Source organism: Talpa occidentalis, unplaced genomic scaffold, assembly GCF_014898055.3.
Source record: "Talpa occidentalis isolate TD23 unplaced genomic scaffold, MPIMG_talOcc4v2.1 talOcc4.13, whole genome shotgun sequence".
Lineage (NCBI taxonomy): Eukaryota > Metazoa > Chordata > Mammalia > Eulipotyphla > Talpidae > Talpa > Talpa occidentalis.
The window spans coordinates 58,862,404-58,993,074 of record NW_023601322.1 but is presented as its reverse complement, the minus strand read 5'-3'; the positions used below and the strand labels follow the sequence as shown (position 1 = coordinate 58,993,074).

The 130,671-nt window shown below is 45.7% G+C and overlaps 4 protein-coding genes across 9 annotated transcripts in view; 2 read left to right on the top strand and 2 right to left on the bottom strand.

Annotated features, from left to right (window-relative positions):
* Positions 1-12,699, top strand: part of SLC26A2 (solute carrier family 26 member 2) — a 20,620-nt gene extending 7,921 nt beyond the window's left edge. The window contains exons 2-4 of one of the 2 annotated variants that reach the window (XM_037508961.2): positions 2,375-2,535; positions 4,256-4,985; positions 6,342-12,699. In XM_037508961.2, the coding sequence (XP_037364858.1) occupies positions 4,281-4,985; positions 6,342-7,862 (2,226 nt within the window). In that variant the 5' untranslated portion in view covers positions 2,375-2,535; positions 4,256-4,280 and the 3' untranslated portion in view covers positions 7,863-12,699. The remainder of the gene's footprint in view (positions 1-2,374; positions 2,536-4,255; positions 4,986-6,341) is intronic. The other variant, XM_037508960.2, reaches the window with a different exon arrangement.
* A 6,364-nt stretch (positions 12,700-19,063) lies between these two features.
* Positions 19,064-24,490, bottom strand: TIGD6 (tigger transposable element derived 6). 2 transcript variants are annotated; one of them, XM_037508959.1, is made up of 2 exons: positions 24,382-24,490; positions 19,064-20,772 (listed from the first exon to the last, which is right to left on the bottom strand). In XM_037508959.1, the coding sequence occupies exon 2, from the start codon at positions 20,687-20,689 to the stop codon at positions 19,118-19,120; it is 1,572 nt and encodes a 523-aa protein (XP_037364856.1). In that variant the 5' UTR covers positions 20,690-20,772; positions 24,382-24,490; the 3' UTR covers positions 19,064-19,117. The 2 variants fall into 2 exon arrangements, with proteins under 2 accessions (XP_037364856.1, XP_037364855.1); XM_037508958.2 differs by lacking the exon at positions 24,382-24,490 and adding an exon at positions 21,145-24,373.
* Positions 24,491-24,723: 233 nt separating this feature from the next.
* HMGXB3 (HMG-box containing 3) lies at positions 24,724-74,044 on the top strand. Of its 4 annotated transcripts, none has more exons than XM_037508954.2 (20): positions 24,724-25,141; positions 27,565-27,706; positions 29,059-29,233; positions 32,617-33,114; positions 34,268-34,366; positions 40,080-40,211; positions 44,036-44,460; positions 46,221-46,393; positions 46,821-46,918; positions 53,618-53,716; positions 55,447-55,596; positions 58,785-59,086; positions 59,590-59,717; positions 63,395-63,526; positions 64,404-64,588; positions 67,986-68,205; positions 69,473-69,606; positions 70,351-70,467; positions 71,693-71,902; positions 72,666-74,044. In XM_037508954.2, exons 2-20 carry the CDS (start codon positions 27,567-27,569, stop codon positions 73,128-73,130), a joined length of 3,882 nt encoding a protein of 1,293 aa, XP_037364851.1. In that variant the 5' UTR covers positions 24,724-25,141; positions 27,565-27,566; the 3' UTR covers positions 73,131-74,044. The 4 variants fall into 4 exon arrangements, with proteins under 4 accessions (XP_037364851.1, XP_037364852.1, XP_037364850.1 ...); XM_037508955.2 differs by lacking the exon at positions 24,724-25,141 and having other exon boundaries at positions 25,321-27,706; positions 44,036-44,182; positions 44,279-44,460; XM_037508953.2 differs by lacking the exon at positions 24,724-25,141 and having other exon boundaries at positions 25,321-27,706; positions 55,447-55,590.
* On the bottom strand, positions 73,940-102,909 carry CSF1R (colony stimulating factor 1 receptor). The gene is made up of 21 exons (XM_037508956.2): positions 102,687-102,909; positions 97,833-98,090; positions 97,191-97,475; positions 95,376-95,512; positions 94,596-94,755; positions 90,927-91,113; positions 88,930-89,045; positions 88,668-88,788; positions 88,394-88,581; positions 86,879-86,994; positions 81,580-81,706; positions 81,339-81,443; positions 80,766-80,876; positions 79,972-80,134; positions 77,826-77,917; positions 77,631-77,728; positions 76,661-76,783; positions 76,474-76,585; positions 75,996-76,095; positions 75,075-75,183; positions 73,940-74,983 (listed from the first exon to the last, which is right to left on the bottom strand). Exons 1-21 carry the CDS (start codon positions 102,733-102,735, stop codon positions 74,849-74,851), a joined length of 2,892 nt encoding a protein of 963 aa, XP_037364853.1. The 5' UTR covers positions 102,736-102,909; the 3' UTR covers positions 73,940-74,848.
* Between the last annotated feature and the right edge of the window lie 27,762 nt (positions 102,910-130,671).

Below are 130,671 nucleotides of genomic sequence, written 5' to 3'. Positions count from 1 at the left end.
AACCCTAAAGTCTAGGTTGTATTACCTTGGCTTAGTCACAAGTGAAAAAAATCACTAAATTGGGCAAGTCCTTTCTTTTTATTATGTTTACATTTACCTATTATGTATATTCATCTATATATTTTAAAGTACATTTCTTTTTTTTTTTTTTAAAGATTTATTTATGCATACAAGAACTGGGGTACAGGCCAGAGATGTGGGGCAGGGGTGAGAGGATTCACCAGAGACAGTGAGGAACAGAATAGGAAGATCGACTGAAACACACTGCTGAGGGGAGCAGCAGGAGAGTCAGGAGAGGTCTGCTGCACCATGTGGGTAACTCCCTGCCTGGGGTTTGAACCCATGCTGCAGAGGCTGTGGACAGCTTCACAGGCTGCGTCTTAACCCTCTGCGCCACCAGGGAGGCCCTAAAGTACATTTCTTAAAGACAGAATTTTGTCTTTTTGTTTTTAATCTAATCAGACAGTTTAGACCATTCATGTTTAACATGATTATGTATTTGGACTGAACTCTACCATCTTGCTACCATTTTCGATTTGTTCCATCTACTTTGGTTTCTTTTTTATGTTTTCTTTTGGGGTTAATTGAGGGTATTTTATCATTCCATTTCATTCCTACAATTGACTTATTACTTATACCTTAAAGAATTAGTGGTTACCCTTGGGCTAACAATATACATCTTGGGACTCCCTGGTGGCACAAGGGGTTAAGATGCAGCACTATGAAGCTATCCGCAGCCATAACAGCACGAGTTCAATCCCCGGCCAGGGAGGTGACCCACATGGTGCAGCAGACCTCTCCTGTCTTGGCCCACTACGTGCCCGCTGCCCCCCTCAGCAGTGTATTCCAGTAAATCAGCCTGTTCTGTTCCCTACTCTGTCTCTGGTGAATCCTCTCACCCCCCATACCTCTGGCCTGTACCCCAGTTTTGTATGCATAAATAAATCTTCAAAAAAAGAACAATATACATCTTTAATTAGAGCTACCTTCAAATATTATTACATCAGTTTGCATCTAGATTAACCTTACAGTCCCAGTTCTCCCTCCCATTCTGTGTTATTATTTTCATACATTTTATTTTGCACATGCTATGAACAAAATACTGTCCTATTTTTGCTTTATACAGTTATATTTTAAGGCAGTTAAAGATTTTTACATTAAAAACTGCATTTATCTTCATTTGTTCCATTTCCTGACTGTTTTTTTTCACTGTGTATTGTGGTATAGATCTTGAGGTTTTGTCTGGCATACACATATACAGCAGTGCTGATCGAGGCAATACATTCTCTTAGTATTTGAGAAAGTTTTTCTTTGTCCTTTATCTTTTAAATATATTTTCTCTAGGTATAGAATTATATTTTATGTGGTTTTTTTTAAAGATTTATTTATTTATACATACAAGAAGTGGGGTAAAGGCCAGAGGTGTGGGGGTGAGGACTCAACAGAGACAGAGTGGGGAACAGAACAGACAGATCTACTGAAATACACTGCTGAGGGGAGCAGCGGGCGAGACAGGAGAGATCTGCTGTGCCATGTGGGCAGCTCCCCGGCCGGGGATGAAACTCATGCTGCAGCGGCTGTGGATTGCTTCATAGGTTGTATCTTAACCCCTTGCATCCCAGGGAGGCCCATATAATGTTTTATATAAAATCAGATACTTTCTCTGGGTTGATAGTTATACTTGCTTAGCAAAGATGTCTGTCCATCATCTTTTGGCTTATAAGGTTTGCTCTAGGAAGTCTGCTGGGGCTGTGGTCTTTGCTCCTGTGTCTCTCATGGGTGTGTTTCTCCTTTGGCCATTTTCAGGATTTTATATTTTGCTGTTTGTTTCCAGAAGCTGGAATACATGTAGGTGTGGGGTTTGTTTTCTTTTGTCATTGTCCTTCTTGGTATTCTCTGAAATTCTTGGATGGATAGTTTGGTATTTGTCATTAATTTTGGAAATTTCTTGGTCATAATGAAGTCTTCAAATATTTCTTCTACCCATTTTCTGTCTTCTCCTTTGGGATTCTAATCATACATGAGCAGATTATTTAATAGGCCTCACAGATCTTGGATCTTCTCTTCCATTGTTACTGCTGATTTTTTTTTTTAATTCTACTTTTCTTTGTTTCCATTTAGGTAATTTCTATTGACCTGTCTTTGATTTCATTGATTCTTCCTTTGTCTCTGTCAGAGCTACTGAAGTTCCTGTCAGAAGCAGTCTTCATCTCTGTTTTACTGTGTTTCCTTTTAGTATTCCCATTCAGTTCTTTCTTATAGTTTCTGTCACTCTGTTATACTTTCTAGTATTCATTTTTATCTTTCTCTCCCTAGAAATAATCTTATTAGGCAAGAGCAAGATTTTCTTCTATGGCTCTTTTGTACATTTTAGGAAGAAGACCCAGAAATTAGCAAGAACTGTTCCAAAATAGGAGCATATAAGGACTGCACTCAAACTGTTGGCCAGAAAACAGTGAGGGAGAGCTATAGACTGGTGGTGCTGAGGGATGCAGAGCTGTTGTACATACCCACTGTCTGACTGACTTGCTCAGGGTAAGTGGTTATCTAAATCGAGCCTTTCTTCCTTATTTTCTTAGCTAGCCCATCATAGGAACCATCATTTTACTCTTGACCAGTGATAGCCCCTTTATCCTAAACAAAATTAATGCAGGTTGTTTTCATATAGTTTATGTTCCTGGATAGGTCTTGGGTCTGGGATATGACATTTTGTTAGCATTCAGCTTGCAGAACCTCAGAGGGCCTGTTTTCTGTCAGTTGCACAAACAGGAAACTTCCTGAATCCTCCATCTAATATTTTTTATCTCTGTCTGGGCATAGTCATAAATTTGTCTATTCATTTATTCTTTATTTAGATATTCTTAAGTCTCCCGTCTCAGAGTTACTATTTACATTTGTTTATTGTAATGATGAACAAGATGCCCTATGCTCCAGGAGCTGGGGAGACTCCTCCTAACCGAATACTGTTGGTGTGTTTCAGTGCTACGGTGGAGGGGAAATCGCTCCCGCACATGGGGAGCAGGAGTAATTTGGGCTAGGGGTGTTGGGTCAGTGCTTTGTAAAAGAGGTAGCATTTTAGGTAGTTTTCAAAAATAATTAGGAACTTTACAGGCAGAGGAGTGGACAGTCATTCCAAGGTAAGCAAAGAGCTGACAGACACTATTTGTAGAGTATTTAGTAAACAGTTTATTATCTGTTCCTTTAAAGAGCTATTTCTTTTTCTTCCTCTTTTACTTTTATTATGAGACATTTTTCAGTTGTCCCTTTCCTCTTTTTGATTATTTTTACCTCCTTTGCTTCCTGTAGTTCTTAGGGGTAGGTCTCTTATGGCACAGTCCTGGAGTCTATGACCCAGAGAAGCAAGATATTCCCAAGTGGACATGCAGGGCGAGATTACTCCTCCACTCAGACTGTGTTTCAGAGTGCACACTTAGCGAATCTGTCCTTGCATGAATATGGGCCCTGCCCACGGCAGATATGACTCTATACTAGAATAAGGCAGAATAAAACAAAACCTTCTAGAATGTAATCAGACATTGGATGGCGACCATCAGTCCACCCCATACTCTTGGCATTTGTTTGCTTCACCCAGGTCTTTATCAACTTTTCTTTCCTACCAAACAAGGAGGGGCTGTTCAAGGACCCAAAAGCATTCTACTCTAGTTTCTTTTTATTTCCCCAAGCATTTTTCTTTGCTCCATCACTCATTTTCTTCTTGGTTTATTTTCAACAATTAGTAGTTTAGTTTAAAAGGGATACTCCTTGACACCTCCCCACCCCAAAGGATTATCTTTCTTGTTTCAGGAACTTGTAGGTAGGGATGAAGGTCTGAGACTAGATCTTGTTTTGCAGCATACCTTGGGGTGAAAGACAGGTAAAGAAAAACAAAGTCTGGAAAGAAGACTGTTGACAGCATTTAGAAAGGAAGGGAACAGGGCATCTGATACCTTTTCTGGAGAAAAACTGCCAGGCAGAGGTGGAAAACTCTTGATGGTTTATAACTCTGGGAAATCCAGTACCCAACACATTATTTGCTTTGACTTGGCTATTTATGGTCTGGTAATTTTTTTTCCCCTTCACCAAGATAAGGTATAAGTAAAGAGAGTGTAAGAGAAGGTCTGAGTCAAGAAAGGATTAGGATACCTACTCCTAAACTGAATTCCACTTAACACTCATGAATGGTAAGTAGAACTGTTCAAATGTGTGAGCACTGAGAATTACTTAATCACTAACCGTGCTATTTTCCCTGGGATAGGAAGCTAAAGCAACCATCTCCAGAAATGTCTTCGGAAAGTGAAGAGCAACATGACCATTCCCAGAAGGACTCAATTGATGGAAATGACGACCACAGTCCTTCACTTAGGATCCAGCTGGAGCTTGAAAAGGGATCGAGGACTGAGTTCAAGCAATTGGAGGCCAGTGATCAATGCAGACCTTTTCCTAGGATCCATATAGAGCCTCAAGAGAAATCAAATGTTAACTTCAAGCAGGTCATCACCAAAAAACTGCAGAAGAGTTGTCAGTGCAGCCCAACCAAAGTCAAAAATACAATGTTTGATTTCTTTCCTGTACTGCAGTGGCTTCCAAAATATGATCTGAAGAAAAATATCTTAGGAGATGTGATGTCAGGCTTGATTGTTGGCATCTTATTGGTGCCCCAGTCCATTGCTTATTCCCTCTTGGCTGGCCAGCAGCCTATCTACGGTCTGTACACATCTTTTTTCGCCAGCATCATTTACGTCCTGTTTGGTACTTCCCGTCACATCTCTGTTGGCATTTTCGGAATACTGTGCCTTATGATCGGTGAGGTGGTTGACCGAGAACTACACAAAGCTGGCTATGACACTGCCCATATTCCTTCTTCTGTGGCGATGGCTTCAAATGCGAGCACTTTGTTAAACCAGACATCAGTTAGGGAATGTGACAGAAGTTGCTATGCAATTAGAGTTGGCTGTACTGTAACCTTTATGGCTGGAGTTTATCAGGTAAGAAAGAAATCACGACATATGATTTACAGATCCCTCAGATCTGTAAGGGAGCTTAGAGATTATAATAATTAAAGCTTTTTTTGGTTGAATGCACAGTATATTTAAGGGGTGGAGCCCAAATTCAAAGCCTGGTTTAACTCCACAGGTAAGTCTGCTTCTGTGTTCTTAGTCTTCGAATCCTAGACTGCCTTCTAGTTAATGAGTTTCAATCAACTAGGTTTTAATTGTTTGGAATATTATTTAATTATTTGTAAGAATTTAGACCAGAACAGAACCTCAGACCACTTAGTATATCTCCTAATTTTATGTGTCAAAAAACATCCATTTACGAGTTTGTGCGGTCCGTTTTTGGCAGAGTCAGCACTAAAAATCAGACAGAAAGGAAACAGAATGGGAGCCAAGGAGGAAGAGGGGAGCGCTTCAAGGTGTAGCTGCCCCTATAGAATTCTTTTAGAACTGCTGCTCTCCGGGGAGTCACTCTCCCTAAAGACAGTAACCACTATTTCCTATTATCAGCCAGGAGAAAGGATTAGAAATGAAATTCTTCTTAGAAATGAAATTCATGGGCCTCTTACAGAATCCACTGATTTACCATAACCACTGTGCCCTGCCTAGTGGCCTCCAGGGTGTGTACTAGCACTAAGCCACTGTCACAGGCCTTTGGAATAAGGGTGGTGGTGGTGGGGGGTGGGTGTTTCTCTTTATGTAGTGCCTGGTTGAGGAGGAGAGGGAGAAGGGGGTGGTGTGTATAAGAGCTGTGCTCCTCAGAGCCCACCTGACTTTGTTGTTATGGCTCACCAAGAATGAGGAAGGGCACAATAGAGTTCTGAGGAATTGTTGGAAGAAGAAAAAATAAAGACATAAAAGTCATGTCCTTGAGAATGAGGAGTTAACATGAAGCAGTATGGCACAAGCATGTATACACCAGGTGAGGAGTTTCTCCAGGGAGGTTAACGAGAGTTTGATAAGATTATATTTTGATGTGAATCTATTTTTTTGGTCAGTTCAAACTTCCTTTTATAGTAAAGCTTTGTAATTTAAAGAAAATACATGGCTTTCTAATTAAAGGAACTTTTCCAACATGAGTTTTTATGAGTTCTTATGGATCCTTGAGAATTTTCTTTGTCGAAGAGCTCTGAACCTTTTTGAAGTCAAGAAACATTGTACAAGAAGGTAGGAATCCTAAGTTCTGTTCTCAGCTGAGCTATAACAGTGTGCCCTTAAATATGATTGCATTTTTCCAGCTCTGACCTTCCTTGATGCCCTGTCTCCATGCAGAGAAGTGCCAGGGTGATGCAGTCTGCACAAGCTCTTTTCCACGTATATTTAACACTTGTCCATCCTTCCTTCCAGGTAGCCATGGGCTTATTTCAAGTGGGTTTTGTTTCTGTCTACCTCTCGGATGCCTTGTTGAGTGGATTCGTCACTGGTGCCTCCTTCACTATTCTTACATCTCAGGCCAAGTATCTCCTTGGGCTCAGCCTTCCTAGGAGTAGTGGTGTAGGCTCACTCATCACAACGTGGATAAATATCTTCAAAAACATCCATAAGACCAATCTCTGTGATCTCGTCACTAGTCTCTTGTGCCTTTTGGTTCTTTTGCCAACCAAAGAAATCAATGAGCGCTTCAAGTCAAAGCTGAAGGCACCGATTCCTACAGAACTCATTGTTGTCGTGGCGGCCACGTTAGCCTCTCACTTTGGGAAACTGAACGAGAAGTACCATACGAGTATCGCTGGACACATTCCAACTGGGTTTATGCCGCCCGAGGCACCAGACTGGAACTTAATTCCCAGCGTGGCTGTAGATGCAATCGCTATCTCTATCATTGGTTTTGCCATCACTGTGTCACTTTCTGAGATGTTTGCCAAAAAGCATGGCTACACGGTCAAAGCTAACCAGGAAATGTATGCCATCGGCTTTTGCAATATCATCCCTTCCTTCTTCCACTGCTTTACTACTAGTGCAGCTCTTGCGAAGACTTTGGTGAAAGAATCAACAGGCTGCCAAACTCAGCTTTCTGCTGTGGTGTCAGCTCTGGTTCTTTTGCTGGTGCTCCTGGTAATTGCTCCTTTATTTTATTCCCTTCAGAAAAGTGTCCTTAGTGTGATCACGATTGTAAATCTCCAGGGAGCCCTGCGTAAGTTTAAGGACCTGCCCAAGATGTGGAGGGTCAGCAGAATGGACACGGTTATCTGGTTTGTCACAATGCTGTCCTCTGCACTGATAAGCACTGAACTAGGCCTGCTTATTGGGGTTTGTTTTTCTATGTTTTGTGTCATCCTCCGCACTCAGAAGCCACAGACGTCACTGCTTGGCTTGGTTGAAGAGTCTACTGTCTTCGAATCCATTTCTGTTTACAAGAATCTTCAGACTAAGCCGGGCATCAAGCTCTTCCGCTTTGTAGCCCCTCTCTATTACATCAATAAAGAATGCTTTAAATCTGCCCTGTACAAAAAAACCCTCAACCCAGTCTTAGTAATGGCGGCACAGAAGAAGGAAGCAAAGAGAAAGATGAAAAAAGAAGGGCTGACTCTCACTGGGCTCCAGGACGAAGTGTCTGTGCAACTCTCCCACAACCCCATGGAGCTCCACACCATAGTGATTGACTGCAGCGCAGTACAGTTTTTAGATACAGCAGGGATCCATACACTGAAAGAAGTCCGCAGAGACTATGAAGCCATTGGCATCCAGGTTCTGCTGGCTCAGTGCAACCCCTCTGTGAGGGAGTCCCTGGCCCGTGGAGGGTACTGCAAGACGGAAGAAGAAAATCTTCTCTTTTATAGTATCTATGAAGCAATGGCTTTTGCAGAAGACTGCCAAAATCAGAAAGGGACCTGTATTTCCAACGGTCTGAGTCCTTCCAGTGATTGAGAGAGAAGGCAGACTGAAAGAGGAACAATGTCTGACCAAAAGGCTAATGTTTCAAGTGCACATTTTCATTGGAAATGTGCACTTGAAATTTTAACCTCTCGATTGGAGAGTATTCTTCCTCTGAAGCGGGTGGCTTTTATAGACACCCAAATGCAGTGGAAATTATAGTATGGTGTTATCAAAGAAAGAAAATACCATGTGGTGTCCAGCTTTCTCACAGATAGGAGCTATTCTTGGAATTGAATAGCTATTGAACAGGACCATAAAGTAGCCCCCAAACTTTATGACTATCTGTTTCAGGAGCTAGCCTTTTTGGACTCTTCCTTCTCCAGGAGGTCAAGGGGTGAAGCTTGACATTCACATCAACTGTGGGAGCAGGAAAGGAGACAGTCAAGAAACGTGCCCGCTCCTGTGCCTGCAGGTCAGGAGGCTTTCGGAGCACAAGGTGACCACCAAGCAAGTTGATTTCACTTGTGCGTCTCGATTCCCAGTAGTATCTGGGAATCTACAAAGCAGTATCTCTGGCTTTGAACAGGAAAGCACCGTTCCTCAGATGGCTGGGCTGGTTTGTGAAATCCAACAGCCAGCCCCACGTTACACAGCGTACTCCTTGTAACACCCTTGGTGTTTTGAGTCATGCCTTTTTGTTTAGTGTGGGTAGGTTCTTAAAGAGGTCTTCAAAATCAACCGCCATGATGGGACTCCTCCCTATCTTTTCTGGAATCTTCTCTGTCCCTGTTTCTGAGTATTTCGCCTGTTAAGCTCCATTTTAGCTTCAATTTAGTGTGTTTCCCATGAATCTTTTTCTTTGTTTTTTTTTTCCCCATGAAATCTAAATGGCTATGTCTGATCACCAGTGACAACTTGGCAAATAAAAGGCAGAACACTGACTTAGCAATCCTAGATGGCACTTGCATGAGTTTGAGGCAAGAAGGGGTGATTGACAGTTTCCCATGAGAATGTGTTTACATCCCTGAATTATTTTTTTCCTTCTTGTGACATTTTAGCAAGCCTGGGGACTGAGTTTCTCAGAAAGCAGCTACCTTTACTCCCCAAGCAGGATGTAACCAATAGAAAAGAATGCACAGAAGATCGAGGGCTTTCAAAAGCACATCAATAATTCAGTTGTAGATATTTTAGTGAGGGTAAAGCTAATGCTCACTGCCACGTGGTAGTAAATATTGAAGACAACAACTTTTAACTCTTGGATCATGCAAAACTGTTATGCAAGAGAATTTAGAAGCATCACCTTCATAGAACGCAGGTTCTGGAGGTGTATTATTTACGCTAGCTGGCCACAGTTTGTGACAACAGGAATTGTTTCTTTCGAAAAGCAAGACTGTGCAACATTGAATGTTTGTAGTTCTGTATCTGGACTTTGATAAGCAAGAAGAAACCAGGTTTTCCAGAGTTACAATGAGGAGACTAATTTATTTGAGATTGTAATATTTGGCCACAACACTTAAAACACTTGCAAACGTTGCACAATTATTTTTTAACCTGCTGCTATATTCTAAACAATTTAAATACTTATGAGAAGCAAACCCTAATGTGAGGTACCTATTAGAGTGGGATCCGTTTAAATATATTTAGCTCTCTTGTTGACCCCATATTAGAAAAGCAAATACTGCCTTTTTATTGGTAGAGCTCTGTTTACATGAAAACACCTTTGCATTATGAAGAAAAAGTTTCTCAGTAGAAAAGTTGGATTTCTGTTAAGGTGATGGATATGATTAAATGTAATAGTGTTCTGAATTTTTATGTCCTTTTAGAACTTGTATAGAATTTCAGAAATGTTAGCTGCTGTTTGTACTTGTAGGCTGTGGCTTGTTGTTAGCCAGTACGTGCTCTTTCTGTCCAGTCTTAGCAACCATAATGGTAAAGTTTGGTATCTTGTTCTGTCATGTTTTTAACCCTTCCTCAAGCAAGTTTTGAATTGAGACCATTATAGATGTTTAATGCCATGTGACAGAGAAGTGAATGGATGTTTAAGACCATAATTAACTAACAACAACATAGCAAAGAATAAATTCTCAGTCCAAAGAATGTGGGAAATCCCTCAGAAGAATGGAGTAAGCAGATTTGATCTTTACTTGACATTTCTGTCCATATGTGGATATAAACAATTCTGGAACTTTATGAAATCAGCAAGTTCTCCAATTGTGTTCTGGTTTGTATCTCTCCCACTGATCCAAACAAGAGAATCTACTTTTGGTGGCCATTTATCAAAGACATTTAAGATTTCACTAGAATTTACATGTCACACTCCGCTTGGGCTAAGGTCTGCCTATACTTCCATGTTGTTAAACATTTTTGATTGCTGGTATTTGAAAGAACCAAACCTGAAACCAAAGCCTAATATACAAGCAAAAAACTTTTCATTTGCTTGCTTATTCAAGGACATGGGCATTAATTCTTTGGGTGATAACTTACACTTTATTGTTGCAACAATACTGTGTGCTTACTCTAAACTTCAGTGAAGCATTTTATCATTGCTTATTGAGAATGTACATTCCGGATACCTTAAAATGGCCATTTAATTGAAATGTACTGTGTGCATCCTTAATGGTTACATTTCTTACAACCTTTCTTTAAAAAAAAAAAAAAATTGTAACGAGGGATTTGTGAACACTGTCTCAGACCGCACAGGAGGGAGAAACGAGAGGGAGCCAATTGCACAGCCTCCGTCTTTCATCTGGACTGAGCCCTGCTGATCTGTGCTTCTGATGGTGGTAGAACTGACAGATGTGATCTTTTTTCAAGTAGGACCAAATGTGAACAGTATTTGGATTATCTGACTTAGCTGTAAACAACCGTAGACACTGAAGCCAAAATGTGGTGTTGGTAAATTTACTTTATGGTAGACGGTAACCTCTAAAAATGAGTTCATTAGACTTTTCTAATGATGATGACTACACCTGAACAAGAACAGTATTCTCTGCAGGGATATTCTCTTAGTAATTTGTTGCTCAAGAACACTGTCAGGGCACTAGCCCTAAGCTTAAATAAAAGTGAGAAAAGGCTTATAGTCAATTGCCTGGGAACTTAAATCAAGTCTCTCAGTTATAATGACAAATTTGAGTTCTGTGAACCTCATTAATGTCCTTCTGGATTGTTTTCCTCTGTGTGTTGCTGTAGATGACACAGGTTCTTCTTGCGCCAATGTTGACAGTACCTCACATGCTTTCTGAGGATCCGAACAGGAACCTGGGGCCTTAGGCCAAGTGCTGGGAGTTAGGACATTAAATCTAGTAGGTGGGTTATGTGGTATCTCTCCTAGAGATGGTGCACTGAGGAGGCATTTGTGGAGGGCTTGAGCTGAGTGGACTGAGGGCTAAGCAGGAGACGAGCCACCAAGGCAGACAAGGAGGCATGGGTGCTTGCCCCGGCCTATTCAGGGAATGATTCCACAGTGATGTGGTTAAAAACCTGTTAGATTGGACTCAGACTTTGCTTAATTTTTCTGTTCTTTAATGTTTTTCTTTTTTTCCCCTTTAATATTTTCTGTCTGTCCTGATGCTTTATTAAAAACTGGACTTAGAAAACTGCAAAGTGTAACAACTTGGATCTAGGAAGCTTTCAAGTGCTGAACTAATTTTTTTCTGATGATTTTAAATAACCATGAATTGAATCATTAATTTGAGTGCTAATAACAAGTATGAAAATTATAATGGAACAGGCCAAAACATTACACCAGCTGGTTTGTTATCTTTGTCTATTATTAAATATTGTAAGTTAAAGGTACATTTTAGGTTATTTAATAAAAATTTTATTAACTTTAGGAATGGAGAATTTGGGTTTGGGAGTGGGGAAATCTATTTTTATAATTTTTATCCTGACAAGGACTATTTTTTTAAAAAAATGTTTTGCAACTGAAATTCTAAAATAACCATGTTAAATATGGTTAGCAAAGTCAAGTGAGCATTGTATTAATACTGAGCTTTTGATGTGTAATTTTTATCTTGTGGTGTAAAAGAGGAAGGTGAGATGAAACTATGAAAACTGGAATAATAATGGAAACTAAATGTCGCTATTGACATTTGAAGGTACCATGTTTGTAAGTCTACACTGGATCTTGGATACCTTTTCTGTGCACTTGAATGATGGCTCTGGAAATGCTGAATAATTACAGTATTACTACAAGATGCAAGTTGCAATTTCTAAAGGGAGGTTTTTTGTTGGCATGCAGACAAGAAGCCTAAGCCAGAAAGGATTTTTAACTACAGCTTTAGTTTATTTTAGGGAGGTTTCTTCCCCCGCTCATCCCCCATCCCTAAAATAGTAAGATGCTGGGAATCAAAAAGCTTTTTGCCTTTTCAATTCAAGCAACTGAGAAATTACTGTTTAAATTTGGATCCTACCATGATTTCTCAAAAATTATTGTGAACAAACCAGTGTATATAACCTGCTACCTTTTATGGTCTCCTTTGTAATTTTATATACCAATCAAGAAAATAACAGGGTGACAAATTAATGAAACTAAATTCTTACTCTTGTCTATTCACCAAAAAGTATACCCTATACCCCCAATTATTCAAGGCAAATGACTCTTAGGAACATATTTTGTACTACATGTATCTTTTTTAATTAAAGCAAGTGCCTTGATGCAATGCCATATAAATCATGCTTAACCTTCTATTGGATGAAGATTAGTGATTAATGAAGTACAGCCTATTGCAGGGACGGTGAGCTGGTACTTTTCTTCTAGTTTCATGAACAATGTTTGTGATGTTTATTGTGAAAGATCTACCTAAGTTTTGCAATCTAGCGATGTCATTTCATTTGCTAATAAATTGTTATACTAATCAAATATGACTGTGTCTGTTATTTTAAGTGCAAGGGGGTTCTATGAAACATTTAGGTCACCAGTAGGTTTTACTATTTACTTTTATATATTAATTAAGGTACCAGTGAGTTTTAAAATATGCCATCTCTTTACATTTGGGGAGGGATTCTGTAATTTTCCCTAACTATAACAAAAGTATCTTGTCCTTAGAGAAAACCATAAAACATAAATCTTTTTTGCACTGTGGTTCTGAGTGAGTCCATTAACCCTTAGGTGACTCCATTTCTCCCCCAGTGAAGAGAGGAGAAGGATCCAGTTGTTTGAGGACCCTTCCAGCTCTCATTTCACAGGGCTCCTATTTGTATCGTCTGGGAATCAGAAAACTCAAACCTGGCTCATGTTTTACTACTGTCCTAACTCTGAATTTGAGCCAGTGACCTTTGAGATACATTTTCCCCAGCAGTAAATTGAAGCTAACACCTTATAACCACCAAGTGAGAGAAACAGGAATGGAATTTCTAACTAGAGCATAGCACTTGGTAAGGAATACCTGCACCAGCACCCTCCCCTACCTGCCCTGAGTGCTAGTTGCTTCTGGAATATCTTCCCACTTCTGTCTGGCTCAGCTTTGTGGGTGCAAGATTAAGGACAGTTTTCAGTCTTCTTTTTACAGTCCTGTAACTCTGGGCTTGCTTTCCCTGATCTTATATCCACCCTACAGAGTGAAGGAGGGGGACTTAATGATCGCCTAAGTCCTACTACCGTCAGTTTTACCATCGTGTCTGCCCTCCCTGCCCACACACAGCACCTGGATGCAGAGCCCTGTGTGGTGCTCCACATTCTCTGGCATCTGCAGTCACCTGGGTGGGCTCCTTCCCCACCTGTCCTTCAGTGCTATCTCCTTGCCTCATCTCTACTCATAGAGCACTGCTGCTTAAGGTTTGAATTTTCAGATACAGTCAAGACTGATGAAAATGGCTTTTCTTAGAGAAAAAGCCACGTGTCCATGCATATACACTCATGATTATTAAAATGTTGGTTCACAGACCCCCCATATCATGAACACCTTGCAGTATAAACTCTCCACATGAATACATCCATATCTTGGCTTCTATTGCCTTACCACCTGTGTGCTAATGGCAAGCAGACCTGACCTTTCTAGAACACTAACCAGCATATTTGTATAAATCTCTAGAGCTGTTGTTGACAGCTCTGCCTGGCTACCCAGAGATATTCCCCCCAAAGTCTCCCTATCAACCTATCTCGATCATGGCATGACCCAACAACTCAAGTCAGAAACCTGGGAAATTATAGAATCTTCCTTCTTAACTTCCATGTCAAGTCTATCAACTTGGTAAAAGTCAAATTTGACATCTTTTTTTTTTTGCCCTTAAGGGAAACACCATTTCTCTTCAGGACAGCATCACAGCCTAACTCAAAATTATCTGTTTCTTTACAATCCAGCCTTTATGCTAGTTATCAATTGTTTTTTTAAAATGGCCATTTTTGGGCCTCCCCTGGTGGTGCAGGCGGTTGAGCGCCGTGCTGTGAAGCTGTGCAGTGCCAGTTCGATCTGGCTGGCCAGCGAGGCTCCCACATGGCACGGCAGACCTCTCCTGTTGTACCCGCTGCTCCCCTCAGCAGGGTATTTTGTCAGTCTGCCTGTTCTGTTCCCTGCTCTGTCTCTGGTGAATCCTCTCACCCTCCCGCACATCTGGCCTGTACCCTGGTTCTTGTATAAAATAAATAATTTTTTTTTTAAAAAAGCAAAAAATAAAAAATAAAATGGCCATTTTTCCTTGTAAGTGGTTATATAGTGTTATCAGGGTATTTTCAAAGTTATGATCCAGCCTACAAGACCTTAAAACCTTGCCCTTGTTTAAATCTCTTGCTCTGCTACATATTCTTTACTTGACACTGACCTCTTACCTTAGGTGTTCCCGCCTAATGGGCCATTTTTTAAATGTCTTAGACCTTTATTTATTCTTAATGTTAGCCCAGCTCCACTGGCCTAACTCCACACTCCTATTCCAGATACTTATTAAAATGTCCCTTGATCTTGGCAACATTTCCTACTGAATTCCTTTTCTCTCATAAAGGACTCCATCTCTGAATGCCTATCTATTTCCCAAAATGGCATCTACTCATTCTTCCTATCATTTATACTAACTAAACTCCATAGGGATAGAGCCATGCATTTCATCCTTAGAGCCTCTATGGTCAGCAGGGGGTACATTATAAAAGGTCGATATGTATTGCAAACAAGGATCTATTTGGTGGGCGGTTATTTCTCTACCACTGGTGTATATGCAGAGCATGTCTATCTCGTGGCCTGTGGTTATAGGAAAAAGACTCTAGGGAAGGGATGGGTGTGTAGTAGAGTGAATTAGGTAGTGTAAAAGACAATTGATTTCTAAGTTAGTTATCTGAACTAGCCCCACACCCTAAGTCTCAACTCTTTCTTTGTTGTCCTGCTCCATATCTGCCATGTGGAGTTACAAGTGGCTGCCTCTATGGTTTCCTCAGTTGGCGACACTCACTCCTTTATGTGGGCCACCTCTGCCCTCTGGAGGTCAGAACATGCCACCACATTCTATTTCAAAGAAGTATGGCTTCAGGTGGCATAACAGCTCTTTCCTAGGTTTGCAACTTTGGAATTACATTATCTAAGCTTATTTGTCCTTTGTATTATGATTTGTTGGAAAGATTAAATGATAAGCAGTGAAACAGTGCTTGTCTTATCTTCCTTTTTAATCTAAGTCTTAGGAACAAGGCAAAGGAAAGCCCAAATTATCATTTATTGATCACACTGGCTGGTACTGGAATACTGAACCCCAAGATTTATTAGTGCAAGAAGGGGTTGCTAAGGCACCTTTGGGTGGTGCTGAGAAAGTTCCAAATAGGGATGGATAGACAACAGGTAGTATTTACAGAACACTTCGTCTGTGCCAGGAGCTCATTAGCCTCCTGATAACATAGTCAAGGTGTGTGCCTCGTCCTGGTATGTTGGCTCATGGAGTAGATCTGTGAACTAGTGCAGAATTAAGTCCTCGAGTGGGGATGGAAGGACCAGAGGCAAAGAAAAGTCAGAGGATCTGATGGAGATAGCAGACCAAGAAGGGATATCACCTTTTAGTTTGAAAAACAAAGCATCAAATAAAAATGCCTAACATTTAACAGACTCAGAGGCTTAGCCAATGGAAACCAGACAGCACAAAACTTTCTCTTTGGGGTGTGACTTCCATCTACTAGGATCTCATTCATATGACATGTTAAGAGAGTCAGAGTCAGGGACCACAGATTTTTTTTTTTTTTTTAAGAAAACAACTTTAAGCACATATTTATGGAATACCTACTATGTTCCAGGCACTTAGGCAAAATCTTTCATACTAAAGTCTTATATGTGTATAAGTGGGAAAATCCTGCAATGACTTTTGGGGGGAAGGAAACAGGTTTAACCCTGTAACTTAGAATTCTTTAAAATCAAAGAACAGATTATAGTCTGGATTGAAAATACTTGAGACAATGATATTCATAGAAAAAATTTTGCAAATCCCTTTAAATAGAGGACCCCTACCTTATTTCCAAGTCATTTTCTAGTAGAATCAGTGCTTCATACAGTTTTGTAAAAATAAGTTGGTTTTGACACATTACGTGTCTCATTTTATACACACGTTTATTAAAGTACCTACTACGTGCCCAGAACAGTGGTGCTTGGCACCACTAAGATTACAAAGGCTTACTGGTTCCTGCTCCCATGGAGTTTACAGTCTAGTTAATGAACCACAAAGCACTCTTAAAACGTTTAAGTGCTTCACTGAGTGTTAGAGACACCAAGTGCTGAGTTAAGGGAAAGGGGGGTGTAGCAAGCGCTGGAGTCTTTAAAGGGATCCAGTTCATTTTTTGCCTAGAGAGCAGAGCAAGGCATCCAGGCAAAGGCACTGTAGCAGACATAGGTATGGAGGCAAGGAAGACATGGCCAGTGGCGGGTGGAGGGTCGGGGACGGGAGCAAACGCGCAGGCTGAGTTGTACCCAGCAACTGAGCTGGACATGCAGGCTGTGGCCAACACTAGAGGGCGCTGCAACTCAGTTGAAAAATCCAGTGCTGCGCTCTTAAGGCCTTTGAGAGCTAGAACACATTCCCTGGGCAGACGCAATGGCATGATGCCAACTGAACTAACATTATGTGCAAAATGGACTTTAGGAGAAAGGTAAGGAAAGAAATGAGAAATTGTGTCCATAACCCTGACACAAGATGATGAGGGCAGTGAAGGAAATGACAGTGAGATAACCACCAATCTTGGCCAGAAGACAGCACAGTCTTCTCTCAAGTGTTAAGAATTTAAAATGTATACAGTACTTTCAAGTAAAATGATACTAGTTTCTTTAAATGTCCAAAATAGGATTTTTAAGTCTTTTTAAACATATGCCTTTTTTTGCTGATTTTGTTCAACATGAAAGCATTCCTTTCTATAATTAATCTGTTTTATACATGTTTTAATTAAATTACAGAAAGAAAAATAACTATATTGCTATAAGTTTCTGAAATAGGAACTAAAGTAACTGAAAGGGGAAAAAGCCCTATACTACAAGACTGAGGTGGTGTACTTTTAAAAATAAAATGGACATTTATGTCACTTAGGAATTGTTCTAGGCTTATAAAGGATATGAAGAATGCCTTCTCTGTAGCAGAAAAATGTTACTATAAATCTGATAATATATTTATAGTTTTAAGTAACTTAAAATTAATTCTGTTCTAACAGACTCCTCTGAAGAACAAAGGTAAAGGAATAAAGGTGATTCCTTGTTTTTTTTTTCTGAGACTAAATGTAACATGCCCTATTTCAGTTACACGGTCCAGCCTGGAGTACTCGCAGGTGTGGAGAGGAGCAGTGTGAATGACTCAAACACTCTCACGCATCCTCTCTCTGGTGAACTTGCCTTCTTTCATCTTGTCTGGAAATCGAGAGGCACCTTGGGTTGTAAGTGCTTTCTCTGATCCTTATTAGCAGGATTCTGCTATTATCCCTGATTGCATCATGTCTCCTCTTTATTTCCCTACTACACCAGGTCTCTATTAATAAGAAGCCTGAAGTACTACAAGATATTTTAATAAAAGAGATGGCTGGTTGGGGAGATTGATATAACACTACCAAATACTCAGCCAACTAGCAGGACACGGAAGAGAATAACTAAGGTGGCCCCAGGGTTGCCAGATTAGCAGAAAGGAGTTAACAGTACTGAAGTGAGAACAGCGAATTTTTTTTTTTTTTTTTTTTTTTTTTGCTAGTATGGGGAGAGCTTAGACGGCCGGCTAAAGAAAGAAGTGTTAGAATTCAGCTAGAGCAGTGGTTTTCAAACTATGAGCTCCGGACTACATCATTATCACTTATGAACTTGCTAGAAATGCAAATTCTCGGGCTCTGAGACCTACTGAATCAGAAACTTTGTGGAGGTGGAGCTCTGCAACATGGCTTTTAGCAAGCCTTTGAGTGAGCTAAAATTTGGAAACCACTAAGCTAGATTTACCAGAAAGTTGGCCCTAGGTCAAAATGTACTTCACTTTCCTGTGTCTGATCCAGTAGTTCCAAAACTTTTCTGCTCAGTGGAATCATCTGGGAGCTTAAAAAACTACTAAGGCATGTGACTCATTACTAGAAATTGTGATTTAATTGGTCTGAGATAAGGCCTGAGCTTTGGACATTTTAAAAAACTCAAGGGCCTCCCTGGTGGCACAAGGGGTTAAGACACAACCTATGAAGCTGTCTGCAGCCACCGACAGCAAGAGTTTGATCCCCGGCGCAGCAGACCTCTCCTGTCTTGCCTGCTGCTCCCCTCAGCAGTGTTTTCCAGTCAGTCTGCCTGTTCTGTTCCCCATTCTGTCTCTGGTGAATCCTCTTACCCCCCACACCTCTGGCCTGTACCCCACTCTTGTATGTATAAATAAATGAATCTTTAAAAAAAAAAATCTCAAGTGATCAGAAAGTACAGATGAGGGCCTCCTGGTGGTGCAAGGGGTTAAGCACAGCACTATGAAGCTATCCGCAGCCACTGCAGCAAGAGTTTGATCCCCAGCCAGCCAGGGAGATACCCATATGGCACAGCACACCTCTCCTGTCTCACCCGCTGCTCCCCTCAGTGTATTTCAGTCAATCTGTCTGTTCTATTCCCCACTCTGTCTCTGGTGAATCCTCTCACCCCCACACCTTTGGCCTGTACCCCAGTTCTTGTATGAATAAATAAATCTTTAAAAAAAAAAAAAGTACAGATGAGTTTAGCAACCCTTGGATAAACCAAGAGGCACACGTAATAAATCCCATGCCCAAATTCCACTCGAGGGAGTTCCATGATTATTTCAAAGGACTAGCATGTTGTCATAATAATATTGCTTAAAATTCATATCCAGCACACTAGCTAAAAAAATACACTTTTAAACTGCATCTTTGAAAGAGTTAATTAATTCCTACACTATTTTGTTTGGAGGAAATCTGTAATTTTGGAATCAAGCGTTTGTGTCACTCTTCTCATTAAATATTCATCTATGCCATTTAGCTGGCCAAAAATAGCATCCGGAACACCTACACAAGTTGAAAGAAACTGTCTAAGTTTCTGGACACTCGAGATGGCTTCTGCAATAGTGATTTCTGGCTGCTCTGGTAAAGATGCCTCCCCCTCATCTTCACTTCCAGTTTCATCACTATCTTCTCCAGGCCCAGCACCCTGGATGTCCTCTGCGTCCATCAGCTCCTGAGAGATAATGACATCATTATCTACAGTGACAAAATCCTGAAAATTTACTTCAGTTGGGACACAGGTAGCAATAGCCACTGAGTGCCACAACTTCTCAATGGCGGTATCTGGTTCACTGGCTGCTGCTTGTGTGTCAGAATCTGTCAGTTCCAAGGGGATGATACCTGCCTTCTGCCAGCACCTCACCACTGTGGACTGCTTCACTGACCACCATGCTGCAGCAATCATGTTTATGGCCTGCCTGATGTCCATTTTTTCTTGATCCTCACTGCTGCTGAGTTTGAGGAGAATCTGCTTCAGAAGGTGGCTCCTGTACAGCTCTTTCACAGCGTGAATTATGCCAAGATTCAGGGGTTGCAGGACTGCAGTACAGTTTGAGGGCAGATACCCTACCTGGATCCTTTCCAGGCGGGGAAGCATGTTGTGAGCTGAGCAGTTGTCAATAAGCAGGAGTATCCGGCGTTCTGCCCGCTTCATCCTGGCATCTACTTTCACCAGCCACTCATTGAAGAGATGTGGCGTCATCCATGCCCACTGGTTGGCTCGGTAATCACAAGGGAGGGAATGCATGTTTTTAAGGCAGCGTGGGTTGGCTGACCTACCAACAATCAATGGCCTCATTTTTTCAGTCCCTGAAGCATTACAACAAAAGAGCACTGTCAACCGCTCCTTTGCTTTTTTGCCTCCTCTACAATAGTCCCCTTTAGCACTGAGTGTGTGCTGGGGAAGCAACTGGAAAAACACTCCTGTCTCATCAGCATTAAAGATATCATCTGGACTGTAGTCAGCAATAAGTTTTATAATTTCCCCTGCATGCCACTCATTAACCTTATCTATTCCCAGACTACTTATTAACCTGTCACTATCCTCTCTACACACTGCTTTCAGAGCAATTCCATGGCGATCCCTAAATCTGTTCAACCAACCCACACTTGCTTGGAAATTATCATAGCCCAGCATGTTGGCCAAGTTTAGTGCTTTCTTCCGAATGACGGAACCAGTCACGAGAATGTTTTTGGCGTGGATTTCCTGAAACCAAGCAAAGACAGCCTTATCGATGTCGTCGTAGAGGGCGTTCCTCATTCTTTTCCGCTGGGGTCCCACAGATGCTTCCCGCACCTTTTCCTCAAACTTGGCACGATCCTTTAAGAATGTAGACAAGGTTGAGGGAGTGATACCAAATTCTTTTGCCACATCACCTTTTCTCTTGCCTGAGTCTACAGCTTCTACAACTTTCATTTTCTCCTCCAGGGAGAACTGCCGGCGTTTCTTGTTGCCCTTGTTTGCCATATCCACAGGGTGAGGGCTGGGCCACAACTACCAGTGCTGTGTCTGCTCCTCCTTGTAGCTTGTTTTGCCACAAGTGTGGAAAACTGAGAAGACAAAATGGGGTACCTATCAGGAACGAATGACAATGGATGTCCCCTAAAAGAAAGGCTCAGATTTTTAAAACTTCTATTAGGAAATGATAATATGAGGTCATATCCAAGAAAAGGTTGGATTCATGCTATTGAATTTTTTGTAGAGATTACTTATATAGACTGAGAATGCTTGAACTAGATCTTTATGGGTGATCTAGTTTCTGGGTCTCTGCAAAAATAATAATCCTGCTCTGTCTCATAGCTTAAAAAAAAAAATGGTGGTAACAGGGCTTTGCAAATAGAAATGCACTATAGAAATTCAAGGGGATTGTTACCTGACTCATTTTACAGATACAGCAATTGAGGCCTGCAGCAGGGACTTACCCAGATTCATACAGCTCAGATTTCTTGACTCAGATTAGTGCTATTTGAAACGCCACAGTCCTGCTTGAAATTCCACCAACATGAAATCTTCAGAGCTCTATCCTCATTTGGCTTAGAAAGATTTTCACAGTGGGAAGAGTTTCTGGTAGCCATTCATTCATTTAATGAATATTCACAGATGCCAAGTAGTAAAGAAATAGCCATGAACAACAGAGTCAAGTCCCAGCCCTTATGAATACAGTGGTGGGGGGAGAGAAAGAGTAAGTAAACTGACAAGTAAGATAAAAACAGTGTGATCTGCATGATGAGAGAAATAAAGACTGAGAGAGACTAACCAGGTCAGATCTATTTACAAAAGGTGGTTAGGATGGCTCTGAGAAGATGCCATTTAAGCTGTGATCTCCATGAAGAATAGGGGAAGGACAGTCCAGTAAAGGACATGGCATCAGCAAAGGTTCAAAAGCAGGTAAGCACTTGAGGTATTCAGAGAACTGAAAGACCTGCATGACTCCAAACGTATGACAAAATTGGACCATTTGAAGATGTTATGGTAAGGAGTTGATATTTTGAGCACAACAGAAATCCACTGAAGGTTTTCAGGCAACAGAGGGTCAGGATCTGATTTGCATTTAAAAAAGGATCACTTTGGCTGCTATGTAGAAAATGGACCAAAGAGGCAAAGAGATCAATTAGGACATTAGGATGCTGTTGCTGATACTTTGGGTGACAGATGATGGCAGAAGTATGGGCGTTTCCTCTCCAGGACTATTTTCCCACTTCAGAATGAGGAAGACAGACTCAACTAGGGAGGTCATATCGGAATCTGATATCCAAGTGCTACCAATACCTACTGAATAAGAAATAAGAGGGAATATATAATTTTGAAAAGCTCTCAGTGATTCTGTTACCTCCTATAGTTGCCAACCACAGGACCAGCTGATCCCTGAGGTCCCTTCCAGGTTGAAGCACTGGACCCTAGATAGGTGCTCCAAGCTCAAATGCTGACAGGGGCCAGAATGGTAGCATAAGTGAGTGAAGGGGGAAGAAGGCACTAATAGTATTGTGGTCCGTGTGCCCTGTCTAGAGTTATTCAGAATTTTAATCAATAAAATTGGCCTTCTCTCCAGAAAGGCCAAACAAAATATGATTCAGCAGTAGCAGATATGGTAATTGCTTAGACCTTTTATCAAGAGAATTCTCAAAGGACAAGAAAAGCTGTTGTGACTGCCCTGTTCCCAAAGCTAACTTCTACCATCACCTCTACCCCCATATCTATTTATTTATGACTTCCTCTGTGTCAAGCACTGTGCTTGATGCCAGCAATACAAAGATGAGTGGAGCATAGTGCCCACATGGAGGAGCTTACCTGGGAAGCCCAGATGACAAACACTACAGTGTACTGAACACAGTGTACAGATCATCTGGGGTGGATGTGATGGGCCAAGTACTTCAAAAAGGAAATAACACTGATGTTGGGCCTTAAATAATAGGAATTCATGACATGGAAAGAAGTATGTGTAAAGGTAATGAAGTACTGTAGAAAATAAAACGGCATGCTCAGGAAAAAACAAATCTTTAAAGAAGAAAACAAGGGCCAAATCACAGAAAGGCCTCCTAAAGATTCTAGCTTGAATCTGGGGCAATAAGAGGCCTTTGAGGGTTTTTTTTTGGAGTGACTTCATCACATTATACTTTAGAAAGAGTCCTTTTTTGCAGTGTGGAGAACCTAATGGCAGAGTTCATTTTCCTAAGAGGTAGCCCTAAATCCGAAGAGAAAGCAGGCAAGCCTAACAGGCCATATAATTTGCCTGTGCTGATTTGAGTGCAATAGGAAGCTACTAACAATTTTACGTAAGGACAAAATGCTGTGTGGGGGCCTCCCTGGTGGCCTAGGGGTTAAGTCTCAGCGCTATCACCAATAAAGCTTGGGTTGGATCCCCCCTCCCCCCACGGAGCTTATCCAATTATGGCACAGCAGACTCCTCCTGTCTTGCCTGCTGCTCCCCTTAGCAGTGTTATTTCAGTAAATCTGTCTGTTCTACTCCCCACTGTCTCCCCCTCCAACTTCCACCTGACACTTCAGTTCTTCTATGCAATAAAATAAAATAAAATAAAAGACTAGTGTATAAAGAATGGAATTAAAGGGCATAAGAAAAAAAAAGCAAGAGGCTACCTAGGAAGTTGCTACATGTGTCTCTGGCTGTGAGATAATGGTGGCTTAAATTACAGTAGAGTGGAGATCGTAAAAAAGCTCCCAATGATTCTGGGGATATGTTTGGGGATATGTTTTTTGCAGGCATTGCTGATGGACTGGATTTGAGGTGCAAGAGGGGTCAAGGCCCAGATCTCTGGCTTCAGCACTGCACAGTCCAGTGTGTGGTGGTGCCATTTACTAGATGAGAAACAACTTTTGAGATGAGAACCAATTACTGAGGATCTACTTTGGAAACATAGTTTGTTACTTTACATGCTTAATACAGATTACATGTGAAAGGACTGGGATTCAAACCCAGAGAGGCCGACCACAAAGCCACTGTTCTGAACACAACAGAGAGTGCTATATAGAGCTTGTTCTGGGAACTACCAGTTTTGAGAAGGGATGTGGAGAGAAAATAAAGTAAAAGTTAAACCACGTTAAGCTAAGAAGTTGGAACTTTATTCTAAGTGAAAGAGCAGACACTGGAGGGTTCTAAGCAGGAAGTGAACTAATCAAACTTAGAGAAATTCGAAAAAGAAAAATCCATCTATTGTGTGGAGAACACACTGGAGGGGGACAAGAGTAGGGATGGAAGAAACCAGCAGTCCAGGCAGGAAACGATGGTGGCTAGGAGGCTGGTGACAACGGCAGACGGAAAAAAAGCAGGCAGATTAGAAATCCATTTGCAAAGCAGTGAGGGTAGTGCGGGGACTTGAACAAATGTGGGACAATCTGTGACATGGGACGGGAAAAGACATACACGCCATATCTGCTCGCGGAGCCTCTCCACCTGAGCATCCAGCTCGGTTACAGTCACTCTAGTCCCCACCCTGACTGTGTGTGGGACGGGCTGAAGTCACACCACCACGGGAAGGAGGAAGGCTGGATGCGGTACTGCGAAGAACCCTATCCAGAACGAGCGGGGGCAGACGGAGGAGGGCTGGGGTCAGGCCTTGACCGCGGTGCTCAGCGCGGGGTGCTGGGGACTCCCCAGGCCCCGACTAGGCACTGAAGGGTGAGGCACAGCCCCGCCCAGTTACCTGAACGCCCCGCGGCAAGGCCCGGTGGGCTGAGAGGCCGGGCGTCCCACAGCGGATGAGCGACCGCAGCTTCCTCCTCCGCCCGGAACCTCTGGCCGGAAGCGGTCCGTCCGCTTTAGCCGGCCGTCCAAGGCCTCGAGAGCAGCAACTCCGGGGCCGCCTCTCGCTAGCGTGGACGGCTGCGCTTGCGCACGGGCTCGCACGCAGTCACGCGCCGCCGGCCGCTTCCGGTGCGCCGCGAGGGCCGCCGGGACGGGTCTCCCAGGATCCGAGCTGTGCTGGTGCTGCTGCGCCGGTGCTGCTGCCGCCGGTGCTGCTGCTGCCGCCGCCGCCGCTGCCGCCGCTGCCGCCTCCACCGCCGAGCCGGTGCTGCGGGGACGCCGTGTCCCCGCTGTCTGCCCCGGGCTCCCCGGGGCCCGACCCCCGGGGCCCTCGGCAGGCGTCGGTGTCGAGCCGGCGGCGCGAGCCTGTACCCCCGCACCGCCCTCTGGACCCCGAGTCGCGACTCCGAGGGGGGCGGCGAGAGGGGCGGTCGCGACTCCGCGCCGAGTGTCGCCGGGCGGGGCCGCGGGGCCGGGGCTCCTCCAGCCCGCGGGATGCGCGCGCGGGCCGCCGCCTCCACCTCCTCGCCGCCCCTGTCTCGCCCGGAGCCGCCTCTCGCCGACCGCGGGGAGCGCGCGCGCGCCGGCCAGCCCCTCGTCGAGCCCCCGGGCCGGGCGCCGCGGGGCATGTGAGCCGCGCGCCGCGCTCGCTCCTCCGGGTAAGTCCCGCCCGGGCCCCGAGCCTGCGCCCTCCCCGGAGCGGGCGCCGCCGGCCTCGGTCCCCGCTGCTCCCGGCGCCGCGCCTCGCGCTCGCCGCTCTCGGGGAGACCCGCGCGGACAAGGGAAGTCGCGGGGTCCGGCCGGGGCCCGGGACGCAGCCGGCGAGGCCACTCCTGGGGTTGCGAGGAGCGGGTGAGGGGGCAGTGCGGGGGTCTCGCTGGTTTCGAGTCCGCCGGTAAACCAGTTTCGCAGATGAGAAAGCTTGAGTTTGAGAGTAGGTAGTTTGCTCAAGGTCATAGAACTCTGCGGGCCCTGTTAAAAATAAAGGTGTGGTTTACAATTAAAATTCTAGTCTTTTGCCCACCAGAGCCCTTGGCTTTAGCCTTTGTAGAATGCTGCACCCCTCCCGCCCTTATTTTTGCATCGTCGTACTCGGGCCTAGTATCTGAAAACAAGTTTGCACCCAGGATTAAAACGTGGCGGTCAAAACCCTGCAAAGTGTCTCGCTGCCCCATATCCCAAGGTAGCTGTGATGGCTTTGTTTCCTATTTTGCTTTGGGTGCCCTTATGTCACTCTTTGCACAGGCTCTCCAGCAGCTACTGCTTTTTGTCTGCCAGGCTCTCAGTGGCTGAGAAGTTAAGTATTAAGGGCAAAAAAAAAAAAAAAACCCAAAAAATCCATAGGTCCGTATCGCCTTGATTACAACTCCGGCTTCTCTTATCCTTCACTGACCTGCAACTTCCCCAGCCAAGTTGTGGATTATGTTCTCGGTGCTGCACTGTGTTAGAATGCATGGTCATTTTTTCGGTTTTCTTTATTTTAGTGGGAAGAGAAATTATTTAACGATGACACAGAACTAGAAAGAATCTTGGGTATAATGTGTTCTGGAGTTTGTCTTTAATTACAGGTGAAATATTTGCGTTTTCTTGGAGGATTTTTAGCTTTCCCAACATTCACAAAGGAATTCTTTTCTCCCTGCAAAGTTGGTAGTGACTGAGTTCAACTTCTTCATCACACATGAAGAATAAAGTGAAATTTAGGATGGGGAATGTACTTGTTGGAGATTACATGGTTTGAAAAGTTTAGATTTGGAACCCAGTCTCCTGACTTGACATGGATTCTCCTTCTCATTATACCTCATCATTGTGAAAGGAGGATTAAAGGAGATGATAAATGGGCTTCGTAATACACAGATGAGTTCCAGAATCCTAAATCCTCTTCCAGAAGTTTTTCAGTAGCAATCACATCATATCCCTCTCATAAAATTCAGGTGGTTTCTGAAAACTGTTCTCCCACATGGGTTGAGTCTTGTGGTAAAGCTCCAAATTAGGATATGGCCACAAATAAACTTACTCTTCTTGAGCTAACAAGTTTTTTTTTATGCTTTTGTTTTCCTAGGAAAAGCTGTTAGTAGAGTTTCTGTTTTTTAAGGTCAGTGCCAGAGAGCTAATACTGGTATGTCAAATTACCGTTTATACCTGCACTGGCCAATACCATAACCAGTAGCTCTATGTGGCTATTTAAGTTAATTGCAATTAAACAGAACAATACCATTTTGCAGCCACGCTAACCATAATTTAGATGCCAGATAGCTGTAGCTGCCTACCATATTGGAGAGCACAGGCATAGAACACTTGCATGATCACAGTTTATTGAATAACGCTGCTTTAGAAGTTGCCAGTGGCGATGGGAACAGTATAGTATATGAAAGAGCTGGGTTTTTGGATTAAAAAAAATCTGGTTTTCAAGTTCCTATTTGGATAGAGTGGCCTTGGGCAGGTTGCTAAGCATTTCAGCTACAGATGGTTCCTCTTTGGATAGTACAACGATCCTTTTGGATAGTACATGACTTTCTGTGATCTCCTTTGAGCCTTATTACTGGAAATCTGTGCTAAGGTGGGTGGGCCACTTACTGAGCAGGGAGATTTCCATACTCCAGAGATTCTGATTCAGAACGGCTGAGGTAGCACCCTGGACTCTGCATGGGTAAGAAGTACCATGGGTGCCTTTTTAGGATCTGTTGAATTTGAGAAATGACTGAGCCTTAAAGCCCTGGCAGAAATGAGATCACTGGATCAGGAGGTACCTATCTCCTTTAGGGTTGATTTTTTTTTTTTTTTTAAGATTTTATTTATTTATTTATACAAGCACTGAGTACAGTCAGAAGCGCGGGAGGATGAGAGAATTCACCAGAGCCAGAGAGGGAGCAGAACAGGCAGACTGACAATACACTGCTGAGAGGAGCAGCGGGCGGCAGGAGAAATCTACGTGCCATGTGGGTCCCTTGCCCTGCGGCCGTGGGGATCGAACCAGCGCTGCAGAGGCTGCAGGCAGCTTCGCAGCCCAGCGCTCAACCGCTGCGCCACCGGGAAGGCTCTAGGGTTGATTCTTGAAACATGTTTGTGTTTGACTTTCCTCTAGCCATGGATGCATCATCATATGATGGTACTGAGGTAACTGTCGTGATGGAGGAAATTGAGGAAGCCTATTGTTATACCTCCCCTGGGCCACCCAAGAAGAAGAAAAAGTATAAAATACATGGAGAAAAGGCCAAGAAACCCAGGTTAGCCAAACACATGTTTTGGTAACTGCTGGCAGAAGCTGGTGGAGTGCTGTAGTGAGCAAGACTTGAAGGATGCATGCAGAGTTAGTGGTAGTGCTTGGTCAATCATTGAAGTCTCCCTGTGAGCCCTGGGGTTTGGGGGAGAGGGAGACCAGGAGTGGGAAGGGCCTATTGATGCCAGCATTTATCATTCCTGGGCAGGTCTTCCAGGCTGTTACAGGAGATTACACCATACAAATGGTAGAATCTATATACAAAGGAACTGTTATTTATTATTACCATTATTTTTTAAATATTTAAAATAGGTGTAGGGTAAATGATGTCAGGCTTTTCTGCCCTCCCACCATTAGGATTAATGATGGCTCCTGCAGTCCTGAATGCATGCCTGATGACGGGCACCTGGAATAGGGTCTGGGCATACATAGGTGGGTTCACTTGGCCTGAGACTAGGGCTATAAGGGTGGCATTACAGGATACCAAGAGACCAGAAGAAGAGTACAAGCAAGAGAGTGGAATGGAACCAGAAGAGAGCAAGACCATGAGAGAATGCCAGAGAGCCAAGGAAGAGTGAAGACTTGTTGGGGGCTGGGAGGCTGGCAGGTCTGTAGCAGCCTGCCATGCCATGTATCTGGTAAACTCAGTAAAAGCCTGAAAAAGTCACCAAGGGCTCCAGGACTCCTTCACCTGCTCGGGTCCTAGAGCTCCTGCTTCATCCCTTCCTGCCGCTATAATAGGGCATTAACAAAAACAGGAATAATAAATATTACCAATGATATCAATAAAGAGTGTCCTAAATTATAGCTCGAATCTCCCTCTTAACTGTGGACACTCCAGACTTCCTGTGGAGGCCCCCTCATTGGGTGGGTCACTTTGATGTTCAGTTTACTTCTCTCAGCCTTGGGGAGGTGCTGTTGACCAGTGAGGTGACCAAAGGCTGGGTGAAGGAGTGAGAGAGAGTGATAACTAGACTTTGTGATCAGCCCCCTAAGTAACCTTAGAGAGAGAATTGACAGAACAACCAACCTGTATCTTTTTTTTTTTTTTTTTTTTGCTGCTCATACTGGGTTTTAAAGCCTGTCATATCTGCCAAGCAAGTGGTCCACAGAAAAGTAAAGCAGACCAGCCTTTGCATCTCTGAAGGGAGAAACATCCTCCCATACATGATCTGGGGTTGTTGCTTAAATGCTTCTTCACTTCAGACCCTATTTAGATAAATGCTTTGAGATGAAAAGGCAGGTTTTATATTACCTTTTTTCTACTCAAATCCTAACATTGTATATTTACTGGGATAAGTATAAGGACAAATAGATGGTAAATTGTAAAAATAAAGGAAAACCTTATTGCTTCCTCAGGTCGGCCTACCTTCTGTACTATTATGACATCTACCTGAAAGTGCAGCAGGAGCTCCCCCATCTCCCCCAGTCTGAGATCAATAAGAAGATTAGTGAGAGTTGGCGACTTCTCAGTGTGGCGGAGAGGAGTTACTACTTGGAGAAAGCCAAACTAGAGAAAGAAGGTTTGGATCCTGTAAGTAATTTTTTTCCCCAATTAATTTCAACATTGGTTCAGTGGTATAGGCCTTGGGGAAACAGCTGCCTGTTCTCCATTTTCTTTTTGGGGGAAAACTTTTTGGGGGAGGTCATGTATTTTTCTTGAGCTTCATACTGTCTTTTTCCATTTGCATGATGTCACATGCACTCTTGTCCTCTGCTTGCAGCAGTACGTGAAGCTGACGTTATCTGAAGTGAGCCTTAGGTTCTTTCTGAATTTTAACATAACTGAAACACCTTTTCCTCACAGGCAGTTGGTATTATTTTCCTTCGATGTCGTATTAGTTTATGCAGGCATTTCTCCTATACCATGAGTTTTCATGTCACAAATTGAATATGCTGTCATTCATTTGTCTTTTGCTGCCTGATATCTATTAAACTGTAATCAGCAGCTGGACTGAGCGATGGTCGATACAATTGCTTTATATAATGCCACAGTCTTCTACCCCTGGTGGCTGTGACCTAGGCTAGAAGCAAAATGCAAGATTAAAGTCAAAGATGATGGAGCAGAGGTTTGGAGTGCTTGGATTAAAGGACAGGAAAGGAAGCATTTTATGCATGGACAAACTGTTAACACTGCTGGGGCTGTTTGTTTTCAAACTGAAATTCCTGTAAGAAAAATATCCTTGTTATTGCAAGCTGAAACCTTGTCCCTGAACTCCTTTTTTCAATGGAAACAATTGTCTCTAACTTTTCTGATGCAGCAGTGCAGAGGTCCCTCAGGAGTCCAACAGCTATGTTAGAACAGGCTGTATTTGCCTTTAGTGGAGCCCATCTCCACTACCATTTAGATTTTTTTGTTTTTATTGGCTTATTCCTCTACCTGGCAGAACTTTGTGTTACCTACAGCAGTAGAGATGCCACTTGCTACTCCCTCCTCTAGATAGTTTGTTTATAAGCTGTAAGTGGGATGAGTGGGAAACAATCCCGGTGTGGAGAGGGGAAGTAGAGTCCAGGAAAGGTACACACGCTCCCTTCCCATTATAAACTCAACAATCTTGCCCATAATTCAAGAAAACGAGATCTAATCCTGGAGTGATACGGTTTTAAAACTAGATTAATGGAGGCACAGCCCTATTAAGGCTTTTTTAAAAAAATTTAAGTCACCTGTAATGGTTTTTCCTTGTGCATATGCAAATTTATGTGTACGGTCACTTCTACCACTATCACCAGGAATATTAATAGATTAACTTTGGTAACAACTACTGTGATCTTGGGCCACCCTGGTGGCACAAGGGGTTAAGCACTGCACTATGAGGCAATCCACAGCCTTTGCAACATGAGTTCGATCCCCGGCTGGCCAGGGAACAACCCACATGGCGAAGCAGACCTCTCCTGTCTCGCTCACTGCTTCCATCAGCAGTGTATTTCGGTCAGTCTGCCTGTTTTGTTCCTCGCTCTGTCTCTGGTGAATCCTCTCACCCCACCCCCCGCATCTCTGGCCTGTACCCCAGCTCTTGTGTGCATAAATATATAAATCTTTAAAAGAAAATAACTACTGTGATCTTAAAAGAATAACTTGAGTCTTGGCTTCCCCATTTGCAAATGGGAACAGAAGGTATCTACTTTGTTTAAAATCGATAATGTAAAACACCTGCTTGAATTCTTAGCCTACAATGGCTTGGTCACTATTATTTGTTAGTAGACTAGGTATTGAGTGACCACATAAGAAAAGGTGGCATTTACTGAACATCTAGAATGAACCAAGACTAGATGAGACTTTACATGCTGTGTTTGACCTCTCCAGGGTGCCTGCATGCTTTGTGAGCCCGCCAGAGCCTTGTGGCTGGCTGTCTCCTCACCAGCCTCATGTCAGTGCCCGAGGTTCCGGTGTTATGACATCCAATCTATAAGATGAAGGTCTTCAGACCTCCTGGTTTCTTTGTGTTTGGATGTGTGAAGTCCAGATCATCGTATGCATTTGCCACCATTTAGTTTTGTTCTTATCCATCTGCTTCAGAGTGACTTGAGAAAGTCACTTCTACATTATCTTTCCAGTAAAGGCTCTGTAAAGGATTCAGTCTGTCTGCTTTCATGTGTCATCTGAGTGCTGCTTTTAACTTTCATCTCTGAGTGCTTCTTTTGTACCCTAAGTAGTCTCATCGACATCTTGCTTTTGATTTATTTAAGGATCCTTTTGTAATTGACTTAGTGTTCCTTTTAAAAGATGCTTCTGAAATTATTTTTTGTTCCATTTAATTTTGTTCTTCACTTAACTGTTCACTTTGAACTTTTCTATTTTCCTTATTGGGTAACTTTCAGTTGAGATTGAAAAAATAAAAGCACCTTTTTCTTGCTGCCAATTAGCTGTGCAGGGTTGTGTTTCTAGTACCTGGGTCTCCTTCTTCCACGGAAGACCTGGCCTGGAGTCCCAGTTTCACTGCTTACTAATTTTGTGTTTTGGAAACATTTACTTCTCTGAGTTTCAATTCCCTCATTTATCAAATGAGAAAAATAATAGCATCTAACTTAGTAGTTTTGTTCTTAAGGTCAGGAAATCTTAAGATTCTAAATCAGTATTTATATTTATCTTGCCTCACTTCCCCCCAGTGTATTCAGACCCTATCAGATAACCCCTTCCCTATGCACACTCTCTCATGAAACCTTTGCTTCGTCATCTGTCTGCCCTCTTATTTATAACCAGCACTGGAGAGACCAGTGCTGTTAGAATCCTTTCTGCCTGGAAGTCCAGCTTGTCCTGTTGATTTGTAACTTGTAACAGATTTTATTGTGCATTATACATAATGGGGTTTAAATCTTATGCTGCTTTGGGATCATAAGGTATCAAAGTTAGGAAGGAACTCTCAAATGGCCAGATGGAGCAGCAAGGCCTAGAAGTGGGAAAGGATTTGTTCAGGACTATACCAGACCTGGGGTTCCACATGTCTGTCTCCTGTGTGATCGAGTATATAAAAGCTGCATTGGCTAAAGTGTGACTCAAATAAAAATGACATTGTTAACAGAGGCTGATCTTATTTAATTTATAGGTTAGTAGAGTGTGGTTCCTTTTGCAGAAAAAACGTAGAGAGTATATACCTGGGGCCTCCTTGGTGGCCTAGGGAGTTAAGTCTCAACACTGTAACTGCTATGGTTTTGGTTCAATCCCCAGATAGGGAGCTGGCCCACATATGGCATGGCAGACCTTACCTGTCTTGCCCACTGCCCACCTTGGCAGTGTATTTCAGTGAATCTTCCTTTTCTGCTCCCCACTCTGTCTCTGGTGGGTCCTCTCACTCCCCGTACCTCTGGCTTATGCCCTAGTTCTTCTGTACCAAAAAAAAAAAAAAAAGAAAGTGTATATCCATGTGATCTAACTTTTTATCTCTGTTTATTTATCCTTCCTGGCTTCCTTATCCTTAGAATTCTAAGCTCTCTGCCCTGACTGCTGTGGTTCCGGACATCCCAGGTTTCCGCAAGATCCTCCCACGCTCAGATTACATCATCATCCCCAAGAGCAGCCTGCAAGAGGATCGGAGCTGCCCTCAGCTCGAGCTGTGTGTGGCTCAGAACCAGATGTCACCTAAAGGACCATCTCTTGTGTCCAACACTGCCCTGGAGGCTGTGTCCAGCCATGCAGGCATGGCGGAGCAGTGCCTGGCTGTGGAGGCCCTGGCTGAGGAGGTGGGAAGCCTTGCCCAGCCCAGTGCTATACAGGAGATCACCACCTCAGAGATCCTCGGCCAGGATATGCTACTAGAGGAGGCGTCCCTGGAGGTAGGGGAGAGCCACCAACCTTACCAGACAAGCCTGGTAATCGAAGAAACCCTGGTGAATGACTCACCAGACCTCCCAACAGGAAGCCTGGCTGTGCCCCACCCCCAGGTTGGGGAGAGTATGTCAGTGGTAACAGTCATGAGGGTAAGTGTCTTTGGTACTGATGTCTTTTGCTCTATGTGGAACGACTAAAAAGGCACTAGCGCTGGGCAGTGTGATTCTGTAGCAGTGGAAATTGAGAGGGCTGGTGTGTACTTCTGCTAGCACTGCTGTCCTGTTGGGATTTTTTACCCCTGGACTTGCTGCAAACTTCTCTTAAGTTTCTCTTAAGAAACTTCTAAGTTTCTCTTAAGTTCTCTCAAGTTTCTTAAGTTCTCTCTAAGTTTAAACTTCTCTCTAAGTTTCTCTTAAGTTTCTGGGGCACTCTCACCAACTTTGGCCCAGCGTAGCCAGAATTTCTTTACTTGAGGTAGTATATCATGTGCATTAGCAGGAATGAGGAAAATGGTATTTGTGCTTTTATGAGTTAAAGCCAGCATCTGTCAGACTGTTAGTATCATTCAAAATGCTAAGTTCCCTGAAGAAGATTGTTGCAGCAAAACACAGTGGCCCCTGGAACAGTTTAGGAAGATTTTAAGTGGTTTTCATGGATACACATTAGATAGAAAGAAGGAAGGTCTCTTCAAGGTCAGGTTGATAAGACTGCCTCCAAAAGAGAAAATTCTCTCCACGGGCTGTGTGTCATGCAGAGTTGAGGGGACAGAGCAGTTTCAGTGATCCTGCTGCAGCCAGGTCCTCTGGAAGTGGGGGAGCTGCCCCCATGCCCTCTGTTGTCCTGGGTAGGATGGCATCCTCAGTGGTAGCAGTTCCCTTCAGATTGAGAGGACCAGCATGCTGCAACCCCTCTGGCCTAAGTGGGTGAGAACAGGCACTCCTGTGGAGGAATCCAGCCCAGGTTGCTTGCTCAGTGCTACTCCTAGCAGTGAAGCATGCCTTGGCCTGGCTAAGGCAGATCAGCAGAGCCAGAAGAGTCGGGTTTTCCAATGTTTGTGTGATCTTTAGGAGCCCCAAGCCTTTTAGAGTTTTAGATTTCTCATCTGTAAAATGAAGGAAGCACATTCCCTGTGATAATGAATTTCTCTTTCTTAATTATTTTGAGATAATTATAGATTTGATTTTACAAACACATAAAATAAGCACATGATGGTTGTTGAATTTGATCGGTTCTTCCAGTGCTGTGGGTGGCCCTGGATATTCTTCCCTCCTTAATAAAACTGCCCTTTCCCTGTGCCCGCAGGATTCCAGTGAGAGTAGCTCCTCTGCGCCAACCACACAGTTCATCATGTTGCCTCTTCCTGCATACTCGGTTGTGGAGAACCCCACCTCCATCAAACTGGTCAGTGTGTGGGGAGTTGGTGGAGGTTGGGACTCTCTAAGAATTCTCTTCCAGATGTTTTTCTAAAAGTCTTACATCCTTGGGATACTGATACTGGTAAAGGTCTCAGAGGAGCTGATCCAGGTGTTCTTAACTGGGGGTTGGGGAGCCAGGTTAGGGGAAGGCCTGTGAATGGCGCTGCAGGAGAGCCATAAATTCTTCAAGTGAAATGAAAATCTTTGTACTTGAGAGCATTTCCTGCAGTAGTTCTATGGCTTTTATCAAAATTTCAGAAGCACACTGTAGAAAAATTGAGGGGCCACTGATCTAATGCAGTCCTGTTACTGTATACATGAGGGGAAAAACTTAAGAGAAAGAACTTGCTTTCTGGATGATTCAAGACCACTGGGCTGTGAATCAAATCAGAACAAAGACCCTGTTCTATTTTGATTTTCGGTTAATGTTTTTTTCTGTCACACATGCAGCATCTAGGCTGAGATAAAGCCCTATGTATTTCATGTCCTGTTACCCTGTTATAAGTAGTTGGCAATTTTTTTTTAAAGATTTATTTATCTATGCGTACAAGAGCTGGGGTACAGGACAGAGATGCAGGGGGTGAGAGGATTCACCAGAGACAGAGCAGGGGACAGAATAGACAGGCTGACTGAAATACACTACTGAGGGGAGCAGCGGGCAAGTCAGGAGAGGTCTGCTGTGCCATGTGGGTTGCTCCCTGGCCAGCAGAGGATCGAACTCGTGCTGCAGAGGCTGCAGATTGCTTCATAGTGCGGTGCTTAACTAACCCTTGTGCCACTAGGGAGACCCTATTGGAAATTTTTTAAAAATATCTGTTTGATCACTACTAGTGTATAGTAAGACAATTGATTTTTTTGCCATTAAATTTGTATTCAGCTTCTTTGCTGAACACGTGTATTCTGGTAGCCTCTTAGTAGCTTGTTACATTTTCTATGTAGGTGAGCGTGTTGTCTGAATAAAAGCAGTTTAGTGTCTTCCTTTCTGTTCTGGATTTCTTTTTCTTGCTTTATTTCCTGGTGTAGGATCTCCAGTGGAATGTTGAATAGAAGTGGTGAGAGCAGATGATGTTTGTCTTTATTCTTCATCTTGGGAGAAAGCACTCAATTTTTCCCCATTGGGCATAATGTTAACTGTAGGTTTTTCATGGATAGCCTTATCAAATTTAGGATGTTTTCTTCTAATTTGTGGAGACTTTGGGAATGGATGTTGGATTTTGTCAATGCTTTTTTTCTGTGTCTGTTGATAGAGTTGTGTGTTAAACTAACTGTTCTTGTATAAATCCCACTTGTCAATGATGTATCTCTTGTGTGTTGTGTTTGAGTAGCTAAATTTGGTCAGAAATTTTGATTTAGGTTTATGATGGATATTGTAATTTCCTCTAGATTTATTATCTATTTCTTGCATTTTTATTTATTTCTGTGTCATGTGTTCAACTTTTATTAAATAAGTAAACATTTTAGGATTCTTATGTCCCTTTGATAAATTGACTCCATTGTGAAGTGACCACTGTCATTGGCAGTATTCCTTATGAAATTCTTTGTCTGATATCCAGCTTTCTTTTGATTGTTGTTATTAGCAAGATACATCTTTTCCTATCCCTTATTTTGAATCTTTGTATGTAAAGTGCTTTTTGTAGACAGCACATGGTTTGGCTCGAAGAGCAAGATCTGTCTGGCAGTCTCTTTCAGTTACGTTAGGCCATTTACATTCACAGTGATTATTGTTTTGGTTAGGCTAATATCTGTGATCTTAAACTTGTTTTCTTTTTGTCCTATCAGTTTTGTTATGATTTCTTTTGAATTAATTGAATATTTTTAATGAATTTGTTTTATCTATTTTACCAACTTACTAGCTATTAACTTTAAAAAGAAAATTGTGTTTTTAAATTGAGGCAACATTGCTGAATCACTTTTTATAGGTGGTAATCTTTTTCTCACCAAACCACCAGTGCCTCTCTCTCTCTCACCCACCCCCACACCCCCCTCCCCACTGTTCCCCCAGTCCCTCTGGCAACCATTATCTTTTTGCCAAGTTCAAATTTTTATTTTTTTTCTCTTGTTTGCGTGTAATAATTTTGTTTTTGGTATTGATATTCCACAGATAAATGAAACCATTCAAAATTTGTCTTTCACTTTTGGACTGATTTCACACAACATAATCACCTCAAAATGTGTCCATTTTGCCCCAAATGCCACCATTTCATCTTTCTTCAAAGCTCTACAGTTCCTCTATCTGTTCATCTGTTGAAGGGTGTCTGGGTTGGTTCCATGATTGGGCAATTGTAAACAGTGCTGGCAATTGTAAACAGGTGTTGGGTCTTTCATGTTATTTGGATAAATACCTAATAGCAGTATTGCTGGGTCAAAGGGGATTTCCATTTTCTTGAGAAATCTCCATACCCTTTCCTAAAGGGGCTGTACCAACTGGCACTCCCACCAACAGTGGCCGAGAGATCCCTTTTCACCCCAGCCTAGCCAGCATTTGTTAATTCCGTTCTTTTTATATGGGCTATTCTCAAAGGGTTGAGGTGGTGTCTTGGTATGGTTTTGATTTGCACTTCTCTTATAATAAGTGATAGTAAACATTTGTTCATGTCTATAGTCCATCTGAATGTCTTCTTTAGAGAAGTGCCTATTGAGGTCCTGTGGCCATTTTTCAGTTGGGTTGTTTCATTGTATAAATACTTGGTAAATTTCAAAGATTAACCCCTTGTCAGATTATGGTATACAAGTATTTTTTCCCATTCTATAGGGTGTCTTTTTGTTTTTGTGATCATTTCTTTGAAGGTACAAAAGGTTTAATTTTGGTGTAATCCCACTTGTTTATTTTTGCTTTTATTTCCTTTGCTGTTGGGGTTCCCAAATACATCTTTGTGGTAGATGTCCTGTAGTGTGTCCCCTATATTTCTTTCAAGTACTTAATGATTTTGGTTTGTCCAAATCTTTAATCCTTTTTGAGTTAATTTTTGTGTATGGTGTTTGGTATGGGTGTTGCTTTATTTTTTTTTGCATGTGGCTATCCATGTTTTCTAGCACCATTTATTAATAAGGTCATCCTTTCTCTTAGCTATTGGAACAAAACTTTGTTTTGGTTATTTTGGAGCTTTCTTTAGGAGTAGTAGTATGTATGCATCTTCAATTTATCATGATCTACTGAAACGCCTGCCTTAGATAAGCAAAATGTTCCTAAATAAGGAAGTTATAGTATCTTAAACAGGAAGAGCCACTTTAGCCTGATTCATGGAAAAAAATGCTTATTTCTCCTGAGTCTTTGTTCTCCTGGAAATTTCTGTTCTTTCATGGTCTAAGCCAAGCTCTTGTGGAAGATGTGTTATGAATAATGCTTAAGAATAAAATACCAGATTTGAACACTAGATTTTTTTTTTTTCTATAAACTGCTATTTAGGAGTATTTCCAAATTCATGATAATTTACTTAGAGAACTAATCTTTTAATCTTTTTTTTTTTTAAAGATTTATTTGTTCATGCATACAAGAACGGGGGTATGGCCAGAGGTGTGGGGTGGGGAGGGGTGAAAGGATTCACCAGAGACAGTGTAGGGAGCAGAACAGGCAGACTGACCGAAATACACTGCTGAGGGGATCAGTGGGCGAATCAGGAGAGGTCTGCTACGCCATGTGGGTTGCTCCCCAGCCGGGGATCAAATGCGTGCTGCAGTGGCTGCAGTCAGCTTCATAGTGCTGTGTCTCAACCCCTTGAGCCACCAGGGAGGCCCTAGAGAACTAATCTAACTCAATTTTTACTCTGCCTTTTGGGGGTATACAGAATGAATATTTTCTATGGGGCCACAATTTGAGAAAAGATAGTCCCAATAATAGTTGTCTCTTACAGACCTTTACAGTCTTTTACAGTTTACTAAATGACATGCTTCCTCATTTCTTACCTTATTTGCTTCTTGGGCTATATCCATGAGATAGGAAGGGCAGGTAATTTTACAGAAAAGAAACCAGGGCCCAGGAGCTAGGGTGACTTACCCCAAAGTCATTCAATGTGTCAGTGGCAGATTGGAACCCAGAGCCTAGTCTCTTTCCCCGGTCACTCCACTCCACACTGAGCCTTGACCTGCTGCCAGTATCATAATCATCTTTTCCTTTGGTGTCCTGGCCAGGGTAGCCTAGTGCCAGGTTGCTGTCCCCCAAGGGAGGTTTTGCTTTTGGACTAGACTAGAGAAGCTGGGATTAATTGCTGAATAAATAGTCATAACAGACAGAACAGATCTGACAGGAAATGTTTTCTTTCCAGCATTAATCCAGCATTGGAGCATTGCTAATTTCTATTTGTAACTGAAATGTAATAACCCGCTGTCCTACATTCTGTTCAAAGGGAAATCAGCAGAGATGGAAAGAGCCAGTGCCTGGGAATATTCATATACAAAGAATTAAATTCCTTTGAGTGTGAAAGGACTTGGTTTCTACTGGACACCTCTCTCATTTTTTTAGTAACCATGATCTGTTTTTATATATCTGAACCCTGGGTCCTGTTGATAGTTCACTGATTTTTTTTTTTTTTTTTTTTTTGGCAACTGTACTATTTTTTTATAGCAGTGACACTGGTTTACAGCAGTGTAAACACTAAACCAATCCCCATTTGATTTAGGGGTATAGTTTCACACCTCTTCAGATATATGTCATCACACTCAACACCAAGGTACCCATGACCTGCCACCATGGTTCACTGGGCCTCCTCCCTCTTTTTTTTCCCTACTCCCACCCTACCTTCCATTAGCCTCAGTTCTGCAGTCAGATTTCTAATGTTAGTTTTGGTTTAGTTTTGTTGGTCCCTTTGTTTTGTTTCTTTATATTCCACATATGAGTGAAATCTTGTGTCTTTCTTCTGACTTATTTCACTTAGCATAGTCCCATCTAGTTCTATCATTGGTTCTCCTGAGTTTTTTTTTTTTTTTTTTTTTAAAGATTTGTTTGTTTATGCAGACAAGAGCTGGGGTGTATGCCAGAGGTGCAGGGTGGTGGTGAGAGATTCACCAGAGTAGGGAACAGAGCAGGTGGATCTACTGAAGTACACTGCTGGGGGGTGCAGCAGGACAGACAAGAGAAGTCTGCTGTGCCATGTGGGTCACCTCCCTGGCCAGGGAGCAAACTCGTGCTGTAGTGGCTACAGATTGCTTCATAGTGCTGAGACTTAACCCCTGGCACCACCAGGGAGACCTGTTTCTCTAAGTTTTAAATGAAGCAAATTCTTTGTATTCAGTGCCATAGGATGTAGCTGGGTGCATCGGAGAAATCTTAAGACTAAGATTCAGAGAGACGTGAGTTCTAGTCTCTGCCTGTGAGTCACTCTGTGACATAAGGTGAGCACTTACCTGCTCTGAAACTCATTGGCAGTATACCTGCTCCCATCACATTACTACACGCACTGAATGAGAGACTGGTACGCTGTTTAGCACTGCGTGGTAACCCTCTCAATAACAACTTTTACTTTATTTTGGTATCTAACTATAACCTTAGGCACCTCCCTTTCCCCATTTGAGTTCAGTTTCTCCATTTCTAAAAAGAGAACTAGTTGTATCACAAGACCTTTCTAACTTAGACCTTTCGGGTACCAGGACTTAGCTCTCCTCCTCAAGCTGGTAACTTCCTGGGTTGTTGTGTCACAGTGGTCATCAGAATCCAAGATATTACACTGCAGTGCTGATTCTGACCTGCTCTTCCTTCCTCACAGACCACTACGTACACCCGACGGGGCCATGGGACATGCACCAGCCCAGGTTGCTCCTTTACCTACGTCACCAGGCACAAACCACCTAAGTGCCCTACCTGCGGTAACTTCCTAGGAGGCAAGTGGATCCCAAAGGTAAGGACCATTGGCCACCTCTGCTTTGGAAGCCCCACAGGTGGCTTTCCTGGTCTGTCCTCATTTTTGCTTTTTGGCTGCTAGTAAGTCAATTTCACTGTTCATTGTTTTTAAAAGAAAGAATAAAATGTCCATGATCTTATGCCATGTAGAGAAAAGCATCATGAACATTTTGGTATATTTTCTTTCAGTCTTTTTTCAGTGAATATACAAGTTCTATATCTTGCCATTTTTCATTTGACACCATGACATTAAATATTTTTCAAAAACATCTTTAAGTGCTTCATAATTTCCTATGAATGACTACATCTTGTTAATTTATTCATTTTCTGTTAGGTTTAAAATTTTAACAAGCGCCCTCCATATTGGCTTATTAATTATTCAAATACATAGCTGGCACTTTAGCTCAAAATCCTTTCAGTCTCCTATACTTCCTATTAAAAGTGAGGTCTCAAGCCCACTATTCATGCCTAGTTTTCCAAGTGTACATCCCTGTCTCTGAATGAATGGTGCTCAGTGGATTAGAGCGTTAAGTTCAGTTCCACATTTTTTTGTTACCTGTTGTATGCTTGGCCCTGACTATACATCCTTGCCACATTTTAACTGTAAGTTATTTAATGGCCAAAAGAATTAGAATAGACAGGGATGGTTTTATAGAAGAGATGGTCTTGAAGGAGCAGTAGAATTATGGTGGTAGAAAAGGAGAGAGCATTGTTTTTGTGAAAATAGCTTTAGCCTGGGTTGCCCTGTGTTTAAGTCAGCATATTTGTAAAGGGGAAACTTCAAGCAGCATGCCTTGTTGAATTCCTCTGGGATAGTATCTACAGACCATCTTTGAGAAATACTGGGATGGTGACTTTTACTGTCTGACTTGACTGTTGGACTTCAGGGAAGCACCGATTCCAGGAAACAGTAGAATAGTAAGAATAAATTTTGGAGTCCGTTTCCTAAGTTCAAATCCCTGCTTCTGTAAGCTTGCATAAGCCATTTTATTTTTCTCCATGGTTTAGGTTTTCTTTCTACAGTGAATGGAAGTTAGCAGTAATGCCTGCCTCACTAGGATTGCTGGAAGGGTCAAATGAGCTTATCCATGTAGAGTTGTTGGCACATCCCTGATGGTCATTAAATTCTCTGCAAGGCTTCACTGCTGTCGTTGGCAGCGGTGTAGTTATTGAACTTAGTGTTATTGTTAGTCTTCTCACTTCACATATCAGGGAGAAAACATGGGTGCTTAGTATTTCAGGAGGTTTTGTTGGGTTTCTTGTGCTCACTTATCTGGTAGGAAGCTATTTAGTTTTATTCCCAACCTAATATTCTCCCAAAAACATACTTCCTGGATGCAGAGATTGAGTTGGATAGTAGCAGACACTCCCTGACCCTTCCCCGTTGAGGCCCAGCGATCTGTGAAGTGGCCTGTTCCCATGCCTCCATATGTCTGAGCACGTGGCTTTGTCTCACTTTGTTGTTACTTTTTTTTTTTTTTAAAGATTTATTTATTTATTTATACAAGCACTGGGTACAGTCAGAAGCACCGGAGGGTGAGAGAATTCACCAGAGCCAGAGCGGGGAGCAGAGCAGGCAGAAGGACCGAAGTACACTGCTGAGGGGAGCAGCGGGCGGCAGGAGAGGTCTGCGCGCCATGCGGGACCCTCCTCCGGTGGCCGGGGAGCAGTCGGGGATCGAACCGGCGCCGCACAGACTGTGGGCAGCTTCGCAACCCAGCGCTCAACCATTGCGCCACCAGGGAGGCCCTCACTTTGTTGTTACTTTGACTTTCCTATTTCATTTCATGTTCTCTGCCTGAAATAGCTTTTGAGCCATAGTTCTCTTTCTGAGCTCAAACTTATGACATGAAAACAATTTTTATCTCAGCTCCTTGTTCCCTGTCTTGGCTTTCTAAGTCAGCTTCTTTTTCCCCCAAAGGTTTTTGCAACACTTAACATGTAAAAAGTAGATAACTGTGATTTTTAAATCTCATAGGCCCCGAATAAGTCAACCTAAGATTGGTAACCTTTTAGCATCAGTACACTCAGAATTTTAGAGATTAAGTGACTTTGGTTATCAGCTAGTGAACCCTTTGTGTTTCCAGCTGAGTAAAAATAGATTTAAGAGGTGTGATTTGTTGAGTTCGCAAAACTTATTATGCCATCACTTTTTCCAGTAAACCACACTTCTCGGGCATTGCTATGCTGTTTAGCTGCAGAACCTTTCGAGTTCTTGAGTCCTTATTTTTGAAGCAGCAAGTATAAATAGTTTCTTAAAGTTCCGAATGTGTTTGTGCCAGTCAGGAAATGACTCACCTTTTCTTGTATTGTTCTAGAGTTCATACTGGCTAAAATTAGCTCGGGAAACATGTGGCACAGTTCCCAATGAATTGGTTGGAACAAAAGATGATATATAAGGCTCTTTTGCTTAAGGTTTCACTCCTGTGGGTTCTCTGATGGCATAATTGGGGTCTCTGAGTGGGCTGCTGGTAGTGTTTGCCTTCCATCTTGAAAGAAAGTGGCATCTGAAAAGGGTAGGCTGAGTTAAATGTCAGATCACTGGCTATAATTTTTTGCTCTGCTTGCAAAGGATTTTTGTCTAAAATAACCTACTTAGTGGGCAGTGTTTTACTAAGAAACCTCACAGAGGCATTTAGTTTAATTTGTGTCTTATTTTTCTGTTGACTTTTCCCTCTCCAACATTAAGTAAGCTTTATGCAGTTTACTTGGCATGTATCTTTATTCATCTTTGTGGTTATTGTTTATTAGAATCTGATGGTGCTTTACCAGAGATTCCTTAAAAGTTCTCTGTAACTGGTTCTTAACTGGAGGCAGCATGCTGCACCAGGTGCTTTGGAAATGTAAGGGGTTATTGGCAGTCGTTGACTGGGAGCTAATACTGAAATTAAATAATCTCAACCACAGATGCTAAACTCCCTGTAGGGGAGTCCTGCACCATGAAAAACTGGGCTACCCAAAAGGCTATCTTCTACTGATAAGCATTGAGAGCCCAATGCTCTCTCATGTCATTACAGGGAAATGAGGATTCAGATGAAGCTTGCCCTAGGTCACATAAGTAATTAGGAAGTGTGTGTGTGTGTGTGTGTGTGTGTGTGTGTGTGTGTACATTGTGTGTGTAAATAAATACTGCTGTATTCCCAAGTGGTGTTGATTGGCTCAAAGCTAAAACATTAAGGGATTTTTTTTTTAAATTAGGTCTATCTCTGGTAGCAGCTGCTATTTTTAGTGAATTTGAATATTTTCTAGGACTTAATATGTATGAGTTAATATGACCCAGTGAGAAATTTGTGGCAGATGGCTATGTCTCAATATTCACCTGAAATAAACTGGGACAAAGAGAATTTTCCTCAACAGAGCTGGAAGCTTTGAATCTCTCCATGGGCGACTGAAGCCACATTGGGATTAACTGAATCAGAAAGGGGGGCCACAATTTAGGAATTTTAGATCCAAATGTCTCTTTTCTGTTTTCTAGATGTAGAGAATTGGGCTTTGGGGAGTCAAAGGTCAGGCTGAAAAATGCCATCATTTGTTTGCTGAAACCCAAAGAGGCCTATTGATATGTTTGTTAAGAGGAGCTCAACTTTATCTTAAGTGGGGCATTGAATGCTTTGGTGACATGGACCTGAAATCAGAAGACTTCTGTTCAGGCTAGTTTTAGACCTGGCACCTTAAGTTAGCCTCTTCCACTCTCAGAGCCAGAGTTTCCTTTATCTGATGCCTATACCCTGCTGTTATGAGGATCAAGGGAGAAAATATTTTTGAATGTGTTGTCAACTGTAAAATGTCATATGCTTACAAGGTTATTCTTATATTTTCTAGGAAAAGCCAGCCAAAGTCAAAGTGGAATTGGCTTCTGGTGTCTCCTCCAGAGGCTCTGTAGTTAAAAGACATCAGCAGCCTGTCACCACTGAGCAAAATTCCCCTAAGGAAAATGCCTCCCAGCTGACTCTGGAGAACTCCGAAGCTGTAAGCCAGCTCCTAAGTGTAGCTCCTCCAAGAGAAGTGGGTGAGGAGAATGAGTGGGAGGAAGTGATCATCTCAGATGCCCATGTTTTGGTCAAGGAAGCTCCTGGGAGTCGTGGTATAGCAGTCACTAAGACATCAGTCATCAAGAATGGTGTGCAGCCTGAGGCCACCCTGGGGACAACTGAGAATGACAATCCTGGATCAGACATTCCACCACCAGCCGAGGGGACCGGGACCGGTACCTCCAGTCCACTCCCTGCTCCTAAAAAAACTGCAGGGTAAGCCAATCTGTTTATATATTATAAGATTGTATTTGAGTAATTGCTTGGGAACTGCTCTGTTTTGTCCTGTGTCCCCTACTACGTTCCTTTGGGAGGCAGCAGTTAAGATTTCTGTTTTAGAGATACAGAGAGCAGGGCTTATAGACCGATCAAGCCTTTCCTACTATACTGCATGGTGCCCTGCCATCAGATTCCTTATAGTGCTCTTGTCTGTCTCCCTGAAGCAGTTATGAGGGTCTACCTGGTAAAGGCTGAGGTCAGTGTGACAGTGTAGTTATGATCCTGGATACTGGTTTTGGAAAGAAGCCTTCTGAAAGCACCTAATAGATTCCTGGCCTCTTGGTCAGAAATGCAGCTCTGGTCCTGCCTTTGTTGTTTTCTGTTTGACATTGAGGGTAGTCATTTTGTGCCTCTGACCTTCAGTTCTCTCCTGAAACATCTTGAGTCAGGTACTTAAAACTTTAAATAGCTGCCCACACAGTGAAAAGATCGCATATAAAATGGCAGTCCAGTGCCTTGCAAATAGGAGATCCCTAGTGTGGGCTCTTTTTTATTCCCTTTCCTTCTTAGAGATTTCATAGGCTTCTCCATGTAGTCTCTTCCCAGAGGCAGTTGTGTTCTGGTAATGAAGGGCTTTTATTTGTTTATATCAGTGGGGAACAGTTTTGCCCCAGGGGACATTGCAACAACTGTTTAGAGATAATTTTGGTTGTCACCCTGGGGGTGAGGTGTGGGGTTGCTACTGGCATCTTATGGGTAGAGGCCAGGGATGCTACTAACCATCCTAGAGTGCACAGGACAGCCCCACAGCACAAAATTATCTGGCCCACAATGTAAACAGTGGCAAGTTTTAGAAATTCTATTTTACATTATTACTTAAAAATTTTATTACTGAAAAGGAAATATATTCACATGATTCAAATTCAAACTTACAAAGTGTATAAGAAATGTATAGTGAAAAGTTTTCCTTTTATCCCATATTTCAGTCATCCATTTCTGTTTCCTACGTAATCAGTAGTTCCAATGTTCTGCATTTCTAGAGTTAATTTTAAGTGCATGCAAACATGAATGTGTATATATGTCTATGTTTACTCCTTTTACATACCTACTAGCATAATGTACATATTTCTATGTCTTACCCTTTTATTAAAACAGCATATATCCAGATGGCTCTGTATCCTTAGAGAAAGACTTGTGCACGTCGCTATTTTTTTTTTTTAAACTGCATTTTTTTAGACTGTATTTTGTTTGGGCAGGTGAATTCACTGTAGCAAATGTGAATTGAGGTCTTTAGTGGTGCTGGCTCTGTTCTGGGCATTGGAGCTATAAGCATGAAGGAAACACAGGCTTTGCTCCTGGGGTCTCAATACCACCCTTGTGTGGGAGACTGAGGCACTTTGACTACTTGCTCTAATTAGAAGCAGATTAGATGTTCTAGAATAACTGCAGTTGCTGCTAGTCTCCCACACTGTAGGCACTGTTTTGCGCATTTTTATCTTTATGATTATTCCATGAAATATATATACTTACAATTCCACTTTACATATCAGGAACTTGAGGTTAACAAGAGTGAAATTGCTTGCCCAAGGATACATAACTATTTAATTTGAAAGTACTTTATCTAAAACCTGACAGTTTAACCACCATGCTATCCATCTAATGAAGTGCCGTTTGAGATTGCACCTTGACTTTCTTGCCCTTGGTCCAGGTTTTCTAGGAGATTTCCCTTCTTGTTTTTTTTTTTTTTTTTTTTTCAGAGTTGATCTTACCCCTGGGCCGAGAGCCCCAGAGATTAAAGGCAGAGCAAGGGGCAAACCCTCATTACTGGCTGCAGCAAGACCCATGAGAGCGATCCTCCCGGCCCCAACTAATGTGGGGCGAGGTGGCAGCATGGGGCTCCCCAGGGCCAGACAGGCCTTTCCCATGAGTGGTAAGGATTGGGGCAGACCCGGGAGGATGGGCTGTCTAGTGGGAAGAGGATAGGAATGGGAGATTAAGAACAGAGGAGAGGGCCTCTCTGGTGGCACAAGGGGTTAAGTACCACACTATGAAGCAATCCACAGCCTCTGCAGCACGAGTTCAATCCCTGGCCCACCAGGAGAAACCCACATGGCAAGGCAGATCTCTCCTGTCTTGCCCGCTGTTCCCCGCAGCAGTATATTTCAGTCAATCTGCCTGTTCTGTTCCCCACTCTGTCTCTGGTGGATCCTCTCACCCCTGGCATCTCTGGCCTGTGCCCCAGCTCCTGTATGCATAAATAAATAAATCTTTAAAAAAAAAAAAAAAAAGAACAGAGAGGAGAGGCTTGAGGGGCTCTAAATGTACTAAATCACTGTTTTTGCTCCTGGTTGTCTCAGATAAGACTCCATCTGTGAGGACTTGTGGCCTGAAGCCAAGCACACTGAAGCAGCTGGGCCAGCCCATTCAACAGCCATCGAGCACTGGGGAGGTGAAGGTAAGACCCAGCCCTGGGAGGACGGGAGAGCTGTGAACAGGGCCTGGTTGCTCCGAGAATAGGGCTTTATTTAACATTCCAAAGCCATAGGCATAGAGCATACCTCTTTCTTAACGTTGGTGGGCTTCTGAGAGGTGGCTTGGCATGGAAGAATTACCTGAATGAGTTACTGTTTTTGTTTTATCTTATTATAAAATGGATACATTTTTAAACTTTTTATTTAGAAATAAAAACTTTGAAAAAAGCTGCAAGAATAAAAGTAGTACAAAGAGCATCCAGGCAACCCAGAGTTGCCTACAGTTACTATATTAACCCATTAGGCTTCATCATTTGTGTTCATGCATGTCCTCCCTTTGTGTGTGCGTGTGTGTGAATACACATAGCTCAATACTAAGTTACATGGCCTTTTCTTTCCCTTGGTGTATTTGTAACGAATAGGAGTATTCTGTTAATGAAAATTGGTCTGTTAATCAAAACATTGATACTTGTATTCCAATTTTGTCAGCGTCCTTTGTAGCATTTTTCCTCTCCAGTACAGAGTCAGCCAGTCTACGATCAGATTGTGTATTTAGTCGTCATGTCTGTTTAGCCTCCTCTAAAAAAATGATTGCATAGTTGTTAGAGAAAGAACAGAAAAATCAGGTAAATTAGGAAGAAAATTAGTCTTTTATGGTCTTGGAGTCCAGAACTATTGACAGTCCTGGTGTATGCTCATTTAGTCCTTTCCTACATTTTTGAGTGTATTTTAAAATATTTTTTTAATCAAAAATTACAGATGGCTTTTATCCATGTGCTGGTTTGAAGCCAGTATAATTCATTCAGCTTAATGATACAGCTATTAAAGAATTCCTGGGTGTCAAAATTCCATGTATTTGGGATATTTCGTCTTTGTTTTTAGTTCTTTTTTGCCATATGTGGTTAGAACAGTCATAATCAAAATCAGCAGTTTCATCAGATTCCTCTGACTGTCATCCTCAAAACATTTTCACATCACAACAGGCCAGTAAATAATACATATATACATTAAAGGATTAATGAAGTTATGCCCTTTTTATATGCAGTCACTTTGATATTTTCTTCTATTTTCAAAATGCTTGTTTTAACCCATTAAATTAATTTCATGATCTCTTCGTGGATTGCAGCCTGTAATTTGAAAAGTTTGTCTTAGACCAAATTGGAATAGGAAATTGGTCAGCCTCAACTGTGGTGTGTCAGCCTGACAAGAATATTGGTGGACTTACTGTAAAGGCTGACCTGTTACCCGGGTGTTGTGTCAGCCATGGTGCTGGTGTTATCTTGGGGTGTGGAAGGCTGAGTCTGCTTCACCTGTTCAATAGATGTTTGGCCCTTAGATTCTCCTCACTGGTGTAAACTACCAGTCTTCCCTGTCATTAGTTTCCTTTTGATAGGCAACATTGGCTTACTTGTTAAAAGCTATAAGTACTTTGCGGTCTTAAACCAGTTAAGGTCTACTGTTCTGAAAACTTGTATCAGAAAATCAATGTAAGTTCAGTGTTACAGAATAATTTAGACTACAGTCTTCATTTTAATTTTCTTAGTGTGAAAGATTATTAATAAATTAGTGTGCAGAGAGAGAAGAGCAGAGAGGATATCCCTAAAAATCATTTTCCATTAAAACTACCCAAATTACCCATCCCTTGAGGGCAAATGCCTGGCCAATCATAGCCCAAAGTGGGACCCCTGAGCCCCAAAATCTTGCCACAAATCTAAGGTACCTTCTGGCAGGGAAACATAAGAAAGGGATTAGGCAAAGAGCTGGGACAGAAGGAGAGAGGAAAATCTAAGTAAAAATCAAGATAACAGCTGCCATTGTCTCTGCCAAGGACAGCCTCTGTGTGCCTCTTACCCATGTATCTCTTCCAAGTTGCTATTCCAGTAGTCTCCACATGTCTTTCCTCTGTGTGTCTCCTCCACGTCTCCTTCCCAGCAGTACCAGGATGCAAGTTGGGCTGCAGAAGCAAGAGAGAAGGCCTGTCTGCCTTCTATGTTGTGTTGGTCCACCTGGCTGCTCTGCTCCACTCTAGATCCCAGTAGCTTCCTGCTCAGGAAGTCTGGTTCGTGGCATACTGGGACTTAGAGTCCTAGTCAGCTTGCATGGAGGTGAATTAGGGGTGGGGGAGATGAAACTTAGACTCCATGAGGTATATCTGTAATAATTTCCCGCCTCCCCCACCCTTTTCAGTTTGTCATCATTTCTATGATGTTGAAGGTCTGGGGACTCAGCCTCAGGACGTGGTCTTTTCTGGGGTTCCAGTCTTGTCTATGGATATCCAATGTGGCAAAGTCCTCAATTTCTAGAAAATAGTTGATAGCTCCATGCAAAAAAGAAAAAAAATCAGGAGACATTAGGAAAAAAAATAGCAAACAAAGAGAAAACTCAGGAAGTTTGAAAAAAATCTTAAAAATGGTTCTTCTAGTAAACTCACTTTCTCGCTACCTTCTTCCCAGTTCTTTCTAATGATATAGCACAATGCATTCGTAAACTAAATCTAATTTCAGTCCCTTTGGCCTGCATGAGCTCGTAGGGCAGAATAACCAAGCAGAATTTTTTGGCTTTGTTGGAATGCGCTATAAAGGATCTTAGAGTGAGCACTCAACATTCTGTCTGGACAGGCTTTGGGATCAAAACCACAGTCTTACAGACTCCAGCTGTGATTCCCACTTTTTAGGGTTCCCAGGGCATTGCTCTCCAGGGTTTGCAGGCTTGCCTCCAGGCCTCCCACCATTGTGAGAGGTCTCTGGAACCCCAGAGTGGCAAGCTCTGTAGTCACTCAAATTCAGGCTCAAATTCAACTCCCAGAAGAATTTCACTCATATAATGAAACATATTTCCAACTTCTATCTGGTTTAAGGACAGACAAAATTCCCTATTGAAATTCTGCAAATATAGACAACATTGCCATGAGTAGTAAAAATTATTGCCATTTTTTCCTATATTATCATGGCATCAAGGAGAGAAAAAATGCAAATACAATTTAGTTCTGCTACTAAAAGAAAAAGTCACTTAACATTGCTTCAGATCCTGGCCAGTAAGAGAAAAATTTTTCCTTGATTCAAAGTAATAAAACCGCTATCTTTTCAAACAAAAACATAACAAAATTATAGTCATCCCCAATAGTCCATTCAGTTCTATGTAGAAAATTCTCATGTTCTATCACTTAGCGTGAGTCCAGGTCTTTCTCTAATTCTCCAGAAACAATTTCTGCAAATGTCAGGCTTTGAAAAAGTCAAAAGGGAATTTGTTCAACATTGTAACTTACAATATTACAGAATAACAGCAATCAAAATTGACAAGGAAAGTACTTATCAGTAACTTAAAAGGTTTCTTATAAATTTTAGAACAGTAATGTTAAGATTTATATAGATGCCACAGTTTAATGTTTCTCCTGAGACATAATGCTTCCCATTAAGTTCTAATTTAGCAGATAAAAAACAAATAGGTCACATTCATCTAATGTCTTTCCCATGAGGAATGGGAGAACTTTTAAGGAGCTCTACTGAGGTTCCATAAAATTTCCTCTGCTCAGTTAACTAAAAGACTACCTATATTTTCTAATTTAGATTTCTGAGAAGTTTTATTTTAAGTATTAAAAAAAATACATTTAAAATTACAGTCAAGGCTCTGGCTAAACTGACTGGCGCAATGCAAACAGCCAAACCTTAACCTTTGATTTTGATCCTATAACTGAAAATTTTAACTTTCAAAATAAAAACTACCATTTTATCTGACATTAAAAGACTTTATGTACCCAACGTCAATATCCTAGATAGAAGAGGAAAAAAAATCATGTTCAATACAACTATATAGGCATATGTGCTTCAAACCAAACCATTATATATCAGATTAGTTCCCATTAACCAAAATTATCCCAAACTGTGTTTCCCGGAAATATTTGTACCAGTTTCCATTGTATTTCCGTGCTCAGATATAGGCATCGTCTATACCAATTTTATATTTTCTAGAGGCCAGAACAGTTAGACACAAAGGTGAAGACATACACGTATAGACATAGGAAGTTTCCTTAGTTTTCATTTAAGCCATGTGAAGTTTTACTGACATTTAAATAGCCAAGCTGTTTGTTCACCTAAATAGTACATGCAGAAATGGTTTGCAGAAATGGTTTGCAAAGAGAAAAATGGAAGAAATGAAAACATAGGTCCATGAATTAAAAAAAACCACAAAAAAAAAAAACCTTGGAAAACCAAAATTGTAAAAATCAAGAACAGCCAAAATCAAAACTTGAGTTATTTCCTTAGAGTTAAAACTCAAGGACCTAAAATTGGAGTGTAAGGTCACATGGTTCCAAATGTCTTCCTAGTTAGACTTTAGAAAAAGGAAAGAAAGTTGAGCTAGCATTCACCAAAGGATGCGAATGGCATCATTTATCTCAGAGTTTCCAGTGTTCATCTGGCCTGGGGTATTCTGCAACAGAAGCTGAGAGAGCAGGTATAAATCAAGTTCTCTGAACTGAGGGGCGACAACAGTGGTATCAAAACCTGTTGTAATTGGCTCATGCAAAAAACATGTCACAAGGTGGATGCCCCATGAACTTGGAGCTTTTGGACTACATTTCTGGTGTCCCTAGAGGGCTTTAATCAAAACAGTAGTGTGCTTCCCAAAACAGAACTATCATAGTAGGAAACCAGAGCCTTAGAACCTTGCCATTCACCAACAGTCAAACAAATCCAAGAATTCAAATGGCAAGTATGCCCCAAACAAACAGTGTAAACAAAAATTCCCTGTACTGAACCCCTTCAAATTTAATCCAGATTTGGATCCCCGATGGGAGAAAAAGTCAAATTCACTAAGGCTACAACCACAATCACCAGTTATTTCTCAATCCAGAGGTTTCATCTATCTAACTTGTTCTCAGCTTCCAAGCATGAATTTTATAATTTAACCACTGAATCATTGTTGGCTTTAGCCAGAGTTGCAGAAATCTCTTAAGGCTAAATAAGAGTATAAGCCAGCAGAGATTACAAATAAAAGCCGAAAGTCACAGAACCTAACATATAACTAACAAAGGACGGCAGAAAATGAAAAGCAAAAATTTTGGGAGACCAAACTAAAAAAAGTCAGACTTCTGAGTTCCAGAATAATCTGTCATTTGGCCTCAGATACCGTTTTGAAACCTTAGACCTTGGAAGGAAAAAAGGGAAATTACTTTGCTGTGAAGCTTCAGACACTATCTTGGGCATAACCATGTGCTCTCAAACACCATCTTGCAAGTACTTAGCAAAGAAAGAAAAATTGCTTGCTATCACACAGAACAGTTTCCACAAAATTAAACCTGAATTAGTGGCAAGAAATAAATTGCATGCATACACATAGTTTCCACGATGTCAGATTCAATTTTTCTAATCCAAGGGTCAGGAAAAAAAATCACATACATGAAGCAACAAGATCCACAAACAATAGAGAAACAGAAACCACAGGTGCACTTATGGTAGTCAGTGCCATAGAGAAGCCAGGTTTCCTCATGGAACTGACTAACCACAGATGGCTTTTTCTCAGTCAGGAAACCAAATCTGTTAGTACGTGACGAGGAGGCACTGACCCCCAAACTGTTAAGAGTGCATGCCTCTGTAAGGTGCCCGACCATCTTCCACATAGAGGCACAAGAACCAGTATGAATGATTTTTAGTAGAATTAGTGTGCCTAGAGAGTAAAAGGTATATCCCCAATGATAGTTTCTCAGTAAAACCCCCCAAATTACTCATTTCCTTAGGGGCATATGCGTAATCAAACAGCCTGAAGGAGGACCCCTAAGCCACAAAAGCCTGCCACAAGTCTACGGTACCTTCTGGCAGGGACCACAGGAAAGGGGTTAGGCAGGTCCCAGAGAGCTGGGAAAGGAGAGGAAAAAAAACAAAGTACAAATCAAGATAACAACTGTCATTATCTCTGCCAAGGACAGCTCCACATGCCTCTTACCCTGTGTCTCTTTCAAGAGTCTCTGCATGTCTCTTCTCCGCATGTCTCCTCCAAATCTCCTTCCCACCAGTGCCAGGATGCAAGTCGGGCCACAGAAGCAAGAGCTTTTCTTTAATTATGTAAATAATATCTGTATTTATAGAAGATTTGAAAATGTTACAGATCCTGGTAAAACTTGTTGTTCAAGTTTTTTTTTGTTTGTTTATGGGCCTGTGTTTTGATTTTCCACGTTTGTGTCTTTGCATACTGTTTCTGCAGGTACATGGATGGTTTAAGTGAACAGTCTGGCTACTTAAATGTCAGTAAAACTGCAGTTGTATAATACATTCCACAGGGCTTAAATGAAAACAAGGGGGACTGTCTTGTGTGTCATATGGTGTATGTCATCTCTTCCTTCCACCTTATGACATTTTAGTGAATGATCTTTCAAACCTTGCTGTCAACTTTACTCAGCCATATATTTGTGTATATAACTACTAGGTTTTTTTCATTTGATGGGAATTATACATCTGACTTAGTGTCTCTATTATGCAGTGTTATAAGCTACCCAGAATTGTGTGCCACTCCTGGAATTGAAAGTGACAGTCTTTTGTGCACTGGTGATGCTTATTAGCATCCCAGAGGGTTCATTTGAGACTTAATTCTATCACTTCCCTGGGAAATTGCATCTTCAAACTTTTTCAACCCACAGGACTTCGGGAGTTTGAGGTTCAAAGCCCTAAATAGTTTGTTTTGACCCACAGCTACCGAACGGCCCAGTCAACAGGACATCCCAGGTGAAAGTTGTAGAGGTCAAACCTGATATGTTTCCTCCGTATAAGTACAGCTGCACTGTCACATTGGTAAGTGCAACCAGGGGACTGGTTGACCCAGGTCGTTTTGATTTCGTAGTTGAGGATAAGTCAGATTGGCAGGGGGTTAGGGAAGGGGGCGAGGAATGCATAGGATCACAGATAGATCATAGATTCTAAAGATCCCCTCACTGATAGTAGTGAGAGCCACTGATGAATCAACTAGGTTTTTGTTTTTCATGCAGGACCTATAAAGTGTAATTTAAGATGACAATCTAGTTTAGTTTAGCTATCTTTGTACCTTTTAGTCTCAAAAGTGTGTTCCATAGATGAGTTTGGGCATTGCTACCTTTTTTCCTCCTTAAAATAGTCACATTCAATACTAGTGTTTTACAGGACTTGAGAAATGCTTTAGTAGAAAACTTATTTAGCTTGATATTTCCCATCCCTCTCCCCTTATTTTTTAGAATAATACACATTAACACCCTAATAAATGTGTGGCTCGGGGGTCATCTTTTTGCAGGGTAAGCAGCATGGAGCAGAGGAATAAACACCAGGTGTTGAAAGACCTGGTTCACAGTAGTTCTGACACTGCTGTTAGCACGACGGCCATGTGACCTTGGGCTCAACTCTCTCCTGGGGACCTCAGTTTTCACTGTCTGGAAAAGGCTGCATGATATGTTGGGGCTTCTCTTCCTTTTATTAGTCTCTAATTTTCTTGAGCCTTAAAGTATTAATCGGCCAGATCTCTTTTGACAAGTTTCTCTGGCTGAGTTGAATAAAATGCACAGTTTGAGTTTGAGAGTGCAGCTAGAGTTTTAAACATTTAAACTGATAAAGGCAGACAGGTGCAGAGTCATTCATTCAAAATATAATTTTTGAGTACCTGCTATGTGTCTGGGCCCTGTGCTCAGATTCACTAGTGAGCAGGACAGTCACAGCAGTCTCTATCCTCGAGAGCATATTAAGTTTCTTTGTTAAAAGACGTACTTAGTACCTTGTCCAGGCCATCCCTTTGATTCCAGGAGGCCACTGAGGTTGCCATCTGATGGGTCTTACCCAGGATCCTCTTAATCTGACTAGTAAAGGTGTCCAGGGCCTCCTTGGTGGTGCAAGGGGTTAAAGCACAGTACAATGAAGCTGTCTGCAGCCTCTGCAGCATGAGTTCAATCCCCAGCCGGCTGGGGAGCTACCCACATGGCACAGCAGACCTCTCCTGTCTCCTGCTACTCCCCTCAGCAGTGTGTTTCAGTCAGTCTGCCTGTTTTGTTCCCCGCTCTGTCTCTGGTGAACCTTCTTCCCCCCAGCATCTCTGGCCTGTACCCCAGTTCTTGTATGCATAAATAAATAAATCTTTAAAAGAAAAAAAGGAAAAGTATCCAGGGAGCCCAAAGCTTGGATGCCCAAGCTTTGAGCATCAGTAGTCTAGATTCATACTTTGTCTTTGGGCGGGGCTGGAAATCTTAGAGACACGATGCATGTACTACAATCTAGACAGACATGTCTCACTATGCTCACTGTCTTGAATTTCTGACCCTTGACATTGACTCTCTTGCTTCACAGATGGCAAGGGACTTGAAAATCACACCGGCTCTCTTAAGACTGGAAGGGGATTACTGCAGGAAAGGGGTCTTCTTCAAGACCCTTTGGAAGTTAATCTAACTCTGGCTTTAGAATTGCCACTTTCCTCTGATTTACTGATAGCAGTCATCCTGCTTCTTGGCCCTCCCCGGGTACATCTTAACTTTTATAGAACTAAACTTTGGTCTTTCTTTTTTTAGGATTTGGGCCTGGCTACATCAAGAGGCCGGGGAAAGTGCAAGAATCCCTCTTGTAGCTATGTCTACACCAACCGGCATAAACCTCGGGTTTGTCCCAGCTGTGGTTTTAACCTTGCCAAGGACCGGACTGAGAAAACCAACAAGGTTCTCGTGAGTTCCTTCCCTTGGCCTTGGGTTGGGTTCTGTGAGCAGACCTGATGTAGTAGAAATAAAGGTATTTCTTAGGTCATCAGAGTAAGAGCACCACAAACAACCAGATTACAGGTTCTTAAACCTAGGCAAGTGCATTTTTTCTGGGCTTCCTTGTCCTCATTGGTGGGCTGACTAATTACCTTGATCTCTGAAAACTTTCTAGCCTAAAGGACCAAGAGTTCATTCAACAAAGAGAATGGCAACACGGGCCTTAAAAAGGACTTTGATAATGAGGAATGGAAGAGTTCCATCCTTTTAGTTCTGAGGCCTGGCAAAGGACCTGTAACTAGTATTTTGGTAAACAGAGAATGCCAGTACTGGGGCTTTATAGATCACTGCTGCTCAGGTACCTCACGGAGCTTTTGACTAGTTACTAATATACCTCTAGTGGTCTTTGCAAATCTGTGAAGTTGGACCATACTGTTTGGATAGTAAAACACATTCTACTCGGCTTACTTCTTTTTATTAGAACCAGATCAGGGCGGGGGTGGGAGGGGGGTTGCGGGGAAGGATGGGAATTTGCACATGAGGATTTTTTTAAGTGCACAAGACAACAAATAGAATGAGAGTAAGAACAGAAAAGTTTCTGATCTGCTTTGGGGAGTGGGAGGTGAGGGTGTCTCACAGAGCATGGGGATCTCACATGGGGCCTAGGTATTGCAGCTCTAAGCTGGACCTTGTTTGATGGGTACTATGTGGGTTGAAGGGGAAGGTATGCCATATTCCTGGACAAGCCTGAGCAATACTGAAGAGATGGGGAATCAGTGAGTGTCCATTCAGCTAGAGGAGAGGGGGTAGAGGGGGCTGGGGGGAGGATGGAAAATAAGACTTTAAAGGCACATTAGGCCCCATTGTGGCAGATGTTTAGTGTTGGATTGTGCCATAGGGACCCACTGAACGTCCTTGAGACAGGAAGAGTCCAGGCAGAGGGTGATATTGGAGGAAACTTAAATGACATTTAGACTAGACATGACTGGGGTGGGCATTACTGGCAGATGAACCTCACTCTGATCTCTAGGTCTGTTTCCATTCGTGAGATTATCATCTTAGAGGAGTGGAACTAATGTGCACTGATGGCTTAGTGGGAAAACACTGAGGCTGGGGGTTGGAAGACCTGATGGGAGTGACCTGGAGTAAGATGCTTTCCTCTGCCAAGTTTGAGCTTCCCCATCAGCAACACAAGGCAGTCAAGGTGGTTAGATCTGGGCATTTTGTTCTCAGCACAGGAACCTAGAGAAGACTCAGAATTTAGCTTCAAGGAGTCTGTAACCCCTGAAATTGTGAGTAGAAGGATCCTGAGCTACCAGTGGTTCTGTCACTACCAGCCCCCGTTTTTCATGCCCGACTGTGCTGCTCGTCATGTGGTGCCTACTGCACCTTGTCTGGACTCCCTCATTAGCTCCCTGTGACTGTCCCTGCGACATGGTAACCTTTAGCTCCGGTGTGTCTGTTCCTCCATTCCTGCTACCCCTGGAGCTTGCATACATAAGGTTGATCAGTAATTGTGGAGTGAAATTGAGTTCTTTGTAGGTAGAACCCCCAACACTTTCTCAGGGTGTGGTGTAGTTCTTGGTGTGGTTTGCAGTGGAGAAATAGACATTGGCCTCTAGATCTAGGGTGGCTGATAGGGTGTGATGTAGCTTTTCAGGTCAGAAATTGTCTAGAGATTTCAAATCCCACTATTTTATTTATATTTCTGTGTCTTTGGCTCACTGGCAGCTTCTACCCCACCACCCCTACCCCTAAACTCTCATCTTCAGATATTCACACACACTTTAATCCCCTCAGTTTTAGAGAAATAAGATGTAATTACTTTTTTCCACAAAATAAAGCACTGGTCAGAAAGACCCAGGATCTTAGTATGTGTTGTCTTTGACGCCCCCTGCTGGTTGGGCATTTCCCATGTATTTTGTTTTTAGTGACTAAAGAGGCTGTGCCATTTCGGGGCTGGAACAGTCTTCATTCCTTTCCATTTCTCATCTGTGTCTCAGTCATTCCTGCCTTCTGGTTCTCCAGCCCATGGCTCACCTAAGTCATGTCTGGGAACACAACCTTCCAGGGCAACTCATTTTAGTGTCAGTAGCCATTAATTTGTTCTTTTTAAGCAAGGGCTGTTGACCGCTTACTATGGGTCAGGCTTTTGGTAATTAAAGATAAATAGAGCAAGAGGCCACTTTCCTTACAGTCTTGTGAAGGGGAAAGGTGAGTAACCACACTGCTGAAGTGAGATGAGCGTTGTAGGTATGCACAGGTAGTAGAGAGCCTTTTCTTGTTGTTAAGCAATTAACTTCCACAAAGCAATGTATAAATATGTCCAACAAATATGATTTAGTATCTCTTGTGTGTCCTGGTCTCATGCTGTTATGGGGAATCAGAAAATAAGCTAGGACTCTCTAATCACTAAAGGGGGGACAGTGGATTACTAGCTGTGAGAAGGTCAATTCGGAGGTAAAATTATTGGACTCTGGGAGCACAGTGGAGGGGCTGTTTCATGCTCCATTTGTATCGGGGAGGAACCTCCATTGAAAAGGCACCCTCCTGAGAAGGACTTGATTTTAATGAGCATTTCAGAACCTTGTTCCTAGAAGCCTCTGGCTGGTATATATAAAGATCTCTTATGCCCAGGAGCATTAAGTGTTAAAGATAGGTGGTTAAAGGAGTATAGATGCTTGTTTATATGTTAAAAATGTTAACATTAAATGTTTAAACTACCAGTGCAATGTTTTCATTGCATCCCAGGCATTGTGGTGAGTGGTTTATTTGTACCTCATACAACTCTTGGAGATTGCTAGTATTTTGATCTCCATTTCATAGGTGGGAATACTAAGGATCAGAAAGAATCAATTTCCAGCTGCAATTTCATGTGCAACTGTTAATGGCATATTCAGAATTGAAATTCAGATCTGTAATCCTCCAAACCCTATACCTGGTGAATGGGCGCTGACTCCAAATCTATGACCCTCACCGTATGCTAGAGAAACAGTGCCAGAGGTAGACCCTACCTGGCCTGAATTGCTCTTAGAACCCGGGTTCCCCAACCTCTCTGCCTGGTCCTGTTCCTCTGCCACTCACAGCCTTTCATTATTTTAGCCCAGGATTGGCTTTTTGTGCCCTACGTGCTTGGTGATTGGTTCTTCTTTCCCCAGGAGACGAGCCCACCCCTCCCAGATGTGCTGAGTGCCACGGAGCCTCTGAGCACCACCCAGAGGGAGATCCAGCGCCAGTCCACACTGCAGTTGCTGCGCAAGGTCCTGCAGATTCCCGAGAATGAGTCAGAGCTGGCCGAGGTCTTCGCCTTGATTCATGAACTAAACAGCTCTCGACTCATCCTGTCCAACGTGAGTGAGGAGACAGTCACCATCGAGCAGACCTCTTGGTCGAATTATTATGAGTCTCCGTCCACGCAGTGCCTTCTCTGTAGCAGCCCATTATTCAAAGGGGGACAAAAGTAAGCACCCCATTCAGATTTATCCTGCCCCCAAATGCCCTCTATGGCTCATAGGCTCTTTTCTTCAAATGATTTTAAGGCTATCATCTTTGAAGATGTTATACTCTGCATTCTTAATGTTTTCTTTAGCTTTCTAATTGCCTTAAATAGAACAATGATGATGATGAAAATGAGAATAATAATAGTGATTATCCATTATTTCTGTTGTCACCAAATTAGGATTTAGTTTACATCCCATTATAACACTTGGATTTGGGAGGTCAGTGGGAATGGTTAAGTTTGGTGATATATTGAGTTATGTAAACTTCAAGAGTGCTTCACAGACCAAATCCCAACAAAGTGGGAATGCCAGCCCAGACCACTTGGCAACCCAGGCTCCAGCGCCTTCATCTGCCCAGTCCACGAAAGTCTGGAGAATTTGGCTATTGATCACTGAGCCCTGGAATTGCTTTCAGGGGTTGATACCCTTTCTATTTTTTTATTGGTGATGTTTTTGGTACTAGCTCCCTGGCAGGACCTCAGGAGTGCTGGCTGCTGACAGCCAGCCGACTGCAGGTGGTGACTGCTCAGGTGAAGATGTGTCTGAATCCCCAGTGTCTGGCCCTGCACAGCTTCATGGACATTTATACAGGTGAGTGCCAGCCTTTTCTCCCCTCAGAGGCCCCAGAGCAGACTGGAGAAGAGCCTCTGTGTTCTGACCTGTCCTTGGATCACTGGACCTTCCCGGATGGGCTTCTGGAGAAGCAGGAGATTTTTCCTTCAGAATGCCTCTGCCCTAGAAGGTGACATTTACTTCTCAAATGTTAGGACTCTTTCTTCTTTGGGCCCTTAAAACAAAGTACATTTAAAGACAACAGCTCTTTCTTGTGGAAAAACTGGAAAATGCAAACAAGTATAAAGAGGGAGCTAAAAACCAGCATTAATTCTACTGTCATGAGATCAACACTTGCACTCTCTAATCCACATGTTTACTTGTACATGCAAAGTTTAAGAATGTCCAGAAGTGCTCATTGGTTTGTAATTCTTGCAACAAAAGGACAAGTACAGATGTTTTCAAATGTACTTTTTAAATTTAGCAGAATTATGGGCATCTCCCTACAGCAGCAAGTTTAAACATGACCATTTCTAAGGAATGAGCGTGCTGTTTTAGAGTCCTCTTTATAACTGCATCTTTGTGTGCAGCTTTAATTATTTCCTTTGGGCAAATGCTCAAAAGTGGAATTGCTGTACATTTATTGTTTTCTCCCCCATTCTTTCATCAACATCGAGCGCTTATTGAACATTCCCCATGGTGAGAATTTGAATTGAGTTTGAGTTATTATTTGTCCTTTGTCTTCAGAATCTATGGTTCCTTACTTTGAAGTTACACTTTTTACTATCTTGTATGTTAAATATACAAGATATATTTAATATCTTGCCTGATTGAGTTTGTGCTGCTTGATATTCTTGTCAGTAGTTAATTAGTGCCCATTCCCTGCAGCTTTTCTAGGCCGAGTAGTACTTAAGGTTTTATACTTTTTTAATTTTAACTTTACTTTTAAATTTAGATGTGATAAAATTTATTTTGTTGTTACATAATTCTGAGTTTGGAGAAATGCACTAAGGTGTGTAACTGCCTCCACAGTCATCATGTAGGATGGTTCTGTTCCCCCACACCCCAAATATTCTCTTGTAATCAAACTCACCCTTAGCTCAGGAGACCTTTTGACCTGTTTTCCATTCCTGTAGTTTTATCTTTCCAGAAAGTCATATAAATGCAATCCTAGTATGTAGCATTTTGAGTCTGGTTTTTTTCACTAAGCATAATGCCTTTGGGTTCATCTATGTTATTGCACCAGTAGTTCCTTTTTATTGCTGAGTAGTTTGTGTTAGTACCACCATTTGCTTACTTCTGTTCACTCACTGAAGAACATTGATTTTGGCAGCTAGGAATAGAGCTGCTGTCAACATTCCTGTAAAGGCTTTTGTGTGACCATAAATTATCATTTCTCTTGGTTAAATATGTAGGATTCAAATTGCTGGGCCATATGGTAAGTGTATGGTTACCTTTATAATAAACTGTTGAGCCATTTGGCTACAGGTCTACTCTTACTTTCCCTCTGACAATGCGAGTTCCAGTTTGTAATGGTATCTCATTGTGGTTTTGATTTGTATTTCCCCAATGATTAATTGTGTCGAGCATCTTTTCATGGGTTTGTTTTCCATCTGTAGGGTGAAATGTTCACATCTCTGAACCGTTGAATCTGGTTTTCTTTTCTGATGAGTTTTGAGAAATTTTAAAAAAATATATTCTGGATATAAGTCCTTTCTTGGATAAGTGATTTGCAAATATTTTCTTATGATCTGTGTCCTGTTTGTTCATTCTCTTAACAGAATCTTTCACGGAGCAAATGTTCTCAATTATAGTAAAAACTAAATCATCAGTTTTTCCTTCCAGGGATTGTGTCTTTTATGTTGTTTCTAAGATCTCTACCTAGGGGAAGATCTTATAGTCTTACTATGTTTCTTTTAAACATATTATAATTTTACAGTTTAGGTCTGTTATCCACTTTGAATTTTTGTATGCAGTGTGAAGCCCAGCTTGAATTCAGTTTCTTGGCGTGTGGGTATCTACCTGTTGTACCACCTTTTTAAAAAGTAGTCCTTTCGCCATTGAATTGCTTTTGTTCTTTATGGAACATCAGTTGGTCATATATGTGCACTTTTGCACTCTGTTCTCTTCCGCTATTTATTTGTCCTTTTGCCAATATCGCACTGTCTTGTTTACTGTGACTTTGCAGTAAGTCATATAATCAGGTAGTGTGAATCCTCTAGCCTTGTTATTCCAGAATTGTTCTGGTTATCTTAGTTGCTTTTGCATGTCCATGTAAAATTTTAAAAATCAGCTTGTCAGTATCTGCAGAATCCTGCTGGAATTTTAAATTTGAATTGTGTCAAATATGTATTCAATTTGGGGAAGTTTGACATGTCTTGAAATAATTACTTTCCAATCCATGAACATGGTCTGTCGTTTTCTTTTATTTCCTTAACAGTGTTTTATAGTTTTCAGCATTTAGATCCCAAACCTATTTTGTTAGTTTTAAACTGCAGTGTTTTACTGTGCTCTGCTTAGTGCTGCAGGCACAGTTCAGTTTCTGACTGTTCAGGCTAGCAGCGTCTTTGTCTTCATATTCATTGACCATGCTTAGACACACTTTAGGAACTTGTAGATTAGTATTTGATAGGTAAAAACCAGTATAGTTTCTGGGCCTCCCTGGTGACGCAGGCAGTTGAGCACCACACTGCCAAGCTGTCCGTAGCCTCTGCAGCACAGGTTCGATCCCGGCCGGCCGGCGAGACTCCCACATGGCAAAGCAGACCTCTCCTGTCTCGCCCGCTACTCCCCAAGCAATGTATCCTCAGTCTGCCTGTTCTGTTCCCTGCTCTGTCTCTGGTGAATCCTCTCACCCTCCTGCGCATCTCAAGAACTGTACCCCAGTTCTTGCATAAATAAATAAATCTTTTTTAAAAAAACCAGTATAGTTTCTTAATTAGTTGTATTTTTTTGATTACTAGAAAGATTTAAATCTTTTGCATTTTTTCTCTTGTGAATTTCCCGTTATTTGAGGTATTTTGTTGACAAGAGTTCTGCAGTTCATCAGTTGTCTTTTAAACTTGGTTGCAATTGCTTTTTGACACAAACGGTCAAAAAGATTTTTTTGCTCTTTGTTTCTTTTAGATTTTTATGTTCTTAGAGTTCTCATGGTTTCAAAGTGACTTTGCTATTCTGCTCAGAAAGGCCTTCCCCACTCCTCTCTTCCTTTAATGGGAACACAGTCTGAACAAACTTGTGTATTTTGTGCAAATAAACGATCTTAACCATCTTTCATATATCTTAAATTGACTGCATTTAAATTCCTGTACATCTATCCTCGAATTTAGCAGAGAGGTGATTTTAGAACCTTTGTTAACCCCCTACACTTCCTGGACTAGAGACTGCTAGGTCTGTCCCAGTAGCACAGGTGTTCCTGGCAGAGGTGGCAGAGTGATGCCTGTGGTGGTGACTGTGCTGGGTGTAGGGAGAGGTTTCTGTTTTTATTTAAAAAGAAATTATACTATACATATTTCTTTACTTGCTTTTTTCATTTAACAATATATTGTGGACAACTCCTGTCAGAGCATTTAGGTCTGCCTTACTCTTTTTGACTAGGCATAGTGTTTCTATTTTATGACTACACCATAGTTTATTTAATAATCCTATTTCCAGGTTTTTGCCTCTGTGGATGATGTTATAGAGACGAAACTCTCTTGCTTCTTTTTAACATTCAGGTCTCTTTAATGTGGGGAACAAGCTGCTGGTGAGCCTGGACTTGCTTTTTGCAATCCGAAACCAGATCAAGCTGGGAGAGGACCCCAGAGTATCCATCAGCACTGTTCTAAAGTCAGTGCAGGAGCAGACAGGTAAAAGTTGCCTTATTCCCCTCCCCATGGCTAGTCCTAAGCTCCCTGGATTTTTCAGTGATGTTTGAAAGAGTCATCCTGGAAGAGAGTGTGATTTTGTGATGGAGACATTCCTAAGACATTCGTTCTTTTGATTTTTGGAAATACCAAGCTAGCTTTGGAAAGTGTGAGTCTTTTGTGCATCAGGGGACCATCAGTAGAAAATTAAGCTGACTTTTTGAAGCTCATCCTTTGAGCATAGGCAGATGTGATCTCATTGCATTTCAGTCATATGTTCTCCACACACAGTTTCTGCATGTCTGCTGCCAGCCCCATGGCTCATGTGACCTGAAGGTGCCAGTCGCATAGTTGAGGGTGGAGAGCATCTTCCTTACTACCAAGAAATTATTGTTTTTTTAATTCCTTTCCCCTTCCCATTCCCACAGACTCTACTTCACCATTACCTTTTCTTGCTATGAGGACAGGTGGAGTCGAGGAAATCTTCCTGGCTCAGACAAATCCATTTGAGTCTGGGCTCTGCCACTTGGATGGCAGAGTGATTTTGAGCAAGTTATTCCCTATGCCTCAGTTTCTGCAGTTATAATACAATAAGGATAAGGGGCCCCGGTTCATAAAGATATAAGGGTTGAATGAGATAATGCAATTGAAACTGGTGCCACAGCATCTGGTGCCTGGAAGGCGGTATTACAAGGGGGCTTTTGGGTTGCCTTCTGACATTTTGAAGGCCAGGCTACTCAACCCTCAAACTGGTTAGTATTCTTGAGTGTCCTTAGGTGAGAGGCAGCCTACAGAGTTGCTGTTCTTGCTGGCCATTGGCTCATCCCTGGTGGCCTCAGAATCATCGTCTTTGATCTCAGTGCTCTTGTTCTCCTTCCAGAGAAGACTCTGACCTCAGAGGAGCTGAACCAGCTGCAGGAACTTCTGTGCAATGGCTACTGGGCTTTCGAGTGCCTCACTGTCCGAGACTACAATGACATGATCTGTGGCATCTGTGGTGTGGCCCCTAAAGTGGAAATGGCCCAGAGGAGTGAAGAAAATGTGCTGGCACTGAAGAGTGTGGAGGTAAGTGCCTCTCGGCCACTGTTGGTGACCTCTGCAACTGTTCTCCCACTTTGGCGCCCACCTTCTTATACCATGTCCCTGGGGCAGATAACTAGTCCTGTCCTATGTGGGGTGAGTGACTTCTTCCTGCTGCTTCCCAGGATTAAATCTAATGAAGGCATTTGTTACTCATTCTACAAATAATGTAAATATGAACAAAGTATGCTTTTAGACACTTAGGAAGTGGCAGTAAAAAAACCCACAGGGTTTCTGTGCTCATGAAGCTCACATGCTGGTTTGGGGAGACAGGCAGGAAGCGAATATTGTTAGTAATTGTATCTCTCATATATAATTATAACTAATTTATTTAAAGTAGCATAGTAATAATAAAGCATGGAAAAGAGGAGAGTGTGGTGGAATGGGGGATAATTACTGTTTCTTACGGGTAGTTGGCGAAGGTCTTTCTATTCCAGTGGCATTTGAGTAGAGATCTGAAGCCCATGTAGCTCTTGGGGAGGAGTGTTCCAGGCAGAGGGAGCAGAGAAAGAGGGGTCTGGGGTGGGCTTGCTGGGTGTGACTGAGGAGCAGCAGGGTGGCCAGAGGGGCTGGACTGTGCTAACCTTGGGAGAGAGGTGGAACATGTGAGGGTCACCAGACTGGGAGTTCAGACTGGGGTCACTGGTGCCATTTGAAGGCCTCACACTAGTGAAATGGAGCAACCAATTCTTTGGGGGAAAAGAATGACATGATCTGACTTAGGTTTGTAACTGAAAATGTTCACACGAAAAGAACGGCAGCTTTATACATTAATTCTAACAAATGTCCAAGAAATGTATGAATCCAGTAATAGGAAAAGAACAAAAATAGGTGTTATTTCCCCAGTTCACATGCAAGACCATGTAACCTTGAGAATGAAAGCAGACATTTAACATAGGAGAAGAAATTGGGACTGATTGTACTCATGAATATAGATGCCAAAGACCTGAATTAGATAACAGCAAATCAAGTCTAATGATGAATAAAGTAATGTGCCATGACTAAGCTTTCCCCAGGAAAGCAAGATAACGCCAACATTTGGAAATTCACTAATGCAAGCAACCACTTAACAGATTAAAGGAGAAAGCCCATATGATTATTTCATTAGATGCCAAAAAGTCTTCATTATTAACACCCATTTATGATAAAGTTCATTGTACAATGAGAATAATAGGGAGGCTTCTTAACCCTTTACGGGGTTTTTTTTAAAAAGCACCCATAGATTGATGAACTGTCTCCTAGGGCAAGGCCTGCTCACCTTGCCCAGGCATGGATGCCCCTTGCATGTGAGGTCGTTGCCCTGGGACACTGGCTTTGCCTCTCACCTGTCATTATTGGGGACTAGAGGGGGCCTCTGGAGAAAAGCTTTGGTTTGGTTTCTGGCATGGCTAGCTGAGCACATTAGGGATGTAATGCATATTCCTCTTTCCCGTCCCAATTTAAAAAGAAAAATACATATGTTGATCAAAAAAATTTTTGAAGGATGGTGGTGCATAACAAGACATTTAAAAACATAATATTCCCTGGAGCTCTTTCAGTGTTCCTTGGAGAGAAAATGAACTAAAAATAATGTTGCTTTTTTGTGTTTTTTTTTTTTTCACCAAGAGACTGTCTCCAGACCCATTCAAATCTGTTTGCTGATCAGCATGAATAGTAACATAGTCACAATTTGTTGTGTGCTTAATTACATATGCTAACTTCTTATTCTGTGTGAAATTCTTTGCTGTATGACTTCATTCCCACCCAACCCTTTGAGGTGAAGGGATTGAAATTCCAGGGCTTATCCAAGCTCACCTGGCCAGAAAGGGGTGACCCTGAGTGGCCTTTGGTATGACTGTGATCCCAGTGTCTGAGCTTCTTGGCACCGCCACACTCACCACTACTTCCAGGTACTGAGCTCTGGTTTTTCTAAACACATCTGGCAAGAGACATTTTGGTTTCCAGAGTAGACAAAGGTCACGTCCCTGCAAAGTCCCCATCTCCAGCCTTGCTGGTCCTTGCCTCGTCCTGGTCAAGGCCCTTTCCTCGCAGGATGGAGCACCATTCCTGCTCTCAGCACGGGGGTCCTGTCCCTCCTGTGGTGCTGCCTGCTTCTGTGTGCAGGATGGGTGTGTGTGTGTCTAGGGAGAAGGTGAGACTTGAAATAAAACAAAGATTCTGAACAACACTGTAAATATGCTTGTCTGTAGAAGACGGTCTGGATTGACCCCTGTCCTCGGGGGCTGTTGGCGGGAGGACCCTTGACACAGATGGCAGTTACTGCGTTGGTTTGTTCCCACAGTGTACTCAGTTGGCATTTCCTGTCCCTTTGTGGGTGGGCTCAATACCTTATGAAACTGGGACACTTGCCATTTCCTCAGGCGTGCACGGAGTGCCTGTGAAAGGGGACGGAGGGGAGGTGAGCAGGGAAGGAGAGGTCTTTGTGCGGAGCGTGGGTCTCAGGCATGGAATTGCATCAGGCAGTGGTTCTCAAACTTCTTGGTGTGGGGACTTGCTGGACCCACCCATGAAGGTTCTGTCTGGGTGTATCTGGATTGGAGGTCAAGAATTTGCATTTCTATTAAGTTCCCAGATGATGGCCACACTTTGAGACCCACTTACCTAGGGAATCTTGAAAACGCACACCTAACGATTTAGTGCATACAGATTGCTTTGGCCCATGTGTCTGAATAAGAAATTAGAGTACTGCTGAGTGACTCAGTGACTCTGGAGATAGTAAGGCCAAAGGCCATAGTGAGCGCCATGAAAGAGGATGTGCAAGAGGTAACCGTTAGCAGCATGTGTGCTGGGTGCCTGTAACAGATAGGTCAGTGCTGTGTGAGTTCGGGCTGTGTGCCAGGGTCAACAGGGCCTTGGAAGCTGGGTGCAGTGTTACTCCATCTTATTCTCATGCCTGCCAGTTGGGTTTGGGGATTAAGGGCTTAGACTTTGGAACTAGAACTTTGTTCACTTCTTATTCTGTCCCTCAGTCTAGTGTCTCACTCTGACCCCTTCCCTGATACTGTAGGAGTTAGTGCCTGGCTCATGACACGTACACAGATGGTGGCTCCCCTCTCCTGGCAGGGCTGGCTCCCCTTTCCTGGCAAGCCTCTCTATTATTCTTATTGTACAATGAGCTTTGTCTTAAATGGGTGTTAATAATGAAGGCTTTTTTGCATCTAATAAAGTATAGGTCTGGGGGGTGCTTTGGTGTGGGAGGAGCAGTAGGCTGAAGGGCATTGGGAACTAAGGTGCTCCATGTGGAGACATCCTGGCAGTGTAGGGCTGTCAGACTCCTGCCCCCCAGCCTTGGTTGCCGTGGGCTGTGTATCAGGGAGGTAGGTTCTGTGTTGCTAATGCTCCATGGCTCCTACAATGTGATCTTTTTATCCTGACCCCTTAGTTCACCTGGCCTGAGTTCTTGAGCTCTAATGAAGTCAATGTGGAGGATTTCTGGGCCACGATGGAGACAGAGGCGATCGAGCAAGTGGCCTTCCCCACCAGCATCCCCATCACCAAGTTTGATGCCTCTGTTATCGCGCCCTTCTTCCCACCACTCATGAGAGGAGCTATGGTCGTCAACACGGAGAGAGACAAAAGCCTGGATGTGCAGCCGGCACCTGGTAAGGTGCCTGGCAGCTGACTGGAGTCAGGGCAGGCCTACTTTGGAGTCCGGGACATTGTCCGTGGCAGGATGGCACAGGTTGTAGGGAGGGGGCTGACCTGCCTCTATGGCTTTTCTGGAAAGTGGGCAACAACCTGAGATTAAATTCACGGTGCCGAGTTTTGAGAAGTTGCCAGCCATATATCAGGGCTGACTTCAGGGCTGGCTGTCAGCTGTCTGCAGCACACTACACTGACAGTGGAAATCCTCTGAAAGGTGCTGCTGGTCGGGTCCGTCCCAGAGATCCTCACTGATACGTGCAGGGAAGCCAGGGAACCTGCTTTGTAAATGGATCTTTAAGATGGTTTTGTAGACACTGCATTGCACATGAGGGGAGACACCCTGAATGAACTACTGAGAACATAGGTTTCTGACAACTTGGGGCCACTGCCCAGGTATGTTACCTAGTTAGGTGGCCTCCACCAAAGCCCATCATTGCACGGATCCTCTGCTCCATTCACAAAGGAGGCATGTGCTGTTCTCAACTCAAAGGACTCGCACTGCTGCGAAATGTGAAATGCTTTGCTTTTGCATCTCACAGTAAAAAATAACTGCGTCATGACCCTCGTGGTGCATAAATCTGCACAAGTGTGTATATCTGTAACTGAAACAAAATTTTCACAAATAGTACTTTTTTTTTTTCCAATGTAATACACTTTATTTTCTATTTTCATATATGAAATTCAGGACATGAACTGCTAAATAGGTTTGTCATATTTCGGGATCTACTGATTCTCAAACAGCACTTCCTCACATGCAGTAGGTACTGAGGTCCTGCCTTGTGTTCGCTGCTTCAAAGCTCAGGAGTGTTTTTTTAAGGTCCCAGTAACTGTGGTCAGGCTGGTTTGGGGACTCAGTAGAGTGTCTTTAAAGGAGAGCCGCTGTTCTCGTTGCTGTGACTTTGTGGTGAGCCGCTGCCACCTGGGTTCTGCAAAACCTGCACAGAGGAAAGCCGACCCATTATGGGGTATTTGCAAGGGCTGTCTGCTGGGTCTTGTCCATTAGTGTTCAGGGTCAGAAAGCCAGTTCTGAGCAACTTGACTGGACTTCGCTGTGGAAGTTAATAGACCCACCTCGGGTGCCCCTCCCCCGAGCCCTGGGCCCTCTGTACGTGGCTGGCCTGGCTCTTGGCACCCTCCCACCCAACCCCACCCCGGTTCTCAGCTTCATTCAAGAGGTATCCTGGCACAGCACCTTCCCAGCCCCATGTCTCTTATCTCTTGCAGGCAATGGCAGTGCCTTGGTGAGGCTGCTCCAGGAGGGCGCCTGCAGGCTGGAGGAGATCAGCACCTACAGTGAAGATGACCTGCGGCACCTGCTCAGGCAGTGCAGCATCCCCTTTGGGGCAGATGACTCTAAGGTAAGCATTCGAGGGCGGCAGTTGAGATAGAAGTTTTGGTAACAGGCTAATGGGCCCATTTTTCTGAGCAGGGATATGCAAGTCTGCCTTGCGCTATGTTGGACAGCGGGTGCTGGGGGCAGGAGGCCTGGGAGAGCACACGCACACTGGAGGGCTCTCCCCCATCAGTCCTGTGCGGAAGGTGGTGGGCCTGGGCTCCCAGCTCTCCTGTTTACTGTGACCCTGCATAAGCTACCACACATCTCAGAGTCTGTTTTTCTTCATTTGCCAAGTGAAAGTAGCCAAAATACTCCGAGGGTTGTTTCAAGGAAGGTGCTTTGTATAGTGTCTGGTTGTCTCCTGACCAGGCTCTAGGTGAATGGGCGCCGTTGCATCCAGGGACGTGTGAGCATGCACGAGTGTGCACACGCACATTGTGGCCACACGTGGCCTACCTTAATTCATACCGATAGGCTCTGGAAAGTTGTGTGCTTCCTTTTGGTTCAGGTGTGACTGTTACTTCTCTTAGCAGCTTTCCCTGCCCTTTAGTAGGAACATTTCGGACCTTGGAGTGTGGCAGCTTGCTCTGTTAGGCTGGCTCCATAACTTTATCCTTTCAAGGCCTTGGGTTCCTGGAGGGGCCCTCGAGCAGCTTGGGCTGGTGAGGCCTACTTGACCCTGGCAGTTGATACTTTTTTGCTCTGGGTACTGAAGCCTGGTCCCTTAGCAGTTGGCCTCATTTGGTAATCTTGTCCTCTGTCCCAGGACCAGCTCTGCTTCTCCTTGCTGGCCCTCTACAAATCTGTCCAGAATGGAGCCAGTGCCAGACAGCCCCCACCTCATTTCACAGGGGGTAAGATCTACAAGGTGTGCCCCCATCAGGTAAGAGGACAACCAGGGTGGGTGAATTGTCCATGTCAGAACACCCATACAGGGTGTCATTGATCCCTCTCATCTTGTGGGTCGGGTGCCAGCCTTTGGGCTAAGAAGGAGTCGGGTCGTCATCAGGGAGTATTTATCAAGCTTCCTACCTACCATGTGCTGACCCCTGCATTGGTTATCGAGGGCCCCAAAGTGAGTCACAGACAGCACTCCTTTCTGGCTGACCTATTTTTATGATGGGTATATCACCATGGCTTGGTGGTAGCTCTGAAGGAAGACCCTGGCATGGAAAGTAAGAGGAGTAAACTCTCACCATGCACCACCCAGAGAAGGCCATAGCCCCGGCAAGGAGCCAGGGAAGGAAAGTTCAGCAGAGGGAACTTGGGCCTGGGTGGGAAACTGGTGATCCAAGAGGAGGAAGGTTAGTGGCCACCCCATACTAGATCTGTGGTTTGTAGGCCAGAACAAAAGTTTGGAGATTTTTTCTGAGGGATGCAGTGTCCATTAGATGGCTTGGATTGGGAAACAGGGTGGGGCTGTGATCTGGTTTAGGGAAGATCATGCTTTGCAGAGTAGGCCCGTCCAGGAAGGTGCTGGGGTTAATAACCCCAAACACACTGAATGGGGAGAGAGCCTGCTCAGAGGATTATGTCATTGTGACTGGAAATCCTCTCACAAGAAGCAGTGACACAGGGACAGGAGAGCCACAGATCTCGGGACTGGGAGGGGGACACCAGCAGGACGGGTGGGTGTACATGTTGGGCGTGGAGTCTGAACTCCCCACTATGTGCAGCGCTTCCTGGCAGTGGAGCTGTTGACTCCTGTCTCAGCCTCCCACCTGGGCAGCACAGCATGGTGGGTGGGGGGAGCTGCTCAGAATACAGATGCTTGGGCCGCACCTACAGAGACTAATTCTTAAGGTCATGTTGGGTTCCAGAAACCTCCATTTGTGACCAGCTCTTAGCTGCCCACACCATGTGGTAGGGTTGGATAGCACTGAACTGGATGGTGCTGGGGAGGCACAAGAAGGGGGGCTGTGACTCAGAGTGGTCCTGTCAGCCTCAACCTCAGCTGTTAGGGACAGAAGTAGGAGGGAAGCAGAATGACTTGGCTATGGCAGGATGACAAGGCTTTCTAGTGAACTCCCTGAACGAATCCAGTGAGGGCCTGACTTGTCTATAGAACAGCTTTTTAAAACCCTGTGCTGTGCCTCTCTTTCCTCCAGGTGGTCTGTGGCTCTAAGTACCTTGTGCGGGGCGAGAGCGCCCTGGACCACGTGGACTTGCTCGCCTCTTCCCGCCACTGGCCGCCCGTCTACGTGGTAGACATGGCCACCCCAGTGGCCCTGTGTGCCGATCTCTGGTACCCTGAACTGACCAACCAGATGTGGGGGAGGAACCAGGGCTGCTTCTCCAGCCCCACAGAGCCGCCTGTGGTGAGTTCTCTTCTGAGGAGCTGGAGTGATTCTCATAGGCCAACAGTGTCTCACCCACCCCCAGTCCTTCAGGAAGGCCTTATGGAACAATTTCCAGCATCCTTTGCCTCCACCAATATTTTTTCTTGATGCTCTGGAGTCAGCATTTACCCACAAAAATCTTATTTTTTGTGCATGTGAGGCCATAGTGTGTCCATAGCGTGCCTAGGGTGTCCCACGTACATAGTTGCCTTCCAGATCCTAACTGACCTCATTTGCCCCCTCCTGTTCTGAAAGTGGAGAGTACAACCCAGAGGGAGTGGACTTGTGTCACATGGCTGGTTAGTGGCATGGCCGTTGCTGATTGCCACATCCTGGTATCATACTGGGCAGTGAGTAGTTCTTACAGAGACAGTGGGCACCCTCAGGCCAGCCGTGCCCTTTGCTGGAAGAAACCTTAGGAGGAAAAGGACAGCTCACCATCACCTCTTCTTTGTCCCTGGGTCCCACTGAGAGCTTCTGTGGGGCACAGCAAAAAGTTCTGAGCCTCAGTGGGCACCACCCCCACTTGCCACCCTACCACCCCCTCTGAACTGATGAGGCGCGGTGACAGTCGTGGCCCAGGTAATTCAGCATCTGCTCTGTCCCTGTTCTCATACGAGACAGGGCCCAGAGGAGGAGAGGGGCCGCAGGTGCGTGGTGACACGGGATTTAAGCAGGCTGGCTGACCCAGCCTTCCCTGCACGCCTCCTCCTTTCATGTTCAAGTGCCTTCTCTCTCCTAGAACGTGTCCTGCCCAGAGCTCTTGGATCAGCATTATGCTGTGGATGTGACAGAGGCTGAGCACTCCGTCCAGCACCCTGTCACCAAGACTGCCACCCGGCGCATCGTCCATGCCGGCACACAGCCCAGCCCTGGTGACCCCAGCGCCGGGCACCACTCTTTGGCCCTGTGCCCTGAGTTGGCACCCTACACAACCATCCTGGCCTCCATCCGGGACAGCAAACCAAATAGTGTCCGCCAGCGGCCCATCGCCTTTGACAACGCCACCCACTATTACCTCTACAATCGCCTCATGGACTTCCTCACCAGCCGCGAGATTGTCAACCGGCAGATCCACGACATCGTGCAGAGCTGCCAGCCTGGCGAGGTGGTCATCCGCGACACCCTCTACCGCCTGGGGGTTGCTCAGATCAAGACAGAGACGGAGGAGGGTGAGGAAGAGGAGGCAGCCGTGGCGGCAGAATAGACAGGCTCTGCACAGAGACTACACCGTCTCTCTCAAGCCATACGAGGCCCGCCCGGGCAGGGGCGGAGGGAGGCTCGCCTGCAGAGAGGGCCTCTGATGCTGGGACTGACCAAAGAGCTTCCATTTCCTGAGCACGCCGGGGCCCAGTCCTTGGTTCGCCACCTCACGGGGTTGGGAAGGCAGCAGAGCGCTCCTTACCAGCCCAAGAGAGCACTTGGGGGGACATGGTGTGTTCAGCAGAGGGGAGGGAGCCTGAGGGTGCCTGGTGGGTACCTGGCCTGCTAGGGCCCCGGGGGGCCGAGGCGGGAGTCTGGCACTAGGTGGGAAGGCCGCGAGGTGTCTTCTGTCCCCGAGGAACGCCGTCTCCAGGGCCCACCCCCACGAGTTCCTTAGCCTGTTGCCTTTGACCCTGGGCCTTGGGGGCTTCATTTGCTCTGGGGGCCCCTTTGGTTCCTGATTCTCTCAAGGAGGGCTGCATTTTCCTCCTGCTTTTCCTATACCCTATAGGGGAAGCTGAGGTGGGAGAAGCAGCCGCAGCTCTTCCAGGACTTCCCTCTCTGCCCCAAACTTTGAGGAAGAAGGTCCCCTTCCTCCTTTCCCTGGCCACTGCTGCTGCACCTACATCCTCCCTGGGCCCTCCCCATGGCGGGGATGTGGCCCGCGGGCATGACATAACCTGGCAGCAGTAGGAGAAACTCCCTTCTGTGAAGGGGAAGCGGCCCAGGCTGAAAGGAAACAGCGGACTGCTCAGTGCCCAGGGTTTGCTGGGGCCTGGGAGCTGGCCGTGTGTTATTTAAGTTATTGAGAGGAGCAGAGTAGGTGGCTTTTTTCCCCTCTCACTTCCCCCGACAAGAATAAAATTTATTAAATTATCTGATTTTGGTGAAGCGAGTCAAGTGCATGCGCACTGTACCAGCGGGTCACGGGTGTGGGGAGGCCTCAGGCCCGCAAGCGGCGCAAAGAACCAGAGGCCGGCTGTGTTAATGCTGTTAGTTTAATGCTGATGAACGTCCCGCAGTGTCACTGTTAGTTGTGAGTCAACTTGGGGGTGCATGCTGCTTGGTGTGGCCAGCCACACAGGTTGCCTGCCTTCCAGCTCAGGATGATGGGGGACTGGGCAGAACACCCCAAACTTTTAGCTGCCACCTGTTCATTACAGCATACCAGGTCCAGGGCTGGTGTGGTGGGGAGGGAAGGCCGTAGGCAGAGATGGGGGCTTCTTGCCAAGGAGCCCCCCTGCTCCAAGAGCCCAAGTAGAGCACCGTCTCTGGGCACCTGTCCTCTTTAAACGCTCTGCTGTGTTAGGGGAGCGGTCCTTCCACTCTGCCAAGGCCCAGGAGCCCTGTTTTCTCAAAGCTAGGGTGTCTCTGGGGGCTTTGTAGTTTCCAAGCCAGTTTGTTTCCATGGAGACATGAGGGGAGTAGGGACAGGGCTCCTGGAATTGGGGACAAGGTTAAGGGGGTGAGCTGGGGGTTCTCCCAGTTGGCATAGCGGACAGGAGGCCACAGCATTGAGAACGTGGGGGTGGGGGGAGGGCTCAGCCCCAGCCCCGCACCCCTGACTGGCAGTGATGGCCCAGATCCTGAAAGTGGGGTCCTCCCTGAGTTTCAGAGCTGGGCTGGGCAGTGGAGACGACCAAGGGCAGAGTCTGTGTTGGTCCACAGCGCCCTCTGGCGGTCACAGAAGCTTGGAGGAGGGAGAATGCTGCTGTCGTCCCCTCAGCAAAACTGGTAGTTGTTGGGCTGCAGCAGGGGCTGGGCAGCGTCCCCTTGCTCACAGCAGGCCAGGTGCTCGCTAGAGCTCTCCTCCTCAGGCTCGCTGCTGCTGCTGCTCCTTGCCAAGTTGGCGTAGTCCTGAGAAGAGGCGAGGGGAGGGCTGTGCTGACAGGCAGGCCCAGTCCCACCTGCGTTAGCCAGTCCCCTGCCCTAGCCCTGGCCCACTCACCTGCTCTCTTCTGTCCACCGGGGTCTGCGCCTGCAGCAGGGAGCAGATCTGCTGGAAGGTGGGTCTGCGCGTGGGCTCCAGGGCCCAGCAGGCCTGCATAATGCTATATCTGAAACCGACGGAGACTGCCATGGGCCTGGGATCGGTGCAAACACCCCTCCAAGGCCCGCCCAGCAGAGGTCCTGCAGCCTGGTCAAGAGTGAGCTGAGCACAGAATGTGCCACGTTCTGGGCGTGTGTTCTCATCCACTCCTCCCACCACCCTCAGAGAGCGGAATCACCGTCACACCTGTTTGGACAACTGAGTCTGGAGAAGCAGCTCAGGGATACTGATCTACCCAAGCTTGGAGACTTAGAAGGGCACTGCTTGCTGCCGGGGGTGGCTCGGGAGGCAGCTCAGCTGTGAGTGGCTGGGGTACTGGGACCAGGGACTAGTGTCAGATGGACTGCAGGGGCAGAGGCACTGGCTAGCCTGCGGGTGCCTGCCAGGCAGGGGGAGCAGCGGGGTCAAGAGTGGCTGTGCAGAGATGCAGGAGGTGAATTTGTGGTCAGCTGGCTGGTGGGAAAGCCGTGGTGAGGGCAGGGTGCCAGCAAGAAGCGCACAGTGGGCCAGTGACCCCAAGTGGAAGGTCAGTCAACACCACAGATTCCAGGACAGAAAAAATGACCCCTGTCTTGGGGTCACCGTAATAACAGCCAGGGTTAAAATCTGAGTTCTGGTCAGCCCCAGTTAAGAACTGTTTTGTCTAAGAACCCCCACCACCTGTGCCTCCTGGGAAGCTAGTGGGAACCCAGAACTCCATGAGACTCTGACAGCAGAGCCCATTGTGGGGCGTGAGGCCTGGTGCCAGCGTGTTTTGGACAGAGAGACACTAGGACCATTGGCCTCCCTCTTCAACCCAAGCCCGAGTCATTCACTTACATGTTCTTTGGGGCAAACATGGGCTGGGCCATTTGGTATCCATCTTTCACCAGCTTATAGAACTTGCTGTTCACCAGGATGCCAGGGTAGGGGTTTAGCCCTGCAAAGCCAAGACCATGCTCAGTTCTTCCCCGCCTCGCCCCCACCCACACCCCTCGGGGAGACTCTGATAATACAAGTGCTCACTAGGCACTAGGCGCTGCAAAGGGCAGAGGCTTCGGTGACCTGGGGCCTAAAGTGATCCCACAGTTGAAAAGAGGACACTTCAGGGCTTTGCCCAAATCCCTGTGGCTACTAGCGCCACAGAAATGGGAGCTGTGTCGCAGGCGGGGCAGGTGTCAGAGAAGTAGCAGCGAGCGCACACTTGGGAGGGAACAGCCCGAAGGAGGACCTGCCCATGACCATCCCTTCGCTCCCACTGATACTGTCCTGGGCACCGGCAGTGGCCAGAGCAGAGCTGAGGGGGCCCTGGGCTCACCGAGTGAGAAGATCTCCCACAGGAGGATGCCGTAGGACCAGACGTCGCTCTGCACTGTGTACACGCAATCGAAGATGCTCTCCGGGGCCATCCACTTCACGGGCAGGCGGGCCTGACGGCAGCCCCAGTCACGTCAGGCCCCGCTCCCTGCTCCAACCCAGCACAGCCCGCCCTTCCCAGCACTCACGTTGCCCTTGACGATGTAGTTGGAGTCGTTCATGATGTCCCGAGCCAGTCCGAAGTCCCCAATCTTGGCCACATGCCCACTGGTCAGCAGCACATTCCGGGCCGCCACGTCTCGGTGGATGCACTGGGGGAAGCACCGTGGGCTCAGTCCCAGGACCCCTACCTGGGCCCAGACCACTGGCAGAGCAGCCAGGGCGCTGGAGGCTGAGTGCAGTCCAGAGGCTGACGTAATAGCGGCCACTTTCTGGCCCCGCCAGGCTCTTCCCTTGGCATTGTACCCGCTGGCGTCCTGTTTTGCCCTCAGGCAGCTCAGTGATAGTGCCCATCTTTATAGGTGTAGCAACCAAGGCCCGGAGAACCGCCTAGTTGCACAAGGACACAGCGAGTGGCATAGATGGTACTGGGTCCTCCCCCGCGACCCACCACTCAAAGCTAGCATTTGAGCTAAGACGTGGAGGGAGGAAGCGGGCCACAGGAGGAGGTGACCTTGGGGACAGCAGCTCGCCACCCCCTCAGGTTGCTGACTCCTGATTAAACCCTATTTCCTCCAGCTTGTCTCTGGAGTGAGTGACGAGTAGCCAACTCCAGTGACAGCCAGTGCTCACTCGACTCCCTCCTCAGAGCTCCCGCTGGGCACTGGCAGCCTCCTGGGCTACGTGTCACCTTCGGTCAGTTCACACCCTCGGGGTGACTGCGGGTGTGCCTTTATCCCCCCACCGTGTGCTGCCCGAAGGGCACAGCAGTGATTTCATTCACACTGTACTGTAAAAGTGAAGGGAAAAGACAGGTTCTTGGAAATCACCTGCCTGGCACACTAGGCGCTGGGCGCATACCAGGCGCCTCTCCACTCATTCCCGACACCCCCGGGGCCTTGCCCACAGCCCTGCTCCTTTCCCTTCCCCATGTTCCCACTTCTCGCTCATCACCAGGGGCCCGGGTGACAGCGCGCTAGGGCGGGATCCCCGACTCACGTTCTTGGAAGCGAGGAAGGCCATGCCCTGGGCCACCTGACCAGAGAAGTGCAGCAAGTCCTGCAGCTCCAGCAGCCGCCCCTCCTCCTTGTCCAGGTCTGCATGGGGTGAGACGTCAGGGCAGCCCGAGGCACCCCGCACCTCCCTGCCCAGTCCACTGGGGCACCGCCCTTTTCCCCGTGGGTACCGCCTCACCTTGCTCAGAGAAGGAGTCGTTTGAAGAAGACGTGGAGACAGGCCTCATCTCCACATAGGTGTCCAAGCCCTGACTGGAGAAGCCGCTGTCCCTACATGGGAGAGCAGGCCAGACGCATCAGCCCCCAGGCCCGCACTGCCCAGCTCAGGCCTGGCCTTTGCCCACCCGCAGCCTCTCCTGGTCACTCGGCAGAGAAGGGAACATCCTTTCTGACAAGGAAGCCCCTGCCGAGTCCTGAGAGATGTCCGCTATCTAGTCTGTCCTCGGTGAGGGAGCGGACACCTGTCCTGCTTCGGGGCAGGCTGCCCACTGAAAGCTCTTTCTAACGCCGAGCTGCCCCGGCATTCTCCTCCTGGCCCTCCCCCAAGGGCCACAGAGAAGTCCCTCCCTCTGCTCCTGACACTCCTGTAGGGATGGAGCATGTTCCTGGACTCCTCTGAACCCTCTCTTATCTGGACAGCGGCTCTCACCCCTGGCTTCACATTCAGATTCCCCGGGGACCTTTCAGACCTTCCGGTGCCCGCTGGATGGCAGAAACTCTAGCGGGGAGACCTTGTCATTCGCACTTTTAATCTCTCCAGGTGAGTCCCCGTGCAACACCAGATGAGACCCGCTGGTCAGGGCAGTGCTTCTTAAACTAATCTGTGCTCATGTGAATCACTTGGGGAATCTTCTTAAAATGTAGGTTCTGATTCTGCAGTGCTGGGTGGCCCTGCGACGATGCTGTTCTAATGGTCTCGGGCGATGCCAGTAGCCCAGCTTCGGGGAGCAGGTGACCTTGGAAAGCACTGCTCCAGAATGAGCAGCCCCTGCTGCTTTCCAGTACTCAGACCGGGTAAGATTTCTGTGCCTCTCTGTCCTTTCCCCTCACCACAAAGATGAGAATCTGGACAGTTTCCACTCTCTAGTGTTCCCGAAAGAGAACCTGGTGTTTAACTGTGATCTGACCATGGCAAAACCATCCCTTCCCTTATTCTAGAAACTATACTTCTATTAATGCAGCCCAGGATCTCACTGTCAGGATTGCTTCCCACACCATTTGCTCCTGAGATCACTTCATCCATAAATTCTTTACCCAATTGCAGATTTGAAGATGGAAGCTAATATTTTGGTCTTCATTTTTATTTAATCTGGCCTGAGGTTGCAGCTTGCTGAGGCCAAGTATGAACGGCCCTCTGGGAGGGGTCAGAGAATCAGAAGAGGAAGCAGACTCTGCCAGTCCCCATAGCTGAGGACACTGGATGGAGTGAAATGGCCTCCTTCCCCTTTCGCTTCCCCAGGTTTGGCAGTGGCCAGTGGCCAGGACAGGCACCGCAGGTATGCCCTTCTTTGTTCTGGACCTTTCTCAGGCCCAATAGCCTGGCTCTGGGGCCTCTCAACTCCTGAGACAGACCTGGAGGGGGGCAGTGTAGCTTAGGTGAGCACTGGACTGGGAGTCAAGAGAGCAGAATTCTAGCCCAGCAATGCCTCTGGCCCTGACTCATTGTGACATGAAACTCGCCACTTCCTCTCCCTGGTTCCCAATGCAGCTACTGTCCATCTGCCTCTGCCTGGCTTCCAGGAATCACAGCATTACACAATGGCAGAAGAACAGGAAAGACACTGAGAAGTTCAGCCTCTGATGGCTCAACAGTGAAACAGGCCCAAGTGGATCCCGGGCCTGGCCAGTTGGGTCATATTACCACCTTCTCCCCACAACAGACAGTAGCGTCCCCACTTGTCTGTGGTAACGCTGACTACCCCTAAGTGCAGTAGGTGACCTGAACTACCCAGCAGAATGCTATGGGAGAAACAGGGCGATCCCCCGAAGACCTGCCCACCTCTTGCTAGGGCCCCGTGAAGATCTTGGTTGATCTTGGACATGCGTTGAAGTGATGATTTCACTAATTCCCAGCTCTACCAGATTATTAGCAGCCCACCTTTGCCCTTGATACTCTCAGAACATAGTGGGTGCTCAAATATTAGTGGGATGCTGGGAGTAAAGTATACAAAATCTGAATTGCTCAAATGAGCTGGGATGGCCTCTCCCCATGCCTTGGATGGGAATGTGAGGACCCACAGCCACCCTGCCCTGAGCTGGCTTTGGGGATTGGACCTGGAGGCCCCATCTCCAAGTTCTGGCCTCCTTCTTTGGCAGGGACATACCTACGGACATATTTCTTCTCCAGGTGGATGTTCTTATAGCCCGCGCCCACCTCTGGGTCCGGGCCCAGACTCAGGCTGGGGCCCAGCATGGCTTCCGCCTTCCTGCGTAGGAAATTGAGCAGGTCGCCGTAGCAACAGTACTCGGTGATGACCAGGACAGGGCCTACGGCAGTAAGAGAGTGGGGTGAGTGCTCCCCATCAACCACTCCAAATGTCAACAGAAACATGGACTGGGCAGTGACTGGGTCTCAGGAGCCCTGACCGTGAGCAGCCTTCTCTGCTCTGTACCTAGGTAACCCCATGTCTAAAGCAAAAACATTAATGCTGAATAGTTACTTCTTCAAAGGGAACTGGTGGCAGCTCCAGAGAGGTCAAAGCTGCAACAGGAGGGGACAAACTGGGAACCCCAACTGGCCCTGGGGCACATCTTGGACTCTGGGGTAAGTGTCCAAGCATCTTCAGATGAGTGTTTCTTAAAAGCAGATTTGGGGCCTTCACTCCAGACCCACAGAATTCTGACTCACTGGAGCAGGGCTCAGGGATGTGCACTGTCTCCCTCCCCAGGGGACTCAGATGTCTGAGAACCACCAGTCAGGGCTCACATCTCTGCTTGCAGCAGCATCAGTGGCTTCCAACCAAGCCAGGCAAGTGGCCTGGGAATTTAAGGGATGCTGCCACAGGGATCCTACTGACACTTGGAGTGGGTGGAAGGGGGAATGGGGTGAGATGGGCCAGGGACCCACAGGTCGCCAAGAGGCCCCAAACCCATAGCCCCATGGCCGCCAGGCCCTCACCTCCATGCGTGCAGGCTCCCAGAAGGTTGACTATATTCTCATGCTGGCCCAGGTGGCTCATGATCTTCAATTCTGACATGAGGGCCTCCTTCTCATCAGCATGGGCCGTTGCTGAGAGTTGGGGTCACAGGTACCACAGAAGGGAGTGCCACACAGACAGATAGGGGATAGACAGGGGAGCAGGCCAAGGGTATGCAGAACCCCAAAGTGATCAGAAGCCAAGAGAAGGAGAAATATGAGCACAGATGGCAGTTGGGACAGAGAAAGAAGGGAGATGGCCTGTCACCAGCTGGTCTCAGGGTGGCAGGAAGCCATGCAGTGGCCAGGTCACAGCTCTGGGTGACCACTGTGCGCCCTGGTCTCTTTGGGGCTCAGTCAGAAGCCCCTCCAAACCCAGGAGTCCGAGGGAGGCTGGAGCTCACCGGAGTCCTTGCCTCAATCTGAGGCTCTGTGCCCTGGGCTCCGACAACCAGCAGCACAGGTCATGACCCTCACGATGACAGGGCAATACCTCCCTAGGACCCACCTCCTCCCCCTACTCACCCCCAATGCCCAAGATCCCCCCTCACTCACACTTCAGCATCTTCACAGCCACCTTCAGGACAGCATCTTCCTTGCCCAGGCCAAAGGCTGTGGCTTCTACCACCTTCCCAAAGGCGCCGGCTCCGAGGGTCTTACCTGCCACACACACAGCCTCCTCAGGTCCCCGGGGTGCCAGAGGGCGCTCTCTTGAGGGCCACCAGGCTCCCTGAGCCCATGCTGGCCTGGTGATGGGGGGGGGTGGTTTATGTCGGGTGTGGAGACCCTATCTCACCGAACTGCAGGTTGTTTCGGGGGAACTCCCACTTCTCATTGTAGGGCAGCTGGGTGGGGTCAATGAAGGTGTAATTGTTGCCCTCGTAGCTCTCGATGATCTTCCAGCGCACCTGGTACTTGGGCTTCTGTAGAGGGGGCAGGACAAAGCATGCGGCAGGCAGGCGGGCCCTGGGTGGCAGCCACAGCCCCGGGGTAGGGAGAGTGGCCATCCCACAGGCCGGGCCAGAGGAGGCAGGGTGGCCCTGGAGGTGGCGGGGTCCCTGTCATCTCAGGCCCAGGTCCTTTGTGACTCTGCCTCATGTCAGACCTTCCCTGCCCCAAGTCTCAGTTTTCCTAGGTGTCATTTGAAAAAAAAAAAATGGCTTGCATGGTCTCTGAGGACCTCGACAGCTCTCATCATTTGGTAATTCCTGAGCCAGGAGAGAGGGTGGGACTTGAGATCCTTCCACGCCCCCATCCTCCCATCCAAACATTCCAGAGCAAGATACACATAAAGTAGAGCATCTCAGCCCAGAACTGTTCAGAGGGCGCTGGGAAGAACACAAAGCTGGTGAGTCATGCCCCCCATATCAACACCAGGGGGCTCCGCGTCAGAGGTGGTCCCAGTGGACAGCCCCGGGAATCACAGACAGGCCGTTGAGCTTTGTGTCCTTCGCTACGCTACAATGTTTACACAGCAAGGAAACTGCCTACTGTGTCTCAGAGGGCTCCCTGTTAAGCGACATGACTGTAGGGCTAGAGAGTAAGGGTGTGGTTTAAGAAATGGCAGGGAGCGCCCCCAGGGGGTGGGAAGGGGCCAGCCGAGAATGCCCATCGGAGGAGGCGCTTCGCAGGCGATGAAGAGGGCGGGATGCCTGGAGACGGGAAGGAGCCAGCAAGTGTGAGCCACAGGAGGAGGGGAGAGCCGCCGGGAGCATCCTAGACAGGAAGGTCTTGGGGGCTGTGATAGGTGAGCGATTCCTGTCTAACTGCAGAGAAGCCCTGAGGGAGGACTTGAGGCAGGACGGAGGCCCCACCTAGAGCACAGTGAGGGGCCAGGGACCTGAGCTTGTTGTCAAGTTGTACGAGCTGTTTCCAAGCCATCAGCAGGCTGAGTTAGGTCCGGGAAGGGAACAGCTACCTCTCTCTCCCGCCCGGGTGGCAGCTGCATGGGGGCGTCCTGCCAGGGGTGACGCTGAGAAGTGCTGATGGAGGATGGAGTTTAGGTGGAAAGTGGAAGCTGGTGGGTGGGGTGGATGCCGAGGCCTTGGCTCAGCAGTCCTGCTCTTTCCGCTCAGGCCAGGGATGGGACAAGCTGGGCTGTGCTTGGCTCCGGGCTCCTTCGTGGAGCAGCGACTTGGGGAGTAAAGGGTATGTGAGTGGGTGCTGGGGTTGAGCGCGGCCTGTGCCTGCAAGGCTCACCAGTTAAGAGGAAAGACCCCAGAAGACCATGGGGAAGAACTTCCAGACAGGAGTTTGGGAGAAAAGTCTGCAGTTAGAGGAAGGGCTTCCATTTCTGATTCAGGAAGGGACACAAGTCATAAAGGACATGGACACTATGAGTTGGGAGAGACAGAAGGAGGAACGCCCCGAGTCTCCAAGGATTCGATTCCTGCGTGTGGTCCTCTCCCCAACCCAAAGGACAGATAGACTCAGGAGGGGAATCTTTGGCCTACCCTGGCCACTTCCATTTCCAGGAGCTTCTGTGGCCAAGGCTGTTTTTGCTCCTCGCCACTTCTCCTTCCTCTGGCCCCCACAGTTGGGCCTGAGTCAGCCCCTTCCCCACGTCACCCCAGGGGGTGTTGGGGGAAGGGAGGGCCAGTAAAGGAAGAAGAGGATGTCTGATGGAATCTCAGATTCCTGGATCCCAGAGTCTACACCTGGAGGACGACATGGCCTCCCGCCTGCCTTAGGCACCCACTCCTCTTCCTGGAAGGGCGTGGCCAGCTCCGCTCCATACCACCAGGCTTGGTCGCCTCTGCCATCCCTGGAAAGGGCTACAGTGTGGTTCCCAGGGCCTTCTACCTGGACAGTCCTCTCCAATGAGGGAGAACTTTGCAGGGAAGTCAACATGGCCACTCAGCCAGATTTCCTAAGAGCACAGTAACCATGATGATCACAACAGGTACTGCACGAGCACTTCCTGTCAGCAGGCTCTGGGCACGCTGCATGTGCGTCAGCTCGTCCATTCTCTGTGACAGGCCCAGGCCCCAGCCAACCCTGATTTCCCTTCCAAGCCCCAGACAGGGAGTGGGGACATTGAGGGCAGAGAATGCACTAGACTTGGAAGGTAGTTCCCTGGGGACTTTCCTGTCCATCCCCATTGTGCTCTCAGAGCCCAGAATTCAGTTCTGAACCCCAGAATCCAGCCTCCCAGGCCCTCTCCAGGCCTTCCCTCCTCCCTGCCGCATCCCATCCTCCAGATGCCGGCTTCTTCCAGCCTGCTGACTCTACCCTTTTCTCTTCCCCTTCTCCTGCCCCTGTGGTCTCTTGGGGGCAGTGACTCAGCCCTGAGGCAGAAACAACCCTTCCCCCAGACAGAGCCACCTTTCACCCCAGCTCTGGGCAGGGAGGATGGACGGGTTGAGTCTCCAGTGAAGGGGCAATGTTCAGAACCCCATTGGGAAACAGAGGAGAATTGGGTTGGAGGCCCTGAGGCGCATGACCATCCTGACCCCTCGAGGTCTCGGCTGAGGGGATGCCCTCCTTCTCTTTGCTTTGGTTGGGCTCAGGGGACAGGTGAATTTCCCGGGTGGGAAATGAGATGAACGCGAGTACACATTCCAAGTAACGATCCTGCAGAGAAGGGGTACGGTGTCCCTAAACCATGCTGGCCAAGGGGCTGGACAGTGGAGGAGTGAAGGGCTGGAGGGGAACTGGGTGTTTCTCTGGGATGTCTGCAAAGCTCCCCTGGGCTGAGGAGGCCATGCCACTGGCCACAGGAGACAGCTTTCAGCTCCCTATAAGGAAGAACTTGCAATAGTCAGAACTGCTCAGAGAAGGAACAGGCGGCCACAAGCGTGAGTGAGGGCCCGTCCCGGAGGTGGGCGAGCAGGGCCCAACAACCACACTGGTGTGTAGTGAAGGAGATGCCCAACCTCAGACTCCTCCGGGCTCAGGGTACATGAGCTAACTCCAAGCCTACTTCCTCCTGGGAAGCTTCCATTCTCATCCTGCTGAGTGAGTCCTCTCTGTAGGCTTCACGTTGGTGAATCCTCACGGCAGCCTGTGGGTGGCTGCAGGTATTAACCCCACCACACAGATGGAGACACTGAGGCTTAGAGATCCCAGCTTGCCCAGAGTCCCACAGCCAGAGCACTGGCACAGGCAGAGTTCAGACCCAGAACCGCCCAAGCCCCAGGCCCCGGTTCTTAAATCAGGCCCTTAGGGACATCCGAAGACAATTGCCAAGAGGGCCTCATGCACAGGAGGGGAAACTGAGGACAGTGACTCAGCCAAGTTCACATGGCAAAACTGACTCAGGGCTGGGCCCGGGGCCCTCAAATCTTGGCCTGGGCCTGTTTTCTTGGGACTGCTGTCAGATCTGCCTCCACATGCTGCAAGCTGGCATGAGCAGAAGAGCTGGGGTCCTCCACACCCCATCTGCCCCACAGAAGAGCAATGCATGCAAAGGGGCAGCGAGGAGACCAACGTAGGTTCTGGAAGTAGTCGTGTGTAGTCACTTAATGATGTTGGTCAATGGTGGACACATCTGTGTTGGTGGTCCCAAGAGACTACACTGCACAGACGAGGCGCATAGTAGGCCAACTATCTCGGGGTGTACCATTACACTCCATGGTTCCGTAATGACATGGTCCCTTGAAAACCTTTCTCAGCACCTAGCCCTGCTGTTAAGTGACACACAACTGTGTTGTCTGAAAGAGGCAGGTGGGGGATAGACTCAGGGTCTGAGGGGTTGGACCCCAGCCCAGAGACTCAAGGCCTTCAGTGCATTTGAACAAGAGTGATGTGAGTTGGGGTGAAGAATCCACCTCGTTGGACTCCTTTGCTGCCTTTTCTTCTCCATACCTGCCTTGGGGTTTCAGTGTGAGAAGAAGACGTGGAGTATATTGGGCAGATGGGGTATGGGAGAACCCCAGAGGACTCCAGCTCATGCCAGCTCCCAGCGTGTGGAGGCAGATCTGAGTGCAGCCCCAAGAAAGCAGGGCCCAGTCCTGACGCATTTTTGCCATGTGAATTTGGCTGACTCATTGTCCTTGGCTCCCCATCTTGTGCCATGAGGCCCTCTTGATCCTTCTCCTCTGACGTCCCTGAGGGCCTGGTTTAAGAAGTGGGCCCTGGGGCTTGGATGGCCTCTGCCAGTGCTAGGGCTGTGGAGTTCTAGACAAGAGACCTTTCCTGAGTCATATCTCCCCTGCTGACCCCCTTCCTCTACGTCCCACCAATGCCCAGCCACCTCCTCCTGTGTCCCTCCCTGCCAGCCGCCTCTGCCCTCTCCCAACCCCCAGCCCAGCCCTGACTGTAGCAGACACACTCTTTTGTGTAGGGAGGCAGCTGGGTCAGAGGTGGGGGCCTTGGGCTCTGGCAAGGAGGCACCTGGGATCTTAGGCACATTCTTCAATTGAGTATGCCTCAGTTTCCTTATTGTAAAATGCTGATGTCACAGTCCCTGCCTCTGGGCTGTGAGGTGAAGGAGATGAGTGAGCATTTTGCACAATGGATGAAGGCTCAGCTTTCAAAAAACCAATTTGCCATCGACCAGCTGTGGATGAGGGCAACTGTCTCAGTCTCTCAGAACCTCAACCTGCCACTCTGTAAAATGAAATTACTGATGCCATCTCCAAGCTGTGGTGTCCGAGGCCACCCAAGAGCGGATGCAGGCGGCATGCTCCGTCAAGCCCCTGGACCCACTGTCCCTGAGTGGACATTCGCAGGGACAGCAGCACGCTCCATGGCAATGTGCAAGAAGAGGCAGCTTTGACTAATGTTAAACAATCAAATGGAACGGTGGCCAGGCCTTCCTCCTCCCTCAGCCATGGCCATCTGGGGGTGACGCCCTTGCCCGTGCCGTGTCAGGCTCCATGTTCTCACTGTCCCAATTCCCTGCACCTTGTGCTTGTGGCTCAATGGCCATTTCCTGCACTAGAGCACGAACTCAGTGAGGGCAGAGCCTTGAGCTGTCCTGGCTCACGCACTCCTGACCCACACTGGTCTGAAGTAACGAGCTGTTGGCTGCACAGTGGCTGACAGGATAAGCAGGTGTTGGGAACCAGAGGGTGGGTCCACATGGAGGGTGGCACTGTCCTGGGGTCTGGCTCTTTGGGTGCCGGCTGCCCTCCCACCCCTGCCTGGCTCACCTTCTTGTACTTGTACAAGAGCAGCAGCAGCAGTAACAACAGCAAGGCCATGATGGACACACAGGCGACCAGCACTGGCGTGAAGAGGGCCTCCTCGGATTGCTGCACAGATGAGCCTGGAAGGGGTGGAGCAGAGGAGTGAGCAGCAGAAGGGCCTCCTTCCCCACTGGGCTACCTGGAACACAGTGGGTGCTCAATAAATGCTGGTTGACCGAACCGAGTGTCCTCTCACCAGAAGCCCCCAGAGCCTCAGAGAGCCTTCCTGCAGACTCTCCATCTGCAGGAGCAGGACGGATAGCCCACTGTGCCCCAAACCCTGTCTGGAGCTGTAGCCTCCTGCAGCTGCGGCAGCTCCTGGGGTTACACAGTTGTGCCCCTGCCAGTGCGAGGTGCCGCCTGCAGCAGCCTGACCCAGTGCCCAGCCAGGGTTTCACCCCTCGCCCCAGTGATGGGGGTTCACCAGGCAGTGCCCTTTGGAATCACACAGCCCTTCTGAGAGCCTGAAAGTGGGGACCACAGGCCCTGGGTCTCGTCTTCCCAGACCAGCAGCCCTAGTTCTCTTGAGTTTGAGGGACGTAATCTCTTTCCCTTTTGCCCAGATTAACGGTGCCAGGTCTAAGGCCAAATATCATCTTTGCTCCTTAGGAGGTGTGTGATGAGGAACCTGTGACTTCTCCCTCAGCCTCAGGGCCAAAACGATCCCCTATGTGGGAAGGAAAACAGCACTGACCACCCTGATGGGCGAGTTCACTGAGATAATGCGGCCCAGGGCCAGTGTTGAAGAAAATGCGGGCTGTGTTTTACTAGAGGGCCACCGGCTACTAGGCCAGACAGGGCGGCCGCAGGCAGCTCAGTGCTGGGCCAAGGTAGCAGCTGGGCTACCTAAGAGCGACCTCTGAGTCAGGCAGAGGTACCTGTTGTGTCTTCTTTGGGCCCGAAAGTCTGGCCGGGCCTGGCCCACAGTGGACACCAAGGCCCACTTGTTAGGGGGAGCCTGAGGTTCAGTGGTCTCTGCAGCCATGGGACTGGGAATCAGAATGCAAGCACACGGAGCCCTGTGCAGCACAGACAAGGTCATCCCCTTTAGACTGCCTGGGCCTGACGTCAGCCTCGGGGTGATGTCTCTGATGGTTTTAAAGGCCTTGTCTGGGAGAGGTGGAGAAAGCTGTGCAGGCTGGGCTCACTCATTTGTCACTGCCTCTCACCCAGCCAAGCCATGGAGGCACCACTACACTGCACACAGCAGGCACGTGCATGCTTGGGAGGTCAAGGGCAGGGGTGGGAGGAGAGGGGCCGGACTAGGCCACACATGATTCAGGTTGCTTTCTCTCTGCACCTCACGCCTGCTTCTCCAGACTTCCAGCCCACAGCCCTAGACCTCCTGTGCCTCTGCTTCAGGAGATCTTGGGTTGGGAGGGACCTGGAGTGGTAGAGTCTGCTTATGGGTGAACTCTGGCTCCCTAAGGCAGTGCTGTTCCTGGTCCCCCAACCCTTCATGCCCTAGAGGGGGCTCACTTGTGCTGATGGGCCAGGAGGCCTGGGAGTTGTTCCCCACACTGTTGTGGGCCCTGCACGCGTACATCTTGTTGTGTTCCAAGGTCTCAGGGGCCATCAGGCTCTGTACAGTCACCTTGTGGAAGGGCTCCTGGCTCAGGACCTTGGAGTATGAGCTCTCCATGACCTGTCCTTGGGCCTCATCACACCTGGAAGACCAAAGCATGACTTGGAGTTTGGGGGCACCTTTTCCCAGCCCGCGGGCCTAGCGAGGAAGGCAAGCGAACCCATTTACCTTTCACTGTGGCCCTGGCACTGCAGCCAGGTCACGTTGGGTTGGGGGAACCCAGAGGCATTACAAAGTAGGGCCTTAGAACCATTGATGGAGATCCACGTGATTCTGACCTCTGGGGGGTCTGAGAAAGAAAGGAGGAGTGAAGGAGGGATGGATCAGCCCCCAGTTCCCGGAACTCAGCAGCCCTTCACAAGCCTGCTTTCCACCAGGCCCCCCCAACTCTCCCAGCAGCCCAAAGACCCTATATCCCCACATCACTCACATTGAAGGGTGAGCTCAAAGGTGAGGGCCTTCCAGCCTCCGGCATTTTGGGCCAGGAAGGAGTAGCGGCCGGCTTCAGAGGGCTTCAGTCGAGGCAGGGAGAGGGTGGAGGTGTATCTGCGTGAGAGGAGCTGGCCATCAGGATGCGCCCCATTCCTGATCAACCCCACCAGGACAGCAGGGCTCAGACAACAGTCCTGAAGGCCTGTGCTTTATTTTTGACAAAGCTTCCAAGCACACAGACCCACGCTGAGCCAGGCACAGGCCAGGAACATTGGGAACCCCCCCTCCTTAAATGGTTCTCTTGTCTATAAAGTGGCCCTGTCCTGAGGTTCAGTAGAGGCGAGGTCTGTAAAGTGGGGGCACCGGGAGCACCTGCTTTCACATGGTCACTGAGCCCTGCTGAAAACACCAGGCTCAGGCCTGTTGCCAATGCCAAAGGGCCAACCCTACCCATAGGGACTGTGAGTGGGGTGAGAGTTAGGTATGGCCATGGGGCTACCAGACACTAGGGTTCAAGTCCTCGTGCTGCTGTTTTTAGCTGTGTGACTTTAGACATGAACTTAGCCTCTCAGAGCCTTCTCTTCCCTTTTGGGGAAGGCGACCTTGACTGTATTGCCTTCACAGACTCGGCCTGCGGAATAAAGGGTATGTGTTCAGAGTGTCCGACGTTAAGCCTGACTCTTGGTGCTCATGGAATGGATACCTGTTGTGACGGAAAAGACCTGGAAAGCAAGTGAGAACAAGCACACTTATTGGCTGATTCCAGGTAATTTTTTGTTTCACTCCTTTTTTAAGCTCTATTTTATAAAGTGTGCATAATGAGCATGTATAGTTTAGGCAATAAATACATTTTGAAGAAATAAATGATAACAGATGGCCAAGTCTCACTTGGACATGTTTTGGCCACTCGGGGCTAAGCCTGTGGAACTCACAGGGCCTCTGAGGCAGCCAGCTTTCTGTCTACATCTCCTTTCCACACCTGCCCGTTCTGAGGAGACTAACACCTGCCATGCAAATGGAAAGAATTTAACCTTTTCAAACGACTCAGTCACAATTAGGAGGCACCTGTCACAAGGGCTCAGGGGGTGGCTCTTGGTTTCCAGGCTCGTCTGCCCTCTGCTGAGTGGCCCCAGACAGCTGTGTCCGAGGGGATCGCTACTGCTCCTTTCCACACTGTTGCTACTGTATGTGGACCAGAAGGAAGGAGAAAGGACTTGGGAGGAGGGAGAGGAAGACAAGGGAACATCCTTGTCAACTCAAACAAACAAGCAAGAGTCCAGGAGTCGAGGAGGCTCTGGGCTTCAGCAGAAAGAGAACAGAATCTCGGGAATTGGAAGATGTTGAAGGGATTATTTGGCCCAGGGAAATACTGGAAATTTGGCCCTGGAAATACTGTCTGGAGGTTGTGTTGAGAAGGACTCTGGCTGCATCTAGACTTCAGGAAACATTCAAAATATACTGGGGCCATGTGTCCGGACTGTGTGTGTTGGGGGGAGTTACAGCATTCGCTGTCCTCCATCGAGGTGTGCTCTCTCGCTCAGATACAGCAGAATGAAGAAACTACACTTTAATTCCTGATCAGTATGCCTTTTAGGGAGGAACTGTCTTGTTTAGAAAACTACCTAGTTAGACCACTTGGGATGGGAAATTGAGATTCTGAGGACACAGTCTGTAAAATGGGAAAAAGAGATTTCTCAAGCATCGTGCTTATGAGATAAGCAAGATTCTGAACAACTCCCAGAAATGGAAGAATTCTTGAGGCGGTCACCAGATTTCCCAAGGATGTCAGACCAAGGGGTATGCCAATTTGATCTAAATCTCAGAGATGAGTGATATTGAGGTTTGACATTGTCAAGGAAAGTGAGACCAGAAAGAGGATGGACTTGTTCAAGGTCACCAAGCAGGTTGGAGCCATGACCCAAGGGTCCTGACTACTGGCTCAAGCATTCCCCACCTGGTTACTTGGCCACGCAGACGGGAGCTCATGGCTGGTACCTGTATGTGTCCTGCCTGATATCAAAATTGAGTTTAGGCCGGTGGTCAGAGAAGGGTCCCAGGTAGGTCCAGTTAAAAGCTTGCAGGGCCGGGTAGGCCTCCACCTGGACTATGAGGTCAAGCTTCTCACCCACAGTTACTTCCTGGACGAGGTTCTGCTCAGAGGTCAAGTACAGGTAGGCACTCTCTGGAAAGCAGAACACACAGGGACCTGGCATTAGAGGGAAGATGTCCCAGTTTGTTTGTTCAATCAGTCATCCACTTATCCATCCAGTTACTGCACTGAGCACCCTCCCCACAGTGCCCTCTGACATCTCTTCCTCACCCCCAACCCCCAAGCCTGGACCTCCAAACTCTACTCTTCACCGAGTCCCTGGGAGAACCTGGGCAAATTCCTGTGCTCTTTGGTGCTGCTACCTCTTTATTTGTATAATGAGAGATCAAATAAATCTTGTTTTTTTTTCACATGCCCCATCTTCCTTCTGGTAATAGTTTAGTTAATGTGGCTACCATAGCAAACCTAAAGTGGCCATGACATCCAGGCCAGCCAATCAGGGTGGATCAGTGACTGGCTTGGGAAAGGCATGTGAGTCCATGAGTCCATGACAATCATTTCCGGTGTTTTTTTGATGGAACTCTGGGAAAAGAGATGCTCTCATTCTATGGGAGTGCTGTGTGGGGTCCCACCAGGGGAACGCCTGCCTGAGGGCAAGATACACAAAATAATGTAGAGCTGAGAGAATCTGTTGGGAAGCAACAGATTCTTGTCCACATTGTCTGAATTCCTAGATCCATCTGCGCCTGAAACTCAACCCATGAGATTTTCAGGTATAAGGTCAATAAAAACACTCTTGATGAGGCCAGTTTGAGTTGGTGTCTGTTACCTGTATCTGAAAAGATCCTGGCCAGTTCCTTCTAGTTAAATCTCACATGAATTAAAATCAAGCTGCTCTGGTTGCATTTCAGACAAGGCAGTTGTGGTAAGAACCCCCATTCACTCAGCTTCTCCATGCCCCTTGTGAAAGCCCCTAAAAGGCCTTCTTAAGATCCCCAAAGCTTTGCAAAAAGCCCTGGACTGGATGACCTCTAAGGGTTCTTCTCCTCACTCAACTCTATGAACCCTTAAATTCGTGCTTCTTCCCTATGAGGTGCCTGCTCAAAAACCCCCTGTGGATCCCCATCACCAACACTGTTCAGTTGGGCATTCAAGACTCTCTTCAGTTAAGTCTCCCAATAGCCATCTTGACAACTCCCCTCTCCTGACAGGCACACACTTGATGCTCCACTGTCTGGGTCTCCTAAAGTTGCTTGAATATGTTACAGTCATTCCAACCCTGGAGGTTTGCTCCAGCCATTTCTTCCAACAGGAACACCGGCTTTTATTTAGGTCTGCCTCATGCTCATTAAAGGCACAGCCCCTCTAAGAAGCCTCCAGCCCCCAGGGACTCTGCCCGCTCTGCACTCCGCACATTCGTGAGGCCCACATCTACACTATTTCCTGCATCGGGGTCTTCCCAACTAATCCAGAGTTTTTAGGGCACGGAAGCTCTTGTCTTCACTGTCTCCTTACCATCCGTCTGGCCCTGAATCCATCCACCCGTCGCTGAATCCATCCACCCATCCAAACTCCAGTTATTCCCACCACCTCCATTACTGCCACCCCAATAGAGCGACCATCACCTCCAGCTCAGGCTATTACTGTAGCCTACCTGGTCCCCCTGCTTCTCTCCTTGTCTCTCTGCAGAGCCCTCGACAAAGCACCAGCATCATGTTAAATCTCATTACTCCAAGTCAGATCACATCACTCCTTTGCCCTGACACTCCAGTGACACCCCATCTTTCTCAAGAGGAAAAGCCCACGCCCTCACATTGGCCCACAGGGCACTGTGGAATCTGCCACCCTCCTCTCCATCTCTCTGCACGCTCTTCCTCTGGCCTCCACCCTACCACACTGACACATGCTCCTCTCATGTGGTGAGCCCGATGCCGCCCTGGGGACTTGACTCTGCCCGGTGCGCCCTTCCCCAGCGTCTGCAAACTCTCTCCTTCCCCAACATCACGTGCTTAATGGCCAGCTCCCTGGTCAGAAGGTCCTTGCTGACCACCCTATTTTATTTTATTATTTTATTTTTTGACCACCCTATTTTATACTGCAAACCCTTAGAGTTGATTTGTGTTTTATATTCCTCATTGCTTGTCTTCTCTCAACTCAAGCACAGTTTCACATGGGCAGTGGGTTTCGTATCATTTCATCTGCAGCCGTCCTCAGCATCTGGAACAGCATCTGCCCAGAGGTGTGAAGGGTCACATTTATCGAGAGACTCCCAGTAAACATAGGAGCAACCCTTGTAGCTGGGAGATGGTTCTAGGGGCTCCTCTCCTCCTTGCCCCCAAGCACCCAGCACAGGAGGGCACCCACATCACCGCATATACGCAGAGGTGCTCAGGGTTCTCTCCCTCCTCCCCTGTTTCCTGTGACATTGAACATACGGGGCATGCCAGACTGACTGACTCACAGCCTGTCCCTGCTCTGAAGAAACTCCTGCCTGCTGCTGGATGCCCAGCCCAGAGACCGCCACTGCCTCCCACCGGAGCCTGTGGCCAGACAGCTAGAGTTCCTCTGGGCGCCTCTCCTTCACTCCAGCAGCCACGGAGTCTTGTCCATCGTTCCTCCTAGATTGTTTTGCAGCATGGTCCAGCACTCTTGGCCACCTCCAGCCTGGACCATGCTGTCCTCCAGCCCCCACCTCCCCAGGGCACATGCACTGCCTCAGCCTTCTAGGATGGCGTCTGGCCCACTCTGAGACAGTGTTTACCGTGTGCTGGGTGCTGCTCTAAGTACTTTTTACTCAGCACTCACTTAATACTCACAGGAAACCTATGAAGCAGTAACTGTTACTATCTCCATTTCACATATGGGGAAACTGAGGCACAGAGAGGTTAAGCAACTCACCCTAAGCGTTGCTAGAGGCAGGTTGGAACATGGCCCAGGAGCTTGGACCCCCGAGCGCCACGTGGGACCTCCTCTGTGCAGTCCGATGCCGTCACCTTTCTCTTTAAAACTCTCCATGACCCCGAGTGGGGAACAAGGCCAGCTCCCTTCCCGCTCCAAGGCCTCTTTGTCATCTGAACTCTGCTCCCGTCTCTCTCTGATGGTCGCCCCTCCTCCACATTCCCGAGGTCGGCAACTTCCTTCACGGTGTCACCGTCTTTGGGATGTGGCTATGCTGCCCCCTCTTCTAGAGATGCTGTTCTGCTTCCTTTCCCACACTTTAGCCTGGCTAGCCCACCTCCACTCTGCCTGTCCCAGTTTATAGGCCACTTTGTGCCTGCCTGGGTTGAGGGACCCTTCAGTGTCACTGGATGATCATGGCTGTTTCACGTGTCTGTGCGATGTAAGCGCCCCAGGCATGCAGGAAAGGCAGGGGTCAACCAGGTCCAGCAGGGAACTCCTGGACACTGATGCCAGAAGAACAAAATAGGACTGCGTGGAAATGCAGCAACACACTGTGGGGAGGGTCTGGGAAGGCTCCCAGAGTTGTGGCCCCAGCCAGGTCCAGGATGAGGGGGTTTGAGAGGGGTTCTTCTTAACAGTGTCTCCTTTCTGCCATTAGCACCCTCCTTCACATACCTCCTCCCCCCAGAAGCCCCCACCTCCCTGATGCTCACCTACCACCCGGAAGGCCATGGAGATGGAGCTGATGCCCTGGGGATTGGAGGCCACGCAGGAGTAGTTGCCAGCATTTTGGAAGTCTACGTGATCGAGGTTGAGGGTCAGGTTTTTTTGGTAACGTTTTTCAACAAAGTCGGTTTTTTGATTAATTGTGAGCTGTAGCCAAAGGGAATAGAAAAGATACACATGGATTGCTTACACATTAGAAAGATTGGGGTTCATTTCCTCAGTTTTTAAGAATTACTATGTGCCTTTCCTTGGACAAGGGGCTGAACTCTGAGCCTCAGTTTCTCCCTCTATAAAATGGGACTACCACTGAGCCCTGCTCCTGGGGTGATAGTGAAGAGCTTGTGTGGGTTTACATGTGGGTGGTGTGGGGTGTGCCTGGCTCAGTGGGATGGCAAGGGTTCTTGGAAAGGCCACTTCCTAGGAACCCTCCCCTCCCCCCAAAGTCTTTCTGAAGCAGCCCTTATATCCCTGGAATTCCAGGGTGGCCTAGGAACCCCTTGCTAAGTCCAAAGTGAGCTGGCATCCGGCTCTTGCCTGCAAGCTGGGGCACAGGGGGCCAGGGTGCTGCCGCCCCATCCAGGAGGCAGCTACATGAGCATCAGTCCTGGGTCTGGGTAAGCTACTGGTCGGCCCAGGTCTTGGGTGAGTCCGCTCTCCTCTCTGGGCCTGGGCGGTGCCCCAGAAAACCAGCTGGGGTGGGCTAGAGGTGCGGGCCCTGATTTTAGGGGCTGGGGCAGACATCACCCGCTGTCCTTCCAGGAACTGACCTTGGTGCCTCCCTGCTGGAGGAAGATCTCGAAATTAATATCAACGTTGCTGGCTGAGCACACGATCTGGGCAGACTCTCCTTGAATCCGAATGAGTTCTGCAGGCTCCATTGTCAATTTTGGAGGCTCTGAGATGACTGAAACCAGAGGAAGGGACCCGTGAATACCCGGGCCAAGCTGTCACCTGTTCTCTGCCACAGGCCACCCCAGCAGTCTCTCATCCCCAGCCTTGGAGGCAGCACTTGACGCCCCAACAGGGCCCACAGCAAGTGCTATCTCCTAAATAGGCCTGGGAAAGTCTGTTTCCTTTCATCATCACCACTGCTCTGTGGTCCCCCCACCATTCAAATTCTCTTCTCTCCTCCAGACTGCTACAGCCTCCTGGACGCCTCCCTGGGCCCTCACACCCCCGGCCCCTCTATAAACGAGACCCCTGCAAACAGCCGAGTAAGTGCTTAAGGATGTACTTGGACAATGCCTCTCCGCTGTGCAGCTGGAAAAACCGCCACAGTCCTTCCCACAGCCCCAGGCCGAGTCACACTGGTCTCCCCCCACCCCACAACCTTTGCACCTTCCCTTCCCTCCTGGAATGCTTACATTCCTCATCTCTGAATGGGCAGCTATTCTCATCCTTCAGCTCAAGAGACCAAGAGATCTCTAGTTCAAAAATTCCCCAAAGAGGGCTTGTGTGACCAATTTAGCTGAATGAGCCTCCCATCCTCCCCCACCCCCACCCCCAGCTTTCTATGGCTTGGTTTCTTGTTCATCACACTTGGCGCATTATTTACTCTCTCTCCCATCTGTCTCCCTCAGTAGGATGGCCTATCCGTCAAGGCTGTATCCCTAGCAGCTCCCTCGGCCTGCCACATAGTAGGCATTGAATTAATATTCATGGTGGTTGCTGTTGCTGAGAGATGACCTAATCTAGTCTCCCAGGGTCCAGACACACTGAGGACTCATGCAAGGCCACCAAAGGGGTCACGGCAGAACTGGGGCTCAAGCCTCCTGGCTGCCAGACAACCCAGGGCTCTGCAAGATGATGTTGGGGGAGACGGCCCCCATGGCCTCCTCTGCCCACACAGCTGGGGTCAGTCCTTGACTTCCTGTATGCTCAGGCTTTGGGCCTGTGAGGCCACTCTGACCCTGGCCCTCTTGATAGGGACCTGACCTGTCTTCAGCCCAAGTGCTGAGTTTTCCTGCCTACTCACACCTGTCCTTCCAGAAACCAGACCCCTGGTCACCAGCTGGCAGGGCCTGGAGGTAAGGAGAGAGGCTTCACACAGCTAGTTCCTGCACCCCCTCTTCCCCATCCCATGCACCCACCAGCTCCCTGTCCCATGTGCCTGCCACCCTTCCTTCACATGCCCAGTGACCAGCACCAGCTCCAGGCTGCTGCTAAGTGGGAAATCCTCATCTGAGGGTGTGGAGCGCTCTGGCCCTCCTGTTCCTGCAGTGCTGGGACCTTGACTTTGCGTTATTTCCTCTATGACAGTAGCTCTTTGAGGGTCTCCTCATTGTTCACATTTCAACACCAGTAAAATCCCCTTCCCTACCCTCTCCATCGCCTTGTTTAATATCTTCACAGAGTCCTCTGCTCTGACGTGACCTTGGCCATTGAGGTATTGACTGGCATGTGGTCTGACTCCCTGCCAACATACCTCGCAATTGCCCCAGGAGGTGCCCGTTGATGAACATGGTGCAATTGGAAGAAAGAAGTGAAAGGAGGAGACAACCCATTCCCTCCCTCCAGAGCCAGGCCTGGCCATGCTTTCTGCCCCTGGCCCCTGCTGTGCCTGGTCCTCCTACCCCACGTACCTTTCTGTACTCTGAGCGAGATGCCAAGCGATGACATCCACGTGTTGCCTACCCAAATGCTGCATTCGTAGTCCTTGCTATCAGTGTACTTGGCCTTGTGGATGGTGAAGCCATCCCAGGGTGAGAAGGAGTAGTTGGTTTGGCTATTGACCGCTCGCTGGCGTGTCCGGAACAGCTTGACGTTGCCTGCCAGCGCTGGGTTGGTGAGCAGGCAGGGCAGCAGCGCGTCCTGACCTTCCCACACAGTCACCTCCTCTGCCAGCAGCCTCCAGGGATGAAGAGGGTCTGGAGGAGAGGGTGACACAGCGTCATATCTGCACCAGACTATGCGGCCCCTGGACACTGGTGATAGGGAGACTTGGAGATGCTGTTTTACCAGAGGTCACACAATGCTGGCAAGGTTCAGAGTGGGGATCCTGGGGTCTGGTTCAGCCCCCCTACTTAATGCTGTGTGACTTTTGTGTAAGCCCCCTGGGAGTTGGTCATGCCATAGAGGATGCCTCACAGGGTTCTTATGAGGACTACCTGAAATCAGGCCTGGCCCCAGGTCCTTGTGCACAGCAGGTACCCAGGAAATGGGAAGCCCCGTCCTGATGGGACTTGCCAGGCCAGGCCTCTTGGCAGTGGTCTCAGAGTCCTCACCTTTGACGTAGAGGTGGATCTCGGTGCTGCCCCCAAACTGGTCTCCAGTCTCTGTGCAGCGATAGGTCCCCGTGTTTTGGAAGGTGGCATTGGTGGTGGTCATAGTGCTGCTGACGGAGGCATGGTCCAGGGTCCAGCTGGGGGAGATGGGGCCTTCCCACTTCACTCTGCTGTTGCCCACACATTGCAGGGTCACTGCTGTGCCTGGCTCCACGACCAACTCAGGGCCGCTGGGCTCTATCACCGGGGCCCCTCGAGCTAGTGGAAAGGGTGGCAATCAGAAGTGAGGCCTGAAAGGCCTCTGAGTCACCCCTGCCTCTCAGGAGGGTATGCTGGGTTCAGCTGTGACCTGCGGGGTCATCTTGAACAAGTGCTGCCCCACTCTTTGGTCATTTGCTCAGCTCCTTACCCCATACCTGAGTGTGCAACACGCCCCCTTGAGAAAGGGGACCGGGAGCTTTCTTGATCTTCCACTCCCACATATTCCACCGGGGCTCCCCTAGCCTCCTGCTGCAGTCTCCCTGGCTGGGATTGCATCTTCTTGCCAGGAGCAGACTCCTTGGCCCCTGTACAAAGAAGGCTGCACTGCTTCCCCCGAGCCCGGGGCCTCGCACAAAACAGGGGGCTTGAATGGCGAAGGAAGAAGCAAATGAAGGGACTGTATGACAAAGTCCCCAGATTTCATTGTGGGGAAAAAGAGAGGGGTATTGGGTGTTCACCCAGCTGAGTTAGAAGGTTCCAGGAGTCTTCTGCTGTGCCCACTCCCACACTATAGCACAGCGGGTGGTTCAGAGGCTGCGTCACAGTTTCCCCACGATAAAATAGGGGCAAAAGTTGTGTCCAATTATTGGAATTTAGGGTGGTTTAAATATATGGAAAGCCTTGTTTATAGTTGCTTATTGATTTTGATTTTTACTTTATTATAATTAGTCTTTTTCCTGGTCCCTTATTTAGGTTTTCTAGATTCCTGCTATGAGTGAAACCATCCGGTATTTTTCTTTTTCTTTCTCGCTTATTTCGCTGAGCATGATCCCTTCCAGCACCATCCATGTTGCTGCAAATTGCATGAGTTTATCTTTTTGAATGCTGAGTAATATTCCATTATGATATACGTATCACATCTTCTTGATCCAGTCATCTATTTTTGGGCATTTGGGTTGTTTCCATAGCTTGGCTATAGTAAATAGTGCTGCTACAAACATAGGGGTGCAGGTGCCCTTTTGAAGTAATGATTCTGTGTCAAATCAAAATCAACAAGCAACTATAAACCAGAGACACACTATAGGGGGGGTGGGTGGGGAGGAGGGATTAGGGTCAAAATAAGCAGGGGGTATGGGAATTGTATTGGGAATATAACCAAGATGAAAATGCATACATTGTGCAAAAATGAAAAATGATGTAAAAAATATATAAAATAAAATAATTATATATAATAAAAATATAAAAAAGACATAGAACGCCTTTAGGACGTCACCTGTCACCAAATAAATACTCACTTAGGGTTAATCGTTGCCTTTTCTATCTCGACTACCCTCTATAGATCACCCGGGCACTACTGTTTACTGGAGAGCCAATCTCTTTTAAGGAATATTTTCTTGAAGGAGAAAAGAGAACTTGAAAACCATATCAGTCCCTCCGGGAAGAAGGCCGGTTGCCTCTGCAGTGTCAGCATTTTTCCAGGGCCGAAAATAGGGACGAAGGAGGGAAGTGAGAGCTGATTCAGTGCTTTGGAGGGACTGCCAGTCCCCCCCACCCACCCCCAGCCTGTGTGGGCGGAAACACATTGCTGGCGACAGTCCAGCCCCCGGTTTCCTCTCAGCCTGCAGCCCTCTCCCAAGGATGTTCTCACTTCTGCTTCCTGGCCTTCCTGGCCACTGTCCCCTGTCCAGGGGATAGATCCCCAAGAGAGGGGTGCCCTGGGCATCAGAACACCCTGGGCTGTGGGGTCTGGCTCTGCCACTGACTCCTTCACTGCCCTGGGGGGTGCAGTCAGTGGGCCCCATCTATTCCCAGCCTTGGGGGCACCCTGGCCCCCAGGACATGGGGTGAATTCAGGGCTTCTCCGTTGTCCTTCAGAAAAGCTCCTTAAATGGGTGCTTCCACCTCCCTCCCTTCCCAGGCCCCTTCATGGGTAGAAGCTCTGTCATGTGCTTTCAGGATGGCTTCGTTGACGTCTAATTTTGTACCCATCAGAGATGGGCCACTGCTCTACCTGTGCAGAGAGATGGAGTGCTAAGCACCCCCAGAGCCCACATCTGGAGGTGCAGCTCTCCTGGACCCTGTGACCCCTAGGAATAGGTGCAGACTGCTGGCAAATCCCGGCAGAAGGGGCAATGCACTGTTACTGCTGCCACCAGCAGGACCCTAGTGGGGTTATTGCAGGAGGGCGTTGGCTGTAGCATGGGCCTGTCTGGGTCTGCAGCTTGGTTCTCCAAAACCAGCTGGGTTGTTTGCTTAACCCCTCTGACCTTCAGGCTACTCTTCCATGCAGTGGGGCCATCTGGCCCCACCTCAGGTCCTGGGGGTGCTCAGTGAGATGATGCCTGGGCTCGGGGACCTCTCCTGCCCTCGGCTACCAGGCGACATTTCTAATCGCCCTCCTCCTCCTAAGACTCAACAATTCATCATCTTTAATGTCACTGTCTGCGATGGTTGCCTGCTAAGGTCTTGGATTCTGTGATTTCATGCTATGTTCTGCTTTTGCACCCACTCAATCTTACAGGCGCCTCTCTCCGCCCCTCTGTTGCTTTGTCCCCCTAACCCCAGCTTTGGTCTCCTGGAAATGCGGTCAGAGAGGAAGATCTGTCCTGCTTTGTTCTGTCCTGTTGTCCAGATATTCACGTAGGACATGGCTATTACCCTCAACTTCCGCACCCAACTTCCCACTGCGGGCTTGGCTGGCAGGAAGGGACAGCCGCTCAGACCCCCTCCTCTCCCGGGGCAGAGCGAGAAGGCTGACACTGACCAAGGCCCCACTCTGTCTGCCCATCTTCACCCTCTCATGTCAGCTCCAAATGGCCCCTATGCTGCATACCTCGCCACCCCTCACACTTGGCTCATGGCCCCCCACATTGATAGCCTGGGATGCGTCCCAACCTCCATCCCCTTCCCCAGCACACACACACTGCATAAGGCTTGACACACAGACTCCTTCAGCCCAGGTCTCTCCTGGTCTCTGGAGTACTCCAATATGCCCCCACTCTCTTACAGTGGCCCCCACACCCCTACTCAATCACTCTGGTCTACTGGGCAAAAGTTAGACTTCTAGTCTGCCACCCTATCTCTCCTCTCCTCTGCACTGGATGCTGAACAACCCTCTTCTATCCCAACGATGTCCCGCTGGCAGGTTTCAGGTGTGCAGATGGGACAAGGCAGTGAAATAAAATGCACGGAACTTTCTGGGGTGGGAAGAATAGTATATTTTAATTGGGGTGGTGGGTACACCAGTGCATACATTTGTCAAGGCTCCTCAAATGCACACTTAAGAATCTGTGCTGGGGCCTCCCTGGTGGCACGAGGGGTTAAGACCCAGCGCTGTGAAGCTGTCCGCAGCCACTATAGCACGAATTCGATCTCTGGCCAGGGAGGTGACCCACATGGCGCAGCAGACCTCTCGTGCCTCGTCCGCTGCTCCCCTCAGCAGTGTGTTTCAATAGATCCACCTGTTCTGCTTCCCACTCTGTCTCTGGTGAATCCTCTCACCCCCCACACCTCTGGCCTATACCCCAGTTCTTGTATGCATAAATAAATCTTTTTTTAAAAAAAGCTGTGCTTTCTACTGCATATACATCACATCCAATAAAAAAGATCAAGTCCAATGAGATTGACTAGACTAAAAGAACTTCGATGGGCTTCCTCTTCAGAAATTAGACCTACCTGCCCCTGGGGTCCAGGAGTCCCAGGACTGGGGAGAAGCCAGAGCAGAGGCTGCCTTTCTATCCCATTCCCACCCCTGTCCTCCCCCAAGTTGTCCCCCACGTTAGCACTAGATAAAACTTAATAGTTGCAGTTGGCCAACTATCGCTACAAGCAACGCAGCAGCCCTTCACTTCGATTTAAGATCCCTCCTAGCTGGAAGCACTGCATCACTGCCACTGCTGGGGCATGGGATAGGGTGGGGTGTGCCACTCAGCTCCCCTTCCTGAGACCCAGAAGCCTGTGTCTCTGAAAACTCTGGTTAGCAAAACCCTCATTTCTTCCCCACAGACCCTGTATACTCCCCTTCTAACTGTACCTCTCCCGTGCCTGGATCAGAGATTAACCTCTTTTTTCTGACACCCCCCCTCCCCTCCAGGTCTCCCAGCATCCAGCCACTGCCACATTTGGCCTTCCCAATCTGTGAATCACAGTCTGGCACAGCCACCGGGCTCACTGCAGCCTCACACTCAGTGTCCATCTTACCAGCAACCTTGGTGTCTCCTGGGAGCTTGTTAGAAATGCAGAATCTCAGGTGTACCTGAGAGCCACTGAGTCGGAATCTGCATTATAACAGGACCCTCAGGTGGTCAGAGCACAGAGCATTGCTTTTGTCTAGTCCATCACTGCCTCCAACACCTGCCAGTGAGTAGATGCGCCCTGAGAGCAGCGGGACCTGTTGAGCACTCAAGGTGAGCAACACCTGACTGGGCCAGGTGCCCAGTCTGCAGCCCTTACTGGGCTGCCCCCATCCCGTCCAGACCCTCTTCTCCCTGCACTGCTTCTCCAATGCAACCCACAAACCTGCAGTCCAGGACTTGGGGCTGACAGCTGGGGCAGAAGCCCAGCAAGGGACGAGGGTTACAGTCTTCCTTCCCGTCAGGGCAGGGGCCCGTGCTGTCATGTTTTCCCCATCGAAGCCCCCGGTTCTGTTCTTACCATGCTGAGCTGCGGCCACTAGCAGGATTAGCAGTACTCCTGGGCCCATGGCCTCAGAGGAGGCGCAGGTTGATGCAGCGCTGGAGGGTAGCAGGGCGCTGGGCTCCCAGCTGGTTAGGGACCAAGACCGCTGGACATACGTCCCTCTCTGCTACACAGGCTGTTTTGACTTGTCTTCCTCTTCTTCCTCCTCCTTGGGCAGATCCTCTTCTTCCCCTTTTAGCTAGGCAAGGCAACCACAGAGTTTGGAAATCTTTAGAAGAAAACAAAGCCATGACCCTCAGGGGGAGGGGCTGGACACTGGGCAGGGCCTGAGTCTCTGAGGTCTCTGAGCTGGGGGAGCTGGCTAAGTTTTGAGACCTTCTGAAGCCACCTCAAAGGACCTCTGGCAGAAGAGACGTGCCCAAGGTCAGACAATCCATCAGTGGCACAAATGGGACTTCTGGAGTGGCCAGGTGTCCCTGGCTAAGCCAAGAGAGATGTTAGGTTGGCCTGGGAGAGCCTGATGATAGTAGCAAGAAGTTTCCATTGACAGGACACTCAAGCCCTTTATATTTGCTGTCTCCCATAACAGCTTTATGTGATTATACTGGTATTATCCCCATTTCTCAGATGGGAAAACTGAGGTTCAGAAAGACCAAACACCTAAACTTGATCATGATGACATGGTTACCAATGGTGGAGGTTGGGCTTGGGTCCAGGCAGCCTGGTATAGAGCTGCCTTTTGTGGATTCATTAAGTTACTTTTTATTTATTTTTACAAAGAGACTAATTGTTCTGCCATATTTCTTAAGAAAAATAATATTTCCCAACAGCTTTTTTTCTGTATACAATTACTGTTATGTCTTTTAGTTGAGTCTCTTAATATTTACCTTCTTATTTCTAAAGAACATTGTTGTAAAGTTACTTCTTGAGATGAAAAAAATCCCAATATAACATTGAATTAGGGATGTGATGATTCTTTCCATGGACTTGGGTATATGAAATACATACTTGTTTTCAGGAAATTATTTTGAACCTTTACTAATTATGAATACCAACCAAAACTGACTCAAGAAGAAATAGAAAAACTGAATATGCCTCTAACAGGCAAAGACATTGAATTAGTAATCAAGAACCTCCAACAAAGGAAAGATAGGACCAGATGGCATCACTGATAATCTCTCCCAAATATTTCAAGAATTAACCCCAGTCCTTCTCAAACTCATTTAAAAAAAAAAATAGAGACAAGGGAACACTTCTCAACTCATTCCATGATGACAGCATTACCTTGACACTAATTTCAGACAAGGGCATCAAGAGAAAAGAAAACAACCCTATGAAAACAGATGCAAAAATATTCAACAAAAACAATAGCAAACCAAATCCTTCAGCATATTAAAATAATGATACACCACGACCAAGAGGGGTTAATTCCAGAAATGTAAAAATGGTTCAACACAGGAAAATTAATTTATTATGTCACATTAATAGAATTTTTTTAAATCCCACAAAATCATCTCAATCATGCAGTAAAAGCCTTTGACAAAACCTAACATGCTTCATGATAAAGCACCCAACAAAGGAGGAATGAAAAACAATGGCCTGAATGTAACTAAGGGCATAGATGAAAAGTCCACAACTGACTCAATGGTAAAAGAATGGCGCCCTTCTCCCTTAGATCAGAAACAAGACAAGACTCTCACCATTTTCTGTTCAACATTGTGCTAAAAGTTTTAGTCAGAGCAATCATGAAGAAAAATAAATTAAAAAGGAAAAATTAAAACTACCTTTATTCAGAGAGGACACGATCCTATATGTAGCAAAAAACCTAACAAATACACACACACACACATACCCAATAGAGCTAATATACTAATTCAGCAAAGTTGCAGGATACAAAACTCAATGGTGTTTCTACACAATAGCAACAATGACTTGGGGGTGGACTCTGGGTGTCTCGGTGGTGGGGCAATGTGGTAACAACACCTGAGAGGGGAGAGCTTGTATGTCTAATGCACAAGCTATAATGCAGCACAATGTTACCTCAATACAAAAAATAAATATAAAAAAATAACAAGTCAAAAAGAAATTTGAAAAAGTAATTTGCAATAGTAGCATCAAAATGAGTAAAGTACTTGGGAATAAATTTAACTAAGGAGATGCAAGCCATATATACTGTAAACACTACTGAAAGAAACTAAGAATATTAAATAAATGGAAAGACATCTCACATCTAATAGTCACAGATTAGAGGAATTAATATTGTAAAATGTAATAATTCCCAAAGTGATCTATAGATTCAATCAGTCCCATCAAAATTTCAATTACCTTTTTTTTTTTTGTAGAAGTGAAAAAACTGATTCTCAAATTCATTTTGAAGTTTGAAGAAACCACAAATAGACAAAACAATCTTTAAAAAGATTGAGTGAGGGGGCGGAGCAACATGGCGGCGAGGAGACGCTGCGAGTAAGATCTCCCATTAAAAAAAGTTAATAGGGAGGAAAAGTGGCAGGTCCCAGTGAGAACTGGGACACGGAAGATAAACGGACAACTCCAGCAAACTACCCGAAGAAGAAAGTGGCCATAAAAGAGGACTAGAAGGAAGGAAAGCGCAGAACCCTGCTCCCCTCCCCCACCCACAGAGTGGGCACTCTCCGACCCGCAGAGAGGAGGAAAACAACAAACCAAAACGACCAACAAGAACAAACGACGCAGCAAGCGGGACTGTGAGTGGAAAGGAACTATTGCAGCCACCACACCCCGTGAATGGGAGCTGTGGAGAACCCTGCAGGATTCGTGCGGCGGTGAGCTCCAGGCACCATTAGAGAACAGCAGAGACCGCGGGAGACCCGCACACAGCCCAGGCCGGCCAGTAAGCTTGCGCGGAAAAGCAGCGCGCTGGAAAAGCAAACGCGGATCGGGATCGCGGCTGCCCAGGTCCCTGCGCCTGAGACCGAGGCTTGCGGGGAGACGTGCGGGGTCCCTCACTGAGGTGAAAGTCCCTCACTGAGTAATCAGAAACCAGGCGCCCGGACACGGGAGCGGGGTGCAAAAGGTGCCATTCCCGTGCCACTGAACTGGGCTACAGCCTGCGTCCTGGACCTGAGGGCTTTGGAACTGAGACCCGGGGCACGAAATTCGGGGCGTGGGTTCTCCACGATGGTGGGGCACAAGGCAGACACAGCACCCCAAAGCCGTTGAGGTTTACCCTACCATTCTCGCTCTGTTCCCTGTCTCATGGTGGGGGGCATCGAAAAGCAGCCCCCCAAGGACAATAGGAGAGATCTCTGGCACCACCTAGCGACCAGAAAAAAAAGTCACTAACACCCCATAGAACAGGGAAATTTCTTAAGAAAAGACTTCTTGAAAAGGGCAGAAGGCTTCTGGAGGACCCAGTGGCCAGCTGGGAAGTTAGCCCATGCCAGGCCCCTCCCAACCAGCAATCTGAGCCCACAGATGGAGCAGGCACCCACGTCCGGGGCAGACTGGGCGCGCAGAAGAGTATGCCTGAGACCGGATGCACAGGGACTGCATCCTGCTTCGCAATTTTAGATCAGGGACATTTCTTCAATAAAGACTGCCTAAAACCAGCAGAAAGCTCCCCCAGAAGCCAGAGATGGCTCCTGGAGGAGCCAGAGGGGAGCGGAGAAGTTCACCCAAGATGCCTGCCAGTCCGAGCAACACAGTGTCCCAATGCATACGACAAATTAGAAAACAGACAGTAGGGAGTTGAAGAAACCACACGCAACCTAACAACTCCTCAGGAAAGAAGCACACCACAAAAAGAAAACCACCCCCCAGATTGCAACAACAGTAACTTGGAAGAACTTCTGAGCCTTCCAGAAAGAGAATTTAAAATTGCCATGATTTAAAAAGTGACAGAAGTCATAAAGGAAAACAATGATCAGAAGAAGGAAATTAAGTCCCTAAAGAGGGAAAACAATGGTCAGAAGAATGAAATTGAGTCCCTAAAGAGGGAAGTAAAAGAAATGCAGGAGATCAAAGAATTAATGGAGGAACTAAAGAACTCTGGGAAAAGCAATGAAAGCAGAATAGATGAAATGGAAGAACGAATAAGTACTCTTGAAGACACAGAAATAAAAAGAACCAAAACAGAAAAGGAAAGAGAAGTACGAAGGAAAAAGAACAAAGAAAGACTTCGGGAACTATCTGACTCCATGAGGAAAGGAAATATAAGAGTTATAGGAATTCCAGAAGGAGAGGAGAGAGATGTAGGAACAGAGAAAATATTCCAGGAGATAATTGAAGAGAACTTCCCAAATGCGAAGAAGGAGCTGAAAATTGATATACAAGAAGCAAGAAGAACACCAAACTTCCACGACGAAAGGAAAAATACAGCAAGACACATAATAGTAAAGCTCCCAAGAATCCAGGACAAGGAAAAAATAATGAAGCTGACAAGAGGGAAGAAACAGATAACATTCAAAGGAAAACCAATCAGGCTGACATCAGACTTCTCTGAAGAAACACTACGGGCAAGGAGAGAGTGGAGGGACATAGTCAACAGACTCCAAGAAAACAGATGCCAACCAAGAATACTCTATCCCGCAAAGCTCTCCTTCCTCTATGAAGAAAGAATAAGGACCTTCCCAGACAAAGAGAAACTCCGGAATTTCATTACGAATAAACCCCGACTCCAAAAAATACTACAAGGAATCCTAAAGCCAGAACCTCAGAGGGACGAATAACAATGAAAGAAGACCAAAAAAAAAAAAAGTTATTAAAAGAATAAATAAATAAAATCAAAGGAAAGACAAACACAATGGCAAATACAGATGCTAACATATCAATATTAACTCTAAATGTAAATGGACTAAACTCTTCAATAAAAAGACACAGAGTTGCAGCCTGGATTAAGAAACAAAACCCAACCTTTTGCTGTCTCCAGGAAACACATTTAGCTACAAAAGATAAAAATAGGCTCAAAGTTAAAGGATGGAAAACAATCCTACAAGCGAATGGACCAAAAAAGAAAGCAGGAACAGCTATATTATATCAGATAAAACAGACTTCAAACTCAAAAAAATAGAAAGAGACCCAATGGTCACTACATTATGATCAAGGGGACAATACTTCAAGAAGAAATAACACTCATTAACATATACTCACCAAACGAAGGAGCACCAAAATATATCAGACAACTGTTGTCCTCTCTGAAAACAGACATCAGAGAAAACACATACGTAGTGGGAGACTTCAACACACCACTATCAACAATGGATAGATCAACAAGACAAAAAATAAGTAAACAAACTAAAGCTCTAAATAAGGACCTAGAGCATTTGGGCTTAACAGACATCTATAGAACACTAAACCCAAAAAAAACGGAGTACACATTTTTCTCAAGCGCACATGGATCATTCTCCAGGATCGATCACATACTGGGGCACAAGACAAACATCAACAGATACACCAAGATTGAAATCATACCAACCATCTTCTCTGACCATGAAGGCATCAAACTAGAAATAAACCATAAAAAGAAGGCAAGGAACTATCCTACCTCATGGAGATTAAAAACCACACTACTGGAAGACCACTGGACTAACGAGGAGATCAAAGAAGAAATTAAAAAATTCTTTGAATTAAATGACAAGGAGGACACCAATATCCTAAATGTATGGGATGCAGCAAAAGCAGTAATAAGAGGAAAATATATAGCGATAGAAGCTCACATCAAAAAACAAGAGAGAACTCAAAGAAGCAACCTAATCTCGAAGCTCAGAGATCTAGAAAAAGAACAACAAAAAAAACCCCAAAACCAATAGAAGAAAAGAAATAATAAAAACAAAAGCAGAAATAAATGAAATTGAAACTAAAAAAACAATCCAAAAGATCAACGAAACCAAGAGCTGGTTCTTTGAAAAAATCAATAAAATAGACAAACCCCTAGCCAGGCTCACAAAGGAAAAAAGGGAGAAAGCACAAATAAATAGGATCATAAATGAAAGAGGAGAAATCACAACGGACACAGCGGAAATCAAAAGAATAATCAGTAACTACTATGAACAGTTATATGGAAACAAAGTTCAACAATCTAGAGGAGATGGACAAATTCCTACAACTCTACAATCACCCAAAGCTAGATAAAGAAGAAATAGAACACCTAAACAGACCAATTACAAGCAGCGAAATTGAAATGGTAATCAAAAACCTCCCGCGGTGGCGCAGCGGGTGAGCGCTGGGTTGCGAAGCTGCCCGCGGCCTCTGCGGCGCCGGTTCGATCCCCGGCTGCTCCCCGGCCACCGGCGGAGGATCCCACATGGTGCGCAGACCTCTCCTGCCGCCCGCTGCTCCCTCAGCAGTGTACTTCGGTCCTTCTGCCTACTCTGCTCCCCGCTCTGGCTCTGGTGAATTCTCTCACCCTCCCGTGCTTCTGACTGTACCCAGTGCATGTATAAACAAAACAAACAAACAAACAAAAAAATAAATAAAAAAAAAACATGCCTCTATAAAAAAAAAATAAAATAAAAAAAAAAAAAGATTCAACTATAAAAAAAAAAAAAAAAAAAAAACCTCCCAAAAACAAAAGCCCAGGACCTGATGGATTTACAAATGAATTCTACCAAACATTCAGAGACGAATTAGTGCCTATCCTTCACAAACTCTTCCAAAAAATTGAGAAGGAAGGGACAATACCAAACACGTTCTATGAAGCCAATATTACACTAATACCAAAACTGAATAAGGACAACACAAAAAAGGAAAACTACAGGCCAATCTCCCTAATGAACACTGATGCAAAAATCCTCAATAAAATTTTAGCTATCAGAATCCAACAGTGTATCCATAAGGTAATTCACCACGACCAAGTAGGATTCATTCCAGGGACACAAGGATGGTTTAACATCCGAAAATCAATCAACGTTATCCAACACATCAACAAAAAGAAATATAAAAACCATATGATAATATCAATAGATGCTGAGAAAGCTTTCGACAAAGTGCAACACCCATTCATGATAAAAGCCCTTGAAATTCTTGGGATACAAGGAACGTACCTCAACATCATAAAGGCCATATATGACAAGCCAACAGCCAGTATCATTCTCAATGGTGAAAAGCTGAAAGCAATTCCATTAAGATCTGGAACAAGACAAGGATGTCCACTCTCACCACTGCTTTTCAATATAATACTGGAAGTCCTAGCCAGAGCAATAAGACAAGAGAAAGACATCCAAGGAATCCAAATAGGAAAAGAAGAAGTCAAACTATCACTATTTGCAGATGATATGATAATATACATAGAGAACCCCAAAAACTCCACAGAAAAACTAATTCAACTCATCAATCAGTTCAGTAAAGTGGCAGGATACAAAATCAACACGCAAAAGTCAGTAGCCTTCCTATACACAAACAATAAATCTGAAGAAGAAGAAATCAAAAAAAAAAAACATCCCTTTTATTATCGAAACAAAAAAAATCAAATATTTGGGAATAAATCTAACCAAAGAGGTAAAGGACCTATACAAAGAAAACTATAAAACACTGTTAAAAAAATAGAAGAAGACACAAAGAAATGGAAAGACATCCCCTGCTCATGGATTGGAAGAATAAACATTATTTAAATGGCCATCCTACCAAAAGCAATATACAGATTCAATGCTATTCCAATCAAAATTTCAATGTCATTCTTCAAAGAAATAGAACAATTATTGATGAAATTCATATGGAATCACAAAAAACCCCGAATAGCCAAAGCTCTACTGAAAAAAAAAGAAGGAAATGGAGGCATCACACTCCCAGACTTCAAACTCTACTACAAAGCCATAATCATCAAAACTGCATGGTATTGGAACAAGAACAGACACACAGACCAATGGAATCGAATAGAAAATCCAGAAATAACCCCACAGATTTATGGTCAACTAATCTTTGACAAAGGAGCAAAGACTATACATTGGAGCAAAGAAAGTTTGTTCAATAAATGGTGCTGGGAAAACTGGGTTGCTACATGCAAAAGAATGAAGCTTGACCACTACCTCACACCATACACAAAAATCAACTCAAAATGGATTAAAGAACTAGACATAAGACCTGAAACCATAAAATACATAGAAGGAAATATAGGCAAAACACTACGTGATTTGCACATCAAAGACATCTTTACAGACACATCACCCAAAGCAGTGATAGTGAAGGCAAAGATAAACAGCTGGGACTACATCAAATTAAAGAGCTTCTGCACAGCAAAAGAGACAATAACAAAAACAAAGAGAAACCCACCGACTGGGAGAACATTTTTGCACACAACACTAATGATAAAGGACTGATCACAAAAATCTGCAAAGAGCTGATGAGACTCAGCAACAACAAAGAAAATAATCCAGTCAAAAAATGGGCAGAAGAGCTAAAAAGAAACTTCTCTGAAGAGGAAATGCAAATGGCCAACAGACATATGAAAAAATGTTCAACATCACTTGTAATCAGGGAAATGCAAATCAAAACTACCATGAGATACCATCTTACACCAGTGAGAATAGCACATATTAAAAAAAACTAGCAACAACAAATGTTGGCGAGGTTGTGGAGAAAAAGGAACTCTCCTGCTCTGTTGGTGGGAGTGCAAACTGGTCCAACCACTGTGGAGAGCTGTGTGGAGATTTCTGGACCTACTAAACATAGAGCTTCCATATGATCCAGCAATTCCACTCCTAGGTATCTACCCAAAGGACACAGAAACATCAATTCCAAAGAACACCTGCACCCCTATGTTTATAGCAGCACTATTTACAATAGCTAAGCTTTGGAAACAGCCCAAATGCCCAAAAATAGATGACTGGATCAGGAAGATGTGGTACATATATACCATGGAATATTACTCAGCATTCAAAAAAGATAAACACATGCAATTTGCAGCAACATGGATGGCGCTGGAAGGGATCATGCTCAGCGAAATAAGCCAAAAAGAAAAAGAAAAATACCAGATGGTCTCACTCATAGCAGGAATCTAGAAAACTTAAATAAGGGACCAGGAAAATGAATAACTATAAGAAAGTGAAAATCAAAATCAACAAAAAACTATGAACCAGAGACACTTTTTGGGGATGGGGGGCGGGAGGGAGGGATTGGGGTCAGAATGTGGGGTTTGCAATTGTATGGGGGAATATAAAAATAAAATTTATTATTTAAAAAAAAAAAAAGATTGAGTGAGTCACACTTCCCAATTTCAAGACTTACTCCAAAGGTACCGAAATAAAAACAGTGGTGTTGGCGTAAAGATAGATATATAGATCAAGGAAATAAAATTGATAGTCCAAAATAAGTCTTCACTCTGGTAAATTGATTTGCCCCAAAAATGCAGTTACCAAGACCATTCAATATGGAAAAAAACAGTCTTTTCAACAAATGATGTTAAGAGAACTGGATATAACATACAAAAGAATGAAGGGTCCTTACCTCACACCATTTATAAAAATGAACACAAAATGGGTGAAAGACCTAAATATAAAAGACTAATGTTACAAAACTCTTAGAAGAAAGCATTGGTGTAAATATTCACTGTCTAGACTTTGACGAGCTTGTTTGTAGATATGTCAGCAAAAGCACAAGTAACAAAAGGAAAAATATAAGTAAATTTGACTTCATCACAATTAAACATCAAAGAGTAAAAAGATAACACAGAGAATAGTAGCAAATGTTTGCAAACCACGTCTGTAAGGGATAGGTATCTAGAATATATATAGATGACAAACAGTTCAATTTAAAAGTGAGCAAAAAAGTTGAATAGACATTTCTCCAAAGAAGATGCACAATGACCACCAAGCACATGAAGGATGTTCACTATCATCAGTCATGCTACCTCACACCAAATAGGTTGGCCATAATTCCAGAAAACATCAAATGCTGATGAGGATGTGGAGAAATTGGAAAACTTGAGCATGGCTGGTGAGAATGTAAAATGGAGCATCAGTTATGTTAATCAGTTTGATATTCCTCAAAAAGTGAAACAGAGAACTGCCATAGGACCCAGCAATTCCGTTCAGAGATATACCCAAAAAATTGAAAACAGGGACATAACTTGCACACTGATGGTGAATGCAGCACTATTCACAATAACTAAAAAGTGGAAGTATAACAGGGTGGTCCCCAGGAAAGGGGGAGGTTCCAGGTTCCCTGCCCCACCCAAATGGAGGGTGGAGGTGAGCAGGGAGAGAAGAAGCTTCAGAGGAGACTGAGAAAGGAAGGAAGCGGGATGGAGCCAGAAGGAGACCTGGAGGAGGCACATGGAGCCTAGAGACACGTGAAGAAACTGTGCTTGTCTTTTGGTCATGGACTGGGTGACACAGATGTGGTTGAGACCCGTGGGGAGGTGACAATGGCAGCTTTTATCTTGATTTTGATTTTGCTCTTTTCCTTCCGGGCTTGTCTGGTTGTTTCTGACCCTTTCTGTGGGTCCCCCTGGAAGATGCTTTAGACTTGCGGCAGGCTTTGGGGCCTTGCTCTGGGCTGATCCCATATGGATGGAGTTTTACCCATGAGGGGACAGGCAACTTTGGGTGCTTCATTTAGAAAGTAGATTCTTTGTCTTTCCTGTATTGTTTCCTAGTTTTATTAAAGTTCCTTCCCATTAAAGTCTCATATGTTTTGTGTTGATGCGGCGGATGGCAGAACCCATTTAGAATAGGCAGGTTTGTGGGGTCTGGGCTGCCCCTCTCCCTGCCCTGTAACAGAAGCAGTTGATGAATGGACAGCCAAAATGTGGTACCTCCTGCAATGCACTGCTATTCAGCCTTAAAGAAGGAATGATAGGCCTTTCTGGTGGGCTTAGGGGTTAAGTCTCAGAGCTGTCATTACTACAGCCTGAGTTTGATCCCCCAGGGAGCTACCCACAATGCATAGTAGACCTCCCTGTCTTGCCCACTGTTCCCTTCAGCAGTGTATTTCAGTAATCCACCTGTTCTTCTCCTCACTCTGTCTTTGGTGAAACCTCTCACCCCTGCACATCTGCCTTACACCCCAATTTTTCTATGCAAAAATAAATAAAATTTTTCAAAAAAAGAAGGAATGATGTTTATGTCAAAACATGGATGATCCTTGAAAACATCAAATTAAATGAGAGAAACCAGACATAAAATGTCACAATGTTGTATGACTACGTTTATATAAAACATTCAGAATAGATAAATCCTTAGAGGCAGAAAGCAGAGGCGTGGTGGACAGGGATTGGGGTGAGGGGAAGAAAGGGAGTCACTATTAATAGGTTGTGTGTTTGCTTTTGTGGTGATGAAAATATCCTGGAATTAGAGGGGGAGGGGGTGCTTGTACAACATTGTGAATGTACGAAATGCCCTTGCTTTGTACACTTGACAATCAATGGTTGATGTTTAATTGTATGTTGTGAATTTCATCTCAATTTTTTTTAAAAGAAGGGATAAAAATTTTCTTAGAAAAAAAAAATTGAGAGAATTCATTACCAGCAGACCATCACTACAAAAGAAAAATGTTAAAGGAAGTCCTTCAGGAAAAATAAAAAGATTACAGACAGAACTTGGATATACCTGGAAAAATAGAGTACTGGAAATGGAAGAAATACAGGTTAATATAAAAAACTTTTATCTTGCAGCCGCCCTGGTGCCGCAAGGGGTTAAACACAGCACTGTGAAGCAATACCCAGCCAGCCAGGGAGCTACCCACAGGTGCAGCAGACCTGTCCTGTCTCACCCGCTGCTCCTTTCAACAGTGTGTTTCAGTCAGTCTGCCTGTTCTTTTCCTCACTCTGTCTCTGGTGAATTCTCTCACCCCCCCCCACCTCTGGTCTGTACCCCAGTTTTGTATGCATAAATAAATAAATCTTTAAAAAAATACTTTTATCTTACTTTTAATTACTCAAAAAGAACAAACCATGAAAAATTGGCAAATTTTTTCTTCAAAAAGCAAGATAGTAAATATTATAGGTTTTGTGGACCGTGAAGTCTGTTTGACAGTTAATTAACTCTGCCAATGTAGTACAAAAGCAGTCACAAACAATACACAAACAACTGCGTGTAGCTGTGTTCTGATGGTGCCTTATTTATCAAAATAGGGGGCAGCTTAAATTTGGCCCATAAGCTATAGTTTGCAACCTCTGATTGAAAGCAAAAATACGTATTGTGCATTTCTAGACTACATAAAATTAAACTGCATGACAATAACCTGACATAAGATGGGAGATGCAGTGTACCGTTGGAAGACACTTGTATCACATTTGAAGCAGTGTATTACTGTTCTAAGGTAGACTTTGATTATTTCAATACCTATATTGCAAAACCTAGGATAACCACTAAAAACAACTTATGGTATAAGTCATTAGCGGAGATAAAACAGTCACAAAATATACATTGTTCAGGCCTGCTTGGTGGCACAGGGGTTAAAGACACATGGCTATCAAGCTATTGGCAGCCACTGCAGTTCAATCCAAGACTGGCCAGGGAGCTGACTCACATGGCACTGCAGACCTCTCCTGTCTTGCCCGCTGCTCCCCTCAGCAGTGTATTCCAGTAGGTCTGCCTGTTCTGCTCCCCACTCTGTCTCTGGTGAATCATCTCACCACCCTCTTCCCCTGCACCTCTGGCCTACAACCCAGTTCTTGTATGCATAAATAAATAAATCTTTAAATATATATATATATACACACACACACACACATAGTTCATCTAAAGGAAGGCTGAAAAAGAGTAAAAAACGGGAGTGCTATATTAATATCAGGTAAAGTAGATTTCAGAACAAGGAATATTTCTAGGGATAATGAAGGAGAATAGATAATGACAAGGGGGTCAACTATCCAAGAAGAAATAACAATTCTAAAGGCATATACACCTTAGAAAAAGCTTCAAAATACACAAAGCAATGCTGATGGAACTGAAATAAAAGACAGACAAATCTTTGCAACACTGTAAAGAGCTAATCAGTAAGGATCTAGAATACCAGGACAAAACTCTAACACAACTTGGTCTAATTGATGTTTATAAAATACTCCACTTAACAATAAACAGGACATACATTCTTTTCAAGGATATAGGGAACATTCACCAAGATATACCATATTCTGGGCCATTAAAAACCATTAAAATTTTAAATAACTAAACAATATGAAGTATTTTTAGCACCATAACAGAATTAAACTTGAAATCATTAGCAGAAAGTTATCTGGGAAGCCCCAAATATCTAGAAATTCAACAAAACCCTTATTAAAAAAATGACACATATAAATGAGTTAAATGGGAAGTCAACAAAGGAAACTAGAAAATATTTTGAATTTAAATGAAAAACTAATCAAAGATCTGAGTTGCCACCCAGAGGTCTCCTTATCGCCTGGAGGCCAGGGGGAGCTTGCATTCCTGGTCTCCAGGGACTGTCATAATCTGTGCCTTGCTCCTGTCCAGCAGCCCAGTCTTTGCAGCTGCCACTCAGAGGAGGTCTTGTATTGCTTCATTCTGGTGACAAGTGGTGCTTATAATCTTGGGGCCCTTAGGCTTATAACCAACTCAGAAACAGTCTTTGCCCAGTGCAAAGCAATAGGTTGCAGATCCATGAGCTCAGTCCGGCTCTGAGGGAGGTCTATTAGTCATCATCAAGGTTGGGATCTGAGGGGTAGGCTTCTCATTAAGCACACATTTGAGGACTGACTGTAAGCCTTTCCAGAAAACTTGGAGAGCAGGCACTTTTTTTCCCTTCTCACATTTAATTTGTCGGTTGTTTACATAAGTCGGGGAGTAGAACTTCACACCACAAAATGCGCACATGCTTTACTCACTCTCCCCAATGCTCCCACACCAATGCCTTGTCCCCTTCTTTCCCTCTCCTCCCTTCCCCCACCATGCCCTCCGATAACCAGTATATTTTTCAGAGTCAAAGAATTATTTTTTCTGTATGTTGCTAGTTATTATTATGATTATTATTTATATTCCACAAACAAGTGAAACCATAGCTATCTTTAAGAGCTTTTCCTCTGCCATAGGCCAGAACACCAGTGTGTCCCGAAGAGGAAAGTTACACGAGTCTGGTGCCTGGTTTTTATGTTTGCAGTTCCAGGGGTTTTTGTAGTTGCTTCCCAAGGGACACTCCTTGATCACCAGGTTCTGGAGGCCAGGGAGGCTTACATTCCTGGGCCCAAGGGACTCTGGCAATCATAGAGACAGTTCTTGGCAGGCCTTCTCTGATGGGGCACAGAACAAGCAGCAGACTGAGGTACACACCCCACAGCCTTTCTGTGAAGGAAGCTTCTTTGCTTGTCCTGGAGCTTCTGCCTGGGGGGCACGTTCAGGCCTGGCACACACATAGAGGCCTAGAGGGATCTCGGCCATCCTTAGGGATGTACGCCTTGGAGGACATCTTACTTCAAAATGGAATAAAAATGTGAATGTAAGATCTAAACACATAAAACTTCTAGAAGAAAATATAGGCAGTAAGCTCTTTGACATAGGTGTTGGTGATGATTCATAGAACCTTTGATTCTTTGAATTAAAGGCAAAGGCAACAGAAGTAAAAATAAACAGGTGTGAGTACATCAAACTAAAAAGCTTCTGCACAGCAACTTTTGCATCAGTAAAATGAAAAGACAGCTGTTAAATAGGAGGAAATATTTGCAAATCATATCTGATAAGGTGCTACAATCCAAAATATGTAAAAAGAGCTTATATAACTCAATAGCGACAACAAAAAAAATAAATCTAATTGGAAAATGTCAGAAGCTCTGAATCTTAAAGAATGCATGCAGATGGCCAACATGCACATTAAAGGATGTTCAACATCACTTATCATGAGAAAATGCAAATCATACCCACAATCAGATACCACCTCACACCTGTGAGAATGACTATTATCAAAAAGACAAGAGATAACAAGTGTTTGCAAGGATCTATAGAAAACAGAACTCTGTGGTATTGCTGGGAATAGATGTCAGTACTGCTACTATAGAAAACAGAATGGAGCTTCCAAAGAAAATGAAAACACTGACTCAAAAATGTACCTGCACCCCCATGTTCATTGCAGTCAAAATATGGAAACCACCTAAGTGTCTATCATGGCTAAATAAAGAAAATGCAGTATATAAATACAATGAAATATATTCAGTTACAAAAAGAATGAAATCTTACCATTTTTGACAACATAGGTAGATAGACATAGGTAGATAGATAGACCTTGAGGGCATTATACTAAGTGAAATAAGTCAAACAGAGAAAGACAAATGCCATATGAAAAAAAAAAAAAAACAACTAAAGAAGAAGCTCATAGATACAAAGAATACATTGTTGATTTCCAGAAAAAAAAAAACAACAAAAAACCAACAACTAAAGAAGAAGCTCATAGATACAAAGAATACATTGTTGATTTCCAGAGGTGGAGTAGTGAGGGGGGAGGTGGGAGAAATAGGTGAAGGGAATAAATAATAAAATAAAGAGTTTATATTAGAGTTTTTAAAAAAATCTAGATGTCCCTTAAAGATTCTGTTAGGAGAACACAGTTATATATTTTAATTTTTTGAATTCTGGTTCAATTTGCAAAGTTAAATAAATAATAGTGGGCAGGTGAAAAAAAATGAAGTTTGGCCAACACTATCAACTTTATCGACACTTTACTCTTTGATAATACTCTTGCATTATAGGATAATAAAGGAATACTATGAACAACTCCAAATTCAACAAGTTAGATAAAATGGACAAATCACTTGTAGGACACAAACTGCCAATGATAACTCAGAAACAAATGGAATACATGAATAGTTCTATATTTATTAAGGAAATTATACTTGCGGCTAAAACAATTTTCTAACAGCATCAACAAAAACAAATTACACAAATACAAAACACCAGACCCAAATATTGTTGCTGGAGAAGTCTACCAAACAATTGAGACATAAATAATACCTGTGCTACACAAACTCTTTCAGAATGTAGCAGAGAACACTTTCCAGTCATTGTATCATGCCAGCACTACCCTGATGTCATAACTCCACAAGAACTCCACAAGAAAATAAAACTATAGACCAATATTCCTTGCAAGCAAATATGCAAAAAATGCTCCATAAATCTTTGCAGATCAAATCCAAGAGTATATAAACAAGACAATACACCAGGACCAAGTAGGATTTGTTACAGCAAATCAATTTTGGCTTAACATTTAAAAAGTCAGTTAACGTAATTTGCTGTATCAACAGATTAAGGGAAAACCATCTGACCATCTCAATAGATGTAGAAAATGATTTGACAATATTCAATCCATTCTTTGATTAAAACTCTTAGCAACTGGAATGGAAGGAAACTCCTTCAACATGATAAAAGGCAGCTGCAAAAACACCTACTACCAACATGATACTTAATGATGAAAGACTGTATACTTTCCTCCGATGAGGAGAAACAAAGCAAGGACATCTGCTCTCTTATTCAGCATTTATACTGAAGTCAAATACATTTGTACTACAACTGTAGTAAAGGCAAGAGAAAATAATAAAAGAAATACAGATTTTGAAAGAAGAAACAAAGCTCTCTATTTGGAGAGGCAATTATTGTCTTCAGAGAAAGTACCAATGAAACCACAAAAAAGTTACTATAACTAATGATTTAACAGGATACAAGGTCCATATATAGAAATCAATTAAATTTAAAAATACTATTCACATTCATACCAAACCCATGACATTCTTAGATATAAATATTTACTAAATATGCCCCAAATCTACATACTGTGTATAACAAAACACAGGTGAGACGTCCAAGAAGAATAACAGCCATAAATGATGAGATGTACCATGTTCATGGTTGGCAGGTGTGCCAATGCTGTCCAAGTGGATCTACAGATATAACAAAATTCTACTCAAAATGCTTGCAGGAGTTTTTAAAGAAATTTATGAGTTGATTGAGTCTCAAATTTATATAGAAACACAGCAGGAACTACACTAGCCAAAACAATTTAGGAAGAGAAGAAAAAGTTGGAAGACTCATTTGCTGACTGGTTCACAGACTTTTTGAAAGCTAAGTTATGATACTTGAGAAAAGACATACATACCCATCAATGGAACAAAATAGAGTACAGAAATAAGTTGAAAATCATTGATTTTTGACAAAAATAGAAAGATAATTCAATGAAGAAAGGATAGTCTTTCCCAAAAATGATGCTGGAAATACTGGATATTCATATGTAAAAAACAAATAAAAAGCCTTGACCATGCTTCAAACCCTATACAAAATGAATCAAAACCTAAGCATAAACCTATGTAGTTACTACAAGAAAACAAGAAAATTCACATGGACTTATGACCATAGAGGTTAGGGAAAGAATTTTAAATTTTAAACACAACACACAAATAAATAAATAAAAGGAGGAGGAGGGGGAAGGGGGGGAGGAGGAGGAGGAGAAAGATTCATGTCCTCCATAATGGAAAAAACAATCAATGAATTGGACTTCAAGAACTTCCACTCTCTAAAAGAGATGATTAAAAGACAAACCATCTCTCACCACTACTCTTCAGTATAATACTGGAGGTCCTAGCCAGAGCAATAAGACAAGAGAAAGACATACAAGGAATACAAATAGAGAAAGAAGAAGTAAGACTATCACTATTTGAAGATGATATGATAATATACATAGAGAACCCTAAAAACTACTCAAAATAATCAACCAGTTCAGTAAAGTAGCAGGATATAAAATCAACACACAAAAGTCAGTAGCCTTCCTAGACACAATCAATCAATCTGAAAAAGAAGAACTCAAGAAAACCAGCCCTTTTATTATCAAAACAAAAAAAAAATCAAATACTTGGGAAAAAACCTAACAAAAGAGGGGAAGGACCTATACAAAGAAAATTATAAAACACTGTTAAAAGAAATAGAAGAAGACACAAAGAAATGGAAAGACATCCCCCGCTCATGGATTGGAAGAATTAACATTATTAAAATGGCCATCCTACCAAAAGCAATTTACAGATTCACCTCTATTCCAATAAAAATCTCAATGACATTATTCATAGAAATAGAACAAATACTGATGAAATTCATATGGAACCACAAAAAAAAAAAAAAAAACATGAATAGCCAAAGCCCTACTGACAAAAACAAAGGTGAATGGAGGTATCACACGTCCAAGCTTCAAACTATATTACAAAGCCACAATAATTAAAACAGTATGGCATTAGAACAAAAACAGACACACAGACCAATGGACCCAAATAGAGAGACCAGAAATAAAGCCACTCTTATATGGACAACTGATCTTCGAGAAAGGAACAAAGAATATGCAATGGAACATGGTGAGTTTGTTCAATAAATGGTGCTGGCCACTTGCAAAAAATATGAAACTAGACCACTACCTCTCACCATGCACAAAAATCAACTCAAAATGAATAAAAGAACTGGATGTAAGACCTGAAACCATGAAACATATAGAAGAAAATATAGGTAAAACACTACAAGACATACATGTCAGCAACATCTTTAAAGATTCATCACCCAAAGCAAAGAAAGTCAAGGAAAAGATGAACACCTGGGATTACATCAAACTAAAAATCTTCTGTACAGCAAAAGAGACATTAACTAAAACAAAGAGACACTCCATTGATTGGGAAAAAAATCTTTGCACTCCATCCAACTGATAAGGGACTGATCACAAAGATATACAAAGAACTCACGCAACTCCACAAAAGCAAAGTAAACAGTCCAGTCAAGAAATGGGCCGAAGTACTTAAGACATTTTTCCATAGAGGAAATGCAAATGGCCAACAGGCATATGAAAAAATGTTCAACATCCCTTATAATCAGGGAAATGCAAATCAAAACCACATTGAGATACTTACCTTACACCAGTAAGAATGGTACATAACAAAAATACTAGCAATAACAAATGTTGTCAAAGATGTGGTGAAAAGGAACTCTCCTACACTGCTGGTGGGAGTGCAAACTGGCCCAACCACTATGGAAAGCTGTTTGGAAGTTCCTCAGTCTACTAAAAATGGAGCTACCATATGTCCTAGGGATCTACCCAAAGGACACAAAAACATTGATTCAAAAGAACACCTGTACCCCTATGTTTATTGCAGCACTATTTACAATAGGTAAAACTTAGAAACAACCCAAATGCCCCCAAATAGATGATTCAATCAAGACGATGTGGTATGATACACAATGGAATACTATTCAGCAATCAAAAAAGATAAACTCTTGCCATTCACAGCAACATGGATGGGGCTAGAAGGAATTACGCTCAATGAAATGTCGGAAGGAAAAAGAAAAATATCAGATGGTTTCACTTTTAGGAGGAATATAAGGGAACCAAATAAGACATCAGCAGAAAAAGATAATAACAATGCAAAACAAAACAAAAACAAACAGACAATTATAAACCAGAGACATTCTGCAGGGGAGAAGGAGAGAGAGGGATCAAAGGGAGGGAGAGAGGAGCACAGGGGACTGAGGTGATGGTGCACTGGTGCCTTGGTGAAGGAAATTCTATGGGGACCACCTGGGGGAGGAGGAGCAAATATTGTTTAAAAATGAATAATGATTGAATAATGATATAAAAAATAAAAAAAAATTGTTTAAAAAGACAAACCAAAGACCAAGAGAAAGAATTTAATGCCACTCATCTATAGGATTTATATCTAGAGTCATAAGAAGTCTCAAAACTCAACATTAAGAAATCAAATAATTCAATAAAAATGGGCAAAATGCTTGAACAAAGAAGATCTGTGAAGAGAACTTCAATGTCAATATTTATTTGGGAACTACAAAATAAAACCTCAATGAAATACCCCAAAGTACCCATTAGAATGGCTAAAAGCTGAACAGCTATTTGACAATTTCAAATGTTGTTCTGATGATGAGAAACAAGCAACCAGACCTCATATATGTGTATTGCTTGGGAGGAGGCAAAAAAGTACTTTGGAAATCAGCTTGGCAGAGTCTTACAAAGTTAAAGAGAAAACATTTACATATAATTCACTAATCTATTCTTAGGTATCCCAAGTGAAAATGAAAATTTATTTTCATATAAAATCCTCCATTCGAACATTTATAGCAACTTAATTTGTAATGGTCCAAAAATTGGAAATGACTCAAATGTTCCTGAGCTGTTGAATGGATAGAAAAACTGGTCTACTCACACAACAGAACACTACCAGCAATGAAAAAGAACTTCTGTATGCGCACGGTAACATGGACGAATTTCAAATGCATTATGCCAAATAAAAGAAAAGAGATTCCAAAGACTACGTGCCCACGTGCCCACGTTGGCCTGCTGGTTCTGGGAGGGATTAGAAAGGAGCAGAGTTGCACCGGTTAAGGTGCCCCTGCAGAGCCCAGCCAGTCCAGCAGCCTACTGGGTCCAGGTAGAGCAGCTGCCCAGTTGTGGATCAGCTAGAAATGAACATCAGTTGCTGTGTACCCCTGTGGTTTGTGGGGACTTGCTTGTTTTCTATGCACTAAAAGATAACTAATACAGTGAGCTGGGCCAAGTGCCAGAACTCGGAGGGCTCAGTTTTTCCAGGCAGAAGCAGGGACAACAAAAAAGGGCCCCTGGAAAGAAATGAACAGCAAAGTTAACCAATTGGCCCGCACTTGACACTAACACCCACAGGACCTCGCAGAGGGTGGTGGTGGTTGGGCTCTCCTCCTTCTCTCATTCTCAGCCCCAACTGATTTCCCTCTTTTAGTATTTTCACACCAGTGCTCGCTCTAAAATAGTCATACATAAATAGGGGTCTGCCCTGCCTTTGAAATGGAAACTCACCAGATCCTTTTCCTCGCTATCATAGTCCATTTCCCACAAACAACTAATGGTACCAATTATGTGCATGCCCTTCACAGTGTTTGCCCATGCGTGCACATGCTCATCTCTGTAACCCTCCGTTCATCTATACACACACACACACACACACACACGCGCGCGCGCATGCACGCATGCACGCATACTTCACAGTTTTCAAAAATGTGCTATTTACTGCCCTGCAGCTGGGTTTCAACATCACGTCTCAGAAATCTTGCCATGTCAGTGCAAAGAAATAGGCGTAGTTCTGTGCAATTGCTGCTTTGTAGTCTTGGCAGGACTGTGCCGTGATTTTAGTCACCATTCTTCTAATGAAGGGCACATGAGTAACTTCAAGTTTTCTCCTTTGTAAACAAGGCTGCTGTGAGCATCCTCGCTCGTGACCCTGAGCACTGTGCATAGTTCCAGCCAGGGCCACCCCCAGAAGAGGAAGAGCTGGGTGAAAGGCTCCGTACATTGAAATGTGGAACTTGTGTGGCACAGTCTTCCAGAAAAGACTGGGTGAATGCACTTCCCCCCAGCAGTGTGTGGGAGACTCAACTTTACTATGTTCCTGGTGGGTTAGAGAATACTCATCTTTACAATTTTTTCCCAGCCTAATATGAAAAGGTGTTCTTTTGTTGAGATTTTTACATGTACCTTTTTCATATTTATTGGCTATTACTGTCTTATGGTCTCTTTCCGGGTATCCTTTGTCGTTTTTTCTACTAGTTTCTGTCTTTTGTTGATTTTGTTGGGGTGATTTAGATTCTGGACTATGTCTAGTGGCCCTATTATCATATATATTGAAATTATTTTTCACTAATCTACCACTTCTCTTTTGGTGTCTTTATTTAGAGAGAAGTTTGCGCTACTTAGAAAGTAAAATCTGTCAGTCTGTTCATTTCTGGCTTCTGGGCTTCGTGTGTTGTTAGGAAGGGTGAGCCATTTATTGTTTACAAGGCACTTTCATTTCCATTTTCTCTTATAGGCCTGGGTCACAGGGACTCCACAAAATGCACATTATCTCCCAGCAGAGATAAGAAAAGGGAAGGTCAGAGGGAGTAAATGGCTTATCTCAGGTCACACAGTGACTTTGGGGAAGACTCAGAGCCAGAGTGGGATTCTCAGGTTCTCAGGCCCAGGCCCAGACCACTCCCATTCACGAATCTATTCCTAGGTATCCCAAGTGAAAATGAAAATTTATTTTCGCGTAAAATCCTCCATTCGAACATTTATAGCAGCTTTATTTGCAATGGTCCAAAAATTGGACCATAGGCTTCCCATTGGCACTCCTGGAGCCTCACCATGGTTGAGCTGGAGGCCCCACGGGTCTGTTGTCGACCATGCTTTTCTCCCAGGAGCCGGAGCTGCCACCCTGCCTCTGGCCTCCCAGGCAATTCTGTCCCTGTCTCTCCACAAGCCTCCTGGATGTGGGGACAGCCCAAGTCTCCCCAGAATTGCCACTTCTTCAGATTGGTCAGCCTGGTCCATGGATAGCCCTCCTGGGACCTGGTTTCCAGACATCTCTGGTCACCTTTACCTTCGCTACCCTGTCCACAGTATGCAGGGTCATCAGTGGGACACTTTCAAGGTCCACCCCTGAAGGCAGCCCTTCAGGCAGTGACAGGGACAAAACAGGGCAGCCATAGGGATAAAGAGTGGAGTCTTTGAACACGACATGGGTCGTGGCTGTAGAGCTGGCCTTGGAGAGACCTCTAGGCAGAAAGGAAGCCCGGGAATGGAACCAGCATGGGGGCAGAGGTAGGGAGGTCAGCCAGAGGCATAGATGAGGCAGAGGAGGGAGGGGTGAGGGCCAAGTATTAGGCTGGAAACTCAGACTTTATCCTGTAAACTGAGGGTTCTTAATGGGAGTTTCTAGAGGAGATGTCTCCAAATACAGTTCAGGGACCCCAGTCTCAGAATTGCAAGGTTACCTGTTCAAATGCAGATTCCAATATCACCCCAGGCCTGCTGAGTAAGGGGTGGAAGGTGGGAACTTGTACAGCTAACAGGTTCTCTAGGGGATTCTAATGCTTGCTTGTGGCCAAGGCCTCTGGCCTTAACAGCCCATGGGTGGCCTTGAGAAAAGCTGAGAACCCTAACACGTACTGAAAGTTTATATCTGATCTTGGATTGGGTTCCCAGCTTTCCTGCATTTCTCATGCAGTCCCCGACCCTTTCTGGTGGAGGGTGTTGAGGTAAAGAAGAAATGTGGCTGGCCTCCTGGGGGTCAGAGTCATTGTGGTATTGTAGAGTGGCCTGTGCCACCTTGGAAGTACCTACCCCTGTCCCCAAGATCAGAGAACGCTGCCTGCACTTCATTTCTGACCACCAGGCAATTCTTATAGCTCCTTCATGCTCCCCATTCTGGGGGCTTCCCCATCCCTGCCAGAAGGTGCCCTTTCTATGAACCACAGCCTCCTAGACTCACCCCCATTCTAGTACTTTTGTCACTCCAATGGTTCACAGATTTACCAGGTGCTCCCTATATGTCAGGCAACATGCCAAGTGTCCTTGGAGTTTTCTCATTCAGTTCTCAACACTGTATAGAGGTAGATATGATTCACCCAAAACCCAGAGAAGTTAAGTCACTCTCCCAAGATCATACAGCTGGTGAGGGTAATCTACCTCTTGAGTTGTTCTGATTCACTGACTTCAGATGTTTGAAAAATAAATGATTCAATGAATGAGTGTCCCAAAACTCTGCAGGCAGGAAAGCATTCTGTCCTGGGAAAAGGGTGTTTGGAGGGCTAACATTTTCTGAATGTTGTTGATGTACCAACCACCTCCCAGGTCCTCATGTAATCCTCTCACCTGGGAGGCTGGCTCTGCTCATTAACCCATTTTGCAAATGTGGAATCTAGGTTTCAGAGAGGTTTTATCACTTGCTCAACCCAGATGACGGAGGGGATTGAAGCCCACAGCTTGGCCTCAGAGCCTGTCTGATGACCACCACACTGCACAGGGGCCCTGGGTCCTTCCCAGCAGCACCAGGAGATGTGGGATGGAAATGCTGGTGCTCAGTGGGGTGACCCCTGGCTGGGGAAGCCTCAATGCGACTGCCAAGAAGGTGACAAACAGGGATCCTGGATTGACATTCACTTCTTCCTCTATCAGAGAAACTTTGCAAGTCAGCCCAGGGGTTTGGAAATCCTGAGGTACCTGTGTGGGCCATGTCACTGAGGGCCTAATCCTCACCTCCCTTTCTGGCTCCTGGCGCCTGCCACATGCAGACCCAGTGGCAGAGACCCTGAGCCTCCATCCTCCTCACTGGCTCCAGTGCAGTTCTGCCCCAGGATCATAGAGTGGAACCCAAATCAGGAGCCAGGGGCTCATCCTCAGGACAGCATTTCTGCTGCTCCTGCTTCAACCAGAAGGTTTGGTAGCCTCTGCTTCTGGGATTGAAGCCTACAGGAGGTCTAGTGTTTGGTTCATGGCACTACTGGTATTTGTTCCATCTGCTTTTCTACCCCTGCCATGCAGACCAAGCCCACCCTCCAGCATGGCCTCCAGGGCCTCGTGGTATGTCCCCACCATCCTTGCTCCCCACTTGCCCCACTGCGACCCTGAAGTCTGTGCTCTCAGCTCCTGAACTCACCATGCCCTTCTTTCTTGCTTCTCTGTCGCTCTTGCCTGTGGGTCATGCTCACCTGCTGACTTGGCCCGTCTTGTGTTCTTCCTGACCCCTGAGTTTGCTTGTCGGCACTAGCACCGCTATGAGAGGGGTGTGGACTCAATGTCACCTTGACCCCTCCACACTCCAGCTTCACCCCTCCGCACCTGGCGGGGCCTGCGTCTCTCCCAGGCTTCTTCGTAGCCTCTATACTTGGCTCATGCCCGGCAGGTGCAGGCTCAGCCACTGCTGCCGCATGAATTATTGAGTAAATGGATGAATGAGGAGCACAGGACTCCCAAAAACCACTCCCATTCTGCAAATGCTCACATGTCAGGCCCTGTCCTACACCTAGGAAGGTGCAGATGTGGGGCTCTCCCCTGCCTGCTGGGCTCCCCTATCTACCAGTATCTAAGCAGCTACCCAAAACTGTGCCTTTAATAATCTCACTAAAGCAGTGGAGCCCAGAGTCACCCTTTTCCCCATGCCCTCCCTGTGACAGTCTTTGGACTAAACTCTGCACAGATCATCTCATTAGATCCTCATGACCACTTTGGGGGGAACTATAATTATCCCATGTTACAGGCATGGAAAGGTAGACTCAGAGACGTTAAGTAGCCTGGCCAAGGTCACAGAGCCTATATGTGGCACAACTGGATTTGAACCCAGGAACTCAACCACAGAGAGCTCTCAACAATAGCTAGGGAGGTCAGAAAGATCAAATGTCCGTCTAGGCTCTGGGGCTAGATAGATCAGGGATGGCCTGCCCCCCTCCTAGCTATGCGACCACAGCCAAGCCCAGCCTGTCCATGCCTCAGTTTCTTCTGTCAAACTAGGTGGGGGAGCATTGACTCTGATCCAGTGATGCAGGTGAGGTGCACTCAACAGATACTTACTGAACATTTCTCTGTGTTTGGCCCTAGGCACAGAGTGGGGAACAGGGCAGCCTGATCCCTCCCCTCTGGGGTGCATAGCCTGGTGGTGGAGCCAAGAGAGAAACCGTGACTCAGAAGAGTTGTAGGATGGCTGGAGCACTGAAGAGGAGACAAGGAAGAATTGGCCTGGGCTGAGAATGAGTTGGGGGAGGTGGAAGAAGCAGGGAAGGTTTCAGGAAAGAGAGACAGCATGGAGTTATCTCTGGAGGGCACAGAACATCTGGAGACTGAGGGGTCAGATAAGCATGAGGGCCCACCAGACACAAACAGAGCACTGGGAAGAGAAGTCACTTCCAGTAGAGTGATCAGGAAGGCTTCTAGGAGGTGGTGATTTCGTGCAAGGCTGGAGGCTTGAGCAAGACTCTGCCCTCCAGCTTAGAGGGTGTTCTAGCAGGTGAGGAAGCCCCCACAAATGTCCGGCTTCCACACAGCCAAAGAAATGGTCAGAGCAATAAAAAGGCCACCTACTGAATGGGAGAACCTATTGAATATTTGCAAATCATTTATCTGATGATTTGACAAAGAGCTAACATCCAGAGCATGTAAAGAATGCATATGTGATGGCAAAATGAACAGACTGATTTAAATGGACAAAGGGCCTGAAGATATGTTTTTCCAAAGAACAGGAGGACCCCTCAGGTTCAGGAAAGGCTGCTCCACATCACTCATCCTCAGGGAAATAGAAACCCAAACCACACTGATCTACGCCCTCACGCCTGTCGGGACGACTTTATCAAAAGGACAAGAGATAACACTTGTTGGCTAGAATGTGGAGAGAAGTGAGCCCTGGCACTGCTGGAAGCTGGGGAAGTTCATGGCCCACCGGGGGCAGACAGGCATGGGGGGAGATATGGGAGAGGCCTCGCACCACACTGGAGTCTGCGCTTGGTTTTGGCCATAAGGAACCCTTGGAGGTGTCTGAGCAACGGAAAGCCCAGCTCATAGCCTTGAACTCGATAGCAAAGAAGAGAAACTTTCAGCATGGAAACGTCCATTTTGTCTCTTCAGAAGGGGAACCAGGGCTTTGAGAATTCTGAGAATCCAGAAGCTTTGCTACTTCCCCGTGTTTGTAACTTCTCTAGTTCCTTGCAGTGATTACCCTCGAAACCCAAAGCCAGAAAGAGAGGATAGAACTGTCCCAAGTCGGTTGGAAGATGGAGCAGAGTCCTGGGGGTAGGGGTGAGGGTTCAGAGGGAGACAGGCTGATTCTGTAGTGTCCCCAAGTCCCTGCTGGATCCTGAGATCCCTGTCCAGGATCTCTCACCAGATCTGCAGACAGCCATGAAAGATCGTTTTCTGAACCGAGGGAGTTTGTCACAGCCCAGGGAAGCCCCTGAACCATTTAAAGGAGGATCCTACCAAAGACTTCTGGGGGCCACCTCCTGAATGACCAGCTAGTACCCTGACCCCAGGCCCCAGCCTGCTGCCCTTTGAATCCAGGAACTAGCCTTGGAGACACCCTGAGGAAGGCAGGAGTGGGGACCCCAGACTGGCAGACCAGATCCTCCTGCGTGTGCCTGGGCCGCTGCATGGTGCTGAGCCTCCATTTCCTCATCTGCAGCTGGTCCGCTGTTGGCTCATTTCACAGGTTTACTGTGAGATCCCATGGGAGCATTGACAGGCACACACTAAATGTGAGGCTTGAGCAGAGCAGGGTAGCCCAGGGACCCCTGTTTCCCAACTGGTGGGACCCCTGCCCCAGAAATGGGCCAGAGTCAGTCTGCGGGGACCGAGTTGAGTCCTGGGAAAGTGCCCACCCGGACAAGGCTTCTCAGCCCTCCGGTCGCTCAGGGAGAACGTCTGTCTTGAAGTCCTTTTTACCTCTCTTGTGTGACTCTTCTCAAGACAGAAAAGGCTCCAGACTCCTTCCAGGGGCCCAGAGCACCTAGCTAGCCTAAAATAACGTTGTTTTCACAGCCTTCATGTTTCATTTCCTCAGCCTCCTGAGAGAATGATGATCTTGTATATTTGAAAGGGAACTTTTAGCCTCCAGTAACATTTTACATGTTTACTCGCTGTACACAGCATCTCTGTTAGGTATTTATCCTGGGGAGACAGATATTTGCGTAAGTGTGCAAAGTTAAGTATACTCTCTGAACAATGGTCTTTCTTCTAATGAATGAAATATCCATCAATAAGGGACTGATTAAATATTCAAAGGCACAGGCATGCTTTTAGATTATACAGCTCTTAAAATAAATGAATTTAGAGTTATATGTACTGCTAACCTGTGAGTATGTCCACGATGTATTGTTAAGGGAAAAACAAGTTGTTAAATGGCAGTGGTAATTTCATTTATAATTATATTTAAACAGATAAGTACAGAGGCAAAAGACAAATATTAATATGCATGTGAAAGAGAAAAAACCTAGAAGAACGTAAGTAAAATATTCACAGTAAGAGGCAGAATTTCCATAAAATAAATCCCTGCACACATTGCTGCTGAATAAAGAAGTTAAGCATTTGAAATGTCTAAGGAATCTAAAATACCAAAGACAGGAAAAGAAATATTATGTATTTTAGCAATGGATATGTATTTTTCAATGCAAATATATGTCGTGGAAATCCTTTGAAAAAAGTCATTTTTAACTGCTACAAAGTTGGACAATAAACTAAAATCAATATCCTTTTAGAGATTGTGTCCTAATTCAAAGAAGAGGTGGAAGGGGGCTGGGAGGCACCTCAGGGGCTGGAGGTCAGGTCCCAGGAGTCTTGG

Coding starts and splice junctions, on each gene's coding strand:
- HMGXB3 (XM_037508952.2), top strand. CDS start 27,540: ATGTTTGTGTTTGACTTTCCTCTAGCCATGGATGCATCATCATATGAT. Junction 27,707..29,058: donor GAAAAGGCCAAGAAACCCAG/GTTAGCCAAACA, acceptor TTGCTTCCTCAG/GTCGGCCTACCTTCTGTACT. Junction 44,461..46,220: donor GCTCCTAAAAAAACTGCAGG/GTAAGCCAATCT, acceptor TTTTTTTTTCAG/AGTTGATCTTACCCCTGGGC.
- TIGD6 (XM_037508959.1), bottom strand. CDS start 20,689: ATGGCAAACAAGGGCAACAAGAAACGCCGGCAGTTCTCCCTGGAGGAG.
- CSF1R (XM_037508956.2), bottom strand. CDS start 102,735: ATGGGCCCAGGAGTACTGCTAATCCTGCTAGTGGCCGCAGCTCAGCAT. Junction 80,135..80,765: donor GGGAGCCTGCACGCATGGAG/GTGAGGGCCTGG, acceptor TTACTGCCGTAG/GCCCTGTCCTGGTCATCACC. Junction 77,729..77,825: donor CGACTCCTTCTCTGAGCAAG/GTGAGGCGGTAC, acceptor CACCCCATGCAG/ACCTGGACAAGGAGGAGGGG.